Below are 144,179 nucleotides of genomic sequence, written 5' to 3'. Positions count from 1 at the left end.
GATTTTATCAAAAGCGTTTGCTATGTCAAGGAATACAGCACCTGTGTCTTGTATTTCTTGACAACCAATTATAACCCATAGTAATGCACTCTACTAGACGATGAATTTGTTGGGTGGTTCTGTGATTCCGACGAAAGTCGAATTGTTCATATTGTATAATATTTAGTCTGTCTGCTTATTCGTGAAGTCTATAGAGGATAATCTTTTTCGGCTTTTTTCCTAGATTTGATAACATGCTGATGGGGCGATAATTCTGAGGCAAATGGGGATCTTTTCTCACCTTGTGAACAGGTATGATATCATCGATTTTCCAGGTTAGGTTAGGTTAGGAAATATTGGAAAGGAAGGAAATATTGTGTTCTTAGGATTGCATTTCATATTGTCGACAAGCTGCACTACTGCTTTGCGCGGTAGCAATTTGATGACTTCGTGATGCCATCCGCACTTGGAACTTTGTAGAGAAACTTGATGATGTTAATTATTTCTGCTGGCGAAATAGGATTAATCAGATTTGAATTATTGTTAGGTTGTTTTAGTGTGCGTCTGACATGGCGATGAACCTTTTATACATGAGTGATGTTTTAATGTTGGTATGCTAGACTGCACCATTTTTCTAGATTGCATACTATAGCTTCTGCTTTTTCAGCATCAGTGTGTGCTGAACTCTGATCGGATTGCATACGGGGGGGGGGATGGTGGAAGATTTGTTTTTGTTTCTGAGAATTTAAAAAATTTCCAGATAGAATGATCTTCAGGACTAGGAGACGATCATTTATTTAACGACTGATGGTTTCTGTGACTTTTGAGAATTTTTCTGACTGAACTGTTCAATTTATTGAGGAAGTTTTTTTTTTTTATCTTGTGGAGAACGTGTGTTATGATATCTTTTCACGGCTTTGTTCTTCCCTCTAATTTTGTTCATGATATCTTCTTGAAGACGGTTGGGCTTGTAGATACTCGTAGTTTTGGTGCCTGCTGCCAGTGATATGTTGATTTAATTAGTGAGGTTTTCTATTGCTTTGTCAATTTCTTCCTTTGATTTTATGCTGTGTACTGGACCAATATATTTGGGCAATACTTTTGATAATCTTTTCCAAGCTATGAAATAAGGAGGGAGAGATAATTGTTCTTGATTGCTAATTTAAATAAGATAGAATTGTGATTGGAGGACAGGGGAGGAGGATTTTCCATAGTTTAAGTAAGCGACTTGCCTGCTGAACAGCAACTTCTTCCCACAAACACTAGAGTAAAATTACTTAGACAATTCCAGACCGACGATACCATTCGGTAAGTTCACACCATAATCACAGTTCATCGCTTACGAGTATCACTGAAATCCACTCTACATTCTCCAATCCTTTCGGAACGTATAACGCATAACGCTACTGTCAGGATGGGTGAAGCACAAGTGCTTTTCATATTCCCCTTTGTCTGTAATGGAAGTTATTTGGAAAAGGGAGTTTTGTGAGCAATTAAGCTCACCCTCTGGCAGGCAATTGTATTAGGTATCATCAGTTGGGAGTAGAATAGCCTTCAGTCTTTTGTATTTGTAGTAATCAGTCTCATTGTAATTGATAGCTTGTACGATCAGTGGGCTTGAATGTGAACTTGACTTGACGAAGAAATTTTCTGCGAGATCACGAAGAAGGGAGGAGATGTATGAAATGTCGGTTTCCCGATGAATCTGTGAATTTCTGATAAATCATGAGGTTTATCAGAAATAGTCCAGGATTATCCTTAGGCATTTAGTTTGGATTCTTTGTAATTTTAAATTGTTTGATCGTGACGTGTGACTCCCTGCTGGTGGGGCGTACGTAATAATTGGACGTATGACCATCCGGTAAAGTAATCATTTATTTTGTAACTTCAGTTTGCTCTTGCGGTTCATCATTGGGTAGAACTGAGCTATTACTTTGGATGTCTTGGAGCCAATGAGATTGCTGTGCTTGTTAAAAAGGAGTTTCTTGTTCAGTAATACCCCAAGATGTTTGGTCTCTGATTGCCATGGGATCTTTTCACCAGAGAGCAAGATGTCTTCTTTAAAGCAGACCTTTTTTTACAGAGAACAGCATGGATGAGCTTTTGAGGGGGTTATCTTGAATCCTCGAGTTGGTGAACCTGTTTCCCAGCATGTTGATACTTCCTTGGAGCCTCGTGATTGCCAGGCGAGGACTGAGAGACCTTGCTAGAATAGCGGTGTCGTCGGCATGAAGGGCCGTAATGGTTGTTCTTGAATTAAGAGAGATGTCTGATACGTAAGTTGTGAAAAATATTGGGGCCAGAAGAGAACCTTGAGGTACTCCAGCTAGAAATTTGCGCCTTGATGAAACAATTCGGTTAAGCTCTACTTGCATGTATCTGTCTATAAGGTATGAGTAATTAAGTTTCACTAGCTTAATTGGGATGTTGTTTTCAATAAGTTTGAAGATAAGGTCTTGATGTTAGACCTTATCAAAGGCCTTGGCAATATCCAAGAATACGGCAGCAGTATGAAGGTACCAGTTAAAACCATGGGTGATGTGTTCTGTTAAACGGTGAATTTGTTGCACTGTGTTGTGAGTTTTGCGAAACCAAATTGCTCATTTGGAATTATTTTCTGTTTGTCCACAGCTAATTGTATTCTTGATAGGATGACCTTTTCTGTTACCTTGCCGAGGCAGGAAAGAAGACTGATGGGCCTGTAGCTTTGGGGGAGTTGTGGGTTATTATCAGGCTTTTCAGAGGGATGACAATATCAGTTTTCCAAGGTGTGGGAGAGTACGGGAATCTTAGTATGGAATTGATTATATTAAGTAGATGAATTATGGCCTTCCTTGGGAGTAATTTTATTATTCTATTGGTCAGGACCAGGAGCCTTTTTATTCTTCAATTGGGATATAATATTAATTATTTCTGTTGGAGTAGTGGGGGTGATGATTTCTGAATCATCCTCAGGCTGTCTTAAGGCTTTTCTGTCTTGACAGTGAACTTTATAAATGAGAATAATATTTAAGCTTTCGGAAGAAGGAGGGCTGCATTGATTTTCCATATTATCAATTAGGGCTTGTACTTTTTCTTCATCTGAGTGTGCAATTCCAAGTTTGGTCGTTATAGGGGAAAGGGGTTATCTTTTGGTACGAAGCGATTTTAGAAATTGCTCTCATGGAGTTATCTTCTGGGTTGATTTCCTTAAGTTTAGATTCCCATTCGGAATTCCTTTGTTTCTGGAGAGCTTCTCGAACCTGTCTGTTCAATTTGTTTAAGGTTGTTTTGTCCTGAGGTGCTCTCTCGTGTGGTATCGCTTTCTGGCTTTGTTTTTAGCCCTAATCAGGTCCACTATCTCTTCCGGAATCCGACTGGACGAGTAAAAGACAGTGGTTTGTGTAACGGATGTTATTGCTGTGCTGATGCGTCTAGTTAGGTTGCTTACAGCTGAGTCTATGTCTTCTTTTTTGCGAATGACAGGAGGTGGGCCGATGTGGTCCGGGAGAACCTTAGAGAGCATATCCAATGCTATAAAAGAGTGATGAGGAGAGAGTTGATCCTGAAGTCCTAGCTTGAGCTGGATGGGATAATGATCTGAAGTAAGCTCTTCTAATATCTCCAGCTGATATTGATATCTGATGTTCCTGAGGATAACTATGTTTAATACATCTGAACTTCCTGATGGGCTGTAGTGTGTGGGCTCTGTATGTCCAGCTACTATTGATTAGTTGAGTGACGTGTAGTTAAGTACGGCCTTTGGAGTTGATTGATGAACTGAACCAAATGTATGTTTGGAGTTAAGGTCTCCTGCTGTAATGATGGAATCCGTGGAGCCAAGGATGGAGGATTGTCAATAGTGGAATGCTGGGATCTAAATCTGATGTCAATATTGGAAGGCTGGAAGAATTGCTCTGCATAGCTTTTAAGTTTACCTGCATTGTTTGTGTTACCTCCAGACCTGTCATTTCAGGGTTTAAAGTTTGAGGGTTGGTTAATATCTTGTGGCTTAAATAATTTTAATTAAAAATGGCTGTGCAGCCACCACTAGAATTAAGTCTGTCTCTCCTATATAGAATATAACCTCTTAGTCTTGGGTTGTTTAATGGTCTGAGGTGGGATTCGCTGATTAAGATTATGCCCGGATTGCATCTGTTTGCGAATTCTTGCAGCTCAAGAATGTTTTTTTTTTTGTCAGGTCGTTAGCATTCCATGCTATAATGATGAGCAAGTTTGGTTTGAATTTTTTAAACATTATAGAGAGCTGTCAATATGGATTGAATTTCTAGATAAAATCTCTTTCTGGTAGATGGTGAGGCGTTGCTTTGCTGAATTCGTGCAGCATTGTGGCAAGTGAAGCAGTTAGAAGTGATGTTAACTTGGAGCTTGTTTGCTCTTGAGATGAAGGAAACTGAGTTCGTGCTTCCTCTGCATATGTTTTGGACATGGATGAAGGTCGAGTGCCCTCCTGTATTGCTGAACATGAGGTATTTCGATCAGGATGGCGACCTGCTTGGTTGCTTATGATGTCATTGCATGGGGGGAGCATGGTTCACTCTTACATTGACCCACGATTTTTTGGGTGGAAAAGGCACCCCTTGTAATTAGCGAGATGTGGTCCTCGACAGTTAGCATAACAGGCAGGTGTAGATCTTGGCTTTGTGCAGGTGTCCCTCTCCACATTTCAGACATCTGTAGGCAGTTCTACACAGCCTTTGGGCGTGCCCGAATTTTTGGCATCTGTGGCATTGTCCTGCCGATGCCTTCCTCCATAGACGGTCGGTTGTAATTTTGAGCGTGCAAATATCTATCACTTCATATATCCTTTTCTATGTATTGCTGATTTCGATCAACAACAGCGGCATTGGCCTTTTGTCATATCTCAGCATCCTACTTACTTTGATTGGGGTCAGTCCTTGGCTGATGAGGTCGGTAGTGATCTCGTCAGTTGTGATTCCCTCAGCAACTCCTCTAAGAACCACATTAAGGTTTTTCTAGATTGCTAGTGCGAAGGTATGGAAGGACAATTTGGAGTTGTCCAGCATTTTCGTCATCTGACGATAATCTGAAACAGTGGGAGGATGAATCTTTACATCCTCATCAGTATTTCTTGCTCTGGAAAGGTTGATGTTCTCCACTTCTCTTTATCTCGGAGGATTACTGGAGGGACCATTTCTTTTCTATCTTGGGTAACTTGGGTATCGTGTGTTGCTACTTCCTCTTCCATATCATCTTCAGATGTTCTCCGTCTTTTATTTGATTGTTCCTCTTGCGAACAATTGTACTCTCGGGGAGTCTTTGGAGGTGGAACAGGTGAAGTCCCCTTCAGTGTCCACATAATCTTCTTCCGTGTCATTAACCTGAGCGAAAAGATTCAGACAGCCAGGATATTCTGTCTCAAATTTCTTTAAGATTAATTCGAGAACATCAAGTGTCAGATCTTTGTTTAAATTTTGAACGGCATCCTTAATGTCTTTTACGTCCTCCATCATTGCACACCGTATACTGTCAAAGTACACTCCGGTGTCTCTAGATAATCCTGTAGACTTTGGACGTTCCAATGAAAAATCCCTTAGATACACACGGGTGTCTACCAGCAAAACAATATGTTTTAGAGTTTATGATGCCATAATAGCAGGGAAAAGGATTGTCAAGAACTCACTTGGCCACAGAGCGAAAGCCTACCTCCCTAAAGTACCATTAATCCACCACTAGTTCTCTTTGCGGGTGGGGTCTACACGGCCATCAGAGCTCTTGCATATTTCATGCAAAGGGGGAGACAGTGAATTTCGAACTGTGTGCAGTGCAAAGTGAGATTCCCGAAAAACCTTATATGAAATTCAGTCAGGCACAGTCTATAATAATAAAGTCCGGTCAAACTTCAGCAATCCACTTAGGGAAGTTATAAGGACTGGCTTAAAGGGGCGAAGCAAGAATACTTTTCATCTTCCCCGTTATCTGTAGAGGACAGTGTAGGGATAAGGTGTTATTGAGCTATTAAAGCTCTGATCATGGCAGGAGGGTAACAGCAATAGCCCAACCTCAGTTAGAACTTCATTGGCTACAGCATTGCTATCCATTACCCTCCAAGGGTATTGGATTGAAAATCAATCACCGCATCTCACGGTCGATTGATTCCGGAAACGCAGCCTGCCGTTATGTCCAGTTCTTCGTATAAATTATAAAATATCTATTCAATTTCTAAATAGGTGTATCATATCTATGACAAAATTAATTATTAAAATTTTAAACAATCTTATTTTAAATTTATTTACGATTTAATTTAAAATTTGTTGAAAGATATTTAAAACACAAATATTTTTAACACACACATTTAAAACACACGTATATTATAGTTTATGGTTTCTTGATGAATTAAAACAAATCAAATGTACATTTTGAATTATATCTTACCAGTTGTTATCACACATTTCCGAAGAAATCTCTTCCAAACATTTTTAGTGGTAAAAATATATAACTTTCAATTACAAAAAAACAACTTTCATTTACTAAAAAAAGCTTGTTTCGTGTAAAATGGAATCTGAAGTGCTGCTGGTCAATAACGTCAACTATTGAATACAATATTAAAATATACCAGTCTGGATATGCGCATTACGTTTGTGATTACGTCATTATAGTTGCCATTAAAAGTGTTATTCTCTTAAAAACTTCATTTGTCATCATTGGTGTTATATTATTCTTACATAGTGTTTCGCCATATTTCTTTCTCTGAATATATCAATGACTTATGTTTTTCCATTATTATTATTATTATTATTATTATTATTATTATTATTATTATTATTATTATTATAAGTAAGAAATTAATAATGTGAGTATTATTTTTTTTGTATCCTGTACATTTTATCCGAATTATACTTATATTTTCTCTCTTTATATGTAAAATTTCACTCTATTGTATTTTCCAACTCTGTTCAATCAAAATGGCTGTTTTAAGAGCGTATTTCATTCTTTAACAGACTTCTGACGTTGCGCCTTCCTGAATGATTCCAGTCGCATTAAAGAAAGACTCGAAAATGCAATTCATCCACCTCATCGAAATCCTTCCATAAAATTCACTTGCTCCTTGCTCAGATTATATTTTCAACAAAATAAATGGTTTACTTTTATACGTTTTCAGACAATTTTTTTTTTTTTTCACAAAGTCCTGACCATTCCTCATACATAATCTGTCGTCTCATCATTTAGCCTCTGTCATACCATAGCAATAGTCATACCATATAGTCTAACCGAGTGAAAAATAAACTTCTAACAACAGTCATACCATATATATTTTGGAGATATGATCCTGAACCCCCCCCCCTCTATTTACCTCAAATCCATTCAAATGCAAGCCGTCCACTTTATCGAAATCCTTCCTTCCATCAAATTCACTCCACACATCCACAAAGTACAGACCATTCCTCACCGCTATGGCTTTCAAACTGAGGTCGACTCCAGAAATTTAAAACAACCTCTTCCTGATAAGGGAAGAAAAAAAAACGTTGTCTGAACATGTAACAGCAAAACACTTATCTTGTTTAAACTATAATCTGAGCAAAAGCTGCTCAGAATATTACTCGAGAGATTTGAAATTAAGGGTATAGATTGCACAAATTATTGACTTTTCTAGGCATAAATTTCAAGGATGATTTTCTAAAACTAAAATTGGTGTGAAGTAAGTATTACTTTTTTATAAAATTATTTTAAGAAATTTCTAAATAGCTAAAAAATATTTAGTTATACAAATAATTTAATAATAATTTTATAAACAGTTCCATTTTATATTGAATTTATATTTTTATCTTATTAAAGTAGTTATATAAACGAAAATACCCCAATAATTAACGATAGTAAGCAATAATAGAAAAGGAGAACATTAAAAATATTATAGAAACCAGTACAACGAAGAATAAAAATCTGTAAACGCTAATATACGGATAAAAAAAAATAAAAACAAGGAAACAAATCTGGACTAGATTAGTTAAAGCTGCCAAGAGAAGAGACTGCATACACAGCTCGCTTAAAGTGAGTTTAGCCAAAGGAAAAAAAAAATGGAAGATTTCATTTGGGCACTATTTGTCATGGTATGATAGAGCGAATATATCCACAGATCCCACCTCAGAGATGAAAGGAGTCAAAGATGTGTGGATGTGTAGTGTTTCGAGAGGGTTAAGATATGCTTCCGTCAGGAAATAAAGGGCAGACCGGACCCGGAGGTGAACATCTTTATGATTAGAACTGAGAGTGCGTATATCCTCGAATATACATGAAGAGCGCATATAAAGATTAATAACGAATGTCCCTGAAAAGCAGAAAAAAAATAATAAAAGAGATAGTTCTTCTGGTATGAGCAAACGCTTTGTCTGATGATGAATACAGTATGAGAGGGGATATGAAATGACCACTTGACTACTCGAAGAAGCGAGAAAGTGAAAAATATAATACTTAGATATGATAACCCGTAATTAAGGTGAAGGGTTATGATATGAAAATATTGCCGGCCTGGTTGGCCGAGTGGTTAGCGTATCCGCTCTCCAGCCAAAAGGCTGCGGGCTCGAATCCCGCCATGGAATGGATGTTTGTGATTGTCGGTGAAAGTACTAGTGGTGGTGGTGGGCGGTAGATGGCGTCGGCGTAGTTACGGTTCGTTGGTGGATTGAGTGATGGAGACAAAGGGTTGTAGAGTAGGTACCCCTCCCTCGATGAGTCTTTGGACTCCCTGGAGGTGTTTAATGATAATAACGATTCGATTCATAATCTATGTAGAAAAAAGGATTGTGAGTATTTGGATGTGTGGAGTGAGTGTAAAGGAGGAAGGGATTTACGGTATATAAGACGGATGGCCTGCACATGTGCATTTGGTATCAGGTATTTCAGGAAAATATTTATTGCAATAAGACCAAAGCGAGAGAGACGGAAAGAGAGAGTGAGATGAAACTAGATTACGTGCTGATGAAATGGAAAGAATCTATGTTCTTTCCACTTAGTTGTAAGAACGACTAAGATACGCACCTGATATAAATATGATCAACGACTAAGGTTTTCATGATAAAAAGATGAATGCGTATTGGTCAGGTTTAGACTTGATAAATATATTCAAGGATGTCTGAAAAAGGAAGCGTTATAAAGGAAGCACACACACAAATAAAAAAAAAGCACATGGATTTAACATATTAAGGCTGCGTACAAATGCCTGGAGTATCAGGAAGAATAGGGTAGAAGTTGCTGCCTTAATACGGTGGGGCATAACATTGTTAGCATTAATCAGAAATGGCTCATAAATGCAGATATATTAACTGGTATTAAGTGTAGTTAAGTATTAATGGATACGGCATCTCATTAAGGAAGAAATTCTTGGGAAAAAAGATGTGGAAATAATCCCCCAGGCATAAGTATGATGTCAGCTATGAAAATTATAAGGCTCAGGCCTAAAGAGTGACAACTATTGTACGAAAAACTAAGTGTGGCAATGAAATAAAACTGACTCTGCAAGTTTGAACAGTCCCAAAAGAATTCTATCCTTGTGTTGCAAGTAACAAAATCGAGCGTGAAAGAATAACTCCCCTCAGTTCGGATGGTGTGCAGGTAGCGGATGCAGAAAAAATTGATGAACTAAACCGTATCTTTGATAAATGGTTTCAATCTGGTGTACGCAACATTCACCTCACAGCTACCTCTACGCTGAAGGAAGTAATTCAAGTATATATGAGGAGGAGCAGGTAATAGAGCTTTTCCATAAATGGAATACGAACTCGGAAATAGCGATTGATGGGATATATGAGCACGGTTGTTCACCTGGCTGCATCATTTGAATCTCAGCACAAGGGAACATATGGTATTCCCATTGTACCAGGACAGTAGATTGAAAGAATGTATGATAATGTAGAATTCTTTATATGTGCTTTTACAACTGAAGATGAGTTGGCCGATCGGATAAGGAGGTAGTATGGGTTTATGTTCCCAAACACGGGTTTTTCATTGCGCGTACAGGCAAATCGACCATGAATACACGTAATTTGCTGGGAAAAATACTGTTGTTGGTGATGGACGGTAGATAGTGTTGATGGTAGTAGGAGTGTCGTTGTGTTTGGTTCGAGAATTACGTAGTAAGGAAGATGGTGAGATGTGTGTGTGTGTGCACAGATGTGCACAGCAAAGCGACCTCACGCCATATGTCCTTGGACTCCTAGGAGTCCAAGATAATACTAATACTACTACTACTAATAATAAAACAGTCCCATAATAATAATAATAATAATAATAATAATAATAATAATAATAATAATAATAATAATAATAATAATAATAATAATAATAATTCATTTGCACAAGAGATGTTTCATGGCAAAGAGAAAGAAAAAGCCTCACTGTCCAAGATCTAACAAAGGACATTTACTGATTTTGACGAATCTTTCCCAGGCGAATGAAGATGCGAACTCAAACCCTGACTGGAGTTCCGCTTCTGATAAAATAACTGGGAAAACCATCAAGAAAACTTCTACTAAAACTATATCTACCACTCAAATGTATACAATAAAAATCGCCTCATTGAATGTTCGTACATTACAATCGGAGGAATAGATTAGTAAAACTAGAAGAAGCCCTGGAAATAAATCAATTGGGACATCATTGGGCTTTCATGGCTTTCTATTTTACCATAATCAAAGCGAAAAGGGACTTTATGGAGTCGGTTTCTTAATTAAGAGCAAATAGAAAAGCATATCGCAAAATTTAAAAGTTATACAAACAGAATTGCTTCCTTAAACTTAGAATTAAGGAAAACAAATCACTAACAATAATGCAGGTTTATGTTCCCACCACAAGATATGATCAGGAAAAATGGAGGAGTTATATGATGAACTTACACTAGCAATAACATCCCACAACTCCCAGGTTATTATAATGAGAGACTTTAATGCCCAGGTAGGCACTAAGAAACAAAAAGCAGATTTATTTTGGAAACCATGGCAGCCAGAAAAGGAACGACAGTGGAAGGCGACTCCTACATTTCGACTTTAATTGGAAATTCCTTCTTTAGGAAAAGAGAATAAAGAAGATGGACATGGATTTCACCCGACAGAAAAACAATAAATGAAATAGACTATGTATTATTAGAGATTCACTTAATCTATATAACTGTGAGGTTCTTCTCATCAATTTCAACTTTAATTCAGATCATCATTATTAACAGGAACCTTCTGGTTCCAAAAAAACAAAAACGGGAATAATTGGTTGAGAAACATACAACTAGGAGTTAAAGATCTACAAATAAACCAGAAGAAATTTAGAGACAACTTAAAGCAAATGTTAAAACCTCAAAAATCAACCAGGTTATACAGTACTCGAAAGCTTTGTGATAATATAGAGGAAGTGATGAAGCCAGCACACCAACCCACTAAGTAGCAACAAGAGAACTAAAGAGTCCAAAATAACTGAAAACACCGAAAACTTGATAAAACTTGATAAGAAATTTAGTAAAGAACAAAAGGTTCCAATCAATACAAAGGAAAATAGAGTTTGTTGAACTAAACAAATTAATCAAAAGATAAATTAGAAAAGATTAAAGGCATTTCGGCATAAATAAAATCAAACAAACCCTAGAACAGCACATCTTTAAAAACAGCAAAAAATGGCCTAAAAATGGCAAATCCTGGATCCCTTATTTAGTAGATGAATTTGGTCATAAAATAACAGATCCGAAATTCTTAAAATAGCAACAAAATTCTACCAAGAATGATATCGAAGTATTCAAGCAAATGATCTAAGAGACAACCAAACAAATAGAATGTGTGATGATGGTATCTTGGAAATCATCGAAGGAGAAATAGAGCAGGCAGTCAAACAAATGAAGAATGGTAAAGCACAAGGCGGTGATCAAGTTCCAAATTCTTCAATCAGATTAGGACTCGTGGACTATTACCAGAACTTCTCAAACGATACAATGACATCCTACACAAGGACAGTACCACGGCAGTAGTTAAATTCATAAATAATACTATTTATGGGTCTGTGGTTGCTTGTGTTTGATCTATCACCTTTCTTATGAAGTTCTTTCTTGTTTCACATAATTATACAATATTTATTAGGATTGCCCAAAATAGAATTACAAGCCAACTAGATCAGAACTAATCCCATGAACAAGCAGGATTTAGAAAAGGTGTTTCAACTCCTGATCATCTACATACTATCAACCAAATTATTGAAATTATGGAGTTTAAAAGAGTGGATGAAGGGAACACTACTGTTAGACTGGTACTATGATCATATGGTAGTATGTCTGTGATTTTAATGGTAGTATGTCTCTGGTCACAAACATAGTCACTAACAACTGAACAAGCGATCATGCTTATAACATGCCAAAGAGCAATGGAAAGAAGTATGTTAAACATCAAAAGGATAGAAAAAAATAACAAGAGCCCTAGAAATAAGACAAAAAACAAACGTCACTGACGTCATAAGAACAATAAAATCCCTAAAATGGAAATGGGCAGGACACTTGACGAGAAAACAAGATGATGCATGGAATAAACTAACCACTTACTGAATACCTGCAGAGGGGAAGAGAAGTAGAGGTAGACAGAAGACCAGATGGACAAATGAACTTATTCTAACAGCAGGACTAACCTGGTCGAAAACGGCCCAAAATGGAGCCGAATGGAATAATTTGAGGGATGCCTTTGCCCAGCAGTGGGATTATACAGGCTGACAGCAACAACAATTGCACAAGGGAAGTAGAAGTTTAGTAGACACGTATTGATGTGTCTAATAAATGACATATCAGGATCTCTGGAGCGGTGGTGAAGATTTTGAAAAAGTTGGTGAAAGCACATACAGAAGCAGATTGACAGAGATTTTTTGTTCTGCGATGAACAGGCTTGGTTTACTAAGGGAAGGTCGTGTTTGAGGAATTTTCTCGCATTACATAGCAATGTCGCAGTTGAGTTTGGCAAAGTCAATTGTTACACCATGAGGATTTTTGATTTTTTAAAGATTTTTCCAGGACTAATTGATGGCTGTTCCATAAGTGGACGATATGGAATTGGAATACAAATTACCATTTTGGATAAGAGGATGGCTCTGTGACAGATATCAAAAAGAGATGTAGGGGCAGTGTTAGTCTCCAAGATTTAAGGTGACCACCAGTGCACTTCAAAATGAGTCCTTAGTCCAATGCTATTCAGTCTTTATATTAATAATATCATTTCTTTCTTGATATGTAAACTGATAAATTTTTTAATTTATCAATTCGTGGATTAGGCCTACCGGGGATACCACGTTAAAAAAAACGCGCCTGGTGCTCTACCCCTGAGGTGGTGTGGAAAAGAGTACACCTCTTATCAGTTTTCTGTTCTGTCAATTTTCATTAAAACAGCGATATCGACATTGTTCAGAGATGCTTTTTGGGTCCGTATATTCTTGTTTGATTGATGCATGTTCATCAACATAGTTAAATACTTACCTTGACTCCAATTAACAGCTACACTTTGCATCCTGCTGCAAAGCGAGTTTCGTTTAGAAACAGCACCTGATTATTATACATTAACTTGAATCCCCCATTTGTGATATTGTTTAGTCATTTGATGAAACTACTTAACATTTAGTGTAGTGATGGAATATTTTACACCAGAAAAAAAAAAAAGAAGAGTTCGTCCTTGTCGGACATCTAAATCGTGTGCTGTGTTATTAGTGATAGGGATATCCTCATGGTGATTCGAAGATACAAAGCATGCAACGGGATTTGAAATAGGATTAGGTTGAGCAGGGTATCTTGGGAGAGGCCTTTTAAAAAAGAAAAGTTCAGCGGATTTCAGAGGTGAACGTAAACTCCAATACCAATCGATATTCAAGAAAAAATGAAAAAGTTTGAAAAGAATAGAAGGCACAGTATAGCACAGTACACGTACCAATACGGCCCAATGGAAATAGTTTTGTTTGCAATACGAGTTTTAATTCTACACCTCAAATAAAAAACATGATATTTTTCTCTATTTCTTAAACTTATTTTATATTTTACATTGCACGATATCCTTACGTGAAAGCCGTAGGAATTCGAATGCTTTATGAAGTGCATAAATTCGATAATTGCTGAACACTGTGAAAATATATTTTCAAGATAATAATTTGGAAGTTCATGCCTCTCATCATCGTCCTTTATAATATAAAGAGGCCTCAGTCGACCAATTTAGTTATGAAAAGGTTGTGGCTTAAAAGGTCCTTAGACATCGCTGTCATCCCACCTGTCCTAAAAAAAGCTAAAAACATAAATTATCCCAAATAAATAAACAAAAGAGACGAAATGATCACGAAAACAGAATGTAATAACGAATTGAATTAGATAACCAAATGAACAGGAAAAAATGGGGGAAGAACCTGGCCCCAGAGGTACAGCTCTCAAGGATCTGATAAACCACGTCGATGTTGGCCTTCGCAGCTGCGGTTTAATCAGGTCAACCCACTCCTATTTGTGAACTACAAAACCAAAGAATTATTTTATAAAAATACACAAGGTTTAATTTGCTAGTGTGTCATGAAACAGATAATATGCTGACCTTTGCGAAGGTCATGTATTTATAGTTTCCGCCACCTGTTAGAAAAACGCAGAAATTTTTTATTTTCGTAGTAAATGTGCTGAAGTTTCAACGTTCTAGTAAACGTCACAGAATGGATTGCATGGTCTGGGTCTGTATCGCGACTTTACTGCCCATAGACATCTTCCGGTGGAGTGGGTAAAGATGGAGTGGGTGGAGTAGATCCTGGCACAGCCTCTGCGCGAGGACCAGTGATCCGTGGTCCCAAAGTAGGGAAGAAAATATCCCAGAAAGCTTAATCAAAGTTCCGGATGCATGTTACGAACTTAAGGCCTTCCGTATGGTTTTAAATGTGTTCACATAGAATAAGTATTTAAATTGGGAAGCGAAAATCCCCCTTGGTTAGTTTTAAGTTTTTAGGTATTCTCTCCTAGTTTCGTTCTTCCTATTATTCCAGAAAAAAAATCTATTAGTGGGTTATAAAGTTTATTTTCTTGAACTTCTGTTACGTCGGTTACGTTAATCGTATGCATTAACGTAACCGTAAAATGACAAATAACTCTAATAAATAATTAGAGACTTAAAAGGCTCTAATTTTTCACTACAGGCATCCTATAGTTTTCGTATGGGCAGAACCTCATTCGTCAGAAAAGGAAGGCCCAATACTGGAAGAGGATGTACTAGCGAAGTTAAACCATACGGAAGACATCTTGTCTGGAAATGTCCAAATATTTAAATTTTTGTTTTTGCTGCATTTAAGTGTAGACCAGCGATCATGCTGAACTGCTGCAATATGCAATCCCGTAGACCCAGGCTTTAAAAGTCACTCTCATATGAAAGTTGAACGTTTTTCCTCCAGTTTTTTTTTTAAACCCTGCAAATCAAGCAATCGATCAGCGAGCACACGTACTTAAATAAAATAGACTGACATCAAGTTTCCACTGCCACAATGTTTACCATGATAAATAATACAGAGATCCTTGAGCAAGATCGATTTTTTTTTTTTTTGATGTTCCAATGAAAGGTCAAACCAAAGTGGCTCATTGATATGTTCATTCAGTCCATATTACATTTTGTTACTTTTTTTGTAGAATAACTTTTTATTCCGAAGAGATATTTTTGTTCTCTGTAAATTAACATTAGCATCAAATTTTCAATATAATGACCGAGCTGAGCGCACAGCCGCTCAGCTAACTGAACTCGGTTAGCCTAGTAGCTGTGCGCTTCGCAACCATATGCCTGAGGAAGGAGTGTCTTAGGCTCGATTCCAGTCGGTGACGTGAGGAGCTGAAGGATCTTCCTCAGCCATAGCCAAGTTAGCCGGGCATGGACAGTAGGGTTTTACCCAGTTTATCCTGGCGAAAGCAGCCAAACCGACCTTGAGAACTCAACACTGCGGATATAGGATACAGCAGGGGGAGGTTTGATCCTGTGAACGGTTTCAGGTCCGATGATTAACTAACCCTTGACACCTCAAGGTAAAAGAGGGAAAAGGAAGATGAGATGAGATTTATATATATTTTAATTATATATATTTTAAATATATGAAATTAATATATAGTTATAATTTGGCTGGTCTGCTTTGCTTTGCTGAGTGATTGGCGTTCCCCCCTCCCTCTCTCTCTCTACGCTACCGGCTCGAATTCCGCCGTGGTCTTGGATGTCAGTGATTTTTTTTTTTTTTTTAAGTACGAGGTAATTTTCATCGCTTGATGTGAGATTATCTCTCACACTTACAACGATCTTAAGTGGCTAAAAGATCCATATTTGATCTGTAGAGCAGGATTCTCCAGATTATTTAAAAAATAATAAAAATATAAAAATAGCTAGATGGGGCTCTTCCCCCTGGCGGCTTCCGCGCCCAAATCCCCGGCTGGTAAGCCGGTTCTCCTTCAATCCTGTTGACTCGAGACATGAGACAACGATGTGTTTGTCTCATGAAGGCACATTGTTGGACGTTTCAAAACAATGAAGAGACAAAAAACGTGGCATAAAAACGTTTCAAATTTTGGCTTATGTTTTCATATATATAGAATAGATATAAAAAAAATAAAAAATAAACAATATTTTTTTTAAATCAAGAAGGAATCCGCGGTGTTAATGTGCCACCCACACATGAGAAAAGGTTTTGCAACTTTTCGTTTTTTTATGATAATTGTTATAAAATCTTAATCTAATACTTATGTCTGCTGCCTTCTTCATTAAGTTACTAATTCGGATCGAAATATATATATATAAACACACTGTTAATTTTTCTTCAAAAGAGAACCATTTCCTCCTTCTTGCTTTTAATATTTGTTTATGCTGACATCTCCCACTCACAGAGGTAAATTGCAGGAATATTATCATAGCAGACTTTCCAATACTAAGAAATCTCGTGGCATCATGTTGGGAATCATTGGATTAGGGAATATAAAATAGATTTTCATCGTTTTTTAGAAATACAAATACTTTTGTGAACAAAATCCACAGCATCTAGCATGTTGTTAGATGTAGTTAGATGCTGCCAATTTAATAGATGGGTCTCCACTTTAACACCATAACAAATACACTGCTTTAAATATGGTTTTAATATTCAGATTGGGATGAAAACCCTTCTGCCGCCACATGAGATCGGTTAATTCACTTGAACATTTGCTACACAGATGTCATTTCTTCAATTTTGAGAACAAAGGATACGGCGCCCATTGTTATAATGCGCTTGCAGGCAATTTTTATGACCGGTCATAAACAGCGGTATTCCCTTTCCCAAATGTTGAAAGGTTTCGATGTGTGAAAATCAACGATACACAGATGTTATTAGGCATTCTGGGTCTGAGCTTTTCGACATATTCACGAATATTATTCTCCTCAGAATATTTTTACTAAAATATTTATTCATGAAAAATGCTTAGAAAACTAAAATGAAAAATTGCTGCAGAAGTAGAGGGGGCCCAGTTCCAGAAACATCCACAGAGAGACAGGAGAGGCTGCCCGGTTCCAGACACTGTCAAAGAGGAGGCAGCTCGGTTCCAGACATTGCTAAAGCTGCCCGGTCCCAGACGTTGCCGAAGAGAGACAGAGCTTCTCGGTTCCAGACATCGTCAGAGAGCATCCCAGATCCAGACGTTGGTTGAGAGAGGAGTTTTCCGCTTCCAGAAAGGAGCTTCTCGGTTCGAGACGTCACTAGAGAGAAACCACTTCTAGGCCACAGATAGGGCTTTCAAATTGCCGAAAGGAGAAGTCTCAAACGCTGTAGAAGAGAAAAGTTTCCAGTCCAGAGGGATCCTGATTGACAGTTGACAAACAGTTTCATTTTTCTTGGAGGCAGCATTTTTAGTTTCTTAGAGGCGGCAATTCAAGCTACTTGAGACGGCAGTCGTCCAGGCATTTTCGGCGAGCCCAAGTAGAGGAAAAGAAAAGGCGAGACAAATTTTCCGAAGTACATTCGCTCGTAAGGTTTTCTTTTCGCCGTGGGAGAATGACATTTTTCCAGAACTGTACGAGCCCTGCTACATTCCCAATTGATATAGCCGAAGCCAAAATTCCAGATGAAGGTCTGAGATGAAAGAATTGCCATAGAACTTTCAGTGAAAGACTTTTGACTAATTGTGAGATACAGAGCCTTTGTAAGTTCAAAACTTTTATATAATGCCTCTTATAGTTGTATTAGAAAGTCTTTCAAGATACATGTTTAACATTTAATAAGGTTAAGAAGAGTCCTTAAGAGAATCAATTGGCATGTTAGAAGTTGATATCAAATTTGTAAAGATAACTTAACGAGAGATTTAGGTAACCTTTTTGCGAGTAAGCTTGGAGTTTAATAAGTCAAATTTGTAAACTGAGAGTAGATAACGTTTTGTGTTAAAGAAAGTATTTTAAAGTTGAAGAAAAAAGGTACTAAATTTTGCTAAAGAGTGTTTATAGAAGGATAGAGAAAGCAATCTCCCTAATGTTTAAATTCGTGTACATTTCAGAGTAATGTAAATAAATGTTATTTAACTTTCTTGTAAACATAGCACGTGATACGTAATAATATAAACAAGAGAGATTCTGAGAGAGAGAAAGCGCATACAGCTACATTAGAATAACGGAGAATAAAATATAAAGTAAAGAAAAAAGACATCATAAGTAATTAATAGAAATTACAAGTATACAAAGTTAAAATAATAATAAAATTTTACAATGTCACAGTAATGACAGGATAGTAACAGTAGATTTATAACAGTACGTATCTCAGTAGACTACTGACAGTAGCGCAGTGCGGACTATTCTTTCGTCTCTGTGTCGTGTTGTGTAATAATTTCTTGTGGGTATAAAATAGAAATGAAATAAAAAATTAAACAAAAGTTATTCGGTGCACAAAATCTTAAGCGTCATGCTGCGAAAGAAGCAGATATTAAGAAACAAACTGGGGCTCTTAATAAATTTATTAAACTATTCTGATCTAGATAGTAACCAACTCGATACATCAGAAATCAGAGTTGACGAACCGTGCACATCATCCAGTTTTCATGAAAGTACTATTGCAACTATTGAACAAAATAACAAAACGCATGATTTAAGTGAAAAAACAGTTAAGAGAAAATCTAGTTGTAGTTGACCACGAAATTAACACGTTGTTAGTCTCTGTAAATTTAGAAGATCCAGGTGAATGGGGAAATATTGATGAAAAATTACGAGTTGTTTTAATTGAAATGGGGCCTGTTCAAAAGAAAAATATAATATATCCCAAAGATACATATGGTCATAAATTTGGCGACACGTATTATAATAGAAAAAATGGAAAATGGGCAGCTTGTGCCAAGAATATGGCTTATTTATTCCGAAACCTTAAATTCTGTTTTTTGCTTTTGTTGCTAAGTCTTGTAGAAGGCTATAACGATTGGAGAAATGTAAGTACAACTTTGCATAGACATGAGACTAGTTTAGCTCACATGAAAAATTTCTTAAAATGGAAGGAACTTGATAAAAATTTAATAATCAAAACTACTATTGATTGCCAGACTCAAAGCATGTATGAAATGGAAAAGAAACAATAATCTAGTGTTTTAGAACGCTTGATTGAAATTATAAAATTTCCTTGGTAGCCAAAATTTATCTTTTCGTGGATCATCTTATAAATTATATAAAAGGAATAACGGCAATTTTTTTTAAATTAGTCGAACTGTTTGCGAAGTTTGATCCCGTTATAGAAAATCATGTTGAAAGGGCCCTACAAGGAAACAATAGAGTTTCCTTGTAGGGCCCTTTCAACAATATTGGAAACTTTAAGTAACGCAATCAGGGATACAATTTTATTATCAATTCGAAAATCTATATATTATTCCATAATTTTGGACTGCACACCTAATGCAAGTAAAACAGAACAAATGACCATTATTATTCGCTTTGTTTCCTGTGACAATGGAATTGTCAAGAGCAGGGATAACTTTTTAGGTTTTGCAGATATATCAGATTCCACAGGACGTGGTTTATGTGCAACAATAATGAAACAACTGGAAAAATGGAACATTCCCATTGAAGACATGCGAGGTCAAGGGTATGACAATGGGGCAAATATGAAAGGGAAAAAATATGGGCTCCAAAATTTGCTTTTGAACAAACATCCTCGAGCTTTTTACGTGCCATGTGCTGCTCATACTCTAAATTTAATCATTAACGATGCAGCCAAAGTGAATGCAGATACAATTAGTTTCTTTGCAATTATTCAAGAAATATTTAATTTCTTTTCATTCTCTTACAAACGTTGGGAAATCCTTTTAAAATTCGTAAAAAATTAACATTGACACAGCCATCAGAAACGCGATGGGAAAGTAAAATTAATGCAATCCGCCCTCTACGTTATCAGTTAGGAGAAATTTACGATGCACTTTTTGAAATTTTAAATAATGAAAATTTTAATAAAGAAACTCAGCATGAAGCACAAACATTATGTGCTAAAATGAAGGACTACAAATTTATTTGTTCTCTTATAATTTGGCATGATTTACTTAACAGAATAAACCTCTGAGTAAAATGCTTCAAGACAAAAATATGAACATTACACTTGCTTTAGAATCTATCGAAAACTTAAAAATATTCTTACTAGAGTATCAATCAGATACAAAATTTAAAGAAGTTCTAAAAACGGCAAAAGAACTGAGTGAAGAGGTGGATGGAGAACAAGAATTTAAAACTAGTACGGAAGTTCGACGACGGAAGAAGATACGACAATTTGACTACGAGCATCATGACGAAACGCCACAATCGCCAGACGATAAATTTAGAGTGAATGTGTTTTATACACTTCTAGAAGTTGCAATGTGTTCTTTAATAGAACGTTTTGAACAACAACTAAAAACATATTATGATAATTTCAATTTCTTGTATAGATTACTACAAATTAATAACGAAGATTTACGAAAAAATTGTGACGATTTAGAGATTCTCTTGATGGACGGCGAAAAATAAAGACGTAAATGCAATAGAACTATATGACGAGTTATGTGCTTTCCGGGATATTTTTCGAAAGGATAATTTAAATATTCAAAACGCTTTCAATATTCGTAATTTTATTGTGTCCAATAATTTATCTTTCCCTAACTTTTCAATTGCTTCAAGAATACTATTAACCTTACCTGTTAGTGTAGCGAGCGGTGAACGTTCCTTTTCCAAGTTGAAATTGATTAAAACCTACTTAAGAACAAGTATGTCAAAAAAAGGCTTGTTAGTTTGGCGTTAATAGCTATTGAAAATGATATATGTGCGGAATTAGATGTTAAGACCATTATTTCTAATTTTATGAATATGAAATCAAAAACCTTAAATTTTAATTTAAAAATTTTATTTCAAGTATATTTATATAATTTAATTTATTTTCTGTTATTCTGTAAAGATGTTATTTTTTGAATACTTATACTAAATGTTCTAATTATTTCTGAATTCTTTTCTTTTCTTATTTTCTCATCTATCTTGAGTTTCTTTTATTTTCCTAAAAGATAGTTCCACTTATAAAAATGATTAAAAATTTTTTACAAGTTACTAAGAATTTATTAACTTGTAAAATGCAAGAATTTTTTAAACTTAAGTTCAAATGAATTTTAACTTTAATTAAAATTCATTTTAATTTTGTTAGCGATTCTGGTCGGTGAGAAGGCTATAATCCCTGTATCATTATATTCAACGATTAAAGTGAGGTGGCTTCATCAAAATTTGCTTTAACTTTTGAGAATAACTTTCGAGAATTTTTTGAATATTCGGGTTTTTAATGATTATCCTGCCTAGTCAACACCCCCGGTTCGTTACATTTAGCGAACCAACGTGTGGCTGTTCTGCCAAAATTTATTTAAGAAATTTCAAATAATTTAAATTTTTATTATCGTAAAAGAACCACACACGCCCGGATCGTTACAGGGGCGCTTAGATAGACATTGCATGCGGGCGGCAAAGACGCTAGCGCCAGCTCTGCTTTTATTCATTTGCTCCAATCGTCTGTTTGGAGCAAATGAATCTGTCTAGTGATACAACTATAGAATTTGTACTTTTTTGCATATTGTATCTTTTTTTTTTTTTTTTTTGTCTTCCCTCCTAAATTTCCGGTAAAAATTCCATTAGTGAGAATATTCTCTGTAATAGAAATGGCTTCATCTTTGTGCGAGATACATGCTGTTTTGTATCCTAGCTAAAGATACAATGTTGTTAATTAAAAAAATGGGGCTGTTGATTAAATTTTGACTTCAGACGAGATTTTGTCTACTTGTTACGACTACTGAAAGGAAACTTCCTGTGAAATACATTGTGAAAACGTTTTTTTTTTTAAATTAAACACATGATTGTTATTCAAACTTTTAGTAGATAGATATACAAACAGCTTTTTTTTTTCATTTACTTATATGACAGCAAATTGTAACTGGTTTCATCATGAAATTTACGAATAACATTTTCCAATTTTTTTTTTTTCTCGCCTTTTTTTTCAAGTTGAATTACTGGAAGGAATATATTTTCATTTTCGGGTTACAAAATTATTCATGTCTAGAAAATGAAATTTAAAAAACAAAGTAACAATGCTGTTATATCATTTTTCTCCACCTCCCCGCCATCACACTGCGCCGGCGCATTATACATCAAGAAAACAGAAACTGAAAGCAATGACATATGTACATATTGGGTATTTTGCTCTTTAGAAGGCGAAAATATAATTTGAGTATTTTATATTTTATTTTATTTCATTTTATTTTATTCATGCATTAATGAATGCAATGGGCAATTGGTCCCATATGACTATTGGGTAAGTATTAAACAACTTATAATAGGAGAAATGCGAACATAAATATATTTAGTACTAGAAGTAGGAAAAAAACACAAAACGAATTGATTGGAGGAGAGAAATAGAGAGAAATGAAGCAGTAACTCGACAATTCAGGTGCGAGGCTATGAGGCCAGTGTGTTATGTCTGTTACTGTGGATGTTTTTCTGGCCAGTTGTTTAACTTTGGCTATGGCAGATCCTTAAGCTCCTCACGTCGTCGACGTGAATCGAACCTAGGACACTCCTTCCCCAGGCATATGGTTGCGAAGTGCATAGCCAGTAGGCTAACAGTGCGGACTTATGGAAAGTGATATCAAAATTAGTTTTCAAATAGGAAAACATCAGCTCTGCGTTCATTCAATTGCAAATATGGCCGAAGCAACTAAAACTCCGGAGATTGGTACGTGTGTGTGTGTGTGTGTGTGTGTGTGTGTGTGTGTGTGTGTGTGTGTGTGTGTGTGTGTGTGTGTGTGTGTGTGTGTGTGTGTGTGTGTGTGTGTGTGTGTGTGTGTGTGTGTGTGTGTGTGTGTGTGTGTGTGTGTGTGTGTGTGTGTGTGTGTGTGTGTGTGTGTGTGTGTGTGTTATACGGCTTGTTTGTATGTTCTTTAGGAATGAAAAACCCGAGTTGCCGAAGGTAAAATCAATTCTCCTAATACGAGATTAATTTATTTTCAGGTGGAAAGTCCTTATAAAGGTTCATCGTGTGGGTGAAAAACTTCGAACCAAGGTTTTTCCTACTAATGAGTAAATGTCGGGTTATCATGGTAAGTGTACTAAGGAGGCCTATTACATCAGTTTAATTTTTGCTAGTGAACCTATAAAACAAGTAACACAGCTTAGCTGTTCAGACACAGTTTCAGGGAAGAAGAAGCATTGATATCGTAGTGAATAACAGAAAAATTGAGACTGCTGTGATCTATAATCTTAATGACTGAAGACCACAGACATGAACGTTCTGAAACACCATCAGTGGAAAGGAAGAGATGGTAACAGTAGCAGAACCACATCAACCATACCCAGTTTTCTCCATCTAAAAATCACCTGATCTTACTGACGTCAAATCCTGTCCATAGTTTTGCCAATGATAGTTGTCCATTCTTTCTACTCATATCGACAAAGCTTAAAGTGCTTTGTATATGAGTAGCTAAATTGTTAACCATTAATTTGCATGAATTTCTTCAGTGAGGTGAGTACAACCGAATTACCTTTAATATAATCAAAACACAGTATAGCTTTTTTTTACAAACGGATCTCAGTTTACTTCTTAATTTTGATATCCAGATCGTTTGACAAGAACAGATAACTTTTTTGTTGATACGACATCAATCTGGTTATTTATGGTACAAATAATCCACAATTTTTCCCTTCAAAAAACTTCTTTTTTTTACCCAAACATCTACTAAGCTCGTAGAAATCCCACCACCAACTTTAGAATACTGTTCTCATGTTTCGGTGTACTAAAAATCTTCCTAAAATTGTTGGTTATCCAGAAGTGCGCAGCTTTATTAATCGATTATATCCTCACAGACGCACTTCACACGCTTTCACAGATGGTCTTCTCTTTCCCCTTTTGTGTTTTCTACAGGTACGTTCATGAAGTTGTTCGTCTGAAGGGACAACTATCATCCCTCTACTTTTCAGCAAACCTAGATTGATTTACTGTAAGACTAGTAGTGGCTACTTAACACCTAGAAAAGTGTTCGTCACCAAGTTTTCCCAACTGACAATAATTTCCAGCTATCCTATAAAAATATCAATAAGATTCTCACACACGTTGCAGATATATATAGATAATTTCTCTTGAGTGTTCCAATATTTTTCCATTGCAATCTCGAAACAGATTCGAGCATTAGTTTTTACGTGATCAATGCCACAACATTAATTTTTTATATTAAAGGAAACCGTTAACACTTGAGATCAGTATGTAAGGGAAAAAGGAATAAATCAATCATAACTGATCATTGATTCCTGAGATTCCACTTCCTCAGTCTCTTGACTCATGCTACCATAGAGCTCTGATCCATATCATAACTGTCAAAATAAATTAAAGGAAAAATATGTATATATGTGAGGGTTTTCAGTTTTTAATTCTACAATTTATAATTTGAATTGTCGAATTACTGTTATGATTGGCCTGGTGTTTAATGTGTCAACTCCATCCAAGAGGTGGTGGGTTCGAATCCCACCGTAGTCATGGAATGCGTGTGTATAGGCTTGAATAAGTTATAGTAGGATTACTATTATTTTTAAAATTAACAACAATTGAGCTCCTGGACGCTACGTTTGTCATCGACATTCTTCAAAAAGAAAGTCTTCTTCATGAAGAAGACTTTCTTTTTGAAGTAAAAAGAAAGCAGCACTAAAATATGGAAGCCAGCTGCTGCCATCTCGTGTTCACGATGATCATATTTTATTATCTGAATTTTCCTTTGGGAATTATGAACAATTGTTTTGATTTGCAATGTTAAAAAGAAATGCTTTTATTCATGAAAAAAGATCCGAAGGCTTCATTTCAGCAATGTTAAATTTAAAAAGAATTAAAAAAAAAAAACTAAGTTTCTCTTTGGAGAAAAAGTTCTATTTGTATGCCTCAAAGATTTACTAATTCGGGAATAGGTGTAAACAAAATAAACAAAGAAACCTCCCTCGACGAGTCTAAGGAATATATTAGTATATTGATTTTAAAAGAAAAGTCAGTTTTGCCAATTTCAAATATCTTATGTCACATTGTGCGTTTTTAGCAGTTTAGCGTCGGAAATGAGCAGTCTTTATGCACTTAATGAATAATGCTCCAACGCCATCTCTTGGTCACTAGTAGCACTATCATTTACAGATCAGAAGATGGCTATCTCGAAGAATAAAAATGATCTCTCTAATAAGTTAATAAATTTCTAGTTAAGGTAACTTAAAAAATAAAGAATTTGGTGTATGGAAGTATGTTATATAAATACGTATTGTATTTATATGCAAGGAAATTATAATTAAGATTCTAATATAAAACAAAACAAGATCTCGATGGGACCATATTTTTAGGAGGAAACCTATATGCTATCAGTATCACTATCATTTTCACAATCTTCACTTTATTTACACAAATATTGCTTTGTATTCCTTGAAATGTTTCCCTTGGATAGCTTTTTTTAAAAAGATATCCTTTTGTTTTTTTGTTATTAATTACTCCAAGAACATGACGAATATTTCTGTCGAATCCGAGTAAACTGCTATAGTAATAGGCAGTTATGTGCTCGTTTTCTAACAGAATTATTTTATTAACATATAAATAAATTATATGTTTATAATTAGAGAAATAGTTACATTTAAAATATAACTATTTTTATTTTTAAATTAACATATACAAGCTTCAGATTTAAATATCGATAGTTGGTAATTTATTGAGGCTAAGAGTTTTATTATTATTTGCGACACCTCCGAGGAGTCCGAAGACTCATCGCGGGAGGACACCTACTATACAACTGTCTCCACCACTACACCGAACCTCTACTACCAATCAACACTATCTACCGCCCACCACCACAACTAGTAATTTTTTATTTTTTTGTCTGTAAATTGCGTGTGTTCTGAAGTGCCGATTTGTCTGTATGCGGGATGAAAAAACCCGAATTTCCGAGAGAAAAAAACCCCTGCTACCTCAGTATGAGATCGGCTTATTCACCTTCGATTGAAAAAGTCCACATAAAGATTCCTCCCGTCACGACGAGAATCGAACTTAGACCTATTCCAATCGAAGGGCACAATACCGTCGTTCTTCCAATTGCGCTACAGTTTTGTATCTACTGTTTTCTGTTTAGTTGCGATGTGTGGGTTTCAAACTATATTCTAAGTTTGGCTATAATAAATAACAAGAGACAAGATTTTCATGGAAACATACCACCAAAATTAAAACTAAAATAAAGTACTAAAAATACAACTCAGCTGGTTTCGACGAATCCCTTTAGATGGAAAGATCTGGCTTCGAATCCTGTCTAGGACGAGAAGAACCTAATCAGAACTTTTCAACGGGTAGTGAGTTAGCCGGTCTCATACGAAGGTGTGTAGAATTTCCTCTCGAAGACTCGAGTTTTCAATCACTGACCCGGAGAACAAATCCCACTTACACACAAAATATATTTTTTAGGCATAAGATTAACCATCTTATACTAAAATTGAAGTGACAAAAGCCAAATCTGAGCAGCCGGTGGGTCTTAACGGCCTATTAGCAATGGTGGATTATTATTACTATGTATAAAAAAGACAGCATTTTTTATTTAAAATCAGTACAAAAAAGTAGTGTTGCCACTACTTTCCTCGTCAAACTAATCATTGCCAAATAAATAAAGCATCATTTGCTCAATAGAATGACAGAAATAAAGGACGTGCTTCAAATCCTCAGTGCCATATATACATGGGATGCGAGAAATAGATTCCTTGTGCCTAGTAGCTATATTTAAATTGGATTCAAATTTAAAAAATATATATATGTTTTTCAGTTATTTTACCGGAGTGTTGGCTTTTCCTTAATGTGCATGAAAACATTTTCTCAAAATTAAATAATAATAATAATAATAATAATAATAATAATAATAATAATAATAATAATAATACTTATTATTATTATTATTATTATAAATTCTCTTATTTCGAATTTCACTTTTACAAACTACAGTGCTTTGAAAAAACAGAAGCTTGAAACAACAGTGAGAATCAGAAATGAAACAGTTCATAATTACTTTCCTTTTCCCATTTCTCGAATAAAATTAATAAGAGAACTTCTCTAACCGTTTCTTCTTTGCACCTGTTTATTTTAAATGTTTTCTGATATATCGTGTGGCATAAATGGCAGAAGATAAGCTATGGCTGATTAACGCTTGTAAGTATTACCTACAAGAGGTAATTCCTTTTCTTTCTTTTTTTCTTTTCTCGCTAACTTAATCTATCATATAAAATATTATGATGCATAAGAGGATTTTAGAGTGAAAAACCATCGATGAGTCCTTGATTCCCTAGAGGTCCCAGATAATAACAATAATAAAAACATATCCTGAAACGAGATTTGTCAATAAAAGCTTCTGTTTCAGAAAATAAATAATTGTCCTAAAATTTCCTTTTTTTTTTTTTAAGTCAATTTTTCGTGCAGCAAAAGAAAGGGGTCAATTACGTTTTAAGTCTATTTTTTACGGAAACAATATTAATAATATTGTTTAAATATTATAATATTAATATTAGATGTTATAATATTAATATGAAATTTTATTGTATATTAATATTACATTGCATTAAGTTATATCAACATTATTATTATTATTATTATTATTATTATTATTATTATTATTATTATTATTATTATTATTATTATTATTATTATTATTATTATTATTATTATTATTACTACTACAAACTATACTCAATAGGTATAAGAGGATCATTGCATACATGGTTCAAGAACTACCTCACAAATAGAACACAAGTAAAAAAATAGGTACATGTCACAGCCGGGATATACAAAAAAAAAAACACGGTGTCCCTCAAGGCGCCATATTAACACCCACCCACTCTATTCAACATATACATTAATGATGTTCATAACATGCCCATAAGAAGTCAAATATTTCAGTACGCAGATGACACCGCACTACTAGCAATCCACACAGACATCAACACGACTCTCTCTCTCCAAAGCACAACAAGACCTAAACGAAATCACAAAATACTTCCACCAAAACGCAATTCTAATCAACGGCACCAAAACACAGACGTTGATAATACACAACCCAAGAATCATACGCCCCGCATCACTATCGATACACTGTTACACATACCGCTGCGTTAACAACCAAAAAAAAAAAAAACTGTCAACGTCCCGAAAATCTGTAACACATGCAAATTAATTACCTTGGTCTCTACATAGATTGCCACCTTAAATGGACAAAACATATAGAATGTCTACATTTAACACACGTGAACCACAGTAGTAGGTTTTTTATTACGTACATATTTCGTCCTAGGTATCTTAGGACATCATCAGTACAGTATGGCAATACTAGGAATGACAAAAGAAAGCGCGCGTACGTACAAAGGAATCCAAATTGCGTGCAGTGGCGCGTAGCGGCCTGAACTTAAATTAAATTAAAACTAATTACAGTTAAGTTATTATTTTACACAATTTTGTATGACAATTTCCCATACTTTAGGGATGGCAAGAACATCATTGCGTTTACATTCCGAACAAGAGTTACTTCAGTTTTTAGAAAAAATCAACCTTCTTCACTCTCGCATCAAATTTACATTAGAAAGATAATCCCCACAAGGCATCCCCTTTCTGGATTTACACCTCCAAAGACAAAGATGGAGACGGTTCTATCTCCACCTCTGTCTATCGCAAACCGACATTTTCAGGTACATTCACAATGTTTCAGCTCATCATCTCTCTCAAAAATTTGGCATCATTAAATCATTGGTAACCAGAGCACACAGAGTATGCTCCTCCGAGGATTCTCTAAAACAAGAATTGGAAATAATCAAAAACACAGCCACTCTAAATGGTTACAATCTCAAAACAACTCATAAAAATCAGCAGCAATTTCTCTGCACTTCAACCTATACAAGGACAACCCTATAGGATTCCCATACCTTATATCAAAGGCATCTCCGAACGGCTCTCGAAAATTATGAAGAAATACAATCTTTCTGCCACCTACAAACCCATCAACCAGATCCAAAACTTGTTACCCACGCCTAAAGACAAACTTTCACGTATGCTACTAACTGGTGTACACGAGAATCCATGCTCCTGTAAACGCTCTTATTTTGGACAGACAGGCAGATCAGTTTTCAAACGCATTTCGGAACATCAAGACCATATCCACCTCATCAAACCGCATAAATTAGGCCTAGCTCAACACGGAGTTGAAACCCCAAACAACAAGATCCATTGGAAAACGACAAAACTTCTACACAGATCTTCATATAAATATGAACGTTTATATAAAGAAAGTGCTGAAGCCCTACTCCATAGACCAAATCTAAACCGCAATGAGATACTTGCCATCCCTAAAGTATGGGAAATTGTTATACAAAATTGTGTAAAATAATAACTTAACTGTAATTAATTTTAATTTAATTTAAATAATTTAATTCCATTTAATTTAATTTTAGTTCAGGCCGCTACGTGCCACTGCATGCAATTTGGATTCCTTTGTACGTACGCTCCCTTTCTATTGTCATTTCTAGTATTGCCATACTGTACTGATGATGTCCTAAGATACCTAGGACGAAATATGTATAATAAAAAACCTACTACTATGGTTCACGTGTGTTAAATTTAGTCATGAATTCTACACAGGTTTCTCTATATAATCAAAACATATAGAATACCTACATACCAAACTCCTGATCATCGCAGCAAAACTCTTCCAAGTAAAAGACATTATTCCATCTAACATAAACAAACTCCCGTATCACGGTATCTGTGAATCCCTATACGGTATAACAGTCTATAAACACATCAACCAGCCACCTAACAAAATTAGAAATATTACATAAAAAAACATTGCCTCAACAGTTATCTGGACACCTAATACGCACTAATATCCGACCAGCACATGGTGACACACAGAATCCTGAGCATTAAAAACCTGAAACACTACATCATATTAATAAGGAATTACTTCAACATCAGCTATCGAAACAGCAGAGACACATATCGTATAACATGTCCTACAACAACTCTCTACATCCCTACACCCTTCAACAACTCATACGGTTCTTTTGTCAGATCACATCAGATACCCACGCAAGTCAACAACCTACCAAGAAATTTAAAACACATAGACAACTACAGAACATTAAATCACGCACTCTGGAAAATATACCACCGAAGTTAATATATCATTAACACTAATATACACATCACAAATCACCAGAATCCAATGCCTACATCCCATACATAAACAGTAACAGCAACATAAATAGTGAAGGTTAATCCCATTCTCTTCTTAAAAGCTAAGCTTGGCTTAGCTTTTAAGAAGAGAGTGGAGAGACTGTAGATAAGTGAGGCGGATTAATCCGCCTCACTTATCTACACGAAATCATCATGATCAAAGACTGCAGATTATGTAACAAAACAGTCAGTAAGGAGTATAATAATAATAATGAAGATACTGATATTAAAAAAAATTGCGCATATGTAAATATGCTGTATAATAATAAGCTATGATATTGATATTGAAAAAACAAATATGTACATTTATATTTAAAAAAAATCCCAGTACTCTACATTTTGTACTGAACAGGAAATGTGTATATATATATATATATATATATATATATATATATATATATATATATATATATATATATATATATATATATATATATATATATATATTATTATTATTATTATTATTATTATTATTATTATTATTATTAATGTATGTAATATATCTGAGACATTATAAAATGTTAAAAAAATTATACGTAATGCAAATGCTTTGTAATGTAAATGTATGGATATATACAAAATGTACTTGTATACAAAAAATGTTATTATTAAAAAAATATGTTAGCAGTATGTGTAAATACCTGTATGAAGATATTAGTGTGCAAGTACGTATTGTAAATATTATATGTGAAAAATAATAAAATTATTATTATATGGCATGGAGCTGTTGTCCCAATCTATGGAATGGTTTCAAATTGAGAAATGATGTGCGAATCCAGAGGTGTCTATTCTGTTGTTATTGACATCTCCGACGTGTTCTTTCTTTCGAATTTCTAGGCTTCGTGAAGTTTGGCCTACGTAAGTCAGTCCACAGGAACACGGTATGCTGTAAACTCCTGCGTATTTGTAGAGAGCGATGCTGTCCTTAGGAGATCTTAACATGTGCCGTGTAGTTAAAAATATTTTGTATTTTGTATAACCCCGAAACCATCAGTCTGGTGGAGATATGTTGACGATGTGTTCATCGTTTGGAATGACACGGGAGATACCTTACATGAATTCCTCCAAAAAATAAATTCTTTCCATCATAAAATTAAGTTCACATTAGAATTAGAAAACAACCATCAATTACTTTTTTTGGATGTAAAATAATAATAATAATTATTATTATTATTATTATTATTATTATTATTATTATTATTATATTAATAATTACCTTCACGATTTATATAATACCACTTCGTATTTCTAAGTATTACAATTTAAACATTATAAATATGTCATATAAAGTAGTATATTAGCGTACATTGCTATTTCAATTATCCGCGTGCCACAGTCACGAGAAAAGTGACGTATGTAGCTGTGCTCGAGCAACCGACTTCAGCCGTTTGTATTCGAGAACAACAAATGAAACGCTAATAGAAAAAAATTAGATCAATCCACTGAAAGTTAGGACTGGGAGGTTTTTCCCTTTTGAGTTCTCGGCCTGCATTTTATCATCAATAGGTTAGGTAAATTCCCCAAACATCGGCGTATTGTTACTAAATTAATTTTAAACAGATTTATATTCCAAATAAATAGTTTTTACACATTTGCAGGCTATTAAATTGCAGGTAAGCCATGTTGATTTTTGTATGTGTAATTAATTCGCAGAATGTTTTTTTTTCCCTTCAATAAGCTGACTTTCTATATTGCTGTCGTAAACAAGATAGTTTAATTTTTTTATTGAAGCATAATGTATTCATTTACAAAATATAATTTAATTATTTAATAATATAATATAATTTAATTCAGAAATTAATGTTATTACTGGATAGTAATTTAGTATTTATTAACTATTATAGCGATTAATAATTTCAGATATTTTGTGGAGTTTTAATTTTTTTTTTTAAATTTAAGTAAGGTAACGGATGTGGAATATCGTTTAGCTTTTTGAATTTTAAACTAATCGCAAATTAAATTTTGTCAGGTTAATTCGAAGCGATATCTATTGACTATTTGAAATTTCTTATTATAAAGAGATGATCTACTATGCGTTAGTATTTCAAGATAAATCAATATTGAGTTTTATTATGATTTTCAATTAAGAATTGTGATCATTTATTTGTTTCGGGGAAATGAATGTAAAAAAAAAAAATGGAAAAGCATGCATAGCTTCTTTTGCATTTTTTAAAAATTCAAAGTTCTTATTATTTATCATAGTAAATATGATATTTTAAGGCAAATATTTACCTGCAGAAGCAGCACTATACAAAAATTTAAATGAATGTTAATAGTAGTAATTATAATTTTTAAAAACGAGTGAAATTATTAGCAGCCATATATTTATATGCAAAGTTAACGGCGCCGTTAACTTAGTGGATACCAGTAAGTTAACAGCGCCATTCCAGCGATGCGGCCAAGTATTAGATAGCTTTTTAATTCTTGTAACGTTTTTTTTTTTAAAAAAACTGTCAGGAATGCACTGATAAATAAACACTGATTCAGTTGTTAATATTTTGGAAGGTAATACTTATTGTATATTAATTCTTAGCAGAAATACTTCACGCTTTTGTCTACGATATTTATGTTACTTATTTCAGCTCGCAGAACCATGAAAGAAAAGAGTTCCTTCTTTGAAGTCGATAAAATAAATATTATCATTGTAATTCTAAGAATAAGTATATTAAAAGCTCCAAAGTTTTTCTCATCATGAGCGACGGAAAAAGTGAAACATTGCTGAATTTAAACTAACAGATATGCGTCACTAATTTTCCTAATAACACTAAGTATTTATTAGGCGTATTGATACATCAAAGTAATTCTCATCTTGTACTGAATAACGTAACATTACGATGTAAAAGGTACTGTACTTGCTGACGCTATTCATTCCATATTAGTTTTTTCGCATTAGTTACTGTTGATCAATGTGGAATTAATATTTACATATAAATAATTACAGATTATTTTTAAATAGCAAATATTATCTGGGTTTAAAAATAATCGATGAACTTGCTGCATTATTTTATTTTATTTTATTTTTTAAAAGGTGATGTGCTATTATAAACACCAATAATATTAATTGATATTTCTATTAGATAATAGCAAGATTAAAGAGGGAATCGACCAGGATTTCGGAGCCATACATATACTCTTGGAGGGTAATGGATGGCAGTGCTTTAGCCAATGAAGTTTTAACTGAGGCTCGGCTGTTGCTGTTACCCTCCTGCCATGATCAGAGCTTTAATAGCTGAATAACACCTTAACCCTACACTGTCCTCTACAGATAACGAGAAAGATGAAAAACAGTCTTGCTTCGCCCCTTTAAGCCAGTCCTTTTAAGAACTTAAGATAATTTATGTGGTATTTTACATGTAATTTTTTTAAAAAATTCTTTCTGCTATTTTATAACAGACATTTCGCTAATTTTTTATTACGCTTAAATATGTATTCTTTCTATTCGTAGATTAATATTAATCTGGATGAGGACAGCTCAGACTTTCTTATGTGCATTATTGTACAATAAATAGTTGTTTAAGAAAACATCTTCTTCTTCCTATCCAGGTTCTAGGCCAAGTGGCCTGTTCCGGACTCAGCCTATCTTCTTCTTGGTCGTCCCCTATTTCTTGTTTCTATAGGCTTACATGTTAAGATCGTTTTTGGCAATCTTTCTCTCTGCATTCTTGCTATATGGCCTAGCGAGTTTTTCCTATATTTAATCACTGAGTCTGTTATGGAATTAATTTTAAGATTTTTAATTATTTCATTATTTTCTTTTTTATCTAATAGGGTTAGTTTTTCTGTTTTTCTAAGGAATTTCATTTCTGCTGTCTGAATTCTCTGTATATCTGTTTCTCGGAAAGTCCAGATCTCACTTCCATATAATAGTGTAGGTTTGGCTATTGTTTGTAGCTCTAAATCGTGTGTGTTTCTGTACGTACTTAGGTTTAAAGGTTCTGTTAATTACTCCAGTGATTTTTATAAAGTTTATCATCTTAAATTCAATATCGATTTCATTTATGTAAGATAGTTTACAGCCTAGGTATTTGAAATTATAAACTTGTTCAATTATTGTATTATTTATTACTGTTTTACTTCTGACAGGGATATCTCCATGAAAAGCCATGACTTTAGTGTTCTCCGTTGCCATTTCTAGGCCATATTGTTGTATAATATTATTTAAATTATAGAATGAGTTCTGCAGTTCGTCTTCAATCTTTTCAAAGATGATCTAATCATCAGCAATGAGTGGTGTGTCTATTTTTTGTATGTCGATTAATTTGGAAGCCACATATATTTACCTCTCTCCATTTTTTGATAATTTTGTCCTTATGTATGTTAAATAATATGGGTGATAAAGGACAGCCTTGACGGACTCCTCTATTTATTGGTTCCCAAGTAGATATGGTATCATTTTGCCTTATTTCATTATTGTGGTATGTGCTCAATAGAGTATTGTATAGTTGGTTTCCCATAGTTTATTTCTCAAAATTTTATCCAATGCTTTTATTTATATAATCAATGAAAGCTATGTGTTTCAATATTGTATTCTCTATGTTTTTCTATAATTATTTTTAAAATAAAAGCGGAGTCTATACATGATCATCCCTTACGGAAATCGTTCCGTTCTTCTCCTAGCTGTGATTCTATATAGGATATTAATTGTTTGTTAACATCTTTGCATTGATTTTATAACCTGCATTGAGGAGGTTGATGTCACGATAGTTATTGCAATCTGTGTTTTGTCCTTTTTTTGTAAATTGGAATCACTAGAGCCCTACCCCCAGCTATTTGGGGATTTTCCCTCTTTGTATATTTGGTTTATAAGTTTCAGAAATCTGGTATTAAATTCTTTACCTGAAAATTTAATACGTTCTGTCTTTATATTATCTTCTCCTGGTGACTTGCCTGTTCTGCTTTGTTTGAGGGTGTTTTGTAGTTCTTCATATGTCAATTCATCTATATTACTGATGTTGTATTTCAAGGAAAATTCTTGTATCAAGGATTTATCATGCTACAACTTATGGAAATAATCCTGCCAGGTTTCTGGTTCGATTATATCGATTTTTGTTCTTTCTTTTAAATCGTTATTTATTTTTTGAGGATTCTATACGTGTTAGGTCTTTTTAATGTGCAGTCCCATTCTAATTTTACTATAAAATGTTCATATGTTTCTCTATTTGTTTTCCTACATGCTTTCTTTGCTATTGCCCTTTTCCTTTTATATTCACTGCGCGATTCATCTGTCTTTAAATTTAGTCATTTTTTAGCCACTTTTTTTCTTAAATTATCTGTTTGATCACTTCGTCCCATTGTCTTAGACTGTGTCATATCCATTTTCTTTTTGTTCCCAAACTCTCCCTTGCAACATTTTCTAATATATATTTGATGTTTGAGCATTCTTCTTCCACTGTCCTACTTTCCTTGATTTTACTCAACCAATCCCTAATTCTATTCTGATACAAGCCTCTGATATTCTCATCATCTAAGAGTTTAATCTTAATATAGTTCTGTGTTTCTATTTTCTTTGTGTTTTTTCCCTTCTCTCCCATTTTGATTTCCATTTAATTTTCCCTACCAATAAGTAGTAGTCTAACTCTATCTCTGCTCCTCTGTATACTCTGATTTGTATGATCGTATTTGATAATTTCATATTAACTATTATATAGTCTATGATGCTGTTTTGTATTTCTTGCCTGCCAGGTGAATCTGTGAATATTTAAATGAATGTTTAAGAAAACATGATGATATAACACACACACACACACACACACACACACACACACACACACACACACACACACACACACACACACACACACACACACACACACACACACACACACACACACACACACACACACACACACACACACACACACACACACACACACACACACAAATTACAGCCAGATCGTTGTATCTTCTTTGTAATCAATGTGGTCTATATAAGATAGGCCGCCAGCTAGCATACAGGACCAAACCTCGAACCTGATAGTAACAAATTCTGCGGCTTACAGATCAGATATTCATAAATTTGCTGCCACTTATTCTGCTAATTCATGTCTATAGGGAGTTCAAGTATGACGGCATGCAGAGGAATCTTCATGTATGACCAGGAGATCGGTTTCTTTCTGTGTAGGCGGTAGTACGTTTGCGAGTCTCCCCCCCCCCCCCTCGTTCCATGCTTCTATTATTCTATTCATCTGTTCTTCGCCGCATCTGAAAAAAAAATTAAAAGATTACCAACTGTGTATACTATCGTGATGGAACTGGACTGCAAGAGGCTAAGGATTTGGGGGAGGATGTGCTTGTGGATTCTGTGTTTATTTTCAAAGGTCACATTGCAAAAGCGCTGAAATGATTCACATGATTACTTGGTTATTGAAGAAACCACACTGACAAGCAGAGATCAGGAGGCTATTACTGATAATGTACTCTCTGGAATGTTGTACACAGATCTGGTGAACTATGTTGGAGGTGTGGAAATGATCCAGAGGCGAGTTACCAAGATGGTGGCAGGTCTAAGGGAACCTCCATATAAGGATAAATTGAAGAGTTGCTTGCCACATGAATTGGCTGATAGACAGAAAAGTGTGAGGAATATAATAGAGACATTGAAGTTACTTAAAGGATTTAATACAGTTGCTTAAGAGGAAATTTTTCAATACATAACTAATATATGTGGGGAGACCTAGGAATAATTCTAGGAAATTTAGTAAGGAAATGATGATTATTTTGCTTCGAAAATCGTAATTGAGTGGAATGGGTTGCCAGAATCTGCCTTGTTATTGTTCAATAAAAGGTTAGTGAACTGTCAGCGATGAATCCACAGATTCTATGGACTTGCTCATATATAATAATATGATGACTGCCGACTTAATTAAACACAGTTGCCCATACACGGAACTGATGTACTGTACGTATGTGACCTTGTTTATGCGGATCAGACAGAAATAAAAGTTACTGATGTACTCTCACCTATCCTCTACTGCGATGAAAGGCAAACTAGTCTGGTGGGCCATGGACATGTTGCTCACTCTCTGATTGGTTCGAATCCCACAGTATATACAATTGTTTGTGTATACTTAGTGACCCGTAAAGTAGTACAAGCCGAGGCAACTCGTGGTAAAGGTAGAATAAGCTCTAATCACTATTCTTAATATTTACCCTTAATGCAAAGCCCATCTCCTTTAGGAGATGTATGATGCTATGCATTAAAGAAAAGGGGGGCCACTACCCAGACCGGTTTCGACCTTTATTGAGGTCTCATCAGTGGGAGCCAGGCTTAGAAATATTAAGGTTAAGTAATACAGAGCTTATAAGTATTTTACCAAAACAAGTTACCATAAGGTGCTTTGAGAGCTTATTCCACCTTAACCACGAGTTGCCTAGACTTGCACTACGTGCAGGCGTAAACGTGACTTATTTGTCTGTTTGCTTACTTAGGAAGTGGAGTAAAACCAGGTTTAAAATAACTTGGCATCTTTAACATATAATATACCCAAGGTAAAAAAACAATGGCTGAATACTGACGGAGTTTGAAAAACATTGTGATAGGATGTCATGTTGCAGGCTTATCTGTTCGACATATTATTGACAATACGTCGATACCATACTGACATGGAAGCGCAGGTAGTCAACTGCAAGTGCTACCCGCAGTGGACGACTCACCACACTCACCGAACCTAACCGTAGGGTGTTAAAAAGAATAATATATAAAAACCGCTATTCATCGGCTTACAGGTTAAATGCGGAGTTCCGAACATCGACTGGAACACGAATCTGCACAAAAACATTAGAACCGAGGCTTATAACATGCATTTCCATAGTAGGACCGCAATATGCAAGCCTCACATTACCCGAACCAACATGCAACGTTATCTTCAGTACTGCGAAGCGCGTGCGCAGTGGGACGAGGAAGCTGGGAAATCTGTGTTATGGAGTGATGAATCATAGGACACCCTCTACCGAGCAGATGGATGGGTGTGGCGAATGCCCGCTGAACATCTCTTACCAGGGGGCGTAACCCCAACTATAAAATTGAGAAGTGGCGGCATGATGGTATGGTCCTGTTTTTCCTAGTTTGAGGTCTGACCTCTGTTTGTTCCTCACATTATGGACTTCTTTTTTCCAGCACTGTGTGTGTGTGTGTGTGTGTGTGTGTGTGTGTGTGTGTGTGTGTGTGTGTGTGTGTGTGTGTGTGTGTGTGTGTGTGTGTGTGTGTGTGTGTGTGTGTGCGTGCGTGCGTAGATAGATAGATAGATAGTGGTCTGAACATTCCGGACAATGCAATGCTTCCTACTTTGCCGTTTCTACGGAACTGACCATTGCCTCTTGCAGCAAGGCTAATGTATTGTGTCATAAGGATGCTGCTGTAACTACGTGGTTTGTGGACATGATCGTCACCACATTTGACTGGCCTATACAGAGCCCTACTCTCAACTCTCCGGATGAACTGGGGCGTCGGCGAGTCAAGAGGTGTCCGCCCTACTACAATCCGGGGCCTTATTACACGCCTACACACACACACACACACACACACACACACACATATATATATATATATATATATATATATATATATATATATATATATATATATATATATATATATATATATATATATATATATATATATATATATATAGTCAGCTTTTATTTGGAACTAGTCAGCTTTTATTTAGTATAAGGCACGTAGTGTCAGCTCTTATTTGGAACTCAAGCTCGCATTACTGTTTTCAAAATGTACTACAGTCTTTTGTGTTAGTACTGTTAATGCAATTTTTAAGTCTGTGTTATTTTTTGTATATTTCTTTGATTGTGATACCTGAAGAAGTTGATCCATTCAACGAAACTAGTAAACTAGTAGTATCTTTTTGAAAAAACCATGTCATCTCTTTATTTCTCGGTATCAGTCATTTAAAATAAGTTATGATATATATATATATATATGTATATTTTTTTTTTCATAATTCATTTTTACTCGGTTGGAACATTATTAAAAAGCTTTAATGACTGTTACCGAGAGATAAAAAGATGACATGGTATATATATATATATATATATATATATATATATATATATATATATATATATATATATATATATATATATATATATATATATATATATATATATATATTAGTATATATAATTTATATAATTTATATATATATATATATATATATATATATATATATATATATATATATATATATATATATATATATATATATATATATATATATATATATTGTGTGTGTGTCTGTGTGTGTGTCACAGAGAGAGATCCCTGATCAACTAACGGTACTGTACCATAGGTTTTAATGTTTTTTTGTTTTTTTTTAATTTCGAGTAATGTTACTAGAAATAGAAAACTCAATTGTGGACTACATTATTTGAGGAAGGAAGAGTTATTGTTTCTACCAAACCTATTGGATTTTGTAAAAATAAAATAAAATATAATATAATTAAATTTAAAAAAATAAAAATAATAATGATATTTGATTTTCCTCTGAAATACATAAAAATCTGAAATGCTTCGAAATCCATAAAATATCAGTAGCATTTTATTCCAGAATGGCTCACAATACTAGAAGTACCGTTAATCTGAGTAATAATTCCAAACTCGGGAATGCCAAGAAATCATTATACAACAAACTTTTTTCCAAGGAAATGAACGATAAGATGAGTTATCTGGAGAGAGAAGAAAAGAAGCAAAGGGAGTATGTTGTTGCTGAGATGTTACGTAAAGAAAATGGTGAGGATAGAAATGGCAATACTAAGCTTCATGTCAACAAGATGTTAGTTAAAAGAGGATTCATGGACAGGACAGAACACGTGAAACCTTATTCCATCAAGAAGCAAAGTAAACTTAATACACCTGTAATATTACCTAAAAAATCTACTACAAAGGAGTCATTAGGAACTCCCCATGCGATTAAATCATTGCAGACATCAAAGTTAACGGTAAGTTTGTTTCTTGAAAATGTAATTTTGTTTGTCGTTTCGACAAAATTTGCTGTTTGAATTTTTCACTGACATTTTGATTATAAAGATTGCTCATTACAACTGAAGGAACTTATTTTTTCATTAGAATTAATATCATCATAGATTCTTGATGTTTTTTATTTTTGATTTTTGATTTTAATGGTAAAAGAACGTTTGTCCTGTTGAGGTTAAAACTACAATCTATGACTGACTGGCGTTTTCCTGCTACAATCGCATTCCTGTCATGCAGTGATGTAGAATTGAAGTATCCATTACTTTCCCCCCCCCTCAAGACGTATTTTCTTTAGTAGTGGTTTTTGTAGTTGCTGTCAACTATTCTCAGAAGAAGTAGGGTTCTCAAATTAATATAAATTCCACTTCTTCAAAATTAAGAAGTGTTGTGAGGCAGCTTTTAAATCTTTTGTGCTATAACCACAACAAACAGTTACTTTTCAACAGATGTGAATGATTTAGATTACGATGAAAGGATTAATGATAAATCCAGAGGTTTGTTTTTAAAAATTAAATCAATTCCTAATTAGGTTACGAATATTTAGGTGAAATAAAAATGGAAGTACAGTAGCTAAAACGAAAAGAAAAAATAATGAAGATGTGTATTATAAATGTGGTGTGGTTTCCACTAAACTATTAAAACAGGCTTTTATGGTTCTTTCAATAATTATAAGATTGGGAACATTGATAAAAGTCGAGGACCTTCCTTTGACGGCATATTGCCGTTGTAGACACTTAGTGTTTCAAGAAAGACGAACTTGTTCCACCTACCCCCCACACACCACTTACGTTTTTGCAACAATGAAAGTCGCCCAAGAGCAACCAATACATTGGTCATTATCAAGGATAACAGTTAAATCAAAAGGGCTTTAATATTTAAACATAAGATCACATCATATTACCCGATCTTTAATTTAGGTTTTATGTTGATATTTTCTTTAATTTCTAATTATAAAATAAGCAAGTTACTAAAATAAAGGGCCAAAAAGCTTCACTTCGGCGATGCAAAATTATATAAGTAAAACGGATATTAGATCCAGCATTATTTCAAAGCTGAATGTAGAAACTATGCAACTTTTGGTTTTTGAAACAAAAGGAGAAATGCAAGAGCGAAAAATTCACTATCTCCCTTTATTTTAAACTTTTGTGCACAAGATGTGATATATTATATTTCTCCAAATTCCACTGAAAATTTTTACATACGATCTTTTCTTCAAACCAAAGTAAATTCCTTCAGTTGGTTCGAGTAATGGATGAATAGCATTCATTTGAAATAATTTACTATTTTGATTTTTTTTTTTAATTTTATAGCCAACCAAAAGTAGTAATTTGATTAGTAAGAAAACTGATAGTGAATTAAAGGGGAAAATGAAAACGATCAAATCTTCATACAGTAGTCGGTCAAATAGAATAATTCCCGAAAGTTACCATTCACCTTCTTCTTCTGAATCAGATCGTTCTATACCAAGCAGCCCTTCTAGCCTGTTCAAATCCTCCTCCAGAAACCGGTAACTTCTCCAGAAAACGGAAGACTTCTGGCTTACGGTAAAGACTTTTACTGAAAACTACAAGCCCTTAAACACCAAAAATATGATAATATGTGAGAGAAAAAAACAGAATTAGAATATGAAGAAAATGCAAAACAACAACAAAAATTGACGGTACTTCTGCACCATTCCTAACCATAGGGAGCTGTAAAATTATTTTGTGAACAATCTGAGAAGGCATAATAATAATGATAAAAACTTCAATAACTCGGCTATTCATTTGTTGCTGTATATTTTAGAAAAATAATAATACGTAACTCAGTTTTGTTTTATTTTAAATTTTATTTTAGTTATTTATTTAACAAAAATACTTTTTAAATGAATGTGTTGCTCTGTATTTAAATTGGATCCTAAATTACGATGGATGCTATTCATCTGATATTAAGAAATTAACTATAAATATAACTGATATACACTATTATTATTTTGTTTAATTCACGTGGATATTTACTTAAAAAAGATATTTATTTCAAACATGTACAAATTAAGATACTGACACCTAAAAAAAACCTGTCAACGAAAATATTTCGAAACTGATATTTTGAAACATGAAATATATTCAAGAATTGCACACGCCAAAATAATAATCCAACAATGTTGTTGGATTATTATTTTATTTTATTTAAAATTTTAATTTCTTGACCAAACAGCGCTTCACAATCATTTAAAAGAGTTGAATCATGGAGAGTAGCGAGATGGTGCTGCCATCTTTTAGGATCATTTTGAGTTACGCCTTGAGGGATTTCAGTGCTTGAAATATCCGTTTAATTATGAAATATTCCTGTAATGTTCAATAGATGCACACACACACACACACACACACACACACACACACACACACACACACGCATACAATATACGTACGACCGTTCACTAGTACATGCTACCTTTGGTTTTAATTATAACAAAAGATGGGTTCTGGGATGTATTTTTATAGCGAATGCATCAAGTTTACACTAACTAGTATTTCAAGAGATTCTTATAAAATAAAATTCCCTTATTGAGGGATTTGTTTTTAAACTTTCCCCCTTCTTTTTCGATTCACGTTATTCCATATTATATATTTAAGTATTGTCCTTATGCAATCAAAAACTGCTTTACATACTGGAAGGGTAAATGCTTACAAACTGGTATGTGTAATATGTGAGCAAAATGTGAGCACACATGCTGACATCTAGTGGTCACAATATTAATAAGTTATAAATATTAAATTTGTAATTACTTTTTTCAAAGTGGGTTCACTGAATAGATCTGTGCTGTAGAAGCAAGCTAAATACAATTTATGTTTCTCTATATAATTTACAGTTAAGATTTTTGAAAGAATTTTATTTTCTATTCTCATCCGTTTGTCCAATACACACATTTACTTTAATCCCATATTTCTTAATGTATTTTTGGAATTCAAACGTTTTTTAAGAAAACCTTTCCTGATAGAACAGTTGTCTAACAAAATCGTAACAATAAGAGTAAAAAACAATTTACAGATTTTTTTTTATTTTCTAGAAACGTTCAATGATCATCATTAGTATTTCTAATTTATGGACTTACAGGAAAATTAGAAATTATAATTAGAAATTTGAAATCAATAGTAGCACACTCTTCTCACAGCAGGCTATAAGACTGATCTTCACTTCATAAATTTTCAGATATATATATATATATATATATATATATATATTTTTTTTTTTTTTTTTTTTTGAGGGGGCTGGGTTTAAATTATCATTCTCGATATTTCCTGATGATACATCACATCTCAGTTTTGTAACATCTTCTTAATATTTAATCTTTTGACTTAAGTATATCGCAACTGCATCTACTTTAATCCAAAAACACATAGATTTCTTTCTCATCAGCTGTTCCTAAAAGTAATGCCTGCTAAATAAATAAAATTAAATTATATTTCGAAAGATACACCTAGGTTTAAGACAGGAATGGAAACAACAAAAGCATAGGAAACACTTATGTTGTTTCCATCGAATTCTCATTTCCACAGTATTCTCGCTGTGTCTCATTTTCATTCGATAAGATACTGTTCGTTTTTATATATGAATTCCGTATACAAGATGCTAAAGAATTTTTAGTATATTATTGCCCCGTGTAGACTAAATAAGACAGAAACGAAATATACTGGGTTGTTGAAATGCTGTAATTCGAATTCTTTACGAACACTACATAATAAAGGGATGGTGCGGAGAATTGAGAGAGAGATCGGGACTAAAGAAGACGTCTTGGAGCTAGTTTGGTGGGTTTGAAATGCAACTGTGTATGAGTGTTGATCATCTTATTCGTTTTTACAGTTTTTATAGAGGTAGAGGAATTATGAAGTCTTGTTCATTTCATTATAAGTGAGGAGATACCTATAGAAACGGCCAAAGACAGAAACAGTCCATTTATGTTTGAATTTCATTAGATTTTTAGTGCACTACCATAATTGAGAGAACAACATTATAAGGAAATGGAGATTATCAATGTTAGCAGATGTATAGGAAAGAAGTAATATCTACTGCGTGAACCTATTCACAATCATGAAAGTTTAATTTTCACTTGGTTAGACTATAATAAATTTAGTTTAATCCTTTATCCAAGTGTGAGCAAACAAAGTTTGCGCCTGAAAATATCTTCAGGACTGAGGTAAAGTAGTACAACTCGGTGTTGTACTACCTTACCTCAGTCCTGAAGATATTTTCAGGCGCAAACTTTGTTTGTTCACACTTCGATAAAGGATTAATCTAAATTTATTATTGTATTCACTATCTGTGCGCTCCATGAGCGATTAATATAAATGTCAACCAGAGAAGAGAAAGGAAACTTCATTCTTGTCTAAGGATTTAGATATAATTATAGATTAGAAAAAAAAAAAAACATACTGGATTTTTATTGCTAGAAGTTCACTAAGATTTTGAATGATAAATAATACGGAGATCAGTATTTAAATAAGACAGTAATGTTGGGAATGATTTTGAAGGTTGGAATATTCGAGTAATGCAAGATTTGTTAAATGAGGAGGAGGAATGGAATGATAACCATTATGATAGATAGTTTTCTTTTTATGCTCAAGAAGCTTGTTAACATCCGGAATTTGAACCAATATTTTTGAAGTAAACAAATTGTGACTTATATGGAATATACAATCCAAGAAAATATTTTATTTGTCTAAATTAATATATGAATACATTTTAGAAATACGTTTTATAAAAATATACAAAGAAAGATAATGCAAAAATTAATTCAGACAATATTTCGAAGAACACATTGCAAATAATAACATTTGTAATTCATATAATTTAAAATATGATTTATTATGATGAGTTTTCAGAGCAGAAATTCTCATTAGCAACATTCCAGGCAAATTTACTGACGTATTTAAGAGCACCGAGCTGCAAAATAGCGAGATTAAAGTTGTTACTCAGCTTATTTTACAGTGTCGAATCCCATAGTTTTTGAGAACGATGGATTAATCAGTGATACCGCTTGTGCTGATTCTTCTGTCATCTAGAATACCCTTCGTCTCTATGCGTATTTCAAGTTATTGATTTCAAGACAGTATGATATACGCTTCCGATAGCTCAATTTTGGAAAGCAATATTTTTTTTTCAGAAGTACACGAACAATAAAATTGAATGAAGTTGAAATTAGAAGAAGCATTTTAGAATTTGTTTTTTTAAGAAAGTTGTAATTTCAGAAGTATTTTAATGACATTCGATGTGGACGACATCCTTGAGTTGGAAAGACTTGGGTTTGAATCCTGTCTAGGATGCGAGTACTCCTTTTTATCATCTGAATATGAATTATCCGGTGTCAAACGAAGCTGCTATGTTTTCCTCCCTGAAACTCGGTTTTTATTCCCCCCCCCCACAAAAAAAAACATGCAAACGGGTCAGAAGAATCCATCCAATTAAACGAACATAACAAACTGACAGCATAGCTTTAGTTACTACGATCATCAATCAAAATAACAGCTTTCCTAATAATTTTTGGAATAATTTGGAATATTGTTGGTGCTGCTGATGTTGGAGCATGGGTATTGCTAGTTCAAGAGGAAATTTATATTCTTACTAGTTAAAATAGTATAAGTAACCGTTTTTCTGAATTACAGTTGATGTATAGTTTCCTCAGGACTTTCCTCAATGAACTGTTTTGAATATAAGATATTTGTTTATGAGATATCATACTTATATTTAGATGAAGTAGTTAAAATAGTCGAGAAGTGATTCCAAATCGATATTTTATAATCTTCTGAAATTTTTTTTTTATTCTTCTCATTCATTTATCACACCCCCTCCATTTTCAGTGGACATCTGGAAACGTAAGAAACAATTGTATTCCAAATTTGTTCAAAATTAGAAATCCCTATAATCCTGAACCTTTAATTTTAACCCAATTAAGCAGAAATGTTTTTCAGAAGACTTATTGTCAGATATAACCATATTTCAAATTTAGTCGAAATCAGTGGAATGATGCGACCTGTATTTCATTAATTGGATTTCACCCTTCAAATGTGAAATGCTCTATATCTTACTGAACCCCTGTGTCACAGAAAAATAGTGGATTGATAATATTAAATTAAAACCAAAAGTACAGTGGTCGAATTTTAAAGCCCAATTCATTCTTATAATAAGTAAGTGTGACTCGCTACAATACTTGACTTGGCATCACTAAGGTAACTTTCGATAGGAAAAATATACATAAAATAAATGTAGTTTATAGTTCGAAGACATGGGCTTAGAATGCCACCACAGTAAATTCTATTAAAAAAAGGAATTTAAAATGTGTTTTTTGGAGGAGATTACCAACCGGTCCGCTAAATGATTGCATATAAAAGCGAGCCATTACAATAAAAAATAAGAGAAACATTACTATCTTTATGACACTTTTCTCTATAAAAGCAAAACTATGAGATGGGAGAGATATTCTTGCTAATACATATAAAAAAAACCAATTGCGAACAAACCATATTCTCAAAATGAGATCTAGAAACGGTTGTAAAACATGTTTTTTTTTATTTTAATTGAATGTGGAAAGATAATATAATTTTCATTTTACGATCCTTCTGCCTACCGAGTGTAATTTCCTCTAAAGTTGCCCATCGCTCGCATATTGGTTGCACGTACATACAGCTTACTTTCATATCTTGCCTCGGTGTGGCGTTATTTAACAGCTATTTATAAGAGATATATTTTCTTGACGGATTGCTTATTTTTTAGTAATGAAATATCGTTCGGGTTTGCTTAGTATTGCACTCTAAGGATATATTTATCAAATAGATCTCATTTTATATTTCATTAGCGCTTTAGTTTTCTAGGGTTTGATTGATTTGATAATTGTTTACGTTCTCTCTGGATTCTTATACGAGGTTAGGTAGAAGACATAACCGAAAGCGAAATACATTCTCCTCGTGACGGCGTCTTTTAAGTAGCACGATTCAGAAGAACGTCGTGACAGTTTGACCTCTGGACGAAAAGACAGACGTGAGTTCGAACCCGTTTTCAGGGCTCAAGAAGTCCACACTTTTCAAGTAGTGCAAACGTAATGTCGAACCGTACTGCTTTTACATTTATTGTACAGATTTCTGCTTATAGGTACGTGGGTAATAAATACGGACTTCTTAAATTCATTTTTAAATATTATTCATCACTTCCATCTAAAGAAATATATTTAGATTTTGTTGAGAAATATGTTGAGATTGTGAACTCGAAGTTCACAATCTCAACTACTTGAAAATGTAGTTGAGTTGTGACCCTTTCAAGTTGCTATTTTGTTTATTTGAAATCACTATTACCTACTCCCCCCCCCCAAAAAAAATCAACGGAATTAGTTATCAGTGATTTTCGAAGAAACAAAAATAGCGACTTGAAAGGTCGAGTAAAGCCAAACTTCCAAGCCCACATAGCCTAATCTGGAAATACAAAATTTGAACTTTGCATAGCGTATTCACCTGTTTTAATAGTAGCTTGAATTTTGCAGATTGAATTCTATTAATGTTGGAATTTCCGGTTAATGTAAATTCACTCTTGCAATAGTGTTGTTAATAGACTCTGTAAAGAACAACGTAAACCAAGAATTTACAAATAGGGAAACTTTTATTTTCCACAGCAGAATTGCAGTCCGTATAGATTAAATTCTACCTTTTGGTGAGGGTATCGGTTAAGTAGGATGCAGAAAGCCGATATCGGTTGAACCAAGGATAGCCTTTACTAATCTAGTAGTTTCGATAGTATACAATAGACTTACGATTAACCTATCTAAACGAAACATAGGAGAGAGAGAGAGAGAGAGAGAGAGAGAGAGAGAGAGAGAGAGAGAGAGAGAGAGAGAGAGAGTAGAATAGAATAACTTAAAATCTCGGTTAATGGGAATTTAAAAAATTATAACATAATTTGCATTATAAGTAATATAAACTTTAACTTTATCAACTTTGTAAAACGACAATTGATTTTACGAAAATGTGAATAAAAACAAGTATGTTATAAAGTGTATAAAAAGCAAAGCATCACATATATACAATATCTTCAGTGGCGGTTCGTGGCTTGAAATCGTGGGGGTGCTACAACTTTCTAAATATACATACACACTGTAAGTACAGTGTATACGTGTTTGGATAAAATATCAAAATTATGGTAAAAATTTAAAAAAAATTAAACATGAAAAAATATTGTTTATTATCGATAAAATTATACAGTTTGGTATAATTCAAAATTACTTAAAAATAAAATCCATTATCATAACCTCAATAGTGTTTTAAAATAAACACTATAACAAATGTTATGACTTTAATTGTGATGTCCAAATATTTAAAGAGACGGAGTAAACACGATAAGCACTACGAACACTCTACTATTGGCGCAAACCGCGTATAAACAACAGTGGAACTGCGCGACGGACAGTTCCGCATTAACCTAATAGCTCGCATCTCACAGTGACGTGCATATGCTTGCACGCGTAGGAATATGAAATTGTGGTAAACACAGTGCTGCTAGCGTCCTTCGCCCTCCTAAGTGCTACAAGATGGATTTTTATTATTTTTTATACAAAATAAGAGAATTGTATACGATTGTTGATGATAAAATTAAATATTACAAGCAAATATAAATAAATTAATAAATATATTTATATATCGTGAAAAATTGGGGGTGCTGCAGTTCCGCGATGCCTATACACGAGCCGCCCTCTGATGAATATCTTATGAAATTTAAAAATAAAAATAAAAATCGAGAATTAAAATTAAGACTTTTTTTTTTTTTAAGTATACAGATAACGAATGTCTGACTATTCTTCATCATTGCTTTATGTTGGGACTCTTCTTATCTCAGGATTACGAAATCCCCCCCCCCCAGGACATAAACAACCTTGAATTATTGTTTATCGGATTCACCTGTATCAGGTGAATCCGATAACTCAATTGATAGGCATAATAACACTTATGTCTGGTAATTATCAATTAATAACACTGCCCTCCTAGTCATAGCTGCCTCGGTCATCCAAATTCATATTGATTAAATTGCCTTATCACTTAACCAACGGTTGATCAATATCTGCGAAGTTATTTCACTGATTTCTCTCCTCGTAAATCCCTAGTACGTCCTTTGTAGAGGTCAGTTATAAATGTTTTACTGACCTTGAAGTTCAATTAGTTTTCACTCAAATGATCCTCTTCGGTAACTTCCTTCGAAATATTTCATCGATGCAAAACGGAAGTAGGGTTATAATCGTCTGGCCACGCAAGGTATATCCAATGGCTGAAATAAGCAGACCATTCTATGAGTATACTGTATAATCGAATCATGATATGCTCCGGGTATTTTGAGTCCAGAAACCGATTGGAAATAGTGATAATACAAAACTATTTACATAGAATAAGAGAATGAAATTCTTTCTCGCGATTCAAAATGATGAAGTCCTGAAGTTCTCATAAAATATAGCGAACATTATCTTGATGTCTTTAAATTTATCATGTGAAACCACTTATTCTAACGTCCTCCAGCAATCCGAATACGAGAATACCCAAAGACGTATAACCTGTTTTTTTTTTTTTTTTTTTTTTCAATCCGGAGAGTGATTAATTTGGTTTTCTGCGTTTATGGATAAGAGCAATTTTTCATGTCAAAGCAATATTATTTGTTATTCTAGTATGAGTTTTATAGTCTGATATCGTTCATCTTTTTTTTTTTGCACAAAATACAAAAGATTGTATAAAAACTATGTTAAGTAGCTGAATCGTTTTATATTATTTCAAACACGAAAGTTAGTACACTTGTTAGCATTAATAAAAAGGCCAAGTAAAAATAAGAGAATCATGATTCATTTTTATTATATTGCCATAAATATTTATGTTCTAAAACTTAAGATTTCTTCTGAATTCTTCGCAAAGGTTACTTATTAAGAAATTTTTAACTGTATTGCTTTTTAAGTAGTTTCAATAGCTATTATAGCAGTATTTCCAACTGAAGAACAACTCAGTCTAATTCCTACCTGGGAATTTTACTATTACTATTATTACGTAACACCTCTAGGGAGCTCAAAGACTCATCGAGAGAGGGTGCCTACTCTACAGCTCTCTCTCCACCACTCTGCAGCTATCTTCATCATCTACACCAACGCCATCTACCGCCGCCCCCCCCAGTAGTATTTTCACAGATCACCACAAACATCCATGTCCATGGCGGGATTCGAACCCACAGCGGATACGCTGTGGGTTCGAATGTGGGTTAGCGTATCCGCTCTCCAGTGGATACGCTAACCACTTGGCTAACCAGGCCAGCATTGTTTTTTATACCTTCTTCAGGACCAGGTTTGAGACCAAGTTTGCCCTGCGGTGAACAATATGGTCTGATGGATGTGGACTCTTCCAGCAAGACAACGCCCAGTGTCACAAAGCTCGCATTATTACACAGATTCCATATCCTGGAATCACCATCATGCATTTGTAGTCCACACCTTCAACAGACTGTTGACCCCATACTCTACGACTATCAGCTATTGGACTCCATCCCCTAATACAACACGTCATCACTTCTGGAGACAAGTGACCAGTGTCAAAACAGAGACTTATCGAAAACTATTACTCGGAATTAATTAAATTTGCCAATAAGATCAACTTCCAGTGCTTGTAATCTAGCGTAAGTTACTGATATTGTGTGAATTTTATGGTGTTAATATATGAAAATTGATACAAAAATATAAATACAAATATTAATCAGTACTTGTCAGCTACATGTAATATAAGCATTTTATGCAATGGAGCATGTAGGAATAAATTACCTTCTGGGAGGGTTACTATTGGGAGGAAAACGCAAAACACACATCTAACAAATAATTTGATATGTCTTCTCCTTATTAAAACCACTTCGTTGTAGACAATGTATTCACCGTTTTGGGTTAAGCAATTGGTCTTTTGGTATTTAGCTTCTAATTTCTTGCTAATGTAACTATTCTCTTTGAATGCATTCTGGTCATATGTTTGTTTCGTTTAGTAATTATTTATTGTTTATTAATTATTTTTCTTAATGCTTTCATATCATATATTGCGTTTACTTGTTGAAATTTTGTTTTTTCTACTGCTTTTAATTTTGTTTCTCTTTTTCTGTGCGTGCGTGCGTGTGTGTGTGTGTGTGTGTGTGTGTGTGTGTGTGTGTGTGTGTGTGTGTGTGTGTGTGTGTGTGTGTGTGTGTGTGTGTGTGTGTGTGTGTGTGTGTGTGTGTGTGTGTGTGTGTGTGTGTGTGTGTCTTTATATTGGAAGAGATTTAGACAGGATTTTCTTCTATTCGAACGTTGTTTGACTTGTGCAACAACATTCAGTATCTGAGCTCTGTAGACGATATTTGATATAAAAACTAGACATTTGTTAGGTGAGCTTTGAAAACTGAACGTATACTCAGCTCTTCGAATTCACCGGTTCAAATGGTGACAGCTTCTTATACGTTCTAGACAAATTGTGAAACAAAATAATACTGTATTTTGTGTCACCAAGAACGTTAGTCAAATAGACCTGCGCACAGAGGCTTTATTTTATTTGTAAGGCACCCTGGCGATAATCTGGATCATCTACAATAGATCTATTATGTTTGGAAAAGGTGTGTATTTGGGATAAAGAATAATGTATACATCCGAGTGGGTGGATGGTAATGAAGAGGAGATATTTAAGGTGTTTCAGCACTCCCTGTGTTCATTTGCTTTACATCTTTAATCCAAAAAGAAACTATTTGTATAAAGAAAGAAGTGTATAATGTGATTTATACGAGTATATACACACATTCACCATGCTGATTGAAACATTTATTCCGACATAAAATAAAGGTAACGTTTTATTATGTACGGATAACGTTCAAGTGCTGACATCAGTCCATTTAACTTTAAATTAGCCGGGAAATTAAGTATATTGTCTTAATGAAAGGTAGCCTTCTATAGATCGAATTTGTATAAAATATAGAATCGCCAGCTGCGTCTTAACATTCTGCATTAATATTTGAATATTGGGAACAGTAAATATGAAGCTTGCCCCTGCTTATCCTTTGATGCTCGCACGTTTTCCACATTGTAACTAAAGTCAATTAGTTTTTTAACATTTATTATCTGACCAGTGAAGAAGCATGTGTGTGGCGTCTTTGGATAGCAGGAAATAAGTTCAAAAATGCAGTAAATGCATGCACGTTTATTTTTTTTATTCAGTGGTGGCTACTTCAAAGGTTTGATTAATGACGATGCTGCTATATATTTGAGATTATGGGAAAATTTCTTTAGTTATCTTTAAATTATTTTTTAAGTTTTCCTTACTTTTAATAAACACTATGTTCCAGAAGCATGACACCGTATGTGCGTGACTCTATCTGTGTTTTGTTTCTTTGTTTTGTTGAGTTCGGAGAAGGTTAAAATTAAAACCTTTGAAAGTGTCACTGTAAAGGGCTTCCATAGCTCGGTTGCTATCGATAATGCATGCTTTTTCATTGGAAATGCCTAGCTTGGAAATACAAATCCCGCTTAGGATGCAAAAACCTTTCTCGGCGCTTTTCAAGTAAAGGTTGAGGATACGTTAGTTTATTCAGTTTAATACGAAGGTAGAAAACGTTTTATTTGCCAGAAACTTGGCTTTCATTCGGTAAAAGAAGAAAACGAATCAGAAGAACTGACATTACAGATATGAAAATACTGGCCACTTAGTCTTTGTTGTTTGAGTTTTAATTATGAATAATAAGAAGAACGATTGCAATATCGTCATCATCATCATGCTTGTCAATTAGACCTCGAGTGGCCTGTTCCAACCTTATAAGGTTTTGATAATCTTCCTGTTTTCATTCTTTGAACGTGTTCCATCCATTTATGTTTATATTTTTTTAAATTTTTTCTATTACTGATCCCGGTTTAATTCTTTCATTATTTCTTCGTTTCTTTTGTGATCAAATAGGGTATACTTTGCAGTTTTTCTCATAAACTTCATTTCTGCTGTTATTAATCTTTGTTTGTCTTTTTTTGTTTTATTGTCCAGATTTCGCTTCCATACATTAAGACTGATAGGGTTAATGTATTGTATACTTTTAGTCTGGTTTGTTTTTGAACTATGTTGGGTTTTTCAATATAGAGTTAATTACACCTGTTATTTTTAAATATTTCGCAATTTTTAGGTTTATATCTTTTTCATTTTCATGTGTGATCATACATCCTAGGAGTTAAATGAATTCACCTGTTCCAAAATCTTGTTATCTATTAATATTTTAGTTCTTACTGGATCTTTTCCTTTAAAAGTCATCGTTTTCGATTTTTCTGTTGATATTATCATACCATAATCTTTGGTTATCTCATTTAGATCTAAAATATCTTTCTGAAAGTTATCTTCAGAATTTGTAATTATTATTTGGTCATCACCAAAAAAGGAGAATGTTTCAGTTCACAGTAGGGGAAATTTTAATACCTTATGGACATTTTTATTCCATTTTATTATTTCATTTAGATAAATATTAAAAAGAGTTGCTGAAAGGGGACATCTCTGTCGTATTCCTTGATTTATTTCTCTCGTATATGATAGCTCGCGATTTAATCTTATTTGTATTTGATTATTTTTATATATACTTATGATAGTTTTTTAGAATATTATTGGGTATTTGTCTTTCTTTTAATAAAATAAAATGCTTCTTTTATCTTTGTCAAATGCTTTATCAAATTTAATAAATGCAATATGTGTTTCTGCATCGTATTCTCTTCTTTTCTCTATTATTAATTTTAGGCAAAAGACCGGGTCTATACACGATCGTCCTTTACTAAATCCATTCTGCACTTCTAAAATAAAGTTTTCAGAATATTTTATTAGTTTGTTATTTAAACTTCTGCTATATATTTTCTAACAGGAATTTAGAATACTTATTCCTGTATAAATTTAGGGTAATCTATACTAACTTTTGTAAAGATAGGGATCACAATTGCTTTTTTTTTTCATTCTATTGGGGGATACCAGTTGAATAAATTTTATTTAAAAATAATAAGAATCTTTCTTTGAACCTTATTCCTGCATATTTATATAAATCTGAACCGAACTTATCTTCTCCAGGTGACAGTCGATTTCTTGTTTCTTTCCGGCTGATTTCTAATTCTTCTTTAGTTATTTCCTTTTTATTTTCATTAAATGTTTGCCAGTTATCTTTTTTAAAATATTTGTCTGTCCACAATTCTGTATAGAAATTTAGAACTTCTAATTTCAATTCGGCATTTCATTTTACGTTTTCTTTCGTATCTTTACTTAAATGTTTCAAAATCTTATGCACATTGGGTCTTATTTTATATAAATCATGTTCTATATTAGAAACAAATTTGTTCCATGATTCTCTGTCTTTTTCTGACTTCACTCTTAGCTATTTCATCTTCTAATTTTTTACTGCTTAATCATTTATGATATGCTTTTTTTTATTTTGATTATTTCGTTGATTGTATCGTCCCTTATCATCAGTTGTTGTTTTTTCTTTTTATTTAATTTTGTAGTCTTTCCTAAGCTTTCATTTGCTGCTGTATTTAGTATCATTTTTATATTAAGTCATTATATGGCTTAATATAAAAATTTCTATTTCTATTTCTTTTTCTATTTCTTCATTTGGTTTTGTTTTATCTAAATATTGGTTAACTCTTTGGTCATATAGCCATTGTATATTTATGTTATTTAGTAATCTAGTTTTATTAACAAATGTTTTAAATTTTCTTCCTGTTCTTGTTATTTGTAGCCACTTAGGTGGTAATCTTAATTTTATTTTAACGAGTCAGTGATCTCACTACTTATTTCATATCCTCTGAACTCTAATGTCTAAAGAGAACTTTGATGTCTTTTCATTTAAGATAAAATAATCTAATATTCATTTCTCTCCTCTTGCTACCCAAGTATATTTATGTATGTTCTTCATGTTTATAGAAAGAATTCACTATTTTAATGTTATTATAAATTACAAAGTCGATCAAGTTTTTACCATTCCTGTTTAGCGTATGTTCTCCATATATTCCTATATTATTATTAATTTTCGTGTTTCCAATTCTTGCATTTAAGTCTCCTACTAATATGACATAATAATTTTAATTTTTTATTATTATATATATTTTAACATAGCCTGTGTAGCTCAGTGGTTGTGGCGTTTGCATACCACGGCGCTTGGCCGCACGAAGGAAGACTTGGTTTCGAGTCTAGTCGGCAACTAGAGGAAATTTTTCGAAGCCTTTTTTCGACCAGTTACCGAGTTAGTCGATCTCTGGCACGAGCAAGCGGGTTTTTCCTCCAGGAAACTCGGGTTTTTCGTCCCGTAAACTCAAGAAAATCGACCGTAGAACCCACATTATTTCAGACATTAAATGTATTGTGTTAGGGTTAGGGACCACGATATGGCGGCACATTTGAGCCATCTCTCTTCACAGTGTATCGCTTAATTAGTGATAGCCTTGGGCCATCTATCTCTGATTGGTACCATTGGAGATTGAACTGCCCACTCAGTCTCCAAAAGTTAGATAGGGATAAATGGCCTCGCCTACTCCCCTATACGGGAATAAAAAGGCGTTAGCTGATTTTTTTTTGTGTTTTTTTAACTGATTATAAAATTCAATATTACCATCTTCTCTTCCTTCTTCTGGGACATATAAACCAATTATTGTTAAATAACCTCTATCTATTCTTATTCTAGCTTTTATTATTCGTTCATTCCGTAATTTATAATATTTTAACTGATTTGAAAAGGAATTATGAATGCAAATCATAACACATGCTTGTGCCCTTTGGTCTCTGTGAACTCCACTGTGTATCACATTAAACGTTTCGGTTCTCATGGTTCCTTTTAATTTCTTTTTTTGTTTCAGTAATTACTGCTATTTTAAGATTTCTTTCATTTAATATTTGGTTTAATTCTATTTTTTTATATGCTATTCCTCTTACGTTCCAGTTTGCTGTATGTGTTATATTTTGTCGTTTCCATTTTCGTTTTACCTTTTCCATTCCAGGGTCTCTTCCCATAGATTCATTCTGATTATTTTTCTCTGTCAGCTTAAAGGTAAAATGATATTCTCCATGTTAGGGGACAAGCCTAGCGATGAATAGTCCAGTGGTAGGACTGCTAGCCTTCTTCCAAATTTAAACTCGTAGGAGGAATAGGGTATATTGAAGGGAAGAAAGAGTAAATTACAGAGGGAGACATAGATATAGGCCAGAAATGGAAATACTCCATAGCCATCAAGTAGTCTAATAGTATAAGGGCCATAAAATAAGAAGTGAACCAATGCAACGAAATAGCAATACAGCAAGAACCATTTGTGGTTCATTATATTGTAAGAATATAACTTGAGTTTCTTGCTCAATATTTCTGTTTTTTTATTTATTCTTTGTGGATTACGAAAGTGATGAAGATTCATTTATGTTTTCATAACTGTCATTTATAACGATTCTTCTGAGTTTTGTAAGTCTCTCTATTCTATGAATTTTGGTTCCGTTATTTCCAAGAAATGTTTTATGTAATTTTATGTTATGTTTGATTTTGCCTAATAGAATGAGTCAATATTTATCAACCGCTTTTAAGTTAGAAATAGATTTCTATGGAATTTTGGTATGTGTGACATCATATTGATATTTCATGGATTGCAAAACAAGGTATGGCCAGTGAAAAATATTTAAGATTTTTTTTTCATTTGGAGAACAGATGACTGTGAATCCTTATCCTCCATGTATGATTAGAAATTTTCCTATTTGCTTGTTTTATAGAAATCCTACAATGGAAAATTCATTGATAGCCCCAATGATATTAATGATAATGAAAAGTGAACAATAAGATGAGGAAAGTTTATTATGAAATCTAAAAGCGATGGTTTTGCTTCATGAGTTGCAATAAGCAAGATATTAGCTATATAGTAAAACATCATTTGCTGTATTGTTATTGTATATTATATTTAATTAAAATTTTCAGAAAAATTTCGAACCACCCTTGCAGGGGTCGTACACTTCCATAATAGTCCAAACTTCAATCCACCGCATTTCCAATATCTTTGGAAAGCAAACTGTAGTATTACAAACCATGTTTGTAATGCTACGGTTCGTCATAGCACCAGATATTACCAGATATTGCAAGTCTGTATGACGGCTGCAATATCTGGTAATCCTACTGAGTACTGTTTATGATTCTAAGCCTATTAAATCCATTATTGCTTACAGACATTCCTCCGTAAGTCATCATCAGTCTGTATGTGTATTCGGACTACTACTGTGTATAAGATGCAGCAATTTGGGGAGGGGAAAATATCACCCGGTTTGAACCCTAAGTTTCGTTGAAAAGGTCTAAAATGGTCAATCTTTTCTTGATGAGTTTATTCTTGATACATCCAGCGAGGGGATGCGGTTCAATTCTTATCTCAAAAAGGAAATCTCAGCGAATAAGTGATATCCGCCATCTCTCAAGAAAGTAGATTCAAAGTAAGATAGTTAAATACTAACTTTCTTATTATATAGCAACAGCTAATAAAAGCAGGGATCGCTTATATTTATTCATTTTTTATTTATTGGTTTTTTTTCCACAGTCTAGCGTGTGATAATCTAAACTCACTCGGTACATTAATTTATAATTATTCGAGGAAAATAAAGCAAAAATGAAGAAAAATCTATAGAAAGTAAAGGGAAAATGAGAGAAAGAAGATACAAATAATAAATATTAGAAACTAAGAAATATCTAAAGAAACTATTTTATCTTAAAGTCATCATAATTTGCTGCCTTCACTTAACTGCATTATTTTTAGAAACGAATGTCAGAAGAAATAGGATGGAATATATAATAAGTAAAATTTTCAAGCGCAAAAGTTCTGCCGATAGTTCTCATCACGAATAACATAAGATTAATATACATTCATAAAATATTATTGGATAATTAATACAATTTGACTTTTATTTAAAGCTTCGGGGACTAAGTATTCTTATCATGTGCAAGAAGCTTCAAAAAAGTGATAAGATCTGCTGGGTACGTTAGGCCTATGACTGAGGCGGTTTATACAGAACTTTTCTAGAGAAGGCTAAGATAGCTAGTTAAGTAAAAAGTTCAGATTTTTCTTCTTCTTTTTGAAATAGAAACCGTTCAAATAAACATATATTGACGATATGATAAACAAAATGTGACCGGCAATGCGCCTAATTAACGGTAAGATCATTAATAGACAAATGCTCACCCATCATTTAAGTTGACGGAACAAGTGTAAATAATGATAACGTTAGAAGGGTTTTTTTTTGTTTTCATTTTCTTTAAATGGAAATCTTAAACCCTTTAAGAGATGTTGAAGAGTACAATTTTATCTAATATCTGGGAAACGCAAATTTACAAGTTAGAATGGTAGAAAAATGCATCGTATACCGAGAAGAAAGAACACCAAAAATAATAGTTTTACCTTGGTTTGATTTTTAAGGTATTTACTTTGTCGTCTAAAGTTTTATCTTGTTTTACCTTTAATATGTAAATTTTTTATGCCACATGACTTCAAATAATACTGAAGATAAACAATTAAAGATAAGACAGTTTTTAGCTGCCTTCATACGATGTTTACTAAAAGAATGTGTTTGAGCAGTTTAATGAGTTACTCTGAAATGATGAGACAAGAGTAGGAAATTAATAGAAAAGACACGTGATTTTTTGCCGACCTGGTTCACTGAGTGGTTAACGTATTCTCTCTCTCTCTCTCTCCCTTTCCAACCAACGTGGATTCAAATGCTTCGGTGCATATAGATATACGTGATTGTCTTTAAGTGCGAGATTAGTTTCGTCAACAATTGATTAAATATTTTTAACATTTGGTCTCTACAACACGGTTATGGGTTATGTTGAAATAAAAACAAACGTTATAAGACATTTGTTTTTATCTCAGAGTAGAACTCATAAGAGATTCCATAGTTGTATTTAATCTTAGTTTTTCTCTGGGATAAAAACATATATCTCTCTTAAGTAGATGTCACGGAATAATTTATTGGCATCGATTTATCGTTCGCTCAGTTAGCCTAGTGGCTATGCGCTTCGCAACCATATGTCTGGGGAAGGTGTCATAGGTTCGATTCCCGTCGACGACATGAGGAGCTTAAGGATTTTCCTCAGCCATAGCCAAGTTAGCCGGTCTTAGGCGTGGACAGCAGGGTTTTTCTCTAACTTTATCTGAGGTTTTTCATCCCGCAAGCAGGAAAACCGGCCCCGTGAACAGTCAGGAATACTTAAGACAATCTCTCGAGCCATAGGTCTGTCTTCAATTGTCAGCTATGCCGGTTCCAATCCTGGATAAAAATAGGGAGGATTGATCCGTCATTCATTCATTTTATGAATCAATTTATCGTTTCTTATATTTCTTAATTTGAAATGATAATTTGAAACACGAAACCGTCGATTTTATGTCTAGAACATCACAGGTCATGAAGTACGTGTTATTTCTCATTTACTTATTGGTTGGTTTATTTTTTTTCCTGAGCAGAAATTCCTGTTTTCGAGAGTAAAATAAAACTGTTATCTCAACACAAATTCTTAGTCGCTTAGGTCTTTGAGTGGTATCTCGTGATAACGTGATATTAAGAAGCCCTCCTCGTATGGTAGGTACAAGTTGCACTATAGAACAATTCGGTTCACAGTACCAGCTAGTATGGCGTTAGAACAACAGTCATTAACCTGCTCGCTTTACAAAGGTACCTCTTTCTGGTGTTTATAGTAACCTTACAGTTAATATCTTCTACACTTAGAAAAGCAACATAGGCATTTGCTGAATTGGATAATTCCATACAAAATTATGTAAAATAAATTTAAATCTCGCTACATCTTTTATTCCCTAAAGGGAGGAACAGCTGTTTATTCCTAACTTATGGAGACTAGCAGGTAGCCAACCTCTCAACTCATAGCCAATCACAGAAAGCTGGCCCAAGTGTTGACATCCAAATAGGAGAATAGAGCAGCCACCTCTTGGTCCTTAACCCTAATGCCATATATTATTGTCTGAATAGTGTGAATTGAACGGTCGATTTTATTAAATTTAAGGGATGATTATATATAATCATGGCATGATCATTTTATATCATATGTTAACTGTATTTTAGTAGCATTAGCAACACATGCAACAGGAGTCAATTACATGGACAACACTTCAAAGCCGAATCTGAACTGTTTATTGCAAATAAACTTTACATTAACTCAAGGAAGTACGAAAATAGAAGGCTAATCTATCACATCAAACAGTGGAATAATTCAGACTCTTGGATTTCCCTGGCCCGTTTGAAACTTCGTGTTTGTAAAGGGGTAAAAATGGTGCAATAATTCCAGGGGTAGGAAAGGACGACGTGCCGATATCGATATCTTCGACAAGTGGAAGTGCGAGCGAGCGGATGAGATCATCCTAGAGAGTTCCATGGAAGCAAATCAAATTCTTCTACCTGAAATGAAGAAACATAACTTAGAACACACAGAAGCTAGTGATTCTACCTCTCAGATATAAGCATTCTTTAAGAAAAATATTACTACGTAACTATTAAAATGTTAACTGAAATATGCCTCAGTGTAGATATCTGAAACATGGATATTACTCAAAAATTACTAAATAAATTGATTTTTCCTAATTTGTTTTAAATTTTTTTAATTAAAACTCTTCAGTAATATATAGCAGTTTATACTGGTCACAGCTGCATTCGGTCACGAACTCTGCTCCTCATGATACCACCTCACTAAGAACCAAAACGTAGAACGTGGTACTCAAACTGAATATCACTTCACGACATACAATAGACAGTATGTCAACGCTATTATATAATCTTATTATATAGTAATCATACCTGTTTATAATGCAAAACACAAACTTAAATCTACTGATCATTAATATTTGGAAGTCTGGTTGACAGTGGTTAGCATATCTGTTGTACGAACTGTGTGTTCGAATTCCACCGTAGGCATGATGTTTGTAAATGTCTTTAGGCGACATATTAATTTCATCGCCTGGTATGAGACCACCGTTATACTTTGTTGAGGCCTGGCATAGCTTGACAAAGTTTCATGTTTTGTATTTAGAGTAGGATTTCAGGATTATTTAATCCTTATCCAATTTACGGGCTTCATACTAACCACTGTAGGTAACCAGTCTTGTGTGAGTGGGATTAACACTCACAAAAAATTATTCCAACAGTAATCTGATTTATATGGTGTTTTAGAAGAATGGTGAAATATAAGTTAAAAAGGATAATAAGGGATCCAATCAACGAAATGAAAATGAGAATTGAAAGAGCCGATTGATTGAAACGCGCGGTTAGCCTAGTGACTGTGCGCTTCGCAACCATATGCCTGGGGAAGGAGTGTCCTAGGTTCGATTCCCGTCGGTGACCTGAGGTTCTGAAGGATCTTCCTCAGTCATAGACATGTTAGCCGGTCTTGGGAGCAGGGTTTTTCCACAGTTTATCCTGGGGGTTTTCATCCCGCAAATCAGGCAAACCAGTCTTGAGAACTCAACACTACGGACATAGGATACACCGGGACGTAGGGCTGACCTCCTTATCCTGTGAACGGTTTGAGGTCCGATGATTAATAAACCCTCGACACCGCAAGGTAAAAGAGGGAAAAGGGAGATGAGATGAGATTGATTGAAACATAAAAGGACCTGTTTTATCTACTTTTAATCCAATCAATTACAATGCGTTCCTCTTCTCGCTACAACTTCAGTTTATTTGAGGGATCTCTTTTTCAGTGGATATTTCATTCGAAATCTTCACTCGAGACACCATTTTAGGAAATTCACCTCCATTCGAAAAGTCATGCTTGTTTATATCTGTTTCAGGAATTCATATGGGTTGATTTTAAATTATCACATCCTCGACAACTTACCACATGTTGAACAAAAAGAAAAGATTTGTCTCATGGCTTGGAAAGTGTTCAGATCTCCACCATGTAGACAGAAACTGTTCCAGTACAATTTGATATCGTCATTGGTTTTAAAGGGAAACTCAGAGAAACGTATTTCCAGTCAAAAGAGTGAAATATCGATTCGCGATTGTATACCCAGCATTCTAAAGATTTCTTAAAGAATTCCCGGTCTGATAAATGCATAAAATCTCAGTATTCATAGTGACTTTGATCAATAGCTTTAATCGTCCTGCAGGTTATTCGACGGAATCATCCTTAATAGAAGTCTTTCAATTTTCGTTTTTTGAAATGGAATTATGGGAAGGTACACTTGGTTCTCGGTTTGTTCCTTGAAGAAAAGAATCCATTATTCATAGTGACTTAAGTTTTGTCTTGATGTTCACAGCAAAATTTAAAAATAGCTTTGTAAACAGGGGAAGTCGGTCCCTTAAAAGAAGGCCCGCGGTCTCTTTGCCATTATAACTGTTTAAAATGTAAAACACTACAGGTACGTCTTCCATCCTACAAAAAGAACATCATGAAAAGAAGACATCGAATAGGACAGAAGAAAAGGAAACGTTCAGAGATAGCAAAAACTATTTCTCTGATTATTTTCGGTTTCTAACAAGCAAGGTGATGGGATCGCACGATAAAAACCTAGCCCCCGAAAGGCTTTCATAAACAACCCTCTAATAATAATATTCGAAAATCCAGAAGGACATGATAAATTAGAAAGTTTCAGTTCTTGTGTTTCAAAATCTATGAAATTTGTTCAAAAATATCTGGATTGATGCGATGCTTAAGAGAGGGATTCCAAATTTAGCCTCCCTCAAAGTAAGTTTCTCCTGTAATTTCTCCTTCTGCCTTCGTTGAACACATTTATTGAAACCTTTTTAGATACTTAAAAGTGCCTTCGTTAAATTTCTTTTCAACACACCTGACGTGAAACGTTTCGAGCTTCGAGAACATAAAAAGAATTCCCCAAGCTAAGTTCTCCAGTTATACACGCTGCTGTGTGTGTTGTGATACTCTATTTGCCAAGAATTGTAAATGGGAAATTATTAGCAGGCTTGGCATGAAACCTACAGAAGCATTCACTCCTTATTTGGGACTTCGGAAAAAAATTGAATAATTTCATGAACAAATAGAAATTCCGATCTCTTCTTTCTGTTTGCTTAAGTTAATTGTCCTCCGAAGTAAATTGAACACTTTTTCTACAATTTCATTATTTTTAACACACTTTAGCTTAGAGAGCAGATCTCTTTCATTTATTTTCTCCATAAATCGCATTCAAATAGCATTTCCATATGATAATTTTCAGTAAATTACGTTCGCTAGTCGTTTGGCTAAATTTAAAAAACTAAATTTAATCCAAACGTGTTGCTCTGTGTTTTCAAACATCATAAAAAAATTGCCGAAGCAAAACACTCAGTTTTATTGATTTTACAATGCAGAAGAGCTACACCAAGACTTTGGCTGAGACGTATTATTAATAATATAATATGATGTCGAAAATGTGTACGGCATAGTATTTTACGCTGTCATAATAACACGCATGACTGACATCGAAATATAAATTAATTCTGCATAAATAGGCCTCGTATCTTATAATTACTGCAGACATGAAAACTGCTTTAATAAAGGCTAACCTAACTCACCCCTGTAAATCATGTTTCTCTGCATAACTACCTTTTATTGCCGGGAAATTACGCCAATATTCCAGCCATTAATTTCTTATGACTAAATCCATAATAATAATAAAAAAAACAATCCCCTACAAAATGGTTAAAATGTTTTACATTATTACTTTTTATCGTGTTGAGAATAAACAACTTTTAAAACTGCTCTGAATAGATATACATAGCGGAGATTAGAGAAATGATGTATCGTCTGATCGAACATATCTGTGTTAGAATGCTGCCTAGGATACAAAACTGTTTATTAACTTTTCAGATGAAAGTAAAAGAAGCAGTCTCGACATAAGTGGCAGGGATTCTCCTTCTGCTATCTGAAGTCCTTCTTCAGATAGTAGAATGCCTGGCTAGCTACCATAAGCACTTGAAAGACATCATACGCGTGGCTCACGGCTTTAGTATGTAATATTGAACGATAACCACCTGTGCGGATAGAATATTATCAAAATTATTAAGCAGTACTATAAATACTGCAGGATATTCATGGAATTTCAATATGGAATTAAATTTTCCGTTATTTGTCCTCTGCATGTTATAAAGAATGAAATATGTTTTAAAAATACAGTGGAAATTGTTTGACTGTTTTATCTTCTATCTATATACGATATTATAATCATCTATGTAATCGAATGTTTTAATACTTATGCTTCTATCTGTGACAAAGAATGCCGTCTAGAATCCACAGAACTTTTATAAAATAAAAAAAATTCAACTGAAGATGACTTGACTTAGCCTGTAGCAGTTGCAGGATTTTCATCCCAGTAAATAAACAAACCAGCTAAAGAAACACATGCAATTGCTAACCATTATACTCTATGAAGGTAAGATTAACCGCCCTAACAGTACATTAATTAAGTTTCGAACGAGACAAGTTACATGGCTGTGCAGGCCATAGCTTAACATGCAAGGGAATTGAAATGAATTATTTGAAATGAAATGATTTATTTATGATTCATAAGTAGGTAAGAAATAAATATATACACATATATGATTGTTAATCTGTATTATACACTTGACTGAGATAAGAAAGAACAAATTTTTGATATCTTTTCAATATTTAAATTTTCAGAAAATAAGTAGAAATAATCAAAAACATATAAAGTAGCCACATTTCGTACTTTAGATTATCATTCAGATAGAGGTATCTCAAAATGGTTACAGTGATCACTGCTTTAAGTTTCGCATTTATTTTATCTGTTGTTGGTATCTCCATTGATAATTTTAACTAGAAATACGATAACAATGCGTGTCTACCAAGTAACCAACTACTGGTTCGTTGGTAGGCTTAGTTTTGCAATGCTGCTTCCTTTTATCCAAAAAGAAATATTTCACAGAACTCATTGATGAGCATGACTAAGATAACATAGCGTAACTTTTAATAAATTCATACAGATAAGTAATAACAATTAAAATCTTTCTGTGTGGCATTTGTCAAAATATGTCCTTAAAGAAGTGGAATTTATTTCAAGAATTATAATTATGATAGAATTAGTAAATAAATACACAGAAAAAAAACTGTTAATTAGATTTCTTAAAATTTTAACCAACTTTCATTAAGTATCTCGTAATACTTCACCCCTGTAAATCTTATTTCTCTGAATAACTACATTTTATTGTCGGGAAATTACACCACTATTCTCTAGCTATTAATTTCTTATAAGTGACTTAGTCTAAATCTATAATAATAATAAAAAGAAACAATCACGTACAAAATGGAACAATCACCTTATATATCGAAACATACTGCTCTAGAGTAAATGTAGGTATTGTACAATCTAAATCTTTTATTTATTTATTTCATATTTCTCATTCTTATTTCGTGAGATTCTCTCTATCAACCAACACTGTAATTTAAGATATGTTTATTACAGTGAATTGTACTTTTCGATATACGGCTTAGCCCTTCTAACCCGTATATCGAAATAACCCGATATATTTCCCAATATATCCTCAGATATTCGGCGCAGATGCTTTAGAATTTATTCTACACATCGCTTTTCAGAAAAATCTAGAATTTTCACCACTTCTCGCCTACTTCTGATGTTCACATCCGGTACAAGACTTCCGTATTTGACGGAACTGTATTCTAGCATCTGTCTATTCAAAACTCGTAAATCATATAAAGGCCGCGAATACTTTTATTTCTCTCCGTCTCCCAATAAAATAAAAACGAAGTAGAATATTTCACGAAAATCAAATCAGTGTTCGGTTAAAAGTTTTCGAACTTTGAAGTAATGGAAACTATGACTCGTGGTGTTATTAATATTCCTTAATTTTGGATTAAATGTTTTACTAGTTATTAACACGTTGGTCGTTATTGGCATCTAATTTGTAATCATTATATTTCTGGAAAGTCTAATTAAAGTAAATTTAAAAGGAGCAAGTATCATCGGAAAGTAACCTGCTTATATACGAGTTACGATTTATGAGCTAAAGATAAAATGCTTCCTTTGATTTTTTTTTATTTTGTCTTCCATCCTTGCTTCATTTAAAGATTACGCTGGTAAAGGAGTTTTAACAATAACATCTGGCCTTAAAGCAATTGCCTTTATTGATATTTTATTAACCATTGAGTAACCCATCAACAGTTGTTTAATGTACACTACTGATGAAGTAATTCACTCCCATCGTATCAACAGCGTTAATTGACGGCTTGAGTAAACTTAAGTGAATGAGCGGAAGAACCGGAACAATTTTTATTGATCGGCAAATAAAGTATATAGTAATGCGTCAGCACGCAACTAAAAGTCAATGAATTTTATTGTATCAAGTTTCTAAAATAAGCTGAATGATTATCTTCTCTAATAAACGCTAGATATCAATAACAATCATGGAATGATGAATTTGTTTTTGTGCTTACCTGCGACCACTCAACTGCATCCTTTCTCTGAAGGCTTGCATGTTTGGTACTTTATTTCTGTAGTGGAAGAGATAATCTGGAAGGTCAACGCCCATTGCTGAAATAAATTATTCAATGGGTTAATTTTAAAAGACGTCTGTGACACACACACACACACACACACACACGCACACACGCGCACGCACACACACACACACACACAGAGCAAAGTTGTGAAAACCAAACGGATATACTTCTTATATGAATGCTTTGAAACTAGCATAGTTTTCGTTATGGCATAGTTTTAATTTATTTTAGAAATAGGCAGTAACATAGAGTCATGTCCCTGAATACAGACGGACACTAGTAAGATACTGTGTGTGTGTCCGTGTAACCTAAAATGTGTAGCACAAGTTGGGATGAGCTTACACGAACGTTGATATTGTTAATCTTCCATTCGCCAGATGTTCTGTTTTGCGTCTCTTACTGGCATACATACTGGTACAGTGTTCAGGGTCAGTCGTGTGTCGTGTGTCGTTTTTCATTATCTTTGTACACTGAGGATGCCAAGGCCATGAGGTCGGTATTAATTTTCTGCCAGTACATGTACGAGTGCTCCTGGCTAGTTTGTTAGGATTTTAACTTTAATCAGCAACCAATAGAAATAGTAGTCAATAGAAAATTTGTATAGTAATTGAAAACAACACTCAAGCAGTGTAGTACAAGGTACCCAATATATTATTAGCATCATATCTCAAACTGATTATGCAATAAATTTTTGTATTATTTTCAAGGATGTTAAACAATTATTACTAAGTTACGTCATACTATTCGTATTAGTCCGAATACATCTGAAGGTAGATTGCTCTAGTTCTGCAGTTCAGTGTGTTGGCGCAGGTCTAAGAGGAAGATGATAGCATGAAATAGGGAAAAACACAAAGATATGATAAAAATGAAATTGTAAAAAACTTTTGAACTACCCTCGAATACAGAACTAGTTTCGACAACGAACATTATTGTACAACATACATTTGATAAAATAAATGTTAGGTTGAGCATACTTAAATTGTTCATATACAACACAGTTTGAATTTCTTGAGTTTCATTTTTCGTCTTCCATGTTTCAGATGAACGATTATCAACGAAAACTTTAATTTATTTAAAGAAATTCAATCGAGTATTGGTGCTCTGATACGTTTGTGAAAGTCATGACCTTCTGAAAAGTTAAAACGCGCTGATGAGTTTCGTGATGTTTGTATTTCAGATATTTATGATATTTAAACTAGTACCTTTACCAGGGTTTTTCTTAAAGGTGAGTTAGCCGGTCACATATAAAGGCGGAAGATTTGTTTTGTTCCCAGAAAATAAATCGGGTTTTTAATCCCACAATCATGCAAACCATTCAGATATTCACACGCAATTTATATACCCAAGAATATAGAGTATATTTAAGAAGACGACTAAACACCTTATCATAAAATTATGATACGCTTATGCAATTTTTGCGAAACGCATATAAACGCTCGGAGAACATAAAGTAATCCACACTCATCTCATAACTTAATCTTCCTTGGTAGAATTCTAAACAGTCCAGCTAGAGTATATTTTTCACGAAAAATCCAAATTTCGAAGCGGTATTTAAAATCATCCATCTAGAAAACCACAACCAGCATCAGCACAAAATAATTCAGGATACTGAAATATTTGTAGTTTGTTCTTCCAAATCAAGACTTTTTGTATTCTTTTAATGGTTAGATGTTTTGCCATTTCACGTAATATAAATTCCTCGATATGAATTTCAAACTAACGTAAATTCTCACATCTGAGTGATGAGATTCAGTGTTTGTCAACAGAAGAGGATTTCATATAGTGTAGGTTTAAAATTACACCTAAAATATGCATAAAATAAAATAAGAGGAATAAAAATCTAAACAAGAGCATGGCCATAGGGTAGGTGAAACATTTGTTTTTTTTTTCACTTCCACCTAAGAAAGTGATGCTAGAATAGAGAAGGTAGGAAAATGAATTAAATAATGATAGAACTCGTCAAGAATGACACTCTTCTCATACTCGCATTGCACAATGGATAAGCCTAGACGGACGCAGACGTGAACTGAATAATGTATCAGAGAAGCAACACAGTTTCTGTATTTGCCTAAATGCGAAGTCGGAAGTCACATATAGCTTCACTGATTTTAGAGGGAAAACTTGGAGATGCAGAAGATTTATGAAACGGCACGGATCAGCATCTGTACTTGAAAAGCACAGAAATTGTCAACTGGGTACGTTGTTCCTGAAAACCATCTACATCATTAATATTTAAAAGATAAAAAACAATATCCAATGATGAAATTCCATAAGGAATATTTTATCCGCCTTTATTTGCCAAAGAATGGACATACAAAAATGGTATGAAGATGTGATCAAAGCCTCCAGATAGTTTTCTGAAAAAGCTAAGACCTTTAGCATATGACTATTTCAAGTCACTAGTAATGGAGACAGAAAAAATACGAGTAAAGTACAGATAAAGAATTGAACAAAATTGGTTATGATTTCACTAACTGCTCACGATACTTGCAGGTGATGTATATTGTTCTAAATGGATTGAAAGCTCGGAGAGTAACAATGGTAAGGACGAGTTATAGCCGAGATGTCAATAACAACATGTGCATATTGCCAATTTTGAGTGTTTGTGAATTTCAGCATGAAATGCAAATAAAATAGTTTCTTAATTTTATTATTTTAATTTTATATTATGTTATTTATTTTCGAGTATTTTTTCTCCGAAACCTTAAAATGCAAAATTTCGGAAACTAGAAGGAGCATTAAAAGTGCATTTTTGTGTTAAAATACAATTTTTAGTAACTATGTAGATAACACTGAATGTTGGTGTGTCTCTTAGCAGCTTGACACTAAGTGATAAACATGGAAAAGGACTAAAACAGACATCTGATTGAAGGTTGGAGGCCTTGTGCTGGATAGTTATCTGTTTGTTGCCTTCTGCTAAAGAAAGACAATGATCAAAAGTGAAATATACATAAAGTTATACTAAGAAAATTGCCAGATGTTTTCCCTGCTCCGGACTAAAGCAATTATAACCAAGCACAGGTTGTACACATTTCCGTGCATGATATATTTTAGAGATTAAAAAAATACATAACCTTACCTGAATGCTTTGCTTTTGTACACTGGTGTCGAAAACCTCAGGACGAACACTATTTCTGAAGATTTTCAATGAAAATTAAGGAATCAGCTTGTGGTAATTTATATAACTAATGATATCGAGTAGAAAGCGGATAAACATTCACATTTTCGAATCGCGCGCAAATGGATCACGTGGTAGCACTCAACAGGATAAAAAGCAAAAGACTGCACTAATTGAATTGTGTTTGATGGAAGCGCTTTTCGTGAAGGAATCAAGTTGCAAACTTGGATGTCTTGTAATGTCTCTAAAACATCATCTAGATGATTTCACGGGGAGAATAAGTATTGGAAAGCTTGAAAAAGGTTGCAGAATTACTGACATTGCTAGAGAGTTTGAAATTTCACACAGCGTTCCATTCCAGATAGTTTTGAATCAATGGAATGTGTTCCAGACGTTTGCTACGAGGTAGCCCTCTCTCCATCACGGAACATGAAGACATTTTTGGTTGTAACAGCAAAATGTAATCGACATACTACGGCAGGTGAGCTTGCAAGTCAACTCCATTCAAGCACACGTACGCAGAAATCTCAAACAATGCAACACGTCTTCGAGAAGTGGGGCTGTACGCCTGAAGGCTTGTAGTCTGCGTCCCTTTATCCACAGCGCATCGTAGAGCACGTTTTGGTGGTGTTAAAAATGGAAAAAACACTAATGGGCTAATTTACTCTTTATAGATGATTCATTTTAGTCTTTCCTCCAATTCTATATGATACTTGATCTCGTATGAAAGTGGTACTGCTTACTATCGCGAGAATATTCTTGAAAGGAAGAGATGTGGCGCTGCTGGAGTCATGGTGTGGAGAGGAATTATACTTAATGGACGCACCGATCTACAAGTGCTGGTAAAAGGGACTATGACTGGTCTACAATATGGCAAGGAAGTTCTTCAACGTCATGTTCAATTTCCTCGTGGCGTAGGCGAAGAATTTCTTTTTATGGATGACAATGCCACACTACATCGTACACGAGTAGTGGGGATACTTCTGGAGACCGAAGATATTAATCGAATAAAGTGGGCAGCACGGTTCCTAGATCTCAACTCCCATAGAACACGTTTGGGACGCAACAGGGAGACGCATTTCTGCTCGAAATTCCCCTCCAGAAAACAAACAAACAATGCTTTCGTTTTTGCAAAACTGTTTTTGCAAAGCCCAGTTTTCCTCACGAACTCCTGAATCACTTGGTGCTAAGCATGGTACGACGTTGTGAAGGCTGTATTGGGAGATCAGAGTTGACATATTCGATGTTAAATGTCTCTCCGCATAGTTTTCTGCAAGCACTGTATATTGGTCCTTAGGAAATTTGTAACTTTTCTCAAAAACGTATTATAATTTAATTTGTAATAAATTTAAAACACATTTTTGTATAACATAATTCATTATTATGCTACCAATAAATATATGTCGACATGTGGCTCTATTCATGAAAATGGTTGTTATAAAAGGCAAAAATGTAGTTCGTCCTTAGCCTTTATACACCGGTGTAGAACAGATAGAGAGAGAGTTTTTGTTTTAAATCTAGAAGATTTTTTATACTTTTAGGAAGAATAAAATCACAGGAGGTTCTCCCATTTGCTCCCTATGCATGCGTAATTCAATATGGAGTTGGGTGACGATGATTTATCTCAGCTTTTGTTGCACAATTGATCATTAATTTGATACACAGCTAAAACGGGTTATTTCTTTACTCTCTCGAATGCAATATTTCATTGCAGTATGATTTATTTTAGAAGCAAGAAAAAGGAAAGTGTTTTAATTAGGCTGTACACTACAAGTTTCCTTTTGGTTAGTGAGGTTCACGCTACAGTTTGAAAAACATTCTTGCATTCAGTTCTATTCACGGCAAGACTATGGAATATCTTCGTTGAAGAGTGAACTACATCGTTTGAGAGAGTTTACTATCTTTTATAATACTGTAGCAGTCTGTTTTCGAATTCATTAAAAAAAAACAAATATTTATTTGTTTTTTAATGAATTCTTTCAAATATTTATTCTTCATTCTTAATGTGTTTTTTAAAAGACTTCTTAGTTATTTCTAAGATGCGTAGTGTTGCAATAATTAAAAGTTGTAGTTAGTTAATGAACGTTTTTGATTAAAAGATCCCGTTGTTTTATCGACGGCGCAAAAAACACAATTTGCAAACCGAATCTTGAACTCAAGATTCGTTTGAAAACGAATTTGCAAACAGCTGCTGGAATTGGAGACCTAACTAAGTTTACTTGGGCAGAAATAACGCTGTTAAATTCTTTTCAAAAAGTAGAAATCTGAAGTCGATCTTTCTGAATCCTAAAGAAATCACAGTCAAATTTTCATTTCTCATTGGCATCGAATATAGGATTATTTGGGAATGTAAGTAACAACTAAGAATTTTGGGAACCAAATCTCAAAATTGTTTACAAACTCGGAAGTAAAACGTTTTAATTTAGCATCCTAAATATGAAATAACCATATCACTACAACACGATGACGTTAAAATCCATCTCATAAAAAAAAGCATCAAAATCTTAAGACTAACTTTATATATCAGGAAAAGTATCATGCAGACATCAAAACACAAACAGTTTCATTGACGTGGTGTGCAAAATCTGTAATTGGCACAACGAATATTTCTTAGACACGCTTGTCTTTATTCTTAACAGTAGTTGACCAGTTCGGACTCCATTCCTTGAAGTTGTAATGCCGTCTTCATGAATGTAGGGGAAAAAACACACACACACACACACACACGCGAACCTATTTGTGGCAAACACAGCAACAATAGACCTTGAAGGGTACTACAAGCAAACGCCATAATTTAGTTTGGAAGTGCTCTCGTGAACTGTTTCTTCTCTGGGTTTGCTATTGTGCTTACAGAGAGGATGCCTTTTGTAACAAAGCGTATAAAAGGATAGGTATAGAGGAAAACATAGAAATGGAGGTAATTTTGCTTGGTCTCTTGGCAGCCGACTTTCGCATCGATCACGGCTACTTCTTTTTTCTCTGGTAGTAGCAATACTTAAATAAATAAAAACAAAAAGCCAGTACGGTTTACTTCCACACTTTCGTGTTCATCCGTAAAGTCTTCTGTAATTTTACATGACATAGTTTTTTTCATTCAAGTCTAGTAAGTCTTCGGAAGGTAGTAACAGCATAAAGTGCTCTATTGTTTTTTAAGTTTTCCGTGTGTGTTATCAAGAAATATAAATTGTGTTAAAGTTAACAAAAGCTCGGCTGATTTATTCAGCACGCTTCAGCACATATACTCTTTCTTTTGAACTTCTGGTTATAAATATTATATTTGTATATGCCAAGAAGGGAGTGAAAGCACTAATACAAATTGAATTAAATAAGATCCTATTGCCGCTAGAATAGTGGAAAAAAAATTATAATTCTGAGCTATTTCTGGCTTTTCGGATAGTTGTATAATACAATTGGGAACTGTGGATGATACAGTACGTATGTGTTTCAATCGAAACATGATTTTGACTTTAAAATTAAAAACAAACTCGTTGAAGCTGCTAATATTAACTTAAATATTTAATTAAATACATTCATGCGTCAAACCATTATTCACCCAGCATGTTTCCGCCCAGACTGACTGCGCGGTTGATTAGAAACAGGCTGTTGGTAGTGGTATTCTGGTATGCAGATTATTCTCAAGGATCTTCTCATCCCCACTGGATACACCTTAACGTTTAATTCTTACGTGAGGGATTATTTCGGACCCAGATATTATCCTCATGGCAACAGTATGGATTATATCCATGATTATATCCAAAACATGTGCTCGTGTGGCTCGTATGGCAGCCTAATTCTCTTGATTTGAATCCCATCGAACATTTGTTGGATTATGTGTAGCGTATTATCAGCAGGTCGACGCCGGTGTCCTCTCATGAGTCGCTGTCTTTCGAAAACCTACCACGATCTAGTAGAATCAATGGTTAAAAGCCACTATCTCGACTAAAAGATAAACTATTACAAATGGTGGTCAAAATGTTTCGGCTCATGAGTGTATCCATTCTGTTTTGAATTAAACATACTGCAACTTACCAACTCTCTTCCTCAAAACTGGATTATTCCTTGCCAAATAAGATGCTAGCTGCTGGTAACTATCGCTGTCCAAGGAGTCTAATAGGCTGGGTTTGAGTTTGCTTAGAGCTTGGTTCCATTCTTGACTATCTTGACAATGGATAAGTGCCACACAGAGGAGAAGACACAATCCTGTAAGTAGTGATTTCATCTGGAAGAAAGAAACATTAAAAATAATTTGATATTGCGAGAAACTTATAACATAAAATCGTACAGAATTTGAAGTTTTATTAATAAGATATTCACATTGTCCAGCGCTCTATACGTTAAATATTTGATACTCCTCTTTCTATGGTTCATTTTTTTTTTTTTTAAATAGAAAAATAAAAAACTGAACTATAAGAGCGCTTATCATAAGTATTCATTGTTTTCCTAGAGATAATTCTAATAATATCGAAGCGGTATACATGTAGAATATACAATATTCTACTTAACGGCCTGGTCGACTTACTGGATATCGTCTCCACCTCCTCACCTACAGGTTATGGATTCCAATCCTACTATGACATGAATCTGGATGGTGTTATGTAATAGATAATTTTATTATTTATATTATAATTGCATTCTGGATGGTGTTATGTAATAGATAATAGATAATTTAGGTAATAGATAATTTTCATCTCCCGGCATGAGACCATCGTGGTTTCGGGATACTACAGAATGTAGTTCATCGGAAACTGTCTCGCAAATGATTATTAGATATACCAGGTTCCTCCCTCCCTCCCTCCCTCCCTCCCCGCAGGTTATCTTTCTTCACTTTCTCAGTCGTGAAACTTACTTTCTGAAAAGAAATAATTTCAGGACTGGATGAATATACAACTGAATCTGCAGGCAATTCCTTTTCCATGTATCGGAGGCTCATTGAAAAGAAAGATCTCTGGAATACCTTCTAACCTAATCTGGTTGGCCAAATGAGTGCACTAGCTCTCCACTCAACACGTTATAGGATTCGAATTCCATCGAGGAATGCAGATTATGCAGATTATGGGATTAATCTGGATGGGTTTCTTGGGGTGGAGAGATGAATTTTATCGCGTGATGTGAGACCACTGCACTGTTTATGGGAAGCCTGAAGTAGATCGAAACAATTCCCTATTTAGTCGCTGGAGCAGGGTGTTTCAGAATAAAAACCTGAAATTAAAAAAAAAAAGAAAAAGAGAATGCACTGTACTAAACATACCTTTTGTGGGTATGAGTCACATTAAATACAATTTAGTTTTCCAGTATTTTGTACTTCTCTAAAATAGTTTAGTTAATTAATACATTTAGTTTTGTATAAATATTTTGGAGATGGTTCTTAATATGTAAATGTGTATAATGAATATATTTCGGAAGTGACTAGAAAATTAATTCTTCTTTCCTTTTTTTATCGTTATTTCTGTTATTTCTAAGAAAGGCGAAATTGGAATTATCCCAATATAAAAAAGGTAACGCAGAAAGATCATAAAAATAGGAAGAAAAAAAAAAGACAAATTGTACTAATGTTGAAATCAGTCACCATTTATCTGATGGTGCTAGATTGAATATCAAACCCAGCAACAGCAGGTTTGATATTCCAATAATAATCCTCGGGATGCGTCTATCAGACCCTAGGTGTACCGCTACTCCGGTATATTGCGTACGATTTGTAAGATTCTCGTCAGGAAGTAAACCTATAGAGAACCATTAATGTCTGAACATTTCTGCTAGCGGTTAACAGAAAACCGAAGCTGATATAGAAACTGTTATAATTAGAATCGGGATCTCGATAACAAAAAAGCCAACGATTTGGGAAAAATGGAGAAAATGTGGAAAACACCTTCCAATGTTTTTCATAATGGGCCCATTATAAAATAACATTTATCCTAACTGAATGTTCGATGGTCTTATAAGGATTTTCCAATGATGGTTTTACAATGAAAGGGATTTTGCTCGGCGAAATTCGAGTTTGACCAGTAAAACAAAGAAGCGACCGTAGAACACATCCAATTACATATATAGTACATTCGCCTCATGGCCTTAGAGGATTTATGTAAAATCCTCATATATCCTTTGAAACATGATACACAAAATATTTTCCTATGAAGCACTTCCAGATTATGTTTTGACAAAAGACTGACTTCGCTAGGTTAATGAAACTTTCAAAAATAACAGACAGTATAGACATTCAGAAAAACATTGTCTTTCTTTCTATATCTTTCTTTCTATATCTTTCTTCCATTCAATAGTACAATTTCTAGGGATCTTGGAGAACGGAATTGAGCACTAACCTCAAACAAACTTTAACAGTTGTGGCGGATAGTTGGTTCCTCAGTTCCAGCTGGAGCTATTTAGTCATAAAGAAAATCTCTAGGCCAACTCTCTCAATCGTACTGCTAAACGAAAACACTGAGAAAAACATCGGTTCAGTTGTGATTTGATTTTCATCCTTGATTTAGATCTTAGACTCACATTAATTCTCCAATACGTTGGAGTAAAATAGATTATTTTCGCTAGTATAAATCCCATATCATTCATGCAAACCTGCATAGCATACCATTTCCAAGGCTTGACTTTCCTAAAGAATGTGATAATCATTTTAAATATATATATATACAGGGTGTTCGGGATAAATTTGACATATTTATAATTAATTATATTTTTCCGTAAGTTACATGTATTAACACACACTTCTCTTCATTTAAAAGTTTGAACCCTTCTTCATTCATATACAAGATGTCAGAAAGGATGGATAGCTGGAACCCACCTGAATCATGGAAGAGAATAACTTGTATCATGATGATTCGTGCCCGCCATCAAAATAAGGATATTACGACTGCTGCCCAATGCTCCCTGAATACAGTAAAAACAATCAGGCATGAACTAGAGACTTGCAATGGTGACTACGAGGATGTAGCAAGAAGAAAGATCCCTAGCAGACGATCTGATTGCGTTCGTACAGCAGAATTCCTCGCAAATCTGCAGGAACAGGTGTTGAAGAACCCTGGCATTGGAATTCGGGCTTTGTTCGTGGAGTTGCTAACTGTAGTCAAGCCCTGGATAACAAGGGTAGCCAATGGTAGGCCGTATGTATGGCAGCAGGATTCGGCCCCTTGCCACACCTCTGGGAAAAGTCAAAAATGGTTGTCTGAAAATTTCTACGACTTCACCAGTCCAAATGTTTGGCCTCCAAACTCCCCAGACCTTAACCCCATGGATTAGTTTGTATGGGGCGCAGTTGAAAAAGACACCAATCGCACTTCCAGTAATACAAAAGCCCAGTTAATGGATAAAATTAAAACAGTTTTTGCGGCCCTTCCCAGGGAGACTGTAGCATCAGCTTGTTCGAGGTTCCGAAGCAGAATTGAAGCTGTGATCGATGCTAATGGTGGTTATTTTGAGTAAATCTTGTTGATAGTATTGTAATTAACTCTGCCTGTAATGTTTTTTTGTCAATTCATTAAATTTAATAGATACAAAGAAGATTTTCTTTTTCCTTACGAAACTGTCAAATTTATCCCGAACACCCTGTATATATATATATATATATATCGTATATGAAAAGAAGAACCCTTTATCAGGGCTTTTTAATCAAATGAGAGTTAGCGGTCTCGTTTCTTTCCTCCTGGAAACAGGTTTTTCGTCCCTTAGAACAGTCGAACCGTTCCCAAGAACACATATATCTACAGACAATGAATATTGTGATTGTCTCTGGAAATGGTGATGGTCGGCGGTTTATAGCGTTGGTGTAATTGCGGTTAGTTGGTGGATTGAGTGGCGGAGACAGAGTTGTAAAGCAAGAGCCCTCCCTCGATGAGTCGTTGGAGTCCCTGGAGGCGTCAAATAATAATAATAATAATAATAATAATAATCTTCTTCTTCTTCTTTTTCTTCTGCAGCTTGTCTCACTCAAGTGGGATCACCGTTAATGATGAGCCTCCTCCACATCCTCCTGTCTTGGGCTCTCACCACATCCACGTTATTCATCCCCAAGTCCTCTTCTACTAGCTCCCTCCATCTTCCTTTGGTAGCCCACGCTTTCTCCTTCCTTGCACATCCATCTCCATGATCTTTCTTCCCACATAATCGTCCTCCCACATCACATGACCAAACCATCTCAACCTTGCCTCCTGTATCTTCGCTCCTAAGTTCGTAACTTTCACCTCGCAGTCATTTCTCAGACGATCCTTTCTGGTCACACTGCACATCCACCTAAGCATTCTCATCTCTACTACCTCCATCCTTCTGATGTTGTTTTTCCTCACGGCCACAGTTTCCATAGCGCACATCATAGCTGGCCTCGCTACTGTCCTATAGATTTTGCCTTTCAGATTGATCGGCACCGTCTTATCGCATAGCACTCCAGCTCCCCCCCTCCATCTTCTTCCACTGTTGTACCTAAGTATCTAAAGTATCTTACCTTCCTGATGACATTTCATTCCAGCTCCAGATCCGTATCCTGGCTGCCATCCACTTTGCAACACATATACTCTGTCTTACTTCGGCTCAGTCTCATACCTCTCTCTTCCAGTACTTTCCTCTAACTTTCCAGTTTAGCTGCCACTTCTTCTCTTGAATTTGCACACAGCAAGATGTCATCTGCATACAACATTGTCCAAGGCGCGTCTTCTCTCATCTTTCCATCACAATATTAGACAGAAACGGACTTAGTGCTGACCCTTGATGCAAGCCAACACTGTTACTTGAAAATTTTCTGTCTGTCCCAGACAGGTCCGAACTCTTGTCTTCACATTTCTGTACATTTCCTGCACCAATATGACATATTTCTCCGGCACCTTCTTCTCCCTCAGACACCTTCAGATTTCTTGCCTTGGCATTCTATCGTATGCTTTCTCCAGATTCCTCTTCTTCTTCTTCTTCTTCTTCTGCAGCTTGTCTCACTTAAGTGGGGTCGCCGTTAATGATGAGACTCCTCCACATGCTCCTGTATTGGACTGTCCACGTTATTCATCCCAAAGTCCTCTTCTACCAGCTCCCTCCATCTCTTCTTTGGTCGCCCACGCGTTCTCCTTCCTTGCACATCCATCTCCATGATCTTTCTTCCCACATAATCGTCCTCCCTGCTCACATGACCAAACCATCTCAACCTTCCCTCCTGTATCTTCACTCCTAAGTTCGTAACTTTCACTGTTCCCCTCACATTATCATTTCTTAGACGATCCTTTCTGGTCATACCGCACAACCTCCCAAGCATTCTCATCTCTGCGACCTCCATCCTGCTGATGTTGTTTTTCCTCAGGGCCACAGTTTCCATAGCGTACGTCATAGCTGGCCTCGCTACTACTCTGTCTTACTTCTGCTCAGTCTCATACCTCTCTCTCTTCCAGTACTTTCCTCCAACTTTCCAGTTTAGCTGCCACTTCTTCTCTTCAATCTGCACACAGCAAGATGTCATCTGCATACAACACTGTCCAAGGCGCGTCTCCTCTCACCCTCTCTCATCAAAATATTAGACAGAAACGGACTTAATGCTGACCCTTGATGCAAGCCAACATTGTTACTTGAAAATGTTCAAGTAACAGTGTTGGCTTCTCCAGACAGGTCCGAACTCTTGTCTTTACATTTCTGCACATCTCCTGCACCAACATGACATATTTCTCCGGTAACTTCTTCTCCCTCAGACACCTCCAGACTTCTTGCCTCAGACACCTCCAGACTCCAGACTTCTGCTCAATAAACACCAGATGTAGCTCCCGTTGTTTCTCTCGAAACTTTTCCATCATCTGCCGTAACCCAAAGATACCATCTGTCGTTGATCTACCAGGCATGAAGCCAAATTGTTCCTTTGCAATTTCCACCTCCTTCCTCAATCTTCCATCAAGGACCCTTTCTAGGATTTTCATTGTTTGGGACATCAACTTTATTCCACTGTAATTCTTACAGTCTTGTGCATCCCGTTTACCCTTTTAGATCGGGACAAGAGTACTTTCCCTCCATTCCTCGGGTATATTTTCCTGTTGGCAAACTTTCATGAACAGGTCCCACAGCAGGTCAATTCCCTCCCCCCCCCAGTGTCTTCTATGCCTCCACCGGAATCCTGTCAGGGCCCACCGATTTTCCATTCTTCATCCTCTTCATGGCCTCCTTCATGTTCTGCACCATCCCCTCAGAAGGTTGCCCATTTTTTATTATTAGTATTGTTGTTGTTGTTGTTGGATAAGAGAGGCAACGAGAAACCATCTTGTTCTATAACAATTCAATTATAATGGTCGAAATGTGTCAGCATAGACTGGTCTGCATCTCTTGCGTGTACACAATAATTTTCTAGATAAGAGCATGAATACAATCAGAATGAATAAAAATTCTCTTTGCTTTTATGGTTTAAAGAGATAGATATGCCTACAGAAACGTGTATATTATTATTATTGCAGCAAGAATCATTAAGGGAATAACTAAATTAATTTCTATTTAACACGTTTATAAAGCCATTTAAAGATAGCACTATCTTGCTTCGAGTTTAAATGCGAATTTTAATTTGCCTTTCTTAAATCTTCTAACTTATTTGAAGATGAAATAGTTTTCAGCAAAGTGGATTCACGGTCAAAGCAGTGTCAATTAATTCAATTTTCAGATATTCTTATCGTTGCAATATCGAATTGGTCATTGGCTAGTTGCATCCAACAAATTAATAAGATGATAAGATCATACACCGCAGATCCCGTAGCTCAATCAGCATTGACAATGCTCGTTGGTTAGAAAGAGTTGAGTCCGAATTCTCTAGAATATGCGAATAACCTTTATAAGGACTTTTCCAAGGCGAGTTAAACACAGTCTCAGACGGTGGTGGAGTAATTTTTCATTTCGGAAATTCGATTTTTTTCCTCCTGTAAAACTGGCTAATTCGCTCAATTATCAGACATAGCTGTCTTCTATTTTCTTTTCTTTCTATATGCCTAATTACATACTGCAGGATTTACCAGATATGATTGAGTGCAGGGAGTAGATAACAATTCAAGTGGTTGCAAACGTTATAGTATTTTGTAAGATATTAACGTATTTTAGTTATATTATTTTATTGATGTAACTAATTTATTAACTTAATATTATCTAAAATTATTGAGATAGTTTATTTATAAAGATAAGATTAAACATTCGAAGACCTATTTGAACCGTACATTTATTTTTTAAAGTTAAAACAAGCAGCAAAAATTTTAATTTGAACTGATAAGGTTTGGATTTAATTTTCTTCCGAAATTTTGTTCCCGGTGATGGGGTGGGAGAAGCTTAGATTTCGGGGTGTTTGCCCTGAGAGAGCATTTTGAGTCTCTAGGGAGAATGTTCTTCGGTGAGGGGCTGTGGTTGCTTTGCCCTGGAATATGAGCGGTTCTGCTCGGTGGTGGGGGGGATCCAACGCTGGACGGTCCTTCGGCCACTCGTAGGGAGTGGTCCGGGGAATCGCCTAATTCTTAGAGATAGCTTTACTTATTCAGTAGCTAATAAAAATTAACGGATGCTTGGCTATTGCCATTACCCAGTCATGACCAGAGCTTTTAGCTTGATAACAGATAGAAATGCTGTAGCCAATAAAGTTTTAACTGAGGCTCGGCTATTGCCGTTACCCAGCCATGACCAGAGCTTTTAGCTTGATAACACCACATCCATACATTTTCTTCAATCAGATGACGGGATAAAGAGTCCAGGACTCAGTCCATCCCCCCCCCCCCCAAAAAAATAGAATTTAAACTCTCCCCGTGTGGGTGGCCGGGATAAGAATAGCTCTACTGTAGTCCATATATATCGTACTAGGCGACGGTTCCCTTGGAGGGTAATGGATGGCAATGCTGTAGCCAATGAAGTTCTAACTGAGGCTCGGCTATTGCTGTTATCCTCCTGCCATGATCAGAGCTTTAATAGCTCAATAACACCTTATCCCTACACTGTCCTCTACAGATAACGGGGAAGGTGAAAAGCATTCTTGCTTCGCCCATCTAGCCAAAATAAAAATAATAAAAAAAGAATTTTCAACAATGGTGCACTTTCAAAAATTCGCATTTACTGAAAACGTTTCATATATATGGATGTGAAAATAGTGTTGATTAGAATATTAATTAACCCTCAAAGAAAGTAAAAAATGCATTTAATGCTAATTAATATTATCCGACGGACATTTTAAAAACAAGTTTATACTATAGGAAGACAGTTAAAAAAAAATAACTGTCTTCAAAAACAAGTGTTTTGCACAAGCAAAACCAAAGTAATTCACAATATACCATCAAATATCCCACGGAAAATTATTGATTAGCATGTTTCAAAATCTTAACAATCTTATCTTTCTTACCTTTGCGGGTAGATGATGGACAAAATCCCGCTATTGAAACGCAATGAGCTCTATTCTCTTAAAGCACGGTTACAATGCTGTTGTCTTTTACAAAGCTAGACTCCGATAGTGCTGCCTCACCCCTTTATATACACTTCCAAAGTAGGCACGCATAATACATGGCTACTCACAGTATTGCGTACACTGGGAACGAACACGAGAACGGATTTTTTTTTTTCTCTCTTCTCGGAGATGTTTCCACCTCCGCACTTCAGTTTCTGCGCATGCTTCAAACGTAAACGCAACAATGGTCGTCAAGCACTAGAGCTTCCAACCAATTGGATGCTGACACACATAAAGTTTTAAATAGCAACAGTTGAATGTAAGTGAAAAGAAATACCACAACTAAAAATAAAATATTTGTTAATCTTGTGACAAACACTCGAATTTTCCGAAACTACAAAATAAAATCTACCGTCACACAGAACACACAAGAACGAGCGACTTATATTAATATATAATCTTATTTATCGAATTGATGTTGGAATGGGCAACAAAGTTTACGGGTTACTTTGAAGAGTTTTAGGGAAGCTAAGCCGATTAGAATGAAAAACAGATTTCTTTTCTACATTGTTGTTTACAAATGCGATGGGAGACAAATGATACTTAGAGATATTGCTAGAATAGTAGACATAAATAGATAGAATTTAATTCTACAACAGATTGCTGTGATGAAAAGACGTACGATGATAAATAGATAACAGAATGGGTGCCGGGGTTAAAATGCATGAAATAATCGGATACAAGTTTTGTCCGAGATTTCAAACCGGTATCTTAATAACGAGATGCGGTGATGGGGAATATCTGATGATAACACTGTAAAGGTTCAATAAAGGATGTAGAGTTGAGCCACTTTTCTTCGAATAATAGCCTTGTATAAATATTGACGACCTAGAGAGGAAGATAGAGATACTGTTCTTCTAAATATGCGAGCACAGTGAGCCCCCTACTCCTATTTCCTTCATTTCCATATTATTATCCCTCCTCCGTAACATCCTTTGGTCCGCCTCCTGTTTTTTCTCCCCCTCCAACAATACTCGCTCCTTATCACCTTTTTTTTTCTTCCCAAGGTTCATTGCCTAATCAATTCGTCGTGTTTTCCTCGCGTGGTTTTGAAAGAATTCATTTTCACATCCGTTACGTTGGTGCTTCTGTGTTCCGAGGGTGCTTTCTTTATTTTGCACAGTGAACACCGTGAATTTTCATCACCTACGTTTTCCAGTTAACAAAGGTTATAGAGAGTTCAATAATTTATTCGGTAGAAAATACACAAAGCTTTGAACCATTTTTTTTCTTTCGAAACTGCACTTATGGTTTATGTTTATCGATTTTTATCCGTCCAAAAAATCCAAAATATAATATAATGAACGAAAAATGTTGCTTGAAAATCTCCAAAAATTGTAGAGTTGTTTCATCTATTACAATAAACCGTTTAGAAGTTTCGCAATTTTAGTGAAATACTAGAAAGAAATGCGTTGCGATTTTGTTATGTGTTTTAAACCTAAGCCTCGATCCCAAAGCCTTCGCTGATAGCTGAGTTCAAGGCCCTACAACGATTTGACAGTTTTCAGGGAAGAGAATATGGAAGACAACTTCCGTCTGTCTTAATCGCCTATATCCTAATAGATATATATTATTGTATAAAATAGTATAAGTTCTAAGTCGATTTTTTAAGTTGCGTGTGCGGTCTGCCAAAAGTCGATTAGCACGAGAATCTATTGAAAAATGGTTAATAAATATACTCTAGCTGGAGACCGGAATAGAACCGGTACCAATCACTATTTCACTCACATCCTCTAAACGCTGTAAATCTACAGTACATTAACAGCGTGGCTTTTCGCTTAGCATTACATGATTCAAAAACACTGATATAGAAATCGAATATGATAGAATCATACCATTTCAGTGTCCAATAAGAAACGTAGTCTTGAATTTAGTGATGAAAATAATTTACAATCTAATGAGATGCATAAGACACCTCCATGCTACAGGAGGATCTGAACCTGCATGCCTTAAGTAGGAGCGTGGTGACATTTTCCACTCGTCCATCCAAGAGGGCCTATAATGGAACTATGTTAATACAAATTAATGAAAGTGGCAAACAGCTCAAATTCTCCCACCACCTCCCTGTATGTATTTAGTGTTTATAATTCACTTCTGAATTCTGTTAACACATTCGTATACGCTTCCGTTTAACTTGCTGAATTCTTTCCTTCTATACTACTGCTAAATTTTTAAACGATTTTCTCTCTAACTCTACAGATTCATATTCGCTTTCTAAGATCGCTGTGAACGTTGAAACTATTTAAACTTTTACATGGTTAAATTCTGACTTATCGCTCTAGTGAATGATAATATTATCTAGGTTCTTTGAAGAGTGCATTTTCTATTATGTTAGCTACCAGGAAAAACCCATGGTTGAGTGCTTAAACTGTCTGTTAATACATTGATAGATAGATGATAGTTGTTCAGATTTATTTCTTGAATACTTTTAAAAATGTCAAATTATATTACTTTTTTAAGATAAAAACTGTAGATTGAAGAACCAAAAATATAGTTATCTTTTAAAATAAAAAATGTTGCATTTTTATAACAATCCTGCATCCGAAAGAACGTATGTTGCATGCATGACTACTGTGGGTGGATTTGAGGGGAAGAGCTAAATTAGTTTTATGCACCTCACTCGGAGTCAGTTTTACTCAAGTGATGGTAGTCAAGTGGCCGTCTAATCCCTCACCAAGGAGCTAAACTTCTGCCCTACTGCCCTAACATGTTTCCATCTCATCTCTCTCTCTCTCTCTCTCTCTCTCTCTCTCTCTCTCTCTCTCTCTCTCTCTCTCTCTCTCTCTCATGCTGAAGCAATAAAGATAACATCTCCAAAAGATAAAGTAGACATCTTGGCATCATTCACTTTCCCTTTAACTCTTATTTAGAAGTTTAGAATACCTAGGCAAATCTCTTACCCACACTCTACACAGTATAAACTACCCACAGCATTGCTAAATGCTGTGGGTAGTTTATACTGTGTATAAACAGAGACAGAGACGGACATCATCGACAGAGACGGACATCAACAAAGTACTCAACAATAACCTTTGATTCTAATAAGTCTTCTGGTCCAAATCATCGACAGAGACGGACATCAACAAAGTACTCAACAATAACCTTTGATTCTAATAAGTCTTCTGGTCCAAATGGTGTCCCTCCGTTTGTGCTAGTGATTGTACTTCAGAATTTACACCAGTCATCAATGTATCGTCCCGTTTCCTTCACCTAAATATGCTCAAAAGTGATGGAGAAGGTCATCAATAAACGACTTCTTCACTACGTGGAAACCCATAAATAAATTATTGATCACCAATATGAATTCCACCATTTTCGTTCTAACCCACATCTCCATTTGCTCATGGAGGGATAAGGAGAAACTCACGTGGTTACTCTTGCATGTTACCTCCTGGCCATTCATTGAGTGTTATGGTAGATGCCTTCTTCTAATCAAATTTATTTCTTAATGTTGGACTATCACAGACTTCTGTGTTTTCACTCAACTTTTCCTTCTGCGTTGCTTCCAATGACCATCTCTCTCTCTCTCTCTCTCTCTCTCTCTCTCTCTCTGACTTCATGTCCTGTCTCTACTTTGAATGATGACAAGATTCCTCATGCCCCTCCTTCATTTAAGAAGACTTCTAGTACTCATATGATTCGAACTTGAGGATCGTCCATCATGGCTGTTCTCTAGGTCACTGTTCTTCAAGTTATTCTCAGGTGTTGCGAGAATAATCAAGTGAATGTTAGTGTTATCAGGAAGAAATATACCTGCACTGCCTCTTTTATTATCATGAGAGTGTTCCAATTTCCGTTCAGAATATATTTTTTTAATCTTTTTGGACTGACTTTTACAAATGCATTGCAACATGTCACATTACATTCATGGTCAACCTCAGGAAAATTTGATATTCTTTTTTCGTTCTCATTACTACTTCTCTCTACTCAATACTTAGCACTTCATGGAGCTTAGGTTCGACTGGCATTACGGTATTGCTCTCACATTTGGGATGGTGCAAGTAAGACCTTGCTAAAAGTTACAGTGGAGACGAATATGTCTGAAGGGTGACATGCTCTTCTCTAGAGGAGTTTCGTCGGTTATTTCTGCATAAGATTATTTCTGTTTCTACATTATGTCTTTTAGTAGTACTTTCATGACCATTGCTCAACCCAACTGGGTATTACCACTGTGCAATTAGCTACTCAAGATCCATGCACAATTCAATTCCAAACATATAAAGCCAGCTTTTAAACATGTCATTTTTTTTCATTTCTGATCCTCAACAATGAAAACTTAATTCACAAAACTTTATTGAAATGCTAATTCTTCAATTTCTAACATGTTATCACATGTTAGAAATCACGTAAGTTTTTCTAACATATGATAACATAAGAGAAGCTACTCTGCAGGTTTTGATGCATTTAACGCAGACAAGAGATACAATAATTCCAATCACTGAAAAGAAAGATTCCTTTGAAGTGTGGCTAATCGCAAACCTTCATAGAATTAAACAATTCAGTTCGAACGGGATTCATTAGCATAGCTGTAATTTCAAGATTCCAGAATCAGAAACACAATTTAGTCATGTTTAGAACTTCTCATCATTATTTAAAAATGATATTCGGCTTATGTATTGTATTCAGTGAAACTATCGTGTTCCAAACAAGCAGATTAGTGTAGAAGATTTTCAAACTCCTTAGTACGTAGGCATGTCTGAGTGCATATACTCTCTACCTTCCACTATAAAGGTTATAAATTCGAATCTCAATGTAGCAAGGGTGTTTAGGAACGTCTTTAGTTGGTAATGATCTCCATCGCCTACATGTGGTCGCCACGCTGAATTTTGCACTGAATCTAGGGCTGTTTCCTGGATCATTTATCCAGGATCAGATCATCAATGGTTTGATATAAATGCACAATCTTCTTTCATGGGATTATTATAAAACACATATTCGATGATAATTAAAATACTGGTGATTCAAGTTTAACCTAAATGTGTTTCTTATGTTATTTAATTTTCTTATTTTTCTACGCATTAATAATTCTGCTTTAAATTTTATTTCATTGTTTTTAGTTCATTTTTTATTTATTTTTAAATTAAATGCGAGTTTTATATTCAGCACTTTTCCCATTTGTGTCATTGAGACATATTTTGCAGATTCTGAATTCGTCTGCCCCGAACACTGCATTATCACAACAATCCATTTATCATCCCTTTTTTGTACCTAATATAATATTTTTCTAAACTCAGACATTTTCATCCTTACTTTCACGCTGTCTGCATTCTTGAAGATGGAAGGAATATATCACCGGTACTGCATTTCAGATGTGCCTGAAATCAAAGAAACTACGCGATACTTATTCACACACTATTAACTGATTCAAATTAGCCTGTCTTTTAACGTTGAAATTTGGAATTTGAATTTAAAATGAAGATAACAGTGTCATATACGGTTAGCATGATAGCGAAGTTTGTTTAGTACAAGTTTATCGCAAACAAAATTCCAGTTTGCACTGAAAATGAACACAAACTGCAAGCCACCGTGATATTTATTCGCTTACATTTTTATAAAAGGTGTATTAAATACGAATAGAGAAAAAAATATATTATTTTGGTAATTTAAAACAAATGTAAATGAACCTGAAAGTATTTTATTGACTCTTATTTAAAATATAAATAATATATTGATATTTCTGATATTTAATATTTCTGTGTTATTAATTTCTTTTCATATGTTCGTATATTATGGTTCTTATTTTTATGGACCCAACATTTGATAGGGTCGGAAGACGCTATCAAAACGCGGGGTTTCCTGTATTTATCAACAGGATGTCCCCAAGTTTGATAGGAAGTTACAGAGTTATTCTCAACATCATTCTAAAACGCTAGTGGAATGTATAACGACAATCGAGGGTTTCCCAGCCAAAATTTGTAGGCTAGACAATGCTGTTGTTAAGGGATCGGCAATATTCCTTAGGTTGTTTCCGTGTTCCTTTGCAGTTGAACAGAGAAACAATTGCATGTAGTTGTATCAGTTAAATCTGTGTCAGCAATTCCCATGGGAGAATACGTTGAAAATTTACTGCTTAGTAGGGTGACCTTTGTTCTCAATTCTCTAAGCAACACATTCGGTGACGTAAGCAATTAAATCAAGAAATTATAGCCTTCTTAAATATTAAACTATTATTCATTATTCTTTGTATCATTATCTATTCATCCACCACGATAATAACTACACAGTTTCAATCTTAAAATGAATTCCGAGTGAAGTAAATAAAATAAAAAGAAAATTTTCTCCCAAAAAGTGAATCAAGTCCTTATAAGGACTGGCTTAAAAGGCGAAGCAAGAGTGCTTTAAATCTTCCCCGTTATCTGTAGAGGACAGTGTAGGGATAAGGTGTTATTGAGCTATTAAAGCTCTGATCATGGCAAGAAGGTAACAGCAATAGCCGAGCCTCAGTCAGAACTTCATTGGCTACAGCATTGCCATCCATTATCTTCCAAGAGTTTTAATCACTGCATCTCTCGATTATCTCCTCCTTCCCATTTCCTTTAAAAAAAATAATTATAATAACTTAGAGCTTTCTATATATACAAATAAAATGCATTTCTATTATATAAAACTTTATTGTATTAAATAAAATAAATATTAAATATTAACTTTTAATCCGTTATCCCTTGGATAATAATTATTATAGCCTTGCTATGGTAATAACGAAGTGATCCTCATACTAATAAATATACTGTATTTCTGGTAAAGTAAGCCTATTAACCTTATTTTTTAAATATTTTGTATCTTTTTGAAAAACGTTAAAAGATATATTTTATATATATAAAAAACTGAGTTTTATATATACAAATATTTTTTTTAGAAATAAAATAAACTTAATTTAACTCTTTTTTATGAAGTAAAAGATATCCACCCTAACAAGTCGAATATAGGTTTAGTATTAGAATTAGAATTTAGTATTAGAATATAGAGGGGATGAACGAGATGAATATGATCGTAGAGGATTGATTCATTCAATCCAATACCCTTGGAGAGTAATGGATGGCAATGCTGTAGCCAATGAAGTTCTAACTGAGGCTCGGCTATTGCTGTTATCCTCCTGCCATGATCAGGGCTTTAATAGCTCAATAACACCTTATCCCTACACTGTCCTCTACAGATAACGGGGAAGATGAAAAGCATTCTTGCTTCGCCCCTTTAAGCCAGTCCTTATAAGGACTATATAAGAATATAGAGATCGAATGAATCAATCGACCGTGAGATGCGGTGATTGATTCATTCAATCCAATACCCTTGGAGGGTAATGGATAGCAATGCTGTAGCTAATGAAGCTCTAACTGAGGCTCAGCTATTGCTGTTACCCTCCTGCCATGATCAGAGCTTTAATAATAGCTCAATAACCTTATCCCTGCACTGTCCTCTACAGATACAGATAACGGGGAAGATGAAAAGCATTCTTGCTTCGCCCCTTTAAGCCAGTCCTTATAAGGATAATAGAATATAGAGGGGACCGTGAGATGCGGTGATTGATTCATTCAATCCAATACCCTTGGAGGGTAACGGATGGCAATGCTGTAGCCAATGAAGTTCTAACTGAGGCTCGGCTATTGCTGTTACCCTCCTGCCATGACCAGAGCTTTAATAGCTTAATAACACCTTATCCCTACACTGTCCTCTACAGATAACGGGGAAGATGAAAAGCATTCTTGCTTCGCCCCTTTAAGCCAGTCCTTATAAGGACTATAAGAATATAGAGGGGATGAACGAGATGAATATGATCGTAGAGGATTGATTCATTCAATCCAATACCCTTGGAGAGTAATGGATGGCAATGCTGTAGCCAATGAAGTTCTAACTGAGGCTCGGCTATTGCTGTTATCCTCCTGCCATGATCAGGGCTTTAATAGCTCAATAACACCTTATCCCTACACTGTCCTCTACAGATAACGGGGAAGATGAAAAGCATTCTTGCTTCGCCCCTTTAAGCCAGTCCTTATAAGGACTATATAAGAATATAGAGATCGAATGAATCAATCGACCGTGAGATGCGGTGATTGATTCATTCAATCCAATACCCTTGGAGGGTAATGGATAGCAATGCTGTAGCTAATGAAGCTCTAACTGAGGCTCAGCTATTGCTGTTACCCTCCTGCCATGATCAGAGCTTTAATAATAGCTCAATAACCTTATCCCTGCACTGTCCTCTACAGATACAGATAACGGGGAAGATGAAAAGCATTCTTGCTTCGCCCCTTTAAGCCAGTCCTTATAAGGATAATAGAATATAGAGGGGACCGTGAGATGCGGTGATTGATTCATTCAATCCAATACCCTTGGAGGGTAATGGATGGCAATGCTGTAGCCAAAGAAGTTCTAACTGAGGCTCGGCTATTGCTGTTACTCTCCTGCCATGATCACAGCTTTAATTTAATAGCTCAATAACACCTTATCCTTACACTGTCCTCTACAGATAACGGGGAATATGAAAAACATTCTTGCTTCGCCCCTTTAAGCCAGTCCTTATAAGGACTATAAGAATATAGAGAAAAAAAAACGTGGATGAAAAAGAAGATCCTAAAGTCCTTTTTAGGACTTCCAGTGTAATAAATGGCAATGCTGTAGCCAATGAAGTTTTAACTGAGGCTCGGCTATTGCCGTTACCCAGCCATGACTAGAGCTTTTCAGCTGAATAACACTCCATCCACACAGATTTTCTTCATTCAGATGACGGGATAAAGAGTCAAGAACTCAGGCCATCGCCCAGTTCTTTTAAGAACTCATGAAAAGAATATAGAGAGATGCAAGTGGCTCTGCACATGGTGTTTATAGAACTGGAAAAGGCATACGACAGAGTGGCCAGGCAGGAGGTATGGAGGTGTATGAGGAAGAAGGGGGTGTCGGAGAAGTACCTGAGGTTGGTGAAGGAGATGTATGAGGGAACAGAAACTCAGGTCAGGTCTAGTGTCGGCATGACAGAAGGGTTCCCTATTGTCATAGGGCTACATCAAGGGTCAGCTCTGAGCCCCTACCTCTTTTACCTGGTCATGGATGTACTAGTGGAGGATGTCAAGGAGGCATCATGGAGCATGCTGTTTGCCGATGACATTGTTCTATGCGAATCATCCCGAGAGAAGCTTGAAAATACCCTGGAAGAGTGGAGAAAGGCATTGGAGGAGAGCGGCATGAGAATTAACTGGGTGAAGACTGTGAAGACTGAATATATGTCAACGGGGAGTGACGAGGATATCGTCATACGACTCCAGGGTGAAAGGCTAATTTCAGGGAAAAAATTCAAGTACCTTGGGTCGGTTGTCGAGAGGAATGGTGACCTGGATGAGGAAATACAGCACCGAATAACATGCGGTTGGATGAATTGGAGGAAGATGAGCGGGGTCCTGTGCCACAAGAGAGTGAGGTGTAAGAGGAAAGGAAAGCTCTATAAGATGGTGGTGAGGCCGGCGATGCTCCATGGTGCGGAGACGTGGCCTATAACCAAAGCACAGGAGAGGAAGATGGAGGTAGCGGAGATGCGGATGTTGAGATGGATGAGTGGTGTGACAAAGAAGGACAGGATAAGGAATTACTACATCAGAGGGACGGTTAAGGTGGGACTAATTGGCAAGAAGATACAAGAAAGTAGGCTGAGGTGGTTTGGACATGTTGAGAGGAAGGGTGAGTAGTATATTGGTAAACAAGTGGAGTATATGGAGTTGGAGGGAAGGAGGAAAAGAGGCAGGTCCAAGCTCAGGTGGAGGGATAAGACGACAGAGGATCTTAGGGAGAAAGGATGGAGTCCGAAGGATGCCCTGGACCGGAGAACTTGGAAAAGGAAAGTTATAGATTGGAGCGCCGACCCCGTTTAACATGGGGTAAGGCAGAGTGGAAGAAGAAGATTAGAATTTGCTATTTCAATCCAATACCCTTTCTTCTTCATGATCTAGCTGAAACGTTCTTCAATAAGACAATTAATCATCCGAACCCACTGATCAAACAAGCATCAGACTATAATGAAGCAGATTTCTGCACGTACAAGAGATCCAAGTCAATTCTATGCTCAGCTGAACACAGTTAATCTCACTGCTCTTTCAGGGCGAGCTTAAGCTCAATAATTCTCCACCCAAAGAACTTTCCTTTTCAGATGGAGGGGAATATGAAAAGCATTTATGCTTCGCCCATCAAGTCAGTACCGTTATGCGTTATGCCAATACCCTTGGAGGGTAATGGATGGCAATGCTGTAGGCAATGAAGTTCTAACTGAGGCTTGGCTATTGCTGTTACCCTCCTGCCATGACATGATCAGAGCTTTAATAGCTCAATAACACCCTATCCCTACACTGTCATCTACAGATAACGGGGAAGATAAAAAGCATTCTTGGTTCGCCCCTTTAAGCCAGTCCTTATAAGGATATAAGGACGCCGATGATCGGCGGGAGAGTTGGTAATCGATCGACCGTGAGATGCGGTGATTAATACCCTTGGAGGGTAATGGATGGCAGTGCTGTAGCCAATGAAGTTCTAACTGAGGCTCAGCTATTGCTGTTACCCTCTTGCCATGATCAGAGCTTTAATAGCTCAGTAATACCTTATCCCTACACTGTCCTCTACAGATAACGGGGAAGATGAAAAGCATTCTTTTGGAGGGTAATGGATGGCGATGCTGTACCAATGAAGTTTAACTGAGGCTGTTGCTGTTACCCCCCTTGGGCGCAGAGATTCGAGAGTTTGAGTTCGCTCTCTTAAGGGAGTAATTTGAGTCTCCGGGGAAGGTGTTCTCCGGCACGGCCCGGTGAGGGGCTTTGTCGGTGAATGCTTTTCTTCGGAATAAGAGCGGTTCTGCTTGGTGGTGGGGGAGACGGTCACTGAGTGGAACCAACGCTGAGATAGGGACGGTCTTTCGCCCACTATGGAGTGGCCTAGAGATCGTCCGAATTTTTTGAGTTTACCTTTACTTAAACATCGGTGATTAATAACCTTGGAGGGTAATGGATGGCAATGCCGTAGCCAATGAAGTTCTAACTGAGGTTCGGCTATTGCTGTTACCCTCCTGTCATGATCAGAGCTTTAATAGCGCAATAACACCTTATCCCTACACTGTCCTCTACGGACAACGGGGAAGATGAAAAGCATTTTTGCTTCGCCCTTTAAGCCAGTCCTTATAAGGACGCCGATGATCAATAGCAGAATGGAGTTATACCTCAAATACAAATAGATATATGCAGCGGAACATGACAAATGCCTGAGGTTGATTCTGGATGTCCCATGGTTTATAAGAAGCTCCCAGATTCACAGAAAGTTAACTTTATCTATATCTCCTTTCTTTTCCATGATCTAGCAGAAAAGTTCTTCATCAAGACAAGCAATCATCCAAACCCGCTAATGAAACAAGCATTCGGACTACAATGAAGCGGAATACTATAGATATAAAAGACCCAAATCTATCTTATGCTCAGCTGAACACAGCTAATCTCAACGTCCTCACAGGGCGAGTCTAGCTTATAACACTCCACTCAAAGAGTTTCCCTCAGAGGCAATGGAGAATATGAAAAGCATTAGTGCTTCACATAAGGCCGGAACAGGCCATGCTAGGCCTAAATCTCTGATACGCATGATGATGATGGTGATTAGTGCTTCACCCATCAAACAAGTAATATTCTGCGTTCTGCGTTTTCAATTACAGGTTCACTATCCACATTTGTGTTTGATTTTTTATAATTTTTAATTATATTTTTTTTTCTTTTCTTTTATAGATACGCAACTTCTATAATTGTTTGATGATTCCAACTTGCCTGTTTTTTTGTAGATTCAATTAATATTCTTCCCACTGCGAATTGTTTGCCTACAAACATTCAATACGATTAACTGGTGTAGCTCTCGAATATTCTGTACTCTGTTCCCATTTCATCCCTGATGAATCAGTATATAAATTAAGCGATTTAATTGATGTAGCACTGTGGGGAGTACAGCGACGCGCTGGTTATATAGAATTTAAAGCTGGAATGACATAGATTGCTAGTTACATAGCGAAGCTAACCAAAACAGAATAGAACAGCAATGATCATTATTTATAACGGCCACAAGCAATTGAATGTTATTTATGAAAATTAAGTACTGTTATTTCCATAGAAATGCCTTGGAAATAGAAATCTATTAGTAAGTTAAAAGAGAGAAAATTCATTTTTAATGTAATTATTTTAACTGTATGTAACAATAAGAGAAATTTGTTGTAGATGAAAATTACCATTAGGAGACTCTGGGGAAGCATCAATATTGATATTTTCTGAAAACGTTTGGTTGAATGAGGATTGCCTTGTTAACGTAGCTGTTGCTTACATTATATTATGTTAGTTGATTTCGTTCATATATTTAGGAAGACAGCATTTAACTCAAGTTTATATATACTTTGAATGCTGTATAATTATTTTTTCTATGATATTTCTCCGAAAATATTCTTTTACCATGCACTAAGTGTATTATTATTATTATTATTATTATTATTATTATTATTATTATTATTATTATTATTATTATTATTATTATTATTATTATTTTACATTGTGATGTTGTGTAGTACTATATAATAACAGTATTTCTTGTTCACTCGATTTGATAACTAGAATTCTTTCACCCACCTATGCTAAGACACTGAATTTCATTTGTAAACAGTTTTTATGTACTTCTACCAAGCAATGCAAAAAAGCTTCCATATTTTCATTCCATTTTTGCTTTGCTTCTAATTTGCTCTCTCTGTTGAGACGTTTTTTTTAATTTTTATTTGTATAAAAAGCATATAATTTTAATATTTTCCACCGACATTAGTTCAAAGAAAAATTTTCTTTATATCTCTGTCAAGATTAATATTCATTCATGCATCTCATTTTAATGCTGATATCTGTTACTGTTACTTACTCTTTTCGCTTTATATGAATATTATCCTGCGCCCTCATAATGCGGAAGTGATCCAGTAACACACACACACACACACACACACACACACACACACACACACACACACACACAGAATCACGAAATTTCCTTAGTTTTTTTGTTTTTAATTATTGTTCCCTAGTTAGTTTTAGATTATAGTGAATGACTTATTAGAGTCATCGATTTTATTTTAATTTAAATAATATTTTAAAAAATATTTCCTAATATTTGTATTTGTATTATAGAATACAAATATCTTATAAAAATAAAACATATAGTTTATTTATATTTAAAAATTATCATTAAATTTGCTTAAACTATTAGATAAGATAAAAACGCCACTAATTTTCTAGTATATTGTAAGTATAGATTTTATATATTTTCGATGGTAGTAATCAGACTATGGTTCCCATCCAATACCCTTGGAGGGTAATGGATGGCAATGCTGCAGCTAGTGAAGTTCTAACTGAGGCTCGGCTATTGCTGTTACTCTCCTGCCATGATCAGAGCTTTAATAGCTCAATAATACCTTATCCCTACACTGCCCTCTACAGATAACGGGGAAGATGAAAAGCATTCTTGCTTCGCCCCTATAAAGCCAGTCCTTATAAGGACTACATGGTAGTAATCAGGTTGTGGAATCAATCGACCGTGAGATGCGGTGATTGATTCATTAATGTCCTTGGGGGTGATGGATAGCAACGCAAAGCTGTACCAATGAAGTTTAACTGAGGTTCGGCTGTTGCTCTTACCCCCTTGGGCGATGAGTTTTTGAGTTCGCTCTCTTGGGGTTTTTGCCTTAAGGGAGCACTTTGAGTCTCCGGGGAGGGTGTTCTCCGGCACGGCCCGCTGAGGGGCTTTGTCGGTGAATTATTTTCCTCGGAATTTGAGCGGTTCTGCTCAGTGGTCGGAGAACCCGTCACTGAGTGGAACCAACGCTGAGATTAGGACGGTCTTTCGCCCACTATGGAGTGGCCTAGAGATCGTCCGTATTTTTGAGATTTCACCTTTACTTACATAGTCGGTGATTGATTCATTCAATCCAATACCCTTGGAGGGTAATGGATGGCAGTGCCGTAGCCAATGATGTTCTAGCTGAGGCTCGGCTATTGCTGTTACCCTCCTGCCATGATCAGAGCTTTAATAGCTCAATAACACCTTATCCCTACACTGTCCTCTACAGATAACGGGGAAGATGAAAAGCATTCTTGCTTCGCCCCTTTAAGCCAGTCCTTATTATAAGGAATGGTAGTAATCGAGGTATTTGGGCAGCTAATTTGGTACTAATTGTTGGGAATAATAAAAAAAAGTCTTTTTTAGGACTTCTAGGGTAACTAATGGCAGTGCTGTAGCCAATGGAGCTTTAACTGAGGTTCGGCTATTGCCCGTTGCCCAGCCATGACTAGAGCTTTCAGCTCGATAACGCTCCATCCACACAGATTTTCTTCATTCAGATGACGGGATAAAGAGTCAAGGACTCAGTCCATCGCCCAGTTCTTTTAAGAATTTAAGGTAGTAATCGACCGTAAGATGCGGTGATTGATACCCTTGGAGGGTAATGATGGCAATGCTGTAGACAATGAAGTTCTACCTGAGGCTCGGCTATTGCTTTTACCCGCTTGCCATGATCAGAGTTTTAATAGCTCAATATCACCTTATCCCTACACTGTCCTCTACAGATAACGGGGAAGATGAAAAGCATTCTTGCTTCGCCCCTTTAAGCCAGTCCTTATAAGATAATATCATTACAATGATGAGGTGGGAAAATAATATAGGGAGAATAAAAGTCCTTTTTAGGACTTTCAGGGTAACAAATGGCAATGCTGTAGCCAATGAAGTTGTAACTGAAGCTCGGCTGTTGCTCTTACCCCCTGGGACGCAGACATTCGAGAGTTTGAGTTCGCTCTCTTAAAGGAGCAATTTGAGTCTCCGGGGAAAGTGTTTTCCGGCACGGCTCGGTGAGGGGCTTTGTCAGTGAATGCTTTTCTTCGGAATATGAGCAGTTCTGCTCGGTGGTGGGGGAGACCATCACTGAGTGGAGCCAACGCTGAGTTCGACAGTCTTTCGACCACTATCTAGTGGTCTAGGGATCGTCTTAAATTTTTAGAGTTGGCTTTACTTAAACATCGCCAATGAAGTTCTAACTGAGACTCGGCTATTGCTGTTACCCTCTTGCCATGATCAGAGCTTTAATAGCTCAATAACACCTCATCCCTACACTGTCCTCTACGGGGAAGATGAAAAGCATTCTTGCTTCGCCTCTTTAAGCCAGTCCTTATAATTACAATGATGGATGTTTAAAGCAATATCTATTGATGTTGATATCTCTTGACTTAGGAATTGCATTTGAAATTAAGAATGATTTCGTAGTCAATGTTTTCATATCCTTAATGTGAAAAAACATTCATAAACAAATATCTGAATTATATTTACTTTTATTTAAAAAACATTTTTTAAAAATGTTTTATATTTAGCAAACCTGTTCTGAAACAAATTAGAAGCTCATAAAATCTCAGTTCGTTGACTCAATGAACCGCGCCAAGATCGGTGAGTCAGATGCCCTTTTCCTATAAGACAAAGTGATTTTTGTAGGTGCTTAGGGATTGGAGCTGTTCCATTTAGTGGAAATGTAAATCACTTTCTCCTTAAAGAAAGAAAGAATCCATTATGTATTACTATAAAGAATATAATACATTTTTGGGTTCTCCATGTCATTCAGAGTAAACTCATATGGTTCAATATGAAAATCATTTCCTAAAGAAGCCTTACTAGCAAAATAGAACTGAAGAAATTCAAAAAAACGACAATATAGGTGCATGGAGAGTGATATCTTTTTCACTTGTGTTTTATGTTTATTTATGGATTCACAGTTACCTGTCTATCGAAGAGTTCTTTTGAAGTCTCTGCATATTTTTATATTCGCCATTCCATAGCAAGTCTATATTAACATCACCAATTATCATTATAAAGAATATCATAATTATTGTTATTCTCATCTGTCATTAATGTTTCATTCATTACAAACATTAATGACAAATTCATGCCATCTATGATTCAGATGATCTAGCTGTCATGGTATGAATTTGTAAGATTTGAAATGACTATTCAAAGTCAGTCTAAGACAACCCTGCTCGTAACATGAAGATCTGGAACAACATTTGCCAGTTCTCACAGACAGTTGAATGAAGATATTTATCTCCCTGAAGAGGTGATATGTTTTTCATTCATCATAGGGATGTTGCTAACATTTTGTTTATTGGGTGCATACGGTGTAACACACAGCATTACTGTCGTCATTACGCTTCATGTATATTTTTCACCTTTAAGACATACTTCTTAATGCGTGTCTTAATACATGTACTTCTAAGTAGTTGAAAATGAAATCACACAACCCCACCCACCCACACACACAATAGGTGTAGAGTAATGAGCACTAGTGTCTTGTTCACAACATGTTAACATCTTTAAGATACTCTTATCTGTTATCAAAGGAGAAATCCATTGACAATGGGATATTTTCAATTAACTGCAGAAGTACGTTTTTATTTTTCCAGTAATCTTAGCCTTTAACGAATTCTCACAAGAAAGATAGCCAAATTTCCTTTTATTATACAAATACAGTTTTCTTTCCAATAAAGTCGCTATCAAATGAGATATTTGAACTAACGCAAGCAAATATATCATGTTTCTTATGTTTATTTTGCTTTTAATTATTCCAAGGACTCATTACTCGAGATTATGTTTCGTTTGTTTTTATTTGCAATTTTTATTATTGCTAAGAGATATGTATGAATTTCTGATTAATCCTTTCATCTACATATTAAGAATGATATCAATAATTAATTTGTTTAATTTCCTAGTTTCTCAGAACAGTCATTAAATTTATTTTTTTAATTTGTTACGTCTATCCCCCCTCATTAAACTCCTTCATACTACTGTGTCATTTAGTTCTGTTAATTGCTCCAGATTCCTCTTCTTCTATTTCGATTTCATGTAATTTTAGATGTTTTTGTAAATGCTTTACAAAACTCATTAGGGAATAATTTGAGACGAATTTAAGGTTGTCTTTATGCATAAGATCAAAAGATTCTGTTTACTTGATTCGTTTCTGCTCTAGAAAATTGACTGAAATACTTCACTTTATTTTCAACAACTAAATAAACAAGTAGGCTGTTCTTTTCATTTGTAAATGCTTACGTAACTTTATGCAAAATAGATTCACAATGTTACAATATTAAGCAAAATAGATTCACAATGTTACAATATTAATTAAGTAAAATAGATTCACAATGTTACAATTTCTTTGAGGATATCTCTAGTACTTTAGACCAAGATGATTGGCAGCTTTTAGACAGAATGATCAATATTAGCTATGAGAAAGCTTTTACAATGTTTGGGGTAGTATTGTTCTTAAAAGAACTGGGTCCTTTACTCTTTATCCCGTCATCTGAATGAAGAAAATCTGTGCGAATGGGATGTTATTGAGCTAAAAGCTCTGGTCATGGCTGGGTAAGTAACGGCAATAGCCGAGCCTCAGTTAAAACTTCATTGGCTACAGCATTGCCATTTGTTACCCTGGAAGTCCTAAAAAGGACTTTAGCAAATCAGATTCTGGGGTAGTATTGTCCTTATAAGGACTGGCTTAAAGGGGCGAAGCAAGAATTTCATCTTCCCCGTTATCTGTAGAGGACAGTGTAGAGATAAGGTGTTATTGAGCTATTAAAGCTCTGATCATGGCAGGAGGGTAACAGCAAAAGCCGAGCCTCAGTTAAAACTTCATTGGCTACAGCATTACCATCCTTGGAGGGTATTAATAATAATACCCTTGGAGGGTATTATTAATATCAATTTATCCTTATAGTCCTTATAAGGACTGGCTTAAAGGGGCGAAGCAAGAATGCTTTTCATATTCCCCGTTATCTGTAGAGGACAGTGTAGGGATAAGGTGTTATTGAGCAATTAAAGCTCTGATCATGGCAGGAGGGTAACAGCAATAGCCGAGCCTCAGTTAGAACTTCATTGGCTACAGCATTGCCATCCATTACCCTCCAAGGGTATTGGATTGTTCTTTGTGCATCAATGATGTCAGAAAAAAAAACGTGTATATTGACAGATCAGGAAAGAAATCTTTTATTAATAAATAAATAAATACGATTTAGTTTCTTTAAAATCTTCCAAAATGATTCACTAATAACTTTGTTTTTCTTTTTATATATTTTGCATGGCTTTTTCATCATTTCTTACCTTGCGGCTTTTAAACTTTTGTTTGCTAAACAACTTTAACGCTGACTTTATCGTGCTAATAAAAAGCTTGATATAATGACGAAGTCTTTTCAACTGTTTATAAGAGCGTTACTCAGATATTATAATTTCAGTTACTAGGCTCATTATCTTATTTTTTATTTCGCTCATGGATGTTTGGTGTAATTATCTGAATTGAATTAGCAAATTAGAAACGAAGGCTTTGTGCGGAATCTGTGTTAGTTATGCAATTTTATTTCATATGTTTTAAGAAATGTTCATGTTTTACTAAAGTTTACATTTCCAGAAATTAAAAATTCTGTGTCAATATTTTGAAAATAAGATGAAAATCATGTAAAAAATGAAAGGGATGTTTTTTAAAAATTAAACGTTATTAAATAATTCACAAATTTCGTTCTCATTTCATAATGAGCAACTTATAAAAAGCCATACCAAAACAAAGTATATAAAGTCCAACTCTTGGAGTTTATTTAAATTTTTTGGAGTAACTAATTCTAAAAAATAGTTGTAATTATTATTATATGTTTAATCAATAGCAATTATTTACTTTTTTAGATGTTTACAGCTTAAAATATTTAAAAAGTCGAAAACACCAACACTAGACTACCTTAGGATTTATCCTTTAAGCCATATATTGATGCATTTGTTATTTCATTCACATCCATATGTGAATTAAATTTTTCCATTACTTGCTTAGCTACAAACTTGCATACATATTTTATTTTACGTATAATATATAATATTAGAACCGTCGAAATCAATTGCAGTTGTGTTTTGTTATTAATATTAATTTTACGTAAAACCATTTAACTATTACTTAAGTAGATTTTACAAACAAATTAACAATGTTGCAGTATTATTAATTTGTTTTTTTCTAAAAGTGTGTTGTTAGGCTCAGTTAATTTTAATTTTTATTATCATCCTTTACCCAATGCAGATAATAAATAATACTTCTCTTTATTCTGCTCCGGACAATGCTGATGAGCTAAAAATTTAAAAAAAATCTCTTTAAGCTGTTTTCTATCCATCTTATTTATCTTCTTTCTATTCAACAATATTCCGGGACTTAGTCTGTTTTTATTAGGAGACGCATCTCAACCACGCCACCAAACTATAAGGTCCACAAGGCTAATTAAACACCTGCCTGATGCCGACATTTTATGTCCAAGAAGAGTAACAAATCCTAAGATTAAGCTTTGTTCTACTGTGTTTTTTCGTCCGAAGTCAGAGCGCTGGAAGGCTGTGATATGGCGATAACACTTCTTGCATGGGACACACAAGAAAGACCCTGTCACATCTCAGAAAACATCAGCTACTTGTGCCTTACATAGATCGTTTTCCATCAAAAGGATCGAAAGTTAAGCTGGTGTAGCTATTTTAGTTTCTGGTTATATACAAGAGTAAAGAAATACATCAGTTAATCTAAATAAACTGGTAATTCTAATTCTAATAAACGCCCCCTATCGGCACATACTATCTGAAAACAGATACACTTTGTTGTCTTTTTTTAAATATGGAATACGTATAAAACAGAATAAAAACTTCCTAAATCGTTATTGAATTCAAAAACACGAATGAAAGAAAAAAAAAAATTCAGGTCTTAGAGTTTTGTGGTTTATTAGCTGTTCGTCTAAACGCCGATATGCAGATCACATTAAAGAGAATTAATTGTATAAATGATAGGAATTACATCGTAGGAGCAAGGTGTTTTACACACACACACACACACACACACACACACACACACACACACATATATATATATATATATATATATATATGATTCAGTTCTCTAAATAAATAATAAAAAATGTATTTCTCTCTGAATACATTCAAGTCATTATAGAAACCACAATAATTGACTGGCAGTTGAACATTTCACTCCAAAATAGACACAAGCAGTGGTATAAAAAAGTGCAGATGTGCTCTGGAGAGTCATCAGTGTACGATAACTGCTTCCCATCTAGTTCATTTAAGAAAATGAAAGGTTAGATGGACAATGAAGAAAAGGTCACGTCCAGGCACACAAATAGCAACCGTGGGACAAGAAAAAAGATGCCACTCACAGAAAGTAATTGTTCCAATTAAAGAATTGTTTCTTCGACAACGACAATGATACATTCGTTAGCTTAGCTCACTTAGATATAACACTACAAAGCTTATTTGATAGTCTTTCTTAGTTCATCAATGAATAATTCTAATAATTATCACATTAATGTATTTTCTGCCCACCTTTGTTATCAATAAATAATAGTACAACCGTAATTTTTCCCAAGATGTGCCACCAAGTACATATTCACCTTTTATTAATTCCTTTTTTTAAATCCAGTTAGCTCGAAATATTTATTTACCACCAAAATACTTTTTTCATTTAATTGAAAACCTAACGCACGAAACCTCAGATAAAAGATATACTAAATATAATAGTTTTCGAGGTGATCCTTCAATAATAATAATCCTATATAAACTTTTAAACGGTGTACGAAGTATGAATAAGAAATACAAGCCTAAAAGGCTTTAGCAGATTATAAAAATCTAAACAGATATGATATATTTATGATGCATTTAGATATCAGTAATAAAAATCTAATTTTTTCTTGAAACCAACTAGAATTTTGAAAATAATACTAGCACACCATTAGTACAAGTAACACTACTATCCAACTACTTAGACACTAACTGTGACTTTTCCATTCGATTAATTTTTTATTCATCATGCCCTTTTCATTAATTACTTTTAGAAAGTTATTTTTGGTATATTCAGAGCGATTTTCAGCTCACCTCGATTACGTTCAATGCTATAGCAGTGCACTCTACAGGATTTCATCTTTTATGGATAAAGCTGCATTTGAAAATAAACATGTAGAAATAGCTGGGATATCAACTTTTTATATTTTCATTAGTTAATTAGGTTTTGCCTCTGAAAACGTATACTATACGTATGTTTGCTTTTTAGAACTATTTTATCGAAAAGATGCGGAAAAAAATCCATTGACGTATGAGGAGAATTGTTGTTATCGCCCAACAATCTTCCAACTTTTACCACAGGTGTTTTATGAAGTTTTTGTGATAAGCTTGTCCTTTTACACTGTTCAGGCTTGTCCTTTGACACTCCCATTTCCTCAAACCATATCGCGCCATTGGTTGCAACATGACACGCTGCACTCTCACGTTGATTCTCAACTGAATCTTGTCCATAGAAAAACTACAGCGCAAACAATTCAAACTTCCACAATATTAATAAAATATTCTGGGAACACCGAACATCTTTTGTTTGTCATAAGTTTTAGAAATGACAATCTTTAGTCCGGAGCAATCAAATTATCTAGTCAAAGCCAATTATACCAATTAATTAAATGGTCAACTCAACGCTCTGTTTATAATAATTTACGCAACCAGTCATTTAGCATAATTTCTTTGCTAACGCTCGTTACTAACATGCAGTATTTCACACAACAAGGATTATCCCGAATTTTGTTTTGCGACGTACTTAATATTTATTCGAAGAATGGATGCACACCAAGCTCTCATCTTGCAGGCCAGCCCTGTTATATATGGAAAGCTTTTCATTTTCACTTGATTATCTAAATTACCTGAAAACGAGTGATGTTGCCCTCGATAAAATGTTCTAATCATATCATCTCTGTTCAGTTGAAAATATTAAACTATACATGTTTTTTTTTCTTGGGAATGCCTCCATTGTGTAAACCTGATTTTTACTAATCCAAATAGGTGTATGTAAAGCAGCGCTTATTCTGAATAAGCCCTCAAACACTGTTCTCTTTATTTGTGATAAATTGGTTACCAACATGGTTAAGTTTTTAACCATGTTGGTAGCGAATCATCCTATTTGTAGATTTACTGATCGATTTATATTTTTATCCATATAAGTATAGACAGTGAATTGATTATTATACTGTATAATCCGAACTCTACAGACCAAAGATGAAATTTTTAGCAAACCATTTCAGGTCTCACACCGGACGATGAAAATCATCTGTCAACTAATAGCATTCAGAAACTATCTATGACCATGATAGGATTCTAACTCGTAGCCTATTGATTGGAGAGTCGGACAACAGCTATCTAATGCATAGAAGACTCAAGGATTCTTGTTTATAGCTAGTATCAATTTATTAGACAGAAATAACTAGTTATGATAGTTGCAGAATGATCTATAGAATGCATTGAAATAGATGTGTTTGCTTGAATATTAATAATCTTTTTGCACTAATAAGCAAAATATATTTAATTAGAGAGTCTTCTTAATACTGGACTTTACCTACTCCTCGCTTCATGTAATTGAAGTATTAAATAAATATGATTGGTTTCGAGGACTTTTATTTTATTTACTCGCTGAAATGCTGACTTGAATCCAGACCGGTTGGTATAATTTATTGAGACTTCTTGACGTTTCTTTTAACATAAACAAAATTCAATACTAGATCTTTTAGCCTTCTGTTTCCATTAAACTGAAAAACACGTGGTCATGCTATCCCCACGGCAACCGCTCTTGACTCGCAGACCAATCAAGTACAACCTTTTTCGCAGAAATAGCAAATAATATCATTATAACAACGTATTTCGTGAAACCTGATAAAAATATAATCAGCTAACAAAAAACATCAGTCGCATTGTATTGACAAGACTGACATCAAACTGTTCAAAATTAACAATTGCCATAATACTTGAAAGGTTCTAATACGATCAACCTTAGAAGGGATTTCTCACTTTTATTAAAGTGAATCCTGTCGTGTTTTAGATACGTTATTAATCATATCAAGCCGCTTCGTGTTTTTTTTTTCCAACAATACATCACGAAATATTTTTCATTCTTTGTTCTCTTGACAGAAACATATTATGTTATTGAAGCTCAACTACAATTCAATTCAGCTTCTCTCTCTCTCTCTCTGTCTGTCTCTCTTTCTTTCTTTTGTTGAAATACGGTTAGAATTGCATGTACAAAAACAAGTGACCAGACTTTGACAAAGTCCAAGCATTAACCAACGCAAGCACGCACGCACGCACGCTCTATCTGAAACACAAATACCAAGATGGAACCCGAATTTCGCATTCATATACCATAAAAGAAACATCAACCGGCATTTTTGCCAAAAAAATTCCCAACATTCTAGGGAAAAAAAAGTCCTAAACTACGCAAAGGTCAACTAAATATACAGACTTTCTCATTCTTCAACACAACATAAGCAACGATTCAAATAGCAACTATCTAAATCCTTAATCTTCTTTTGTCCTTAAGGAAAAGAGGAACTTGAAGACCATTTAGGCAGACGGGAAGTCAGCCATAGTCTCAGAGTGTGGTAAAAGTAGGAGATTACATTTTTATCGCTTTCATTCGTATTTGTATTCAATACCTCACTTGAAGATATAAACCTTTCAATCGAAGATCTTTAAAGTAAGAGACGTGACAAGAATCTTTACAGGAAGATCGGTAGAAATGTTACTAATAAAATAAGATATATTTTTATATCTTATATTTTATATGTATATTTTATATAAATAATAGAAATAAAAATCAACTGAAATCTTTACTCACAGAAAGTAGAAATTTGATTACATTTTCTGGAACTTTTTTTTAATCAGTTACTGTTGAATGTAATTTTACGAATAAGGAATTTTGAAAGTTTCGTGTTCAGTTGCATATTTCACTTTAAATCCTCACACATTTAGATAATTAAAGGTCGAAAATATGCTACAAATGAGTGAAGTATATTGATAATGCTTAGATCAGTGTCTTTTTTTGTTTTTTTATAGGAAAACGTGTGCATCTCCATATGATGAAACAACCTTTTCAATATATTTGTGGACGCTATTTGGCTACGACTTTTCACTAAAAGTTTATAAATGGACAGAAGTGTTTTCCCACTCCTTCACTTTTATAAATGACAGTTCCTTATATTAAAGTAGGCTGTGTCAATCAATGTACCATTGATCAGTTTTTCGTGAGCTACGACAGGGGTCTGAATGTTTCTCCTGGTTGGTATTACAATAATAGTATAATATGGGGGAAGCTGCTTCTGATTTGGACTACGACCATTCACTGACACACATTTAACAAATAAAACGATACTGTGTGATATCTAACTTTCTCCTGGTATTCTCAATACCAAGACGTCCGTCTACTTTGAAAACTGTGTACTGTATTTCGTTAACTTAATCCCACAGCTTTCTAAAATGGATTTAATGCTTTTTATTCTGAAGAGATATTTTAATTCTTTGTAAATTAACATGGGCATCAAATTTTCAATATAATGACCTCTAGAATATCCCAAGTAGATTAGTAGAATTATAACAATAATTCATTAAATATTTCATTTAATATTTATTTAGAACTAAACTGTGTCAACTACGTCAGTAGTATATTATGCTTACTCGCCTAAATTTCAAAACAAATCCTTCTTGAGAAACCTGTTCCACCACCAAAAATAAAATAATGAAGGGATAATTACCTCTGCATGTGATGTTTGCGATTCTGTCCTTTACCTCATTATTGGACAGAAGCTACTTTTTTATTGTCTGAAGTTGTTTTATGTGGATGTTCCGTTTGCTGTGATACTAGGTTCTTCCATTTGGATAACCTTTTCATTTAAAATACATTAAGAAACTCATTAGGTTTCTTTTCGTCTTTTTTGGACACAGGAACTCATTCTATTTTCTGGGTTTGTTTTTGTGTTGTGTTTTTTGGATTGGATAAAAAGGCTCTTAAATTAAAGAGAATCAGTAATTGGGTCTGTCGTTTTTGTACTACGCTGTGATGCCTCGTCATCTTTGAGATGTTTATCCGATATTTGATTTATTAATTTCATATTGTCAGGTTATCATTTAACGGATTTACCTTTCTGGGTCGTGAGTCGTATTCTGTAAGTGTTTTGCATCTTCTAAGCCAATGGTTTTATATTTTTCTTTGCCAATGAAAAAAAAAAAGCATGGCTAATATTAATTGAAGTTGAAATCGCTAATTTAGTTTTACTCTTTTTTAATTATTTTAATTATTTCATCATCCAGAATGTTTTTGACGGGATGATTCTAATTAAAATATTCTTCATACTAACAAGATCCAATTTTACTGTAGAAGTCATTTGTTGACTTGTTTAGTGTTTCATGTTTTAGTTTCTTTACAAATTTTTCTTGCAGTTTTTTTTTTAATTCTTGTCGTTGTTGTGTCCATTAAAATATTACGTCGAAAACGATAATTGTATATACAAAGAAAAGCGATTGCTTTGTTATTTAGTTCCAAAATAAAAAATAAAAAATAGTCCTCTTCTTCTTCTTCCTAACATGGAATTTAGGCCAAGTGGCCTGTTCCTATCTCATGCCCTCTCTTTCTTGGTCTTCCGATTCTTCTTTTTTCACTTATTTTGTATCTGTATAATATTTTTGGTAGTCTGCTGTTGTCCATTCTATTTAAATGTTCCAGCCATTTTTGTTATACTGTCTTATGTAGTAATTAATTGGTTTTATTTTCAGGGTTTGTAAGATTTCTTCATTTGTTTTGTGGTCCCACTTGGTATATCCAGCTGTTTTTATGGTCCATGTATCGCTTCCATATAGTAGAGATGGTTTTGACAAGACATTATATAGTCTGATTCTAGTGTGTTTTTGTACTAAGGATGGCTTAAATATATTATTTATTATGCCATTTACTTTGACAAAGTTTGATATTTTAGTGTCTATGTATTTTTCTTCTTATGAGAGATCACATCCCAAGTATCTGAAAGTGTTTACTTGTTCTAATATTTTTTTTTCTATCACTATTTTACTTCTTATTAGGTTTTGTCCTTTGAATGCCATTATTTTTGTTTTCTCTTTAGATATTGTAATATTATATTGTTTTCAGATATCATTCAATGATTTTAATGATATTTGTAAATCATCTTCTGATATAGCTAATACTATTTGATCATCTGCAAATAGTAATGTATCTATCTTCATTTGCGGGGTCATTTGTATACCAAATGGGTTACTGTTTCCAGATTGTTATAATTTTATTTATACATATATTGAAAACCAGAGGTGAGAGGGTACATCCTTGTCGTACTCCTCTTGATATATCTTTCCATTCTGAGATGTGTTCTAATTTAACTGCTGTTTTATTTCCTGTATATATTTCTTGAATGGATTGTAAAAGTTGGTTTGGTATGTTTCAATTGGTTAATATTTTAAACAATTTTTGTCTACTAATTTTGTAGGCTTTTTTATAATTAATAAAGGCCAAGTGTGTTTCTTTTTGAAATTCTCTTCTCTTTTCTATTAATAATTTTAAAGTAAAAATTGGATCTATGCAGGATCAGCCTTTTCGGAAACCATTTTATTCTTCTAGTAGTTTGTCCTCTACAATGTTGCTTAGTTTCTCTTTTAATATTCCTGCATGTATTTTATATCCTGTATTCAGCAGACTAATTCCCCTATAGTTATTGCAATCATCTTTATTTCCTTTTGTATAGATTGGGATAACCAGTGCTTTTTTCCAAGAAAATATTATATTTTCCATTCCTTTGTTCCAGTCTCGCAGTCCTCCTTTTCTAATCAATTTGCGCTTTATTCCTAAGGTTTCTGTTGCTGCTTTTCTGAGAATTTGTTTCAAATTTTCCCATTCATCTTCTATGTCACTTGATTCATGTCTGGTTTCTGTTTTTAAGTTTGTGCATTTTTGATATTGCTGTCTAACTTGGGGATCCTATAATGAAAAAAAAATACTAAAATCTTTTAATAAGATGCCATATCAACCTATTTGGAGTCTAATGTTGTTATTGTTAATTTTTATTTTTTGGTTTTGTTAAATTTGTTCTGTTTATCAACTCAAGCAACTTGATTGTAAATCGAATTTACTGAGTTAATATACAGCTGAGAATCGTTTGCAGTTTGTCATTTAGTTCCAATAAATGTGTATCGCTTATTTTTCATGTCACTTGACTTTTAAGAAATGCGATTTCTTAAAAGTCAAGATATTTTCTGAGTAGCTATTTTTACATTTTATTCATTATTATATTTTATTATTTATAACACTTTCATATAAAGTAAACACTACTTTGATTTCTGTTGTCCGTTCGCAAGTTATTTTGGGATTCTTGGTTGAAACCCTCTAAATTTTTGTTACTATCGGACCATTTCCAAATGCAAAAAGAATAAAATATTCACGACAAAATGCGTGAATATTTTATATTCATTTGCTCTTTTTCCAATGTACACTAATACCCTGTCTTACGGTGCTTCGCTTTACGACGATCCGCTGATACGACGGTTTTAGCGATATAATACTCCCATGAATAACGAATGTGCAGTTTTCGTAAGCTGTTTTGGTTTCGTTGTGAATAATAAACTGTTTATAAATATTATTTTATGTTATTGTTGTGAATAATGGGAGTTAAAATTTAAAGTAAGAGTGCCCCTGCTTCTAGTGAAAAGAAAACGGTTTGTATACCTATCACGTTAGATACTAAGATTAAAATTATTAAAAAACAAAAATGTTCTAAGTAAACCGAAAATATCTACACTAGTTAATACTACAGTTATTCGTAAACGTGACAATCCTTTTGCCAAAATGGAAAAAAAAAAAAAACTTTTAATGGGATACATTGATAACCAAACTGGTTAGCGTGTTTCTTTAAACAAGCTATTCATTATATACATATATGACTGCTAAAACATGTTATTAGACCATTGCATGCATCTACAACCGAGAGGTAGGGAGGGAATGATTCTCTATAGCAGGATTTCCCAAACGGTGTTCCGCAGAACACCAGTGTTCCGCGAAAAGTTCTCCAGGAATTTGTCATTTTAATTTTCTAAGCATTTTTTATGAATAAATATTTTATAGTGGAAATATTCTGAAGAGAATAATATTCGTGAATATGTCGAAAGTCTCAGACCCAGAACGCCTATTAACATCTGTGTATCGTTAATTTTCACACGTGGAAACCTTTCAGCATTTGGGATAGGGAATACCGCTGTTTATGACCGGTCATAAAAATTGCCTGCAAGCGGATTATAACAATGGGCGGCGTATCCTCTGTTCTCAAAACTGAAAGAAATAACATCTGTGTTGCAAATGTTAGTGACCAATCAGCAAGGAAGTATAAAGAAAACTTTTCCACTAAAATTGAAGATCGAAATAGTCTATGTCCGGTTCTCAAATCTAGTAATTCTGAATACTTTCTTCGCAAGTTCGTATTGTAGGGTGAAAGTTTCGAAACCGTAGAGCCGTGATTTTTTAAAAGTAAGACGCCTGCAGATTTAAATTTTAATATGGAAAAAATATTTGTATACCTATCACGTTAGATACTAAGATTAAAATTATTAAAAAAACAAAGTTTTTAAGGTGAATAAGAGACAAGGGACTTTGTTTATTTTTGGTATTAAGAAATCTCTTATTGAAGGTGTTTGTGACGCAACAGATAGTGAGTCATCCAAAGATAAAATTCAAATACGTTTGAATTAGCTCGATTAAATTTGAATATAAATTTGCTATTTAGGAGCTGTATTGTCCGCGCTGTTAGCCGAGTGGCTATGCGCTTCGCAACGGTATGCCTGGGAAAGGAGGAAAGGGCTCGATTCCCGTCGCCGACGTGAGGAGCTTAAGGAATTTTCTCAGACATAGCCAGTTAGCAGGTCTTGGGCGTGGACAGCATGGTTTTTCCTCCCGAAAGCAGGCAAACCGTCCCCGTGAATGAACACACGCAGCTCCAGTCATAGGACACACCGGGAGGCACAGGGCTAGTCACCTTATCCTTGGGACGGGTACGGTTTAGAAAAGCTAAAAATAGCTCCATAACAGCCCACTAGGTCTAATACCTGAAGGGAAGAAAAAGAATAAGAAGGATATCTATTAACATTTGTTTAAGTTTTTATTAATTTTGACTTCATTCGAACATTTTTCTGCACAAAAAGTAGACATGAGAAATGAACCGTTGTAATTTTGGTACACTTGTTCAGTTTGTTTATTCATTCATTTAAATAAAGTGTCATCAGTATTCGATAGTCCTCTTTGAATACCAGTCTCACAGATATCGTTGTAGTTCCCTCGAAACAACGAACATATTGATAATTAAAGTTGTATTTTTGAATAACTTCAACCTGCACTGTATATAAATAAATATAGGAACCTCTTAGGCCTGTATAATTAATTGCTATGCGGTTGTAATTCAGTAACTTTTGTTATACAACCGATTTTTTTCTGTTCAAAATCAGTCGAATGACATATTATTGCGCTTCTGTTTTTTCCCACTGAAATTTGGTTTTATTAGGAAACTAAATTTATCAAATAATAATAATTCCTCCTGTCATGTTGTACCATCATTTAACTTTGTTTAGGCGCGAGTTTTTGTGAAGATGGTAAATTAAATATGTAAATAGACAACAGAATCAACAAAGCTGGTATGTAGGAAGTCAACTGAATTAATTATATGGAATAAGAGAGAAATTAGTCAAACACTAAATTAGCTGTATACAAGACAGCTAAAACCGATTTTAAGTTATGGATCTGAGAGCTGGGTCAGAAGTAAAACACTTGACTAAAGACTAGAGACCGCAGATATGAGAGTCCTGAGATAGATTAGGGGCTTGAACAGATGCCATCAATGGCAATATCATATTAAAAACGAGGATATCACGAAAAAACTTGACATTGCAGCATCCAGGAATGCGTTAGCAGAAGGTGGTATGGTCACTTAAACAGAATGGGCGAGGAAAGATTGGCAAAACAAGTGTTCTTTGCCAAATTGGCAGGAAAACGACCCAGAGGAAGACCAAGATATAGGTGGATTGATACGGTACAAAGTGCCTTAGACGATAGAAATATAAGATCCGACAATGTTTAAGCCTTGACAGGTAACAGACTGATTTGGAGGAAAATTGTAGATAGGAAGTTAGTAATGATGTAAATTTTCCATTTAGTACTATCATATCCTGTACCCCCCTCCCCCACTTGAGGGTAAATGTCAGGAATTTTATGATAATGATGATGATAATAATATAATAATTCCTTCATGGCTTAATGAAATTTATTGGTATTTGGGATTATTATTTAAACCTGTTTCATTTTGCAGTTATAATGGCAAAATAAAATGATAATTGTAGTGCATATGCCAAAACATGGCTCTGTGTTCAATTGTGACAACAGATGCAATCACATTCCATCCTATTTACGAAGACTACCTTTTGAATTTCATGTAATCACCTCCTATATATAGGATAGGTAAGGAAGAGAAAATACTACATGTGCGATTTCAAGAGCGTTTGCCTCTGTTACTTCCCCTGTGAATTTTGCGTAAGCAGTCAACACCTTGAAGTGTATTAACATCAAGGAGAATTTAAAGAACATTGTTAACGAAATCCATTTTGAAGGGATAGGATTTCAACAGGGACGAACCAGAGGCATAACTATAGTTTTAAGGTTCCGTGCAAATGATTAAAACAGGTCATAATTTGCAACTCTTTTTACAGGTTTTCACGATATTGGAGTAAACTGTAATAGAAAAATGGGACGTTTCAGAAAAAAATTACCAACATTATGTCATTTTTGCTTCGTTTTAAATGGAATTTTGAAAATGCACATATATATATATATATATATATATATATATATATATATATATATATATATATATATATATATATATATTAAGGATACCAAGTAATTTTATAAACTCGTTTTTTTTTACTTTATTTTTTTACATCTTTATCATATATATATATATCTTACGTTAAACGTTAAAGATACGAAGAAAAGGATTAAAATACGAAGAGATTTTAATCCTTTTTCCAAGTAAAAAGGAAAAACCAAGTATAAAATTTCTTTATTATAGTATTCACTGACTATAGTTTAGAAATTTTAATGACAATAGTTTAGAAATGACTATAGTTTAGAAATCAATATATATATATATATATATATATATCGATATCGAGATATATCTGGATATAGATATATATATATATATATTTAATTTTTTATTTAACTTGTAAAAATATACATTAAACGATAGGTCACAAGGACTATTTACATATTATGAGTATATAAGTATATACATTACAGAGAAATAAAACATTTTCCTTTCAGGTATACAATAGAGAATGCAATAAATGAATTCAACATTTACAGTTCAGTTTCAGTCTGAGTTATCTTTCAGATGAAGCGTATTGTCGTCGTCAATCCAGAAGAGGGTACCAGTTGGATTCCACTCCTCTATGAATTTCACGACAGTTCCTGTTTCTTTGAAGTATTCAAGTTCCAATAAAAGCCTGCTTTTTAGTTTCCGACGGAGGATATACATGAGGGTTTGTGCAGTTTCAGTGATGGATGAGTGCTGGTTATTTCTTGTCTGTTTTAGGTAGAAGCTGTAGATGACGGCCTTAGCGCAGATGAAGAGGAAATTGCATGTTCTGTGTCTGTTTTCTTCTATGTGGACTAAATTCCAGTAGTCTTCTTGGCTGTGTGCGTAATTACAGGTGTTAGAAGCAGTATTCAGGGCAATATTATTAAAATTATTAAAATCAAACAAAGTGATAATCGGGACTGGTTAGATATGTGTGTTTCAAGGTACCTGAAACGTCACAGAATAGACACAGATCCGTTTCTCTTAGCTGAAATTTGTAGAACTTAGAAGGATTGCTCAAGATGTTATGCCATAGTCTCCACTGTATGTCGGAATCTGGTTTGGCAAACTTTGATTTATATGGATGATCCCACTGAAAACTGAGTGGCATATGTAGCCTTGTTGATGAGAGGGTTAAGGATGAATATAAGAAGGGCAAGGATGAAGACACTGACATGACGAAGTGGTATATTTTCTTGTAGTTGGAGGGAAGAATTGGAAGTGAGGCTTCAGATTGTACAAGGTGAAATATCGGCCCCGAGCACTTTCTAGAAGGAATACGGATTTCCTGAGGTGTAGCGATATCTGGATAGGCTTTTATAATGGAGGCTTGCAGCTGTTGATATTGGTTTTCAGTTTTTGGGTTCTTCATTGGTAGGCTTGTAAATACTTTCCACTTTAGGGTCTGGGTTAGGAGGTCCCCTATGGCTCTTATTCCTGCCCAGTTCCATGTAGGGAAAAGAAAAGGCTGACCAGTTGTGAGACTTGTTTTGTTTCTGTACGAAAATACTGGTTCTGTAAGTACAGCTGACTCTGTTGATCCTGTAATTGTGTGATGAAGTCCTGTATTTTTCCACCGCTTTAGAGCATCTTTGTAAAATGAGTTAGTTTAGGAGGAGATGGTGCAGGACTGGCCATTCGGAGGATTGTGGAAAGTGTAAGTCCTCTGGTGGATGATTTCGTGATGTAATCGAAGGTGGTTACATAAGTGTGATTGCATTGAAGTGTCTTTAGGAGGAGGGTTGATTTACCTGATTTACCTTGAAAACACGATTATATCCTGAAGGATCTAATCTTGTTTTCAAGGTAAATCAGGCCTTTACCTCCCTTGCTGAGTAGCTTGCAGAGTTGAGGGTATGTTGTCCAGTGAGTTTGGTTCCAGAGGAAACGTTTGATTTCCTTTTGAATGTGTTGTAGAGAAATTCTTCAGGAGGTGTGAGTACTTTGAGGGTATCCCATAAGACACTGACAGCCATCTGGTTAACTATTAGTACTCTTCCTCTAAGTGAAGACATGGAACGAACTCTGTTCCATTTACCTAGCACCTGTTTAAAACGATTGTGCAGCTGTGTCCAGTTCAATGTGTTATATATTTTGGTGTTGCCAAGGTGCACACCTAAGTATCTTTGTCCTTCGCTTGACCAGATACATTCGATCGGAGAATCATTTCTAGACTTCCATCTGCCTGACCACAAGCCCGTGGTTTTTGCAGAATTTAATTTGGCCCCTGAAGCTTGTGCATATAGTCTGTGTGCTTCCTCGGTTACTATCATTTCTTCATTTCGGACTATTACAATGACCTCATCGGCATATGCTGATAAGGTAATTTTTTGATGTGGCTCTATTATGCTGGTTCGTTTGGAGATGATGGTGTCGTGTACTCTTTTCAAGAACGGTTCTATGGTCAGTGTGTGTAATTGACCGGAGTGGGGACATCCTTGCTTGATCCCTGGAGAATATGACAAAGTGCGAGTGAGCCTGTTGTTGATTTTTAAACAGAAGTGTGCATCTCTGTAAAGCAATTGCACTGTTTCAATGATGAGAGGACCATAGCCAAACGTCTTTAGAACTTCATAAAGGTACTCGTGCTCTACCCTGTAGAAAGCCTTCTCCTGATCAAGGCTGACAAGAGCTAAGTCTTCATGATGACTGTTTGCGATGTGGGTGAGATCTCTTATTAAATGGAGGTTATCATGTATTGATCTTCCTGGGACAGAGTACGTTTGATGTTGGCCAATAACTTCGGGCAGTGTTGGCTTTATTCGGTTTGCTATAACTTTAGAAATTATTTTGCAATCGGTATTCATTAGGGAGATTGGACGCCAGTTCCGGATATCCGTGTGGTCTCCCTTCTTTGGTATCAATCGTGCTACTGAGGTCGTGACGGATTGTGGGAGGCCATTGATGTAGGCTTCTTGCAGTGTTTTGAGGAGAAGCGATCCGAGTTGATTCCAGAAGACTTGGAAAAACTCTGACGTGAGACCATCAAGGCCAGGAGATTTGTTCTTTGGCAAAGATGCGCATGCGGTTTTCAGTTCATCTAGCGTGATTTTCTTTTCTAAGTGGTTCCGATCTGTTGCAGAGATTTTTTTTGTTTCTTTCAGTATTTCGTGAATGGCAGAATTTATCTGGATATTTTTTTTTTTTTTTTTTTTTTTTTATTGTAAACATAACAATCTTATATACAGGATTAACCGGTTTTTGGTTTTCTCTGCAGTCAGACAGAGAGGTTACATGCTCATATTCTTGTTGAGGTATGTTATATCGAGGTCACTTATAAGGCTAATTACATTTTTTTTTTCTTTTTTTTAAATAAATTAAAGCCATTAAGAGTTATTTTAACATGATAACATAAGATCTTGTTTTAACATAAGAGCATAAATGTGGAAGAACATAGAAGTTACTGTTGCACAATATTATCTATTAACATGAGAGTGCCAGCTGATTAACTTTCGCACTGTTAAGCACAACAATCCTTCTTTTTTCCCCCTTTCTTTTTTTTTGGGGGGGGGGTAAAGGTGTCACTTCTATGCTGGAAAGAGGATTATAATGCAGTCGCCCTGCTCAGCCAGGAGTTGATTCCGTGGATTCCATTCTTGGTGGAAAAGATCTAAGGTGTTGTTTTGCCTATGGTGGTGATGTTCGTGTAGGATCCGACATCTCACCTTTTGTTGGAAGGCTGCAGTGAGTTGGTCAGTTGCCTCTCTCTGTGAAGTTGCTGTGCTGTCTGGTCTTGTATGTCTGAGGTAGAAGTTGTATATTACCGCTTTTGCGGTGATGAAAAGGTAATTGCAGAATGAATGGTTATTTGGCTCCACATGGACGAGATTGAAATATTCCTCTTCTGTATGAAGATTACCACAGGTAAGAGCTGCCGTTTCCCGAGTCAAACTGATTAATTTAGTGTTGACTGGGCATTCCAAGTAGACATGCCGGACCGTTCCTAATTGGTAGCAGAAGAGGCAGTTATCTGAGACGTTTGAGTTAAATTTTCGTAATATAGTAGGAGTAGGTAATATATTATGCCACATTCTCCACTGAATATCTGCGTCAGGTTTGATGGCTCTTGTGCGATATGGTAGATCCCATTGAAATAGTGTTTGATCAGATGATGCAGGATTTTCCATCAAAGTGCTTTGGTTTGACTGTTGTGTTAGGGTGCTGTAGATCTTGTTGGTGTTGCTGGGTGTAAGTTTCTCCCATGAGTTATTGGTTTTTATCAGAAAGATAGGCGCCAAAACTTCTGAGTTTGGAGGAATAAGCCCCACTTCTGTTATGCTATCAGGCATAGCGGCTTGAAAAGCGGCCTTTACGGTGTCTATCTGCTCATCTGGATATTGATAGATAGATAGATATCTGGATATCTGGATATCCATATATATATATATATATATATATATATATATATATATATATATATATATATATATATATATATATATATATATATATATATATATATATATATATATATATATATATATATATATATATATATATATATATATATATATATGGATATAGATAGATAGATATATTTATGGATGAGTACCGTACGTTACCCAGCCATGACTAGAGCTTTTAGCATTTTCTTCATTCAGATGAAGGGATAAAGAGTCAAGGACTCAGTCCTTTTTAGGACTATGGTATCTCTCCAGGGTCTAGCTCCGACTGAAGAGACCTCAATGAATGTCGAAACCGGTCTGGGTAGTGGCCCTTCCCATTATGCATTACATTATATTATACACGCTTGAAAGGGGCTGTGCTTTGCATTACATTATGGGATATATATTAAGGCAAGTGATCAGCCTCCATCTATATATACAAGTAGCCCCGACATGAATATATTTCACGCCCAAAATTTTGTTTCGCTTACTTGGGAAAAGGATTAAACCAAGTATAAAATTTTCCAGAGCTTCCAATTCTAGCCACCCACGACATTAAGTAAGTTACTATACACACAATGGTTTCGAAATATCATTTTCGCGTGGTATATATATATATATATTATCATTGTTCCTGTGGATAACAACCAAAAGGAAGGTATAAAAACATGCACAAAGAGTTAAAAAAAGAAAAAATCCATAAATCACTTTTGATGATGTAGTAACCTGCGCTTGTAACACAGGTTGTTCGTATGAATTCTACGAAATAGTTATATAAAACAAACAACTAATAATTCGAGAAAACAAAAACTATTTTCTTTTAATACACAAAAAACGAGGCATCAAAATTATTGTATTATATTTTTTCAATGATGGAAATTTAATTTTATAGTAAAAATATTAAAATTAAAAGGCGTATAAAATATCATTAATTTTACAAACTTTTTTTCTTAATTTTCATAAAATTATTTATTAATTATTTAATTTCTCTTAGATTTTATCGATTTTTATATGAAGAAAATTGATGTCAAAGCACTGCAATATATAGAGGTATTGCACAAATGTAATCTTGGTAAGAATTTCCTGCGATACCACAAAAAATCGAGAAGTGCTAAATCAGGCTAATTAATGTTAAATTTAAGGTGCATCATCAAAAATTCGTTTATCCACAAATAGGTTCCGAGACGAATGGAATGGCAATGAAGTTTGGGATAAAACAGATTTTAAGCATCAAATTTCTCATTTAATCATTGATAAAAACAATAATATTAAATGAGTGCATTTTTACCTATTTCAGGAACGTTCTTTAATTCGGAAGCTACAACTTTGAGAAAGTAAATAGGATTTACACCTCTGTTTGTTACTGAATATTATCATTATAGTCACGTACGATCATGATTCGGAATCGACATCAGTTTAACGAGATGATATTTTCACACTTAGAGAGATTACTGCCTTTCTAATGTTGAATATTTGTGTGATTTCGAAATTGTAACTTAGCTTAAATCTAAATCCGACAAAAAAAAAAAGAATATTGATATTGCACAGTTCAGTGTAAATACTGTACGATCATATTTTAAATTGATGAATAACGAATAACATTTCTGACTAGATGAGTGAAGCAAAACTGCTTTTCGTATTCCCCTTTGTCTGAAATGAAAACTTTGAATGGAGTGTTTATGAGCCACATGCTCGCCCATTGAGGGCAGTGAAATTAGTTGTGTTCAGCTGTACTTAAGATATATTTTGGCCTTTTATATTTGTAGCTTTCCGCTTCATTATATTCCGAAGCTTCCTTGATCAACGGGTTTGGGTGGTTACGTCTTGGTGAAGAACTTCACTGCTAGATCTAGAAGAAGGGAAGAAATTTAAGGAATGTTGACTTCTCTATGTATCTGGGTGTTTCTAATAAACCAAAGGGCATCCAGAATCATTTTGAGTCATTTATTCTGCAATCTCTGTAGTTTTAGAATATTTGTAATTTGCGGTGTGGCCCCATGCGGGGGACGCAGAAGTGATGACTAGCCGAATAGCCATCTTGTAAATTGTTAATTTTGTTTGTGTATCTAATTTGCTTTGTCTGTTGAATACAGGGTAGAGTTGGGCTATGACCTTGGATGTCTTTGAGGTAATGTGTCTTATTTGATTGATGAATAAAAGTTTTCTATCCAGGATCACTCCGAGATATTTGACTTCGCGCTGCCGCGGAATCTTAACTCCCAACAGATGAATGTCCTCCATATTGTGGATTTTCTTCCTTGTAAACAGTATGGCTGAACTCTTCTGTGGATTAACTTGGATCCTCCAGTCCGCCAGCCATCTCTCTAATATATGTATACTTGTTTGCAATCTTCTAGTTGCCAGTTTTGGGCTCAGAGATCTTGCCATTAATGCAGTAACATCTGCATATAATGCAGTGAATGTTGTTCTCGGGTTCAGAAGGATGTCTGCTACGTAGATTGAGGAACAGGAGAGGGACAAGAAGAGAGCCCTGGGGGACTCCTGCGAAGACCCTGCGTCTGTACGAAATCGATTCGCCGACCCTGACCTGCATATATCTGTCTTTCAGGTATGATTGAAGTATTCTTATCAACTTGATTGGAAAGCCGAACTTTATGAGTTTGTAGAGAAGGCCTTGATGCCACACTTTGTCAAACGCCTTCTCTGCATCGATTAAGATGGCAGCAGTACTGATTTTACAATTGAAACCTTCCGTAATGATTTCTACTGGCCTGTGAATTTGTTGAGCTGTACTATGAGTCTTTCGGAAGCCAAACTGCTCATCAGACAGAACTCTTAACCTATCCGTTTCTGTTTGGAGTCTTGTGAGGATCACTTTCTCTGTTACCTTTCCGAGGCTGGACAACAGCCTAATTGGTCTATAGCTCTCGGGAAGACGAGGATTTTTTCCTGGATTCTTCAGTGGCACGATGGTGGCTGTTTTCCACGCAGTGGGAAAATGCTGGAATCTGAAAATTGTATTGGTAATATTGACGAGATGAACTATGGCCTTTCTTGGGAATAGTTTTATTATTCGGTTAGTTATGCCATCAGGTCCTGGAGCCTTTTTATTATTTAGGTGTGTGACGATATTTATTACTTCAACCGGAGTAGTCGGAGTGATGTGTTCAGAATTAACAGTGTGCTGCCTTAAAGTTTATCTAACATGCCGGTGAATTTTGTACATAAGGTTAATATTAAGGTTTGCATAAGATGGATTGCTTTGAGATTCAAGGTTATCTATCAGTGCTTCAGCTTTCTCTTCATCTTTGTGAATTGTCCCTTTCTTTGTTTGTATATAGGGGGTATGAGTTGCCTTTTGGTGCGGATAGCTCTTAGGAATTTACAGACGGAGTGATCTTCAGTCTTGATGTTAGCCAATTTGGATTCCTATTGGTGATTTCTGTGTTTTTGAAGTGCTTCAAAAACACAGAAATCACTTGTCTATTTAGGTTATTCAGTATTGTTTTGTCTTGTGGGGCCCGGGTGTTGTGGTATCTCTTTCTCGCTCTATTTTGTGCTCTGATTTGATCCATGATTTCCTTTGGGATATGGTTGGTTGGGTGGAAGACAGTGGATTGCTTGATTGATTCTATTGCTTTCTGAATTTGTATGGTTAAGTTATTTATTGCCATGTCAATCTCTTCCTTTTTACTGATATTGGGCACTGGACCAGTATAATCTGGAAGAACCTTGGCTAACCTATCCCAAGGTATGAATGTGTGTGGAGGAGAGAATTAATCTGATGAACCTAGATTATGCACTATGGAAATATATTCGTTAACTGTTTCCAAATTATATTGGTATCTTATATTTTTGAAAATGACGATGTCTAGCACATCTGAGCTACCTGATGGGCTGAAGTGAGTGGGCTCGGTGGGACCTGTCACCACTGCAGAGTTCAGCATTGCGTAGTTGAATAGTATGTAGGCTTTGGAATTAATTAAAGAGCTGTGTGTTTTGAATTGAGGTCTCCTGTTATTATTATGGAATCATTTTGTCCAATTATGGAGTCCATATCAGTTGTTAACAGAGAAATGCTAGGGTTATACAAGCAGCATAAATCTTGAGACTGCCAGCATTGCTGGTATGTACCTCCACCCCGGTCACTTCGAGGTTTATGATTTGAGGATTGGCTATTTTATTATGATTCAGGTAACTCTTAATATATACAGCAGTGCCTCCCTCTCTCGCACCAGTTCTGTCATTTCTGTACATAGTGTATCCACGGAGTTTAGGGTTATTGGCTGATCTTAGGTGTATTTCACCAATCAGGATTATATCAGCACTGAGACGAATCGCAAATTCTTGAAGCTCCAAGACATTGTTCATTAATCCATTTGCATTCCATGCCACTATCATGAGCGACTTGGGTTTAAATTTTTTACTCATGACAGATGGCTGTTATAATGGTTTCAGTGCCTTGAAGGAATCTCATTCAGTAAGATGGTGAAGGGCTTGTCTTGCTGAATTCCTGCAGCATGGTGGCAAGCGAGGCAGTTAGAACTGATGTTAGGTTGGAACCCTGTGACTCAAGAGATGTGGGTAACTTAGTGCTTGCAGCCTCAGCATATGTTTTAATCGTGGTTATGGGTCGTGTTCCTTCCTGTGTGGTTGAAGGTGAGGAGTTTCGAACTGGAGGGAATGCCCACTAGATTGCTTATAGTGTCATTACGAGGAGGAGCAAGATTGGTTTTTGCTGACCCTCGATTTTGTGGATTAAAAAGGCATCCCTTGTAGTTGGCGGGGTGAGGTCCTCTGCAGTTTGCGCAGCAGGCAGGAGTAGTGTGGCTCGGAGCAGGTGCTGGTCTGGTGTCCCTGGCCACACTTCAAGCACCTGTAGGCTGTCTTACATAATTTGTGAACGTGCCCGAACCTTTGACACCTATGACAATGTCCAGCTGATGCCCTCTTTCTAAATGGCTCAGTTGTTATTTTGAGTCCGCATACTACAGTCAGATCGTAGATTTGTTTCTGTGTGTTGCTTATTTCCACCAGCACCAAAATCATTGGTCTTTTATCTGCTCTGAGCATCCTGCTCACTTTTACTGTCTAGAGAGATCAGTGCTCACATCTTCAGGAGTGACACCTTCAGCAATCCCACGTAGAACTACATTCAGGTTCTTTTCCCTGGGTGGTATGGGACATTAGCATTGTCCATAAATCTGGTCATCTGTCTGTTATCCATGATAGTAGTGGGTTGTATTTTAACTCCCTCATCTGAGTTTTTGGCCCATGAGAATGACATGTTTTGTTCTATGAGGGCTGACGAGACAGGGATCCATTTTTCCTTATCCCTTAAGATGACTGGTGGTATCTTTTCTTTAGGAACATTGAGTGCTTCCATCCGTATTGTTTTGGGTTCTTCCACATTGGTGGAGATTTTTCTCTTCTTTTTGACCATTTGGAATTCTGTATCTGTTTCCAAGGTCTGATAACTGCTGTCTTGGGGAGTGTGCAAAATCTGATTGCGTCAGAGTTATTATGGGATCTTCACTTATGTCATCCATATTGTCCTCTGTGACTGCTGAGGGGGGGGGGGATGTGTCAAAGAGCTTGACTTTTCCCGGCCAATTATCACTCAGCAGCTTTCCTAGTCTGAGGAATTCCTCGAACTTGGTCTCATTCAGAAGTTTTTCCATGACAACAATAATTTTAAAATGTGTAAAGACACAGATGGAGAAAGAGTAGAGATTGCCCAGGTGTCCCGAGCAGGTTACAGGTAATCCTGTGGACTTTCGAAGGTCCACTCGCAAATCCTGTAGACAATCTCAGGTGTCTATCAGCAATAAAATACAACTAGCTGTCCTACAGTCACGAATTCACTTGGCCACAGATTGAAATCCTACCTACCTAAATAAAACCATAAATCCACCACTCGTCCTCATTGTGGGTGGAGCTTGCCGGCCATTAGACCTCTTTCATGTAGAGGGGAATACAGTAGGAAACAAGCCAGTGAAATGCGCGTTTCGTGAAAAATCTTGTAAACAAACTACTCAGGCTCAGTCTAAAATAATACGTCCGTTCACATCAAAAGCCAAAAGCAGAATGTTTATTTATTTATTTTTTTAAACTGACATAGGTCAATCTATATATAAATAGGTATATGAAATTCTGTAAGGTGTTTTTCAAAAGTTGAAATGGTAATGTCATTAAAGCATTTTAAAGTGATTATTTATAATTTATTTTGAGGTTTATATTTCGTTGAATAGCAGGAATAAGAAATATTTGGATAAAAATCTCTATCGTATGTATGAAAAGCAAGATAGCTTGACAGACGGTTAGCATTTTACTGATAAGCATGGATAGCAGTGCCACCTAGCGATAAATTGGAATGGACAGAGCTACCAATGCTAGCCACCCACGACATTAAGTTACTATACACACAATGGTGTCGAAATATCATTTTTTGGTGGACATAGCGAGGCTTCAGCTTGTCTTTTCAGTTATGCTTAATGTAAGGAAAACTTAAAATAATTAATGCGACAGTAGTATGAATCATTTAGGATTCCTGATTTTTAAAAGTGTGAAGCAAAATATTTTAAATTTGAAATAAATATTATCTGTGAAAAATTAATGTTATTAATAAAATATGAAATATTAAAATATTAAACATTGACACATTCCAGCATTTTGGAATTCTTGGTTGTCTGAGTATTAAAAGGAAATGAATGAATTGTTTATATCCAAACAAGAAATTAGAGACCTTTCTAGGAGTAAGCTATAAAGTTATCTGTTGGAAGATGACTGTTAAAGATGAAGCTATTCTTTTAATAGAGGAATTCTATTTCCCCCAGCAGATTTACAGTAAGACTACCAATAAACGTAAAAACAGGATTTCTGAATCAAAAGAATAGCTTCTTTCCACTCGTCTTCTTCTTCTTCTTCTTCTTCTTCTTCTTCTTATTATTATTATTATTATTATTATTATTATTATTATTATTATTATTATTATTATAGTATAGAGTTCAAAGAAACAAAACAGTTCAAACGAGAGGACTCTCCATCCTGCATATTAATATCAGAAGCATCCGAAAACATTGGTTATTGTTACAGGCTTATCTGAGGAATTACACTGGTGTTATTGATATATTAGTCCTAACAGAAGTATTCATAACTAATGACGAAACGTCTGCTTTCTAAATTCCAGGCTTCCAACAACATAGATCCTTCCACCAAACAAAAAGAGGGGGAGAGTTGAATATTAATATTTATCGATATATATTAATATTTATACATTAAAACAATTTTTGTTTTAATTTATTTAAGCACTGTAACTACGGCACTTAAATATAATAAGTGTTGATCTCTTTGTGTTGACCTCGGTTGAGATATACTCTTACCTTGCATCCTCGAAGCTTTTTAATACGCTTATCTGAGGATGACACCAGTTAGTTCTTGTTTATTGGTTTGGTTGCTGTGATGGACGTAGGCCGATGTTTGATAGGTCTAATATTCACTACTCTCGTAGTATGAGAAATTCATTCACACGCACACACACACAATAATAGTAAAAGAAAATGCTGAAATCCTCTGCATCGAAACCATTAATACCGCCAGTCGACAGCACCCCATAATACTAAATGCTATTTACAGGTAACCAAACTTAAACGTGATAAAATTCTTTCACGAACTCAGTTGCTGGCTTTCAAGCCCAGAAATTATGCACAACTGAATACCTAATTATAATCGGTGATATAAACATAAGTATTGCAAACATAACATCATGTGCTAGAGAAGAAATAGTCTGTAATGCTATCACTGCTTCTTGCTTAGGTCATATAAACATTCTGGCACCACCAATTAGTTACATCGGTCATAAAGTGCAAAGTAGCAGATCATTACTTCACGGTTCTAAACCAGCACAATAAGACAATATCCATGCAATGTCCCACATATGAAATGCAACACAAAACAATAATAGACGAAGAAATAGTCAACCAGGAAATACGAAAAATCGACTGGAAATACGAGGCGTCACGACATTCAATAGATACCTTATACAACAACATTAAACTCTCACTGGATGAGATATTAAGTAAGAATTCGTTCAAACACAAGCCAAAATCCTTCGATAACACAAACCTTAATCCTAGATATACACAGAAAGGACACTGTATGGAAACAAATAAAGAGATATCCAAATAATGCAGCTTTAAAAACCGAATATAAGATAACAAGGAATCGCCTTACAATGCAAATAAGAAATCCAAGAAGAAACTACTGCAAAGACAAATTACTCTCTGTACAAAACAACATGAAACAAACCTGGCATCTGATCAACGAGATGCTTGATTGTGCTCCCAATACCACCGCCTCTGAAACCATAAAGAACAGCTTCATGAAAGACGCAAAATCTATCCAAAAACTAGCAAATGACTTTAACCGATACTTTGCAGACTCCATCCAAGAACTGCACAGAAATATTCCCCGAAATCATAAAACGAGACCCTCCACTTGGACCACAAGTGAAACAGATATTATGGTTCCCAACAATTAAAGAAGCAGAACTCTTCTGTGTAATACAACAAATCAAACCAAACAAAGGTCCAGGAATCGATGGTATAAGACCTAAGGATATCAAGCAACACGCAACTAGCCTAGACCCTATCTTACTAAAATTAATTAATGAAATAAAATATTTAAAACCGAAGAAATAGCCAGTATGTTGAAGACAGCCATAATAGCACCCATATACAAACATGGAAAAAGAAATCTAATCAATAATACAGACACATAACAACACTAGAAATTATCAATCAAATTATGGAGAGGATCGTACTAAGAAAACTCGCAACATGTTGAATATATATATATATATATATATATATATATATATATATTGAACATGTTGAATATATATATATATATATATATATATATATATATATATATATAAAACCATCCAACTTTCCCTTTCCAACATAAAAAAACACACACGCAGAACACTAAAAACCACTACGATCACTCAGGTTAAAACAACACGATACCTTGCAATTGACTTCAATGCAGATATGAACTGGGATAGCCACATAAATCATCTACAAAACAAACTCCGAACAATAAATGGCAAACTCTACAGGTTAAAAGATATAGTTCCCACATGCCTAAAAACACTAATATACAAAGCACTATGCCAAACTATACTAAGATAAGCTATAACAACGTATGCTTCCTGTGCACCCTACAAATTAAATAGATTAATGTCACTACAGTACAAAATAATAAAACTGATCTTTTGGAAACAAAGAGAAAATAACGACTTTATATACACTGCAATGTCAGAACACAAAATACTGACAGCTAAACATTTATGTCACTATGCAGCTTTGCCGAAACATTACTTCAATGCCAACCACAGGACAGTCAGAAATACATACCGTATAACAAGACCTCAGACAACTAATTATATCAGATATAAATACAATAATCAGTAAAAGGCCACACGAAACTTCTACATCCTAGACATGATAAACCAATTACCTTTTGAATACAGAAACCTTACAAACTACAATAGCCTGAAAAGAGCTCTAAGGACATACTATGAACAAGAAACAGGCAGCCAAAATACCATACAAACTTAATGAAACACAATACACAATATATTCGCTCAGGCTTCCAGTTCAGCGACGCATCAATACATTCCAAGTTTGTGTGTGTGTGTGTGTGTGTGTGTGTGTGTGTGTGTGTGTGTGTGTGTGTGTGTGTGTGTGTGTGTGTGTGTGTGTGTGTGTGTGTGTGTGTGTGTGTGTGTGTGTGTGTGTGTGTGTGTGTGTGTGTGTGTGTGTGTGTGTGTGTGTGTGTGTGTGTGTGTGTGTGTGTGTGTGTGTGTGTGTGTGTGTGTGTGTGAATTAATTTCTCATCCTACGGGAGTAGTGAATATCAAACCAATCAAACATCAGTCCACGTCTATCACAGCGATAAAAAAACCAATAAACAATAACTTACCGGTGTCATCCTCAGATAAGCATAACAAAAATCTTCGAGAGTGCAAGATGAAATTTCAATAATAAATAAAAATTATTGCATTTTTTGTAGAAATCTAATGTGGAAAATAAACCATAATCTTAATTGCTGTAGTTTGTAAAATAATGTGTTGGAATGTCACTTAAGAGGATTGCTGCATATATGTATTTTGAGATAAATAAAAATTATTATTTATTCACATAATTGAACAATATTATTTAAACAGCAATTTGACTGGTGAAACAGAACAATTCAGATTCTACCCAAGAATCTAAGAATAGCCCGTCAGGTAGCGTCGTAAAATATGAACTGTTCCAAGTAATACTGTTTTCTGTAGATCATGTGGGTCACTTCGTTGATGTTTAATTGCTGTAAATAGCTGGATAGCGTCTTTGCGCCAAGTGCACCGATAACTATTGGGATAACGTTAGTTGGTTTAAGCCACAGCCGGCCAACTTCGCTTGCCATATCTCGATATTTAGTACTTTTTTCCAGTTCTTTGTTGTTAATTTTGTTATCGCTGGGTACTGCGATATCAATAATCCAAATTTGTCGATGTTCGATAATTGTGATGTCAGGCCTATTGTGTCACAAATGCCGATCAGTTTGTATTCCCCAGAGAATGTTTGCTATTTCGTTTTCTAATACTGTCTCTATTTTATGCTGTCATCAGTTATCAGAAGTAGGAAAGCCATATTTTTTGCATGCATGCCAATGAATTATTTTGGCCACGTGATCATGGCGGTATTTATACTCAGTTTGAGCTATCTTGCTGCAGGCACTGATCTTGGGCTGCTGGAATAAATCCTTCTGTTTCTTTTTTAATGTATCCATATTGTAGCCATTGCCACGTCTTGTTCATGTCAATATTGTCCTCAGTATCTCGAAGAAATTGGCCATGCAAAGGTTTACTTTTCCAGCGCATATATCGTTTATTTTACTGCATGCTCTTTGTAATCGCACGTGTTTCCTGTTGCTTTCAGAAGACCCTCTTGTGCAACTGCTTGAAGCATTTATTCAGAGGTATTGTCGATGTAACTTTTTAAGCTAATTTCTTCTTCTTCTTCTTCCTCCACACTCTATCTCACTTGCAGCAGACCCCGTCCACCTATTCTCCTCGGTAGGTACAACCGGTCAACATCACCTTCATGGATGTAATGCATGATGCATAGTCATCAGTTTTCTAGTTTTGCGGTCCAATTTGTACACTTTTTTATCCAATCTCTTATGCCAGCAGTGTATCGGATCACTGGTATAGCCCAGGAATGCATTGCTCTAATTGTGTTTAATCCATTTAGTTTTGTTTTCAGAATATTTCTAACTCTTTTGGTGTATTCTGCTGCTGCTTGTTTAACTTTCGAGTGGAGAATGTCACTGGCTCCTAGCTTCTAATATTCCTAGGCATTTATAGTGTTCTTCTGTTGAAATTGGTTTGATATATTTCTCTTGATCAAAATTAAAATTGCTACAATAAAAATTATTATCATCATCATCATCATCATCATCATCATTTTAATCAAATTAATCTTGTTTTCATATGGAGTTTGTGCCCTTGTTATGACAATGTGAAGTTTATGTCCTTATTGTATATTAAACATATATTATATTATAATAAGCAATATTATAATTGTTATATTTGTAGAAATTGCAAGCCTCGTATTTTTAACTTATAATAAACAATAAAGATTCCCAGGGATGGATACAATTTTAAAAAAGTCGCTTCGTACATTTGTCTTTGATCCAAGTATATAACTGCTCTAAATCTATTACTAAGTAATCCGCCAGTCCACTACTAGAAGAGAGTATTAAGAAAAAAAATTAAGTGGACATCATTATTCACTCGTTATGGTTGAAAGTCAGGTAGCTTTTCTCGTTTCTATTCCAACATTAACTTTAATGGGCTTCAAAAATCGATGCTTAATGCACAGTCCCTTTACCACAATAAAGAAGATTGTGAGCTACAGGCGTGCTGAGATTTGCATACGGAATATTCGGAGTGCATAATTTGTAGTAAAATTTACGACTGCCTTAATCTTTCGATAATCTATTTCAAATCTTATGCGATAGGGAAAGCTTTATTATATTGTATAAGGGCTCTTGTGGATCACGAGTTTAGAGGATAAGAAGTCTTAGCAGATGTTCTTCTGCTAGTTAATAATTATTCAACTCACGTCCGTAATTCAACATGTACCCTTCCAATAAGAAGTAATGTTTTTGTTCAGACATTGACAGTTTCAAAATTCTAACTTTATTTATATTATAACATAAATAATTAATAGATTAAAAGGAATTTTACTTTAAAACATATTTTTTTAAAAATTTCCATTCCTGCTAATTATATATTCGTGTTTCACCTTCATTGATGTAATGAATAAAAACAATGGCGTTTTCCAATTCTGTATATAAAGTAAAACTCAGATTTTTTTTTTAGTGAGAACGATCTTCCTTTGGATGATATAATAAAACTTCCACACATACACACACACACACACGCGCGCGCGCGTATACAGGCACCAAGGAATTGAATTCAGTCTATTTAAGCTAAGCTGAAAGAAACATTAGCGTTCCTGTTATGATTCCGGATGATACTTGTCATGTTTCCTGTGTATATTGACGACACGTTGACGACATCTTTCTAATTTGGGAACATGGCCTTGATGTCCTCCTGGACTTTCAAGAACACCTAATTAATATATATCCTAAAATTAAGCTGAATTGCAGGATAAAGGCTCTCTATCTTTTTTAGGTGTAAAATTCACCTTTAAATGAAAAATTCAAAATCACCCGGATGACACTTTTTATGTTTCTTGTGCATATTCCATCTAGTTTGTTTATGGACTATCAGGAACACCTAAATAATATATATCCTAACATTAAGTTTACAGCTGAATTGCAGGATAAAGGCTCTCTATCTCTCTTAGATGTAAAACTGTCCCGTTTAAATCAAAATTACTATTTTTAGGAAACTGACCCATACAGACAGATATCTCCACTCTGATTCTCACCATTACCGTCCGCAGAATTTCGGCATCATATCTACTCTTGGACATCGGGCTCGCTCGCTTCTTTCGGATGAACAGGATCTTAGCAACGAACTTAATCTACTTCAAAGCACATTTCAGTTAAATGGCTATTCAAAGAAAATTATCAACAAACTCCTTTTCAATCCTCCCCCGAGCCATAATGAAGACACTACGGTTTCTAAGAGCAGCATTTTTATTCCTTACATCAGCTCTATCTCTCCAAAATTAGCAAAAATCTTAAGAATATTTAACATTCGGACTTTCTTCATAACACTGTCTAGGCTACGTTCCCTTCTCAGTTGACCAAACATGGTCTCAAATATCCCGGTGTTTATATCAAATTTTCTGCAATTGTGGCAAACCTTACTTTGGTCAGACGGAAAAATCAATCGAACTCCGTATCGAAGAACACGAAAGAGACATGAACTATAAAAGCACTCGAGCCAGCGCCTTATATCTAGCCATGTGCTGTTTTCAGCAAATTCGAACGACGAGGGCCTCCCACATCCAGTACTCTGGGAAAAGACTAAGAATCTTCATCGTTGTTATGACGAGATAGAAAGAAAAATTTTAGAGTCAAAAGAAATAATCGTAAACCCTCATATCAATATTGATTTAAGCTACAACTTATCAGACTTCCACAGCTCTGCCATTCAATATTGGCGTGCGCGAGATCGTAGACGCTCCCATGTGCCTAATAATACAGTTGGAGATTGTTCTTATTTTTCTTCTTTTTGAGCTCATCTAGGCTGTAGCTTCTGCAGTTTTTGCTGCATTTTTTAACTTTTAATATTGTATATAATATATATATATATATATATATATATATATATATATATATATATATATATATATATATATATATATATATATATATATATATATATATATATATATATATATATATATATATATATACTTGTCATGTGACTTCCATCAATACGTTTCTTGTGCATATTCCATCTAGTTTGTTTATATATATTCCATATATTCCACGAAGCAACAAGATGCTTTTCATATTCCCCGCTATCTCTTATTGCCACAGTGAGGGTAAAATTTTATGAGCAGTTTGCTCGCCCTGAATGGGCATGAAGATTATGCATCGCTACAGGAAGTTTTTATTTATAGTCCTTAAAAGGACTGGCCAGGTGGGCGAAGCAAGAATACTTTTCATATTCCCCGTTATCTGTAGAGGACAACGTAAGGATAGGGTGTTATTGAGCTATATGAATAAAGCTCAGATCACGGCAGGACGGTAACAGCAGTAGCCGAGCCTCAGTTAGAACTTCATTGGCTACGGCACTGCCATCTATTCTTCTCCCAGGATACCTATTTCAGTGGCCTCGAATGACATGCATGAGCTACATTGAGGCTATTCTTATCCCGGCAACCACACGGGGAGTTTTGTTTATATTAACTCCCCATTGTATTTTATTAATTTTTATTGTTTAGAGTATTTACTATATGAACATCACATGATAATTCTGGTAGCCATTTTTTAATTAAAGCTTCATTTTATATTAGAAATTAATTTTATTTCATCATATTTTTTATTTTTTACTTTTTTTCATTAGCCAATGAAATATAATTGCAATGAAATGGATCTCTTTAGCCGTTTATTTAGTTGAGAATGCAAATTTTTGGCTCATATCGAACTTTTATCAGCGGAACTTCACGGGAATAAAAACAAACAACTTTGAGTTATGTAAACCAAGTTTGAAATGTGTAGTTTTATATTTTATATGTATATTTTTATTTATATAAAATTAAGGCAAATTAGAAATTATAATTAAAATAAATATTTAATTTTTAGTTAGTTTTAAATATTAAAACAAATTTATTATTTAATTTAGTACACTATTTTCTTTTTCAAATATTTAAAATACAAATAAACAAGCTATCATATAGTGACGTTGTTGGGAGAGAAAGTCCTTTTTAGGACTTCCAGGGTAACAATTAGCAATGCTGAACCAAGGAAGTTAACTGAGGTTCGGCTGTTGCTGTTATCCTGGGTGTGAGTTTTTGAGTTCGCTCCCTTAGGGTTTTACCTTAAAGGAGCACTTTGAGTCTCCGGGGAAGGTGTTCTCCGGCACGGCCCGCTGAGGGGTTCTTGCTGGTGAATTATTTTCCTCGGAATTTGAGCGGTTCTGCTCAGTGGTCGGGGAGCCCGTCACTGAGTGGAACCAACGCTGAGCGGTTCTGCTTAAACGGGGAGCCCGTCGGGGTGCTTGGACGGGGCGGCCGTCAATGAGTGGAACCAACGCTGAGACATGGACGGTCTTTCGCCCACTATGGAGTGGCCTAGAGATCGTCCGATTTTTTGAGATTTTACCCTTTACTTACTAATCAGGGTAACAATTAGCAATGCTGAACCGAGGAAGTAAACTGAGGTTCGGCTGTTGCTGTTATCCTGGGTGTGAGTTTTTGAGTTCGCTCCCTTAGGGTTTTTGCCTTAAGGGAGCACCTTGAGTCTCCGGGGAAGGTGTTCTCCGGCAGGGCCCGCTGAGGGGTTCTTGTCGGTGAATTATTTTCCTCGGAATTTGAGCGGTTCTGCTCAGGAGTCGGGGAGCCCGTTGGGGTGCTTGAACGGGGCGGCCGACACTGAGTGGAACCAACGCTGAGCGGTTCTGCTTAAACGGGGAGCCCGTCGGGGTGCTTGGACGGGGCGGCCGTCAATGAGTGGAACCAACGCTGAGACATGGACGGTCTTTCGCCCACTATGGAGTGGCCTAGAGATCGTCCGATTTTTTGAGATTTTACCCTTTACTTACTAATCAGGGTAACAATTAGCAATGCTGAACCGAGGAAGTAAACTGAGGTTCGGCTGTTGCTGTTATCCTGGGTGTGAGTTTTTGAGTTCGCTCCCTTAGGGTTTTTGCCTAAAGGGAGCACCTTGAGTCTCCGGGGAAAGTGTTCTCCGGCAGGGCCCGCTGAGGGGTTCTTGTCGGTGAATTATGTTCCTCGGAATTTGAGCGGTTCTGCTCAGGAGTCGGGGAGCCCATCGGGGTGCTAGGATGGGGCGGCCGGCACTGAGTGGAGCCAACGCTGAGCGGTTCTGCTTAAACGGGGAGCCCGTCGGGGTGCTTGGACGGGGCGGCCGTCAATGAGTGGAACCAACGCTGAGACATGGACGGTCTTTCGCCCACTATGGAGTGGCCTAGAGATCGTCCGATTTTTTGAGATTTTACCCTTTACTTACTAATCAGGGTAACAAATGGCAATGCTGTAGCCAATGAAGTTTTAACTGAGGCTCGGCTATTGCCGTTACCCAGCCATGACTAGAGCTTTTTAGCTCAATAACACCCCATCTACACAGATTCTCTTCATTCAGATGACGGGATAAAGAGTCAAGGACTCAGTCCATCGCCCAGTTCTTTTAAGAACTTAAGTGACGTTATTGAATTGATCAATCGATAGGGGTATAGGCTAGGTGATTGATTCATTCAATCCAATACCCTTGGAGGGTAATGGATGGCAGTGTTGTAGCCAATGAAGTTCTGACTGAGGCTCCGCTATTGCTGTTACCCTCCTGCCATGATCAGAGCTTTAATTGCTCAATAACACCTTATCCCTACACGGTCCTTTACAGATAACGGGGAATATAAAAAGCATTCTTGCTTCGCCCCTTTAAGCCAGTCCTTATAAGGATATAAAGTAACGTTGTTGCCTTTTCAGGACTTCCAGGGTAACAAATGGCGATGCAATGTATTCAATGTATGGCAATGCAATATAATGGCAATGTAGCCAATGAAGTTTTAACTGAGGCTCGGCTATTGCAGTTACCCAGCCATGACTAGAGCTTTTTAGCTCAAACACTCCACCACTCATCCACACAGATTTTCTTCATTCAGATGACGGGATAAAGAGTCAAGGACTCCGTCCATCGCCCAGTTCTTTTAAGAACTTAAGTGACGTTGTTATATAGGAATATAGTGACTTTTTTACGGGATTTTCGAAATATTTAATAATTCTCTGTTCTAACATCACTGATAACGGACTCAATACATAAAAAGATTTTTTTATTTATAGTCTATAAGTAGATCACGGATAACAGACTCAATACATAAAAAAGAGTTTTTTTTTACAGTCTATGAGTAGAAGAATACAAAACAAAGAAGAATATTATCATATTTGCATTAAATCAGTATTTCGAAGAAAGGAAAGCATTTTTATAGATTTTTATTAATTATCGAAATTTTGAGTTATCCAGAACAATTATATGAAAAGAGATAAGATTTCTTAAAAATATATTTATTTTATTTATTTAATAAAACAATATTAAGCATACATTACTCTTTCATAGACAAATGGTTTGAAACATAAAATATTTCGAAATTGATTTGTGAGGGAGTTCATGAGAATATACTTTCGACATCGGAGTCGTTAATAATAATATTAACTTTTAATAATAATAATAATAATAATAATAATAATAATAATAATAATAATAATAATAATAATAATAATAATAATAATACATGAAAAAATGGGATCGACCTAAGAATAATAAAAGATTCTCACTTCATTGGCTATTTTTCCATCTTCAGCAAAACAACGAGTTGGCATAGATTCCAAACATTAATTTTTAAGATTACGAACAAACTGTGATATTTTATTTTTATCCAATTGAGTCTTTTTAATACGTTTACTTTTTTAACTAGTATAAACCAAACAGTGTTCATTTATTTGCTACAGCAAATGGGGAATCGCTACGAACCTGTCAGCTAAATTGGTGGGCGGCAGGTAAAAGAAAAAAATGCTGATATAAAAAAGGGCAAATAAGAAAATTAATGATAAATTAATGATCCTATTAATCATTTTACAAAACCTATAGGCAAAAACAAGATGAGAAATAAATTAAGAAAAAAAAACGTATTCAGAAAATATGACAAAACCGTAATGACAACAGAAAGAGAGAAAGAGAGAGAGAGAGAGAGAGAGAAATGAAAGAATAAATGAAGAATACCAGAAAATTGTTGAGCACAATTAAAAAGAGAAATACAGTGTAAAAACATCCCAAAACATGGATGTGGATGATTTTTTCAATTTTAATCTAAAATTAATCTATCTCAATAATCACATCTTCTGGAGAAAATCATATTACATTTGAGAACCTTTTTTTACTGTGAAAACCACAGAGAAAATAATTCGTTGATTATCTAAAATCATCAATTTTTATTTAGAACATATTATCATCATGATAATAATCCTGTAAAAAAAATAAGAAAGAGCAAGGAGTTGACACTATTATAAGAAAAAGTTCATTTTAAAAAAATATGCATAGTGACAGAATTTAGATTTCTTTATGAGATAAAGAAGCGTAGTGTGCTTCTGGCAATTTAAATTATTTTTTTATATATAAATTAGGAATGCAACAATTTCGTAAGTTGTCTACAATGACAGAAAAATCACAATTCCCTGATGGATTCACGAGATTAAATAGTCCTGGAACAAAAGAAAAGAAGAAGAAAAAAAAAACATATCGAACATTTAGTCGGTAGATGCCCAAAAAATACAGAAAAAATGTAAGAGGGCTAAGTTATGCTTGTGAGTCATGAGAACGAAAAGTCATGTTAAGAATAGAATACAATATCACAAATGTAACAAAACGTACAGGAGGTTATTGAATAGCCCTTGAAATGGAAGAACGATGCTCTGAAAGGAATTATAGAGATAATAAAAGTGATAAGTAAACTGAAGATAAAGATATTCTAGATATCTGGAGTAATTAATCTGAAGCTAAATGAAGGAAGGTAACAAAACAGCAGTAGAAAACGTTCAAACCGAATGCAGTCCAACAGTATTCGAAAAATCAATCCTCAAGGTAGAAAAGGTATTGAAAGCAAGCCTGAAATGTGGAGCAGAACTCAACCTTAAATCCTAAAATATTGAGATGTAAAAGAGGTCGGAGTAGATGATTGGAGTAGAGCGTCTCATAGTACTCATCTATAAAACAAAAGAAATAAAAGTGAATGCGAGAATTACAGAGGTATTTCCCTACTATTTATACAAGCACATTCGAGAAAAGGCTAAGAAAAATTGTGGAAGCGAAACTTGAAGAACAAGCTGGTTTCAGATCGAAGACGGATTGTCAGGATCAGTTTTCAAAAAAAGTGGATAAGTAATACGAAAAGGTTTAGAGAAATCCGATTTTTTCCTTGAGAACGGGTCCGCCCTGCTATTATGTAGCATTCATAATAACCATTCTATCCATTCTTTCTTTAATGGATAGAATGGTTATTATGAATAGCATTTGGAAATTTGGCACTAATGCTAGTGTGGCACAAATGCCACACTATCATTTGGAAATTATTTTATTTCCAAATGCTAGTGTGCAACGTAATTCTGTTCTTTTCCCATTGTCTTCTTTTTTATATCAATGATGTTCTGGCTGCAAAAATGTAACTCATAACTTTGCTACTGAATGTGAATACTCTACACCTCCACTGTCATTTTAAAAACCTTACATATCTTCAATTAGATCGAAACTACAACGAATCATTGGAGAATTTCTTAAATGGTCATTTCAGTAGGAAAAGATATTATAGTCAATTTAATCCTTCTTACAGGCAGTCCTATATTCTTTAATACAAAATAAACCTTCCTCTACCTCTCTCCCAGTCTGACGTTTGATTCATTCCTGATCATTATTGAATTGATTAAGAACAGATCTCCTCTGTCACTCTTTGTTGATGTGACATACGCAGTTGATATAAATATACATTCATTTCTTCCTTCAACATTCGAAAAGTAAATAACTAAATAAAAATAAAACCCTGAACTTGCTCTTCTTCTCCACGTGGTACGTGTTTTCTCCATGAGCAACATCTAACACTCTGAAAACTTTAGATGTTGGTCAGCATGAAATACTGCGCCCATATTCGGAGAAGTGCCTCACAAAACTTCTTTAAAATCATAGATGCTGTTCTAAGGAGCGCGCGCCTGGGAACACACACACACTTCTAGACGTTTTAGTAAACAGTGTTCGTCCCATCTCCCTACCCCCCTCTTCTCTCTCTCTCTCTCTCTCTCTCTCTCTCTCTCTCTCTCAATCTATTCTCTTAAAAAGTCATGAACATATATCAAGAGTATATTGCAACCTCCTACTATGGAGACAACAAACAGAACTTTTAAATCCACTTCTGGCCTGCAATAAGCAAGGCGGTAATCTCACGCAGGACAATGAAATTCATCTCCCACCTACAGGACAATCACAAACATCTGTGCCCATGACATGATTTGAATCTGCAGCCTGTTGGCGAGAGAGAGAGAGAGAGAGAGAGGGGGGGGACGCCAAACAATAAGCGATTTTTAGGCTGTATAGGAGTGTTTCCCCTGAAGGACAGTCACATAACTAAATGTCTCGTCGATACGTATGGTGTTTTTCGTGGATATAATTGCTAATTTTAGTTAGTTAATGTGGAGTCAAGGTACACAATGTCTCTTTTCGGCTACTTTAATTTTTTAGATATTCTAGAATGTTATCTTTGGGCTACAAAACATTGTTTCTTGATCTCATGATAACATTTCTAGTTTTAGCTGTATTCATTCAAATACCTGCTTTTTTCATTGACGAAGTAAAGTAATTATAGCAGTTTCGGTTATATTGAGCTATTTTATGAGAAAGTTACTCCGAACAAAGATCGTTGCAACTCTCATATCCGGTCGGATCCAACTTTGTCCTTTCAAGTATTAGCTATCTGAAAATAGAACCGTGGTTTCATTATTTGTCCAAAGTAACCAAAGATGTTTTTGTAGAAGACGTTATTTCTCACAAGTACGGTGCTTCAAACTTGCGAAACAAAAGACGTAATGGTTAAAGAACAACTCACTTCTAAACTTGATTACGACACGAAATCAAGTACTTCAGTGTAAAAATGCAACCTTTCAGAGATACGAGAAATAATTCTTGCCATTATCAATGCAATATTTCGTGATGAGAGGAATTCGTTAAATAAATACATATCATTAAAATAAAGAAAAAAAAGCCTTTTTTATGATAACGTGTATCATTTGAAATTTAAACAGCGATTTCATATTTTTGCCGTTAGAGGGCGCATTTGTTTTGATAGATTTTGTTAAATAAAATATTGAATATAAAATGCATTGCAGTCTGTAGGCCTTTTATGCTGATGGTAAACAAATAGTAAACAATCTATCAAGATTGATTTTGAGTATTTTGTAATCATCTCGCTTTCATATTAATTGTCTTTGCAATTTTAAACATTTCAGTCATCTGTTATTTCATTTCACTGTTTTCTAGGTATATCTGATTATATTTTTTTCTCCTCTGACGCAGTTCCCTCGTTACTCTTACCAGATGAAACGTACGACCAGAGATTTCAATTTCTGGTACCAGATGGCAGTTCTTGTATGTGTGCTCACCTATACGCTTAACTTCCACAATGAATAGTTGAGATCAGAAGCCTACACATTTCCTAATATTGAGAATAAAATATCAACTAGGAAACGGTTTTAGAATATTTATTTTATTGAAGTGAAAGTTATTATCAATAGAGATCTCTGTTATTCTATCATTCATTTATATATATATATATATATATATATATATATATATATATATATATATATATATATATATATATATATATATATATATATATATGTATATGTAAAAGATACCAAGCAATTTTAAACCTGGTTTTACTCCATTTCCCAAGTAAGCAAACAGACTAAAAGTCAAGTTTGCGCCTGCAATTGATGCAAGTCTAACTGATCCCACAGGTAGTGCAGGACCAGGGCAACTCGTGGCAAAGGTGGAACAAGCTCCGATCACTAGTCTTAATATTTACCCTTAATGCCAAAACACATCTCCAAGAAGGGGATGTATGATGTTTTGTATTAAAGGCAAGGGGCCACTACACATATTTATACCCAAGGTAAAAATACTTCCTACATTTATATCTCCTCCAGAGATTTATTTAATAAGGTTAAAACACCTTATGGTAACTTGTTTTGGCGAAATACTTACAAGCTCTGTATTGCTAAATCTTGGTATTTCTAGCCTAGCTCCCACTGACGAGACCTCAATAAAGGTCGAAACCGGTCTGGGTAGTGGCCCCTTGCCTTTAATACAAAACATCATACATCCCCTTCTTGGAGATGTGTTTTGGCATTAAGGGTAAATATTAAGACTAGTGATCGGAGCTTGTTCCACCTTTGCCACGAGTTGCCCTGGTCCTGCACTACCTGTGGGATCAGTTAGACTTGCATCAATTGCAGGCGCAAACTTGACTTTTAGTCTGTTTGCTTACTTGGGAAATGGAGTAAAACCAGGTTTAAAATTGCTTGGTATCTTTTACATATTTATACCCAAGGTAAAAATACTTCCTACATTTATATCTCCTCCAGAGATTTATTTAATAAGGTTAAAACACCTTATGGTAACTTGTTTTGGCGAAATACTTACAAGCTCTGTATTGCTAAATCTTGGTATTTCTAGCCTAGCTCCCACTGACGAGACCTCAATAAAGGTCGAAACCGGTCTGGGTAGTGGCCCCTTGCCTTTAATACAAAACATCATACATCCCCTTCTTGGAGATGTGTTTTGGCATTAAGGGTAAATATTAAGACTAGTGATCGGAGCTTGTTCCACCTTTGCCACGAGTTGCCCTGGTCCTGCACTACCTGTGGGATCAGTTAGACTTGCATCAATTGCAGGCGCAAACTTGACTTTTAGTCTGTTTGCTTACTTGGGAAATGGAGTAAAACCAGGTTTAAAATTGCTTGGTATCTTTTACATATTTATACCCAAGGTAAAAATACTTCCTACATATATATATATATATATATATATATATATATATATATATAAAGTAGTAATAAGTATGCATAATTAGTACTTGCCCTAAGATAAATTTTAATTAATAATGCAATTAATTTTGCGCTCTAGAGATTGAAATAATAAAACAGTTCAAGTATAATAAAAGCGTTTCTATTTTCAGTTGATTATAAAATATCAGGAACTACATGTAATTTCAAAAAATCCTAAGTATTTTGGTTATCTTTATTTAAATGAAAATATGAAAATTCATATAAAATTAAAAGTATAAAAAAACAATATTATTAATTTTATTTTTACTAAGAAAATGAAAATAAAGTATTAACACCATTTTCTATTATAAAAGAGTGGATATCTTAAGTCCAACGTTAGAGACGTTAGTAGGCTATGGGTTCCAGTCTCCTGTTCAATGAGAGCGTTAAGTTGAAAAAAGCACCTTTTTAGGACTTCTCGGCCTTTTGGCTTAGATCAAGTGTGTAGTTCATTTTTGTGAACTTTCCCCATAAGTGATTAGCAAATTGTTTAGCTAATCGCAAATTGTAGTATAGTATATGTTAGCTCAGTTATTATCGGCAAAGCGTTTCATAGAGGCACTTGATAATAAACTACAGCAGCAGATACAGAATAAACCCCAGACTGGGGCAAGAACAACACACTCGGTGGTGGGAATAGCGTAGGCCCCCCCCCTCACCAGCGTGGCTTTGTCGCGTACGCGGACCCTTGGAATCGAAGTGGAAGCTGATCTACGACCTCGATGTTTGGCCAAAGCCCTCATCGAAAGCGTCGGCGCTGAGCAGATTTTTGAGTTTACTCCCTTTGGTGGTGGCCGCTTCCAAGTAGTAGTAAGGAGTGAGCAAACAAGAGACAAACTACTTGCAGGATTCGAATGTAATGGAAAAACAATAGTTCCATTTTTGGTAGGGAGCATTACCAAACTACTTAGAATCCCCAGATTCCCTTTAGAATATATTGAAACGGATGTAAAAGATCATCCACGAAATATTCGGGAAATGGGGCGTTATACACAAAGTGGAAGTCCTAAATGACGCAGAAAACCCCAAATGGAAGTCGGGTGAAGTCCACATCTCCCTCGAAATGAAAACTCCTGTTCCCAACTTCATTATTATTGGATCCGCCAGAGTAGTCATAAATTACCCTGGTGTAAAAAAACAATGTTTTAGATGTGGTGCTTTCACTCACCTTGGGGCGGACTGTCCTAGAGTGAAATGTAAAAACAGGCCAAAACCAAGAAAACTGTGAGTCAGCTTGCCTGAAATGTGGGGTAATTGGACACATGCCCATCCAGAACCCTTGCCGAGAGGATGGGTGGTGCAATCACGCCAGCAACTCCACCAAGCAATGGAAATGACACACCACAGGAAGCTTCTCCTCCTTTCGAGGCTGCTCTTGATATAACAGAAATCCATACCTCCTCGTCTAAGAAAAACCGAAAGGGGAAAAAAATTTCCACAAGCAGTAAAATCCAACAAGAAGAAACAGTCGCTATTGAAACCATCAATAACAATATAGATACTAATACAGATGATATAGATAGGGAAGAAGGAAAGATGGAGGGGAACACCAACACCTCCAAACGGCCATTAAGCCCACAGGAAGAAGAGTTGGTAACGCCCAAAACAGCAAAAGTATCTGAGACCGCCCACCCAGAAGTCCCTCACGCGAAAGCAGGGGAGACTCTCAGCCATCTCATCAGAGGTATCCCAGGGATGGCGGAAAAATTCAAAGAAGCCATAAAAAAAATAGGAGAACCTGAACTCCTCCTCACAGGAGAATATGGATCTGACATCGTCAGTGCAAAATGGGGTGACATTTTCGTTGATGACATCAGCAAAATCATCCCTGAGCAAGTAGAGGTAGTCCAGGATTTAGACGAGGAGGCAGCTTCGGCGTTCTTCATAGCTCTCTGCAAACTAGATATGGCCAAGGGAAGTGAGGTGGCCAAAAGAATAATAACTGCCCACAACAAAAGAAAGACACAGTAACCACCTTGTGGGGTTTCTGTACACAGCTTCACCGGTTTCAGCTATCACAGGTGGGGGAGGACCTGAGAACCCGAACGGCGAAGGCTTACAGCGAGGCGGTGCAGTTCCTTGTGAGCTGCATCACTCGGGCCAGATCCTTCCTCCACCTCTAAGTTTAACTTTCAATTTTTGCTTTTCTGTGTACTTTTTTGTTTTTGTTTTGTTACATGTTTCCTTTTTAGGATTTTTCCTTTTTTTTGTAAAGTGATAAATCAACGACCGTTTTAGAAACACCCCTGGGGGGCAAACAGCTAAAACAGGTCAACTGAGGCCTCTTTAACCTACCCTACCACTATGCACTCTATCTTTATTTCCTCTCCTACTATCTGCTGACTCTCAGCCTATCTTACTCTACAGGCCGATGATGAAGATTTGATGAACTCACAAATTATTTAAATAAAAAATGTTTTTGCCCATAATTTGACTTCTCGATCACTCGGGAGGTCAAATACTAATTGTTAACATGAATATTATTTAAGCTATCTATTGTATACCTCGATGGTCATGAGTAGCTGTGCATTCATATGTTACGAGTGATATTCCGAACTTTTTTTTGCTATCAGTTTGGTTTAACGCATATTATGTAAACGTTTATGATGTTTCACAGTAAATGTGATCTGAGAGATACCGCGACCTTCTATGTCAGTATAGTATAGTTTAGTTGTTATTTTTTATTCTTTGTTCAATAATTTCTAGATTGTAACTGAATATAAATAAACCATCATGTATTACTGAAATAGAGAGGCAAAGGCTTATTTTTATCATCCATGTGCTCTAGGACAGTGTTTCTCAAACTTTTCTATAATACGTTATAGAAAAGTTTGAGATCTACTCTCTTATATAGATCACGTTCCCCCCCCCCCAACCTGATATCTGATTACGCACAAATAAACAACTAAAAAAAATACACAACTAAAAACTTTATTTGTGTATTTAAAAATTTATTTATCCCTTTTAATTATTTTAATACAACAAATATTTTAACACAAAAAAAATATATATATATATATATATTTATATTAGAGAATAAATTTTAAATGACTTTAAACCGAGATAAAATATTAAATTTTAATGATAATGATACAACTAGTTTCAGCCCTTTTACAGCCTTCTTCAGGTATCCACTAAAGGTAGAAAACAATAATAAAAATTGAAGTTAAAAAAAATTGAGAATTACAGGCAAAAATGCAATACATAATTGACACAAAAACATTTTTTTTTTCAAGTCGTTCTATCTAACGTGCTATTGTTTGTTGTATGCGTGCTTGCAGGTTCTCCTGAGCGCCAGTATTGAACAATACTGGCGCTCACGAGATGTTATAACTCAAATTGATGTTCAAATGTTCAGGATTAAGAAGGATTTTTCTGGACTTCACGATTTTTCTTTCAAACTCATCACTGCAGCGAAAAATGTTTTCGGATTTATCCCAGCAAACTGA

At 35.1% G+C, this 144,179-nt stretch overlaps 1 protein-coding gene across 2 annotated transcripts; it reads left to right on the top strand.

The window, feature by feature from the left end:
* Positions 1-32,124: 32,124 nt before the first annotated feature.
* LOC150092167 (uncharacterized) lies at positions 32,125-106,777 on the top strand. 2 transcript variants are annotated; one of them, XM_090415246.1, is made up of 3 exons: positions 32,125-32,309; positions 40,257-40,647; positions 106,684-106,777. In XM_090415246.1, the coding sequence occupies exons 2-3, from the start codon at positions 40,258-40,260 to the stop codon at positions 106,705-106,707; spliced, it is 414 nt and encodes a 137-aa protein (XP_090271372.1). In that variant the 5' UTR covers positions 32,125-32,309; position 40,257; the 3' UTR covers positions 106,708-106,777. The 2 variants fall into 2 exon arrangements, with proteins under 2 accessions (XP_090271372.1, XP_090271371.1); XM_090415245.1 differs by lacking the exon at positions 106,684-106,777 and adding an exon at positions 41,992-42,442 and having other exon boundaries at positions 32,127-32,309.
* Positions 106,778-144,179: the final 37,402 nt, after the last annotated feature.

Source organism: Typopeltis vanoorti, unplaced genomic scaffold (genome assembly GCF_054136105.1).
Source record: "Typopeltis vanoorti isolate ZY-2024b unplaced genomic scaffold, IOZ_Tvanoo_1.0 HiC_scaffold_24, whole genome shotgun sequence".
NCBI lineage: Eukaryota > Metazoa > Arthropoda > Arachnida > Uropygi > Thelyphonidae > Typopeltis > Typopeltis vanoorti.
This window is presented reverse-complemented; position numbering and strand designations above follow the sequence as displayed.

Bases quoted from the DNA above. Each gene is read 5' to 3' on its own strand.
- LOC150092167 (XM_090415245.1), top strand. From the start codon at position 40,258: ATGGCTCACAATACTAGAAGTACCGTTAATCTGAGTAATAATTCCAAA. The intron at 40,648-41,991 runs GTAAGTTTGTTT...TTAATTTTATAG, and splicing joins TGCAGACATCAAAGTTAACG to CCAACCAAAAGTAGTAATTT.